This window comes from Mytilus edulis, chromosome 1 (assembly GCF_963676685.1).
Source record: "Mytilus edulis chromosome 1, xbMytEdul2.2, whole genome shotgun sequence".
Classification (NCBI taxonomy): Eukaryota; Metazoa; Mollusca; class Bivalvia; order Mytilida; family Mytilidae; genus Mytilus; species Mytilus edulis.
In genome coordinates, this window is record NC_092344.1 from 117,790,014 (window position 1) to 117,934,192 (window position 144,179).

General features: G+C 32.4%; 3 protein-coding genes and 1 long non-coding RNA gene across 4 annotated transcripts; 1 reads left to right on the plus strand and 3 right to left on the minus strand.

Annotated features, from left to right (window-relative positions):
* Positions 1-164: 164 nt before the first annotated feature.
* On the minus strand, positions 165-2,521 carry LOC139502461 (uncharacterized). Its single transcript, XR_011658852.1, has 2 exons — positions 2,429-2,521; positions 165-1,586 (listed from the first exon to the last, which is right to left on the minus strand). It is a non-coding gene; the product is annotated as an uncharacterized lncRNA (long non-coding RNA).
* Positions 2,522-41,029: 38,508 nt separating this feature from the next.
* On the plus strand, positions 41,030-66,187 carry LOC139502465 (uncharacterized). Its single transcript, XM_071291946.1, has 8 exons — positions 41,030-41,147; positions 51,709-51,763; positions 52,818-53,989; positions 55,906-55,963; positions 59,006-60,018; positions 60,257-60,347; positions 61,639-62,447; positions 64,429-66,187. Exons 1-7 carry the CDS (start codon positions 41,133-41,135, stop codon positions 61,938-61,940), a joined length of 2,706 nt encoding a protein of 901 aa, XP_071148047.1. The 5' UTR covers positions 41,030-41,132; the 3' UTR covers positions 61,941-62,447; positions 64,429-66,187.
* Positions 66,188-79,936: 13,749 nt separating this feature from the next.
* On the minus strand, positions 79,937-93,305 carry LOC139502474 (regulator of chromosome condensation-like). Its single transcript, XM_071291956.1, has 11 exons — positions 92,724-93,305; positions 92,240-92,354; positions 91,305-91,498; positions 89,534-89,713; positions 87,154-87,298; positions 85,396-85,467; positions 84,614-84,772; positions 84,115-84,234; positions 83,501-83,656; positions 82,574-82,679; positions 79,937-80,123 (listed from the first exon to the last, which is right to left on the minus strand). Exons 1-11 carry the CDS (start codon positions 93,288-93,290, stop codon positions 80,063-80,065), a joined length of 1,875 nt encoding a protein of 624 aa, XP_071148057.1. The 5' UTR covers positions 93,291-93,305; the 3' UTR covers positions 79,937-80,062.
* Positions 93,306-123,586: 30,281 nt separating this feature from the next.
* Positions 123,587-138,787, minus strand: LOC139502485 (TATA box-binding protein-like 1). Its single transcript, XM_071291967.1, has 5 exons — positions 138,248-138,787; positions 133,471-133,553; positions 132,623-132,790; positions 131,753-131,847; positions 123,587-126,470 (listed from the first exon to the last, which is right to left on the minus strand). The coding sequence occupies exons 1-5, from the start codon at positions 138,512-138,514 to the stop codon at positions 126,241-126,243; spliced, it is 843 nt and encodes a 280-aa protein (XP_071148068.1). The 5' UTR covers positions 138,515-138,787; the 3' UTR covers positions 123,587-126,240.
* Positions 138,788-144,179: the final 5,392 nt, after the last annotated feature.

Here is a 144,179-nt window from a genome sequence, read left to right on the forward strand (position 1 = left end):
AGGTCATAAATATCGTATTGCAAGATATTTTGTGGTGAAATCTATATTTCTCTTATCATTTTTTGACAATATACAGAAGATCTTAATTCTTCTTTTCGAATGATCTTCACAATACAAGGTGAATATTTAAAAAAGACAATTGTTAAAGAAATCAAACAAACATACTCCAAATAAAAACCAAAATGATTTATTAGACAAGAATGGTTATAACAACATAAAAGTAACTAATGGGTGTATATGAACTTAAAATAAAACTGATTATACCACTATACAATAATACATAAAAACTTGAATGAAATATACCATTCTTTTATTGTTCCCGCGTTCCACTTTTTAAAATTTTCTAAATCCACATTAATGAATTATCAAGATACATCTTTTATTAGTTCAGTATACATTTGTCATTGAAACGCTGTACTTATTCAAAACTTCTACTTTCAGTTTCATAATTTTCATGCCGCACATGTATCTGTAATTATCTTCTTATTCAAACCGGGACTATCAATCTTACGGTTCATATGTTTGTAGTTTATCATTAAGTTTTTGAAACAGCATAATACTGGTACTATCTTGATTTAATAGTAACTCTTGCCCTAAAAAATCTGTTGAACAGAAGACACTTATATTCTTCTATCTCAAGTGTCCTTGCCTTTTTTCAATCAATAACTTTTGCCCAATTTTCCTTTATTTGTGAGTGTTTGTCTCGGATCCACTTTTATACGTCATTCCGTATTGTCGCAATAATTTTAACCTCTCTAAATGTCATTGCTCATTATGCGAATTATTTTTTTTGGCATCAAATTAGATATTTATTTTCGAATTTTAACTCTACTTCGGTTAATTTCATAATTATTTTGTCTCTTTCAAAGAACCTTTGATTGTTGTTTATTTTGAAATGCAGCAATAAGTCACCTCTCCTTCTACTCATTTCATTATACTGTTTGGCATGTACCTTTATTCTTATTTTCCATTATTTCCTATCAATTGCATGTCCAGTTTCTGTAGAATTATACGATAACTGTAGCTGTAGGATTGCTTCTAGTTGTGTCATATCTCATGATACATGATGATTCCTTTTCGATCCCTTAATAGTTATTTGTCAGTTGGATGATCATCGTTTCTCAAATTCTTCGGAAAAATATTAAGTTTAGGTAAAACCATAGAGGAAAACGGAAATGGTGACCGTCATCTGGTTTCAAGTTGTGTCCGTGTTCTTCTTTGAAATATGATGTTTCCTATCCGTATCTTTCTTTGAAATATGATGTTTCCTATCCGTATCTTTCTTTGACATATGATGTTTCCTATCCGTATCTTTCTTTGAAATATGATGTTTCCTATCCGTATCTTTCTTTGAAATATGATGTTTCCTATCCGTATCTTTCTTTGATATATGATGATTTCTTTTTGATCCTTTTGATACTTTTTTGTCCCTCTGACGTTCGTTTCTTGAGATTTCGCTAAAATTGTCAGTTACACTTTGTGTAGTACTAAGAGTTATTTCTACTTTTGACATTATTTCTGTGCTGTTCTTGGTTATATTCTGTTGATTTCTTTGGTCATATTCAACCACATTATTCAGTGACGATCTGAAAAATAAAATTGAATGTGAATTTTCTTTCTCCGTTTATCTATTGGCAATAATTTCAAATCTCCATATCTTTACAGAGAACATGTTTCAAATCTTGACATTTAACAAGTGTAAATAAAATGTTAAAGAAAAAGACTGATAAAGCTATTTCAAGCCAATGTCCCACTAAAAATGCATAGAAATATGAGATGTTGGGCGTTCGAACAAATGTGTATACATTAATACAACCATATTGCAAACACCCCTCCCAACTGACTCCCATGTATTCTGTCAATATCATTATCTTAATTTCAGTATATAATTATTTATCTTACACTATTGAAACAGATAGTACGGTCTGTTACTTTCATAATTTGTGTAGGCCTCTTGGAAGGGGAGGGGGACACTTTAAATCACAGTCGTAAACCCATCAGATATTTGTCAAGTCACCATTGAATATCCCACTGATGATAGCTATGAGGGTTTCTTTTATATATGATTCGGTTTGTATTGTTATTATTCTAAATACACGAAAATGTTGAGGTTCTTGATATATCAGCTGCTCATCCTTAACTCGAAAGGATTAAAGTGCCTCGCCCCCGTTTTCCAGACCCAGTGAGGTATTTGAGGGTCTCAGCTGCTAAACCCCCAGAGGACTAAAGTATCCCGCCCTGAGTTACAGACCCAGTGAAATGTCTTCTCAAAGGTAGCTCTCATGGAAATATTAGAGAAATGATGGAAAAATGCATAATTGAATAAAGATTAATTGAAGATTGATTGACGAGCAAACGAAACGCTAGATTTAAACTGTTCAATACAATAAAATAATGTGTGATATCTATCTATAAAATATATACTTACTGAATAGGAGCTGCAAGTATTCCAGGTAATCCTATAATAACTATAAACAAAATTGTAAACATGACGATTGAAGTATTCATTTTCAGAATAAAACATAAATATGATCTAAGTTCCATGTGTTTAATATATATATATACTTACCAAAACAGTTGGGAATTTTCGGACTAAAATTAGATTCGTATAGGGTATTTCTATTTTAAGAATCAACGTATAACATACGAATTATAAAAGATAATTTCGTAAAACTGATAGTGCGAATATTAATCAATGAGTTTATATTTTTTTAATTTAATTTAGAACAAGCTAAATAAGCACATCGGAAATTTTATGTTCTTAAATAAGATTTTCACGTGTAATTCAGCAGGCCATGTGTCATAACAATATTTTAGATTATTCAATAATCATTATCAATACCAACAAAAGGTTTGATTTTCAGGAAACTGAAATGGATAATTTGTTTACAAATAACTTGCTGATTAAAGATTAAGAAAACTTTTGAGAACACAAGAAACAAAGACACCTATGTCTGGATATGGACTCAATATAGAAAAAAAGAAAAACACAATTTGTTTAACGTATTCTCAGTTATTAGTTTATGAGCTATCCGCCGTCTTTGTTAAATCTTTGATTGTACAAGCGTATGGTTTCTGGTGTGTACGTTTAATATCACACCGTTTCTGATTCAATGCTACCATGCATGATCAAGAAGACCTGTCGTAGATGTGAAAAAGGATCTGCTTTCCCTCCAAAAGCACCTGAGATCATCCAATGGGTGGGTTAGTGTTGCTCAGTCTTTTGTCATCTATACTGTATCTTGTGAACTTTTGTTTGTCTGTTGGTGGTTTTTTTTTTGCCATGATGTTTTCTGTTTATTTTCGTTTAATGAGTTTAAATGTCACTTTGGTATTTTTGCATAACTTTCTCGTCCAGTAGATAGTCTTCATGTAATAACAATGTTTGATAAATTTAACCTGTAAATTCACTGTCATGAGATAGTGTAATTAGTTTCTATATAATTTCAAAATTTATAAACGAACAATTTTATAAAAGGTTGTTCTAAATCATGTCAATACCGAAATACTGACTACTGAGCTGTTGATACCATCAGTGACCGATTATCCATCAACAGAGGATATCGACCCGGTGCTGTAAAAAAAGTAAACAACCCGTTATAAACTTTATGCGTCCAAAGCGCCTACAATACAAAGTCCGGAATCTACCACAGACTTGATCAAAGGATATAGAAGTAGTACTGAAAAACCATCTTATAAAACTAGCTAGTAGAAAATTATTTCAAATATATTAATATGCCAACCGGTAATTATCAATATATTTATCACTTAATGCAGTTATTCTAAGAACAAGTGGTTAGATAAATGTAGAAAACAGTAGTTTACCGTTGTTTAAATCTCTAAATCTGCTAATAAGATTATAAATCAAGGTTACAAACCAAACTGAGGGAATAGCTCCAAAGGAGCAAAACTGAATGCGTCGAAAGAACAAGCATTTCATATTATGCATGCATCATCGGCCATGATAATCAACACTTTCAAGGTCAAACCCGAGCATATGACATAACTGGTAAAATTGCAGAAAAGACGGTATCTGAAGATTAAGACTGTAAAAACATGTCACTGGTGGGTTGAGATAAACATGTTGCCAATTCGAGATGGCGACATGTGAAGTATCGATTTCAGTTCTTCTGATAGGATCCTTACGTCGTAACTACAGTATCGTTCCCTTTCACCTGAGATCACCTCAAGATTTTGGTTTGGTTCTTGTTGCTTAGTCTTTAGTTTTCTATGTTGTTTCTTGTGTACTATTATTTGTCTGTTTGTCTTTTACTTTTTTAGCCTTGTTGTCAGTTTCTTTTCGATCTATGAGTTTGAAATGTCCTCTGTTATCCTTCACTCCTTTTTTCCAACAACTAGAAGTGATAATATTGGTAATAGATTCTAGTTTGAAGTCCTCAATCGATATCTAGTTTGGTCCATTAAACGTATCTTTTAGTAATGTTAGTATCCATTATATCACGTTCACTCGGGTATACTTGCAAGACCATACTGAAATATGGTATATTGAATAACAGCACATCATCAGTATATCAGATAGTGAAATTAATGTTATTTTTTTTCTTTTTGTGTTTGAAAGAAAAACCTCTTAAAAGATACCAGGCTCAAATTTTGTACGACAGACGCCAGATTACCTTAGCCAAATTTGGCACAACGTTTTAAAATTTTGGGTCCTCAATGCTCTTCAACTTTACTTGTTTAGCTTTCTAACTATTTTGATCAGAGCGTCACTGATAAGTCTCATGTGGACGAAACGCGCGCCTGGCATATCAAATTATAAGCCTAGTACCTTTGATAAATATTAATAATATTTTTCTTGTGAGATCACAAACTGAAAAGAAGAGACAGTTTCAAGTCAATGTTGCTTAAAAAGAGTCCCAATATGTGTTTCAGTACATAATCAACAATAATAAACTTGTTTAGCTTTCTAACTATTTTGATCTGAGCGCCATTGATAAGTCTCATGTGGACGAAACGCGCGCCTGGCATATCAAATTATAAGCCTAGTACCTTTGATAAATATTAAAATATTTTTCTTGTGAGATCACAAACTGAAAAGAAGAGACAGTTTCAAGTCAATGTTGCTTAAAAAGAGTCCCGATATGTGTTTCAGTTCATAATCAACAATAATAAACTGAAATCTAACATAAACACTATTTCTTTTTATACCATACAGGTACAGAGTGTTTGGTTATGAGGCAACTGGAACTCCCCAAGTCTGACAGTTCACCATCAGCCGTACATACGAAGTGTTGACAAGACAATAACAATCAAAACCAAGGAGTAAACAAAGACTAAAAAATCAGTCAATTGTTCTATGGTCGGGTTGTTGTCTCTTTGACACATTTCCCATTTCCATTCTAAATTTTAATTAAAAACGCTACTAATACACAAAGACTATAACTAGTGAAAACATAGTAAAGTAAAAACGAAACTATCAAATATACACAGAGGAATAAAGAGTATATACCTTTTTTTTATTAAAATTATTAATCAGATGTTATATATCACCAGAATCTAATAGAAAAGCTAGTATAACAAACTGACCCTATATAAACAAGAAATTGCACAAAACGTCTCATAATATTCATTTCTTAAAATACATGATATGTTAAAAATTACGTGTTTCTTTCAATATTTGTTCCACAAATTTATCGATCCATTCATTCATTTCTGTAAATTTGGATTTCTATGGACGGCCCAAGTAGCACTTTCATCCTTTTCATTATTATATAACCTACACATGATTTTGGTTGTCGAATATATCACGATACCACACTTAGTGTGCATAACCGGACCCTTTAAGTCTATCTCATGATTTTGCGTTATCCCAAACGATCATTGATAGAATGTTTCTCATATACGAGTTTTACACTTCATAACCCTTTGTTCAAACAATCTCTTTTCTTTGTTCCTTTCAAATAAATTTTCACGGTCTTTCTCATCATTTTTAACAAGTCGATATATCTGGTGTTTAAAAGTTTTCGCATGAGTGATATATCTAGACTTTTTTTTGTTTTTACAGTGTTTGCCAGAGATCTTAAATCTCGATGGTTGTAATTTACTTGTAGTTTGCTTTTTAACTCTTATTTGAAAAGTCAAGTAGCATGTTATAATGACATTTCAATTACAAATAATTTTGATCCGCTCTTATTCTTTGTCAAGCTTTTTCTTTACTTTGTGTTCATTTTGGCTTTATCAGCTCTTCAATTATGAATAAGTTTAGATTTTCATATAATGGTAGTATCAAGTATCACTTAAGAGAAGTCATATTCTGGTGAAATGCGCATTACGTGCAGTAAAATATTCATAAGCACACACTTACACAAACTTATTGAATTGATAAAATTGCTTTTGAGAGTCTGAACAAGTTCTCAAGATTCCATTATCTTGTCCAGAATGCTATCAAAAACGCGCGACTGTTTCTGTGAAAGTGGTATATCTGAGGAACAAACACATCTTCTTTCTGGGATTCAATCATAGTATGAGATATTCCACCATTTTCCGTAGCTTTGGATTGTCTGCATGTAAAAAAAACCCTGTTTTAACACACTATTTAAATTAGCAATGAAGATAAAAAAAACAACGTCTTATGACAATAAATTTGGAAAAAAGTCAATGCAAATAACTTCCAGAATGTCAACTTATATTATTTCTCATTAACGTATACATCACGTTGTCTTCTTGTTTTCTAACTTCTATAAATATCCAACCAAATTAGTTTTCATTTTTGGGCAATCAAGCGATACTGTTTTATGATGAAACACTCTACTTCTGTTTTTTTTAGGGTTCTAGGGATTTAAGGGCATTGAAATGTGAAACAAACGACATTGAATTGTTACAGACATTTTTCCTTCTAGTAAATGTAATATTGTGAGGAGGTTTCAGTATTGGGGCCTTAAATATGGTTGTGTACTTACAGAATCGGAGCTCCAGATATTTTAGTTTGCAATCCTGCAATAGTTAAAATAAAAATGGTAAATCGGAACATTTTCACAGAACACTTTTCCATTTTCTCAAATACAATTATTTTCGTATCAACAGTTTGGCTTTGCTTAAAATACTAGTATACAAACAAACTTATATAAAAGTATGAAAATTTTCATATCAAAAATAGTTTTAAGATATAGGTATTCCTATTTATTATTATTACACGTTTCAGTAATCAAACTGAATGGGGATATATATTTAAAAATAACTAAGCGTTAATTGCTTTGCCTAATAATAAAAATTAGAAGAAAAAAAATGATTTATCTTAATTGATTACACCAACTTAAATAATTCAAACATACATCTTTTTAGATTTTTGTTTAAAATGCTAACACCATCTTCTTATATCTATTGTTTTCTTATATCTATTGTTTTCTTATATCTATTGTTTTCTTATATCTATTGTTTTCGATATAAATGTCTACAAAGATGTAAAAACAATTGTATTAAAATATAAGTGTTTTCTATTTGTTTAATTAAATTGAAAAAAAAAAGAATTTGAAAAATGTCATTACACATGTAACTTGTAAATACTTTATTTAATTTGCATTTCTACTGATAGTAGAAAAACAATAACGATTTAGATGATGAAAGCGTTTTTGAGGAAGATAAGTTCAGAATCGTTACAGAGGCATGGAATTTATGAAGTGTTTTTGAATAGATGCTTATTATTCCAAAGGGTCAGTTTCGTTGTTTTCATTTATCCCAAAATCCAGCTCTATTGTTTTACTTGTCAACATTGACTTTTTAGTATGGTAACAATTCTAAATTTAGATGGGACATTTTTTTATTATAAATAAATTATATTGTCTCAATTAAACGTATGATTATTTATTTTGTTTATGTTTAAAAAATACTTTAACAAAACTTTCAAATTACCAAGATTTTATCTGCAATATACCCTCTCCTATTTTTAGATTTTTGAAATATATTTTGAAATGAGTTTCAATTTTCTATGTCGTATAAAAGCCCATAGAATGTGCTGTATTGTTTAGAAAAATACAATGTGTGCTTGATTGAGTTCCATATGGTTAAAATCAAAGCGATCCGTGTAACACTTATCAATTCAAAATTTTTAAATTTCAGATTTTTGAAATTTTGATCAAAGTTTTCAAATATCAAAATTCAAAATTTGTTTAAGTTTTGAAATCTTCACCAAATAGTTTCAATTTATAAAATTCGAAATAACGTTTTTATGTTTGATAGTTTAGATATTTGATAAAACTTTAATTGTATCTTGTACGTTTTAATATCACACCGTTTCTGATTCATAGCTATCAATCATAATGAACAAGACCTGTCTTAGATGTGAAAAAGGATCTACTGTCCCTCCCAAAGCACCTGAGATCATCCAGTGGGTGGGTTTGTAATGCTCAGTCTTTTTTTTTCTATGCTGTATTTTGTGAACTTTTGTTTGTCTGTTGTTGTTTTTTGCCATGACGTTGTCAGTTTATTTTCGTTTTATGAGTTTAAATGTCACTCTGGTATTTTTGCCTAACCTTCTCGTCCAGTAGATAGTCTTCATGTAATAAAAAAGTTTGATAAATTTAACCTGTATATTCACTGTCATGAGATAGTGTAATTAGTTTCTATATAATTTCGAAATTTATAAACGAACAATTTTATAAAAGGTTGTTCTAAATCATGTCAGTACCGAAATACTGACTACTAAGCTGTTGATACCATCGGTGACCGATTATACATCAGCAGAGGATATCGACCTGGTGCTGTAAAAAATGAAAACAACCCGTTATAAACTTTATGCGTCCAAAGCGCCTACAATACAAAGTCCGGAATCTACCACAGACTTGATCAAATGATATAGAAGTAGTAATTAAAAACCATCTTATAAAAATAGCTAGTAGAAAATTATTTCAAATATATTTATATGCCCACCGGTAATTATTAATATATTTATCACTTAATGCAGTTATTCTAAGAACAAGTGGTTAGATAAATGTAGAAAACAGGAGTTTACCGTTGTCTAAATCTTTAAATCTGTTATTAAGACAAATCAAGTTTACAAACCAAGACTGAGGGAATAGCTCCAAAGGAGCAAAACTGAATGCGTAAAAAAAACAAGCATTTCATATTATGCATGCATCATCGGCCATGATAATCAACACTTTCAAGGTCAAACTCGAGCATATTTTGATTTTAAACATATTTTATTCATTAAGATATGAAAAGGATTGAGCAACAGACACAGCTAATAAAAGCTCTCTCCATATTACATGTTCAATTATAACAACTGTATTAAAATAATGCAATATAGTGGAACATGCATGCTACTTATGAGTGCACACGAGCAAATATATGTTTACAGTGTTACTTACTAAATGCAAAGTATATTTAAGTCTATAGGCAATTACTCATCACGTATTCAAGAACCTTGAAACATGCAAATATCCTTTATAAGTCATTAGAAATATATATATGGCTTGAAAGAGACACTAAGCTTGCTTAGTGGATAAAATGAATTTATGTTTAAGTGCAGGAGAAAAAAATAAAACTAAATGAAACAAAAAATAAGTTAGTTTCAAACAAAACGTTGAGTGTCACTGATAAATTTATGAACATATTTAAAAATAGCAATATTCATATCATATGAAAATAATCTGTTTCCAAAACGCAATAATTCAATATTTATATCAACATTATCAGCAGTTGTGTTAATGAATCAAGAAGAATCTGTCTTACATCATTGTACTTGGGGCAAATGAAAAAGAAATGCTTGTTATCCTCAACAGGGTGATTACAGTTTGCACAAAAAGTGTTCTCGAATAAGAACTGATTAAACAGATGAGATTTTAGGTTGCTAGCATTATTTCTGAGTTGACAATGACTTATATTAAGTTTCCTTATCCCATAGTTGAAAGGTTTAAATATATCATCAGTCCAATAAAACTTTTCCAGTCCACTTCTAAACATACCCAAACTTTGGAATTTTTGTAAACCCAAAGGAAGACTATTCCAAAGTCTTATAGTGGAAGGAATGAAACTATTGAAATAGCTAGTTCTAGCAAGAGGCGGATGAACAGTGTTATTTTCATTCCTCAAAGTATAAGGTGTTTGTCTGGGAAGATATGGCTGGACTAACTTATATAAGTATGCAGGTGTCATCCCATTTAATATTTTATATAATAGTATAAGCTTATGTTTATTACGTCTATTCTCCAGAGTTTCTAAACCTTATTCAGTATAAAGTTTTTGTCTGGAGGAATTACGTCGTAAACCTGTAATAATTCTAGCGGCTTCTATCTGAATATTTTCAAGAAGCTCAGACTCGTGCTGGGAGCAATTGCCCCATACAACATCACCATACTCTAATATAGGTCTAATAAAAGCATAATAGATACGTATAAGTGAACTCCTATCTAATAAATTTTTAACTTGACGAAGCACAGATAGACGAGAGCATGCTTTTTTATAAATAATATCAATATGTGAGTTCCATGAGGCTGATGACTGAAATGGTATCCCAAGATGACAGTGAATATTTATTTTCTCAACCTCTTCCCCATTTATCCCCAAAAATACAGGTGGGTGTTACCTTTCCCTTCTTGTAAATACAATATTTTAAGTTTTCTTAGAGTTAAATTGAACAGCCCATGATTTTGCCCAATTTGAGATATCACCCAAATCATCAGTCAAAGAAGCAGCTGCTACAGAAGGATCATCATCTACTATAACAAATAAAGAGGTGTCATCTGCAAAAAGTCTAATATCATTAGAAATGTCATTTACTATATCATTTATATAAATAGGAAACAGAAAGGGTCCTAAAACTGATCCCTGGGGGACACCTGCATGTATACTTCTTAGAGTTGACGAAAAACCTTCTGAAACAACCTTTTGTTGACGATCTGAAAGATAATTTTCTATCCAAGATAAGAGCTGATCATTTATGCCAGATTGTTTAAGTTTAAATAAAAGTCCTTTATGCCAAACTTTATCGAAAGCTCTAAATACATCACAAAATACAAACCTTGCATCCCTCCCACTATCCATATTACTAATAATTTTATGATATATTTCAATTAACTGATTAACAGTAGAGTCACCTGGCTGGAATCCAGATTGAAACTTCGACAAAAGGTTATTACTTCTCATATAATTATACAAATGTTTAAATAGAACTTTTTCCATAATCTTACAAACAATACTAGTAACAGATATTGGACGATACTTTAGAGCTGAATGTGGACTGCCTTTTCCTTTAAAATAGGATTAACATGTGCAATTTTCCATAACAGTGGAACCTGTTTAACTGATAGAGACATATTAAATAACTTAGTTAATGGTTTAGAAATAAAGCTAGCAACCTCTTTTTAAAATTCTAGGACTGATACCGTCAGGTCCAGCTGGTTTGTTTACATTCAAGATTTTTAACTGATCTAAAATTTCTTTCTCAGTGATGACAAATTAATTTAAATGACATGGAGGAGGCTCATTATTATCAGGAATTTCTGGTTCTGTATCAATATTAGCTATATTAGCAAAATGATTGTTCAGGATCTCTTATTTGTCCAAAGGATGAATAAAAATTTGGCCATCATGTTCCAAAAGGGGGGGGGGGGGGGAATCTCTATTTTTAGTAAAATTTGATACAGACTTTGCAATGCGCCACCATTTACCAGGAGGAATATTTTTGTCAATAAGTTGAGATGTCAGTTTGCACTTATAATCTTCTTTTGCCGTTCTAACTAAGCTGATAATTTCATTACGAATTTCTCTAAATTTTTTCCAATGATCTGGATTATTTGAAGTTTTCGCTTTGTGGTGAAATCTATTACGAGAGCATATGACATAACTGGTAAAATTACAGAAAAGACGGTATCTGAAGATCTAATTAAGACTGTGAAAACCTGGTGGGTTGAGATAAACATGTTGCCAATTCGAGATGGTGACATGTGAAGTATCGATTTCAGTCCTTCGGAAATGTTCCTTACGTCGTAACTACAGTCTCGTTCCCTTTTACGAATGTGACCTACCGAATTATACTATTTATCGGGTTTGTAATAACATGAGCAACACGACGGATGCAACATGTGGAGCAGGATCTGCTTTCCCGTCCAAAGCACCTGAGATCACCTCAAGATTTTGGTTTGGTTCGTGTTGCTTAGTCTTTAGTTTTCTATGTTGTGTCTTGTGTACTATTATCTAAAATTGAGAATGGAAATGGGGAATGTGTCAAAGAGACAACAACCCGACCAAATAAAAAACAAAAAACAACAGCAGAGGGTCACCAACAGGTCTTCAATGTAGCGAGAAATTCCAGCACCCGGAGGCGTCCTTCAGCTGGCCCCTAAACAAATATATACTAGTCCAGTGATAATGAACGCCATACTAATTTCCAAATTGTACACAAGAAACTAAAATTAAAATAATACAAGACTAACAAAGGCCAGAGGCTCCTGACTTGGGACAGGCGCAAAAATGCGGCGGGGTTAAACATGTTTGTGAGATCTCAACCCTCCCCCTATACCTCTAACCAATGTAGAAAAGTTAACGCATAACAATACGCACATTAAAATTCAGTTCAAGAGAAGTCCGAGTCTGATGTCAGAAGATGTAACCAAAGAAAATAAACAAAATAACAATAATACATAAATAACAACAGACTACTAGCAGTTAACTGACATGCCAGCTCCAGACTTCAATTAAACTGACTGAAAGATTATGATTTCATCATATGAACATCAGGCACAATCCTTCCCGTTAGGAGTTTAGTATCATACCATCATAACATATATGAGAAGAACATAACCCGTGTCATGCCAACAACTGTTTTTAGAATAAATGTGTTTAGTTCCGATGCAAAGACCTTATCAGTGACTCAATATTAACGCCAAAATATGCAATCTTTAATGACTTGACAAGAGTATCGTAATTATATCCCTTCTTAATAAGTCTATTCAAAGGTTTTGTAAGTTTCTGAGGTGAATACTGACACCTTTGTGCTTTATAAAGAATATTTCCATAAAAAATTGGATGTGAAATACCTGAACGTATTAGAAGTCTGCATGTTGAGCTATATTTACGAATGATGTCTTTATACCGATGATAAAATTTAGTGAATGTTTTGACTAGTTTGTGATATCGACAACCCTGGTGTAATAATTTTTCAGTAATACATAAATTTCTCTCGTTAAAATCTAAAACATTGTTACATACACGAGCGAATCGTACAAGTTGAGATATATAAACACCGTAAGATGGTGACAAGGGAACGTCACCATCTAAAAACGGATAATTAACGATAGGAAATGAAAAATCATCCCTTTTATCATAAATTTTAGTATTCAGCTTTCCATTAGTGATATAGATATCGAGATCGAGAAAAGGGCAGTGGTCATTGTTAGTATTAGCTTTATTTAAAGTAAGTTCAACAGGATAAATTTCATTAATATACATACTGAAGTCGTCATTATTGAGAGCCAAAATATCATCCAAATATCTAAAAGTATTATTAAATTTGTTTATCAGATGTTGTTTCGATGGGTCTTTGCTTATTTTTGTCATAAATTGTAACTCATAGCAATACAAAAACAGGTCCGCAATAAGTGGTGCACAGTTAGTCCCCATTGGAATTCCGATAATCTGAAGATATACGGAATCCCCAAAGCGAACAAAAATGTTATCTAGTAAAAATTCAAGGGCATATATAGTATCAAAGCATGTCCAATTAACATAGTTTTTTTGTTTATTGCTACTAAAAAATGACCTAAAAGAGTTTGAACATATAATAACATTCTGATTTTTTGAATGCCCATTTAATTAGGTGTGTGATTTTTTTCTTAATGAGAATGTGAGGCAATGTGGTAGAAAAATCAAAACTTTGAACAGATTCAAAATCACCAATATAAGCATGCAATTTATCAAGTACTTCCAACGAGTTCTTGACACTCCAAAAGTAATTTATTCCACTATTTTCGAAGGCCTTATTTGAACAATTTATTATCAGGTTTTTAATTGTGCCAAGTGTGCTGGTAAGAAGAATAGACAATTTAGTAGTTGAACAATGGCTTGAAGACGAAATAAATCTATATTTGTAAGGGGTTTTGTGTAGCTTCGGAAGCCAATACATAGTTGGGACTTTGTCTGTTTGTCTTTTTTTTTTTAGCCATGGCGTTGTCAGTTTCTTTTCGATCTATGAGTTTGAACGTTCCTCTGTTATCTTTCGCTCCTCTTTTCAAAAATTATAAATGATAATGTTGGCAATAGATACTAGTTTATAGTCCTCAGTCGATATCGAGTTTGGTACATTAAACGTATCTTTTAGTATTGTTTGTATCCTTTATCTCGTTCACTCGGGTATACCTGCAAGACCATACTGAAATGTGTTTTTTTGAATGACAACACATCATCAGTATATCAGATATTAGAATTAAAATTTTTTTTTTCCTTTTTGTGTACGACAGACGCCAGATTACATTAGCCGTATTTGGCACAACGTTTTAAAATTTTGGGTCCTCAATGCTCTTCAACTTAATGCTTGTTTAGCGTTCTAACTTTTTTGATCTGAGCGTCACTGATGAGTCTCATATGGACGAAACGCGCGTCTGGTGTATCAAATTATAAGCCCAGTACCTTTGATAAATATTAATAATATTTTTCTTTTGAGATCACAAACTGAAAAGAAGAGACAGTTTCAAGTCAATGTTGATTTAAGGGAGTCTCAATTTGTGTTTCAATTCATTATCAGCAACGATAAACTGTCTGAAAATTAATCTAAACAGATATTCTTTATATAATACGAAGTACCTAGCCATGAAGCAAATCGAATCTCCAAGTCTGACAGTTCGCCATCAGACGTACATACGAAGTGTTGACAAATCAGTCAATGTAAAGCGCTACCAATACACAAAGACTTTACTAGTGAATACATATTAAAGTACAAACGAAACTATTGTATATACACAGAGGACTAAAATATATATACTTTATTTTTATTAGAATTATTAATCTGATGTTACATATCACCAGATATTTAATGGAAAAGCAAGTAATGAAGTATAACAAGCTGTCCCTATATAAACAAGAAATAGCACAAAACGTCTCATAATATACATTTTTTAAAACATACGATATGTTAAAAAATTACGTGTTCATTTTAAATATTTGTTGCACAAATAGTTCGTTACATCTTAAGATTCGTTGTCCTTATCTTAGATCGGTGTTATTAATCTTATTTCACCATATTGTATAGTCATCTATTTGAGCAGTCTTAAGTCGTCTTCGAAGTTTATAATAAACGTTTGCTTTTCCATCTCACTGCAAATGTAATTCTGTTAAGATTTTGCATCGAAAACACTTCATCGAGTCATTTATTAATTTCCGTCATTTTGACTTTTATTGACGGCACAATTTCTGACTTGTCATCATATCCTATTTAAACCGGATTTGGATTGTCGAATAGATCATGATACCACACTTGTTGCGCATAATCGGACGATTTTAGTTTTAATCTGCTCTTCAATTATGAATAAGTTGGGATTTCCAAGTAATTGTATGAAATATATCCAGAGAGACCGTTATATTTGGTGGAATGCGCATTTCGCGCAGTAGCATAAGTACTCTTATTTTTTTTATTGGAGATAAATGATAATCAGAATACATTTCATTCGGAAGTTCTGAAGCTTATGAAGTCGATAAAGTATCTTTTGAGAATTTTAGCAAGTTCTGGAAATTTCATTTTCTTGTCCAGGATGCTATCTAAAACTCGTGACCTTTTCTGTGAAACTGGTATATCGTTTGTCTGTAATATCGTTTGCAGTTGTGTCATATCCCTCTTATTACGACGTGGTTTTCTCATGCTACTTTCTTTTTCAGATTCCTCAGTAAGATGGATTCAATCATATTTTGAGATATTCCTCCATATTTCACAAATTGTGGTTGCCTGAAAAAAAAACACCAGTTTGAATACAATGTTATATTTAGCAATAAAGAACAAATCTGCATCCCATGATAATGAATGTTGAAAAAATTTCAATGCAAAGAGGTTTCAAAATGACAACTTATTTCGTATCTCATCGATGTCTACTCGATTATTTTGTTTTCTAAATTCTATTAAAATCCCTCCAAATTAGTTTTCATTTTTGGGCAATCAAGTAATACTCTTTCCTCATGATACACTCTACTTCAGTCCCTAATCGTTAAGGGTTCCAGATGTTAAGGGGCATTAAAATGTAAAACATTCAACATTGAATTATTACAGACATTTATGTATTGTGGCCTTAACTGTGGCTGTTTACTTACAGAATCGGAGCTCCGGATATTTTAGTTTGCAATCCTGCAATAATCAAAATAAAAATGGTTAATCGGAACATTTTTACAGAACACTTTTCCATATTCTTAAATACAATACTTTTTGTATCAATAGTTTGGCGTTGGTTAAAATACTAGTATACAAACAAACTTATACAAAAAAATGAAAATTTTCATATAAAAAATAAAAAGTAAAATCACAAAAATACTGAACTCAGAGGAAAATCAATTCGGAAAGTCCATAATCACATGGCAAAATCAAATAACAAAACGCATCAAAAACGAATGGACAAGAACTGTCATATTCCTGACTTGGTACAGGCATTTTCAAATGTAGAAAATGGTGGATTGAACCTGGTTTTATAGCTAGCTAAACCTCTCACTTGTATGACAGTCGCATCAAATTCCATTATATTTTCACCGATGCGTGAACAAAACAAACAGACATAATAGGTAAAAATGTCAAAAATAGGGGTACAGCAGTCAACATTGTGTTATCATCTTAATCACTATAAAAACAACAAATGTAACGAAGAAGCACAAAAAGGCATACATCAAATTAACATCCTCATTTTGATTATATTATATGATTATATTTGTCTATGTAAAATGCACCCATCAAGGAAGGAGGGTATGGGTACTGGTGTAAAATTGCGCGTTTGAAATTCGCACAGGTAGACATGAAATAATTTTGTCGTTCAAAGTATGACGGGATGCATAAATACAGTCACGCAAAATAGATATAACAAACACTGACTTAGCAGTTAAAGTAATAATAATAAATAAAATAATAGTGTGGTTCAAAGTATGACGTGATACATAAGTACAGAGTCACGTAAAATGTATATCACAAAAAAAGTTGGTTAACAGTAAAAGTAATATTAATGAATAAAATAATTTTGTCATTCAAAGTATGACAAGATACATAGGTACAGAGTCACATCATAAAATAATTTTGTCATTCAAAGTATGACAAGATACATAGGTACAGAGTCACATCATAAAATAATTTTGTCGTTCAAAGTATGATGGGACAAAAGTTACGTCAAAAGGATATCTCTAAAAACAGACAACATAAAAATAGTGTTATGATATAGGTATTCCTAATATTTGTTATGATTACACGTTTCAGTAATCAATCTGAATAGTGATATATTTGAAAATGACTAATCGTTGATTGCCTTTTCTAATAATAGAATTTAAAAAAAAAATGTTCTTAAGATATGTGTTTAAAGTTGCTTACCAAATCTTCAAATATCTATTTTATCGAATTATAAGACTACAATGATCTAAATAAATTTATATTAAGACACAATTGAGTACTATATGTTTAATTAGACTAAAAAAAGAAGAATTTAAAAAGTCATTACCTTGTAAATACTATATTAGATTTGCATTTCTACTGATTGTAGAACAACAATAACGATGTAGATTATAAAAGCGTTTTTTATGCAGATAGTCAAGAAAACCGTTACGGAGGCATGGAATTTATGGAGTGTTTTTCATATATCCTTTTTATTTCAAAGGGTCAATTTATTTTTATGCATTTATCCCGAACTCGCGCGAGCCCCATTGTTTTACTTGTCAACATTGAATTATTAGTATTATTAATTTTAAATTTAGAGAGAAAAATTTCATTTTTTTATAACTAAATTGTATTGTCTCAATTAAACGTTTTTTTCTTTTTGTTTTTGTTTTAAAAAAACTATAACAAAACTTTCCAAATACCAAGATTTTATCGGCGATATACGCATTCCTTTTTTTAGAATTTTGAAATTAATTTTGAAATGTGTTTCAATTTTTTATGTCGTATAAATGCCCAAAGAATGTGCTTTACTATTTAGAAAATAATAATGCGTGCTTAAATGAGATCCAAGTGGTAAAAATCAAATCATCCCTGCGTAAATTTTACGGACGAATGAAATATCTGTTTCAATCATCGTTACTACAATATCGTGTCTATTTCAAATTTTTATCCAAATGTGACTTACAATCATTACCAGGTTAGCACAGGTGATCAACACGACGGTTTTCCCATGTAAATCCGAATATCAGAACTAAATAATTGCCAGATTCACGAGAGTTAGGCATACTGGAGTATACATTGAAACTCTGTAATAATCTACAAGTTCGTTATGACTACAATGCAACTAGTAGTTATGGTTTCGCTCATTCTACACCCATGATGTTTTATATGAACAACATAAATTTTTTATCAACACGAAACGAGTTCCAAAGTTTCACATCACAATTTTTTTTATTTTTTAAGTACGGATTGATAGTTGTTTACGGCTTAAACGACCGATACATATTTGTTTTACTGCAAAAATATAAGTTTAAAAAAATTCCTGAAGCAATAATTGTGTTAAAAATATTTTTGAACTAGGCAGACAATTAAATACAAAACACAAAATACGAAATACTTTATTTCAGAAAGTTCAATTATAAAAATAAGTCAGTAATAGCATAGATACAACAAAGATTAACAATTAAACAATCTACTAAACAAATATCAAAATATCGTGTATTCCAAGGGAAGTAACTCTATTATATATTGCGATTTGTTTTTATAAGACAACACGATGGTTTTCACATGTAAATCAGAATATCAGAACAAACTTATTACCAGATTCACGATTGTATACAATCAGCAATCTTTGATGATATACACTGGAAAATATTTTCATCTATGTAACAAAACTTGCAATATCATAACAGAATAGCATCTCAGCATTTAGCTATAACTAATTGCTGATTATAACTTCTTGTGCCCCTCTCACACCCCAAAAATCCCAATCACAAACTATTAATTGCACAAGTATAAACATTATTTGAATATATATCCCATAATTTGTGATAAAGATAATAAACGATGCCATATATATTATCTTATCACAGTGTTAATATATCTGTTCCTGAACTAGGAGGTCTGTTTCATTGCTAAAAATGGAGCAATGTACCCAAATAAACAGTTCTAATTTAAAGTAATAAGAGTATGAAAACACAAACAATTATAATGCAACAGATATTATTCAAAACTATTTGCACATTTTTCTATTTTACAAATTTCCTGTACCAAAAAACTCATCATAGATGCTAGTACCAGGATTGAAATTTTGTATTTATATTTATTTTCAAATATTCAGTTTTTGTGGATGTTGGCGTTTGTTTTTGTAGCAGATCAGTTTTTCTGTTGTTCCGTTGTTTTCCTTTTATATTTGATGTATTTACCTTACTTTTTGTTTGTGACCCGAAGTTGTTTTCGCTTAATTGATTTATGACTATTAAACAACGGTACACTACTGTTGCCATTTTTAGCAAGGTATTTCCTTACATAGAAAATGGTGGAGTAAGCCGGGTTTTATAGCTAGCTAACCCTCTCACTTGTATGACAGTCGCATAAAACTCCACAAACAGAACAGACATTTTACTAGTAAGTAAAACAAATCAGAAATTTGGGTACAACCGACAACATTGTAATATAATCCTAAGTTATTTAAAAACAAGCAACTATTACAACAAAGAAAAAAATACATAATAGTTGTTAATGTCTGTGTCATTTTGGTCTCTTGTGGACAGTTGTCTCATTGGCAATCATACAACATCTTCTTTTTTTATATTTATAGAAAAGGCACAGAAACAGAAATGAAAGACATGAATTCAAAAAATCACCTTGGCATAATAACACAATAAAGGGATGTATAAAACATAAAAGACAAACGAGTAAGGTTTAAAAATATACAAACACAAATGAAAACCCATTATAACACGCAATTAAGATAAGGAATAGCGTCAATAAACAGAATCTTTACCTCAAGACTATCATGTATTGTTTGTAAAGTTGAAAGTAAAATATCAAAACGAGTGAACTCCGATGGAAATTCAAAACGGAAAGTCCCAAATTAAATATAGTTGAATATTCATCAAAAAGAGTTTGTATCTTCACTTGAACTTTTTTTTAGAAAAAAGGATGATACGTTGTTTGAAATAACCCTGGTTCGTCAACTTTCTGCTCAGACACTGTCGATGTTTTATAAAGTCTAACTAACAGCAGGGACTTCTAAAAAAGTGAATAAGCAAGGAAAGTTATCCCATATGCAGGTGAAGTTGGTATAAAAAAATATAAATACCAGAATTAAATGTTGTGTTTAAGCCAGACGCGCGTCGTCTACAAAAGACACATCAGTGACGCTCGAATCAAAAATGTTATAAAAGGCCAAATAAAGTACTAAGTTGAAGAGCATTGAGGACCAAAAATTCCTAAAAGCTTTTCCAAATACAGCTAAGGTAATCTATTCCTTAGGTAGATAAAGGCAACAGTAGTATACCGCTGTTCAAAACTCATAAATCCATGGACAAAAAACAAAATCGGGGTAACAAACTAAAACCGAGCGAAACGCATTAAATATAAGAGGAGAACAACGGCATAACACCGAAACGTAACACACACAGAAACGGACCAAGCATCAGACAAAACACCACGAGAATAACAAATATAACATGAAAACCAAATACATGAATTTGGGATAGACAAGTACCGTGCCACGTCTTATCTCAATTTCTCAAAAATAAGAGAAAACACAAACGACTCAACGTTAAAATGCAACACACACAGAAACGAACAATAATATAACAATGGCCATCTTCCTGACTTGGTACAGGACACTTTTAAAGGGGAATAAAAGTGGTGGGTTGAACCTGGTTTTGTGGCATGCCAAACCTCGCACTTTAATGGTAAAGTTAAATATAACATTGAAATGACAACATAATATTACAGGACTACAATACAAATTAATAGGAGAACATATTAGACAAAGAAAAACATGATTAATAAATAACAAAAAGCATCAGGTTTAAAATTCAATACGCCAAAAACGCGCCTTGTCCACACAAGACTTATAAGTGACGCCCAGATATAAAAGATCGAAAGTGAAAAAAGTACAAAGTTGTACAACACTGAAGATCAAAAGTTGAAAAGGTTTCGCCAAATACGGCATTGTTTTTATGCCCGGGATAAGCCGTAGTTTTTCAAAAAATTCAAAGTTTTGTTAACAGTTAATTTATAATTATGAACATATCAATGATAACTCAAGTCAACACAGAAGTGCTGATTACCCAATCAACAAAGTTTGGATTGTTAATGGAAAGGACATCATCAGCATATCTGAGATTAAACGATCTGGCTTCTTTGATCTTTTTGTTTTTTAAAAGAGTTGAAAATTAAAGGGGTTAAATAGAATTGATTTTAGAGAAAGATAGAGATTAAAATTATCCAAAAATTCTTTAGAGTTTTTAAAATACTATAGCGCGAGTTAACAATTTCTAAATAATTTGTCTGAAGACCTTTCACTGCGGACATGATTTTTGTCAATCAAATGGATAATTTTCTTGTAGAACATACAGATAAGTTGGTTATTTACCGTTGGTTGTACAAAATCAAATTAAGAGTAGGTATTAAGGGCAAAAAATGGAAAGTTATCAGATTTACTGTTCAATGTCCATTGAAGCCTAAAAGGACTTATGATTCGCCAAAATCTCGTCACACGTTTTTTATATGTAGGACTATCTGAGTGCTTCTTTTTTCCTAATACTGCCACAGGACACTCGTAGAAGTACGATTTAATACAATTTACAAAAACAATATTGATTGAACGGAGAATTTAATAAAGCTATGCTATAAATCATGCAGGTACCGTTCAAAATTGATTTTAGCTTTTGTAACCGGATTCATGAAATGGAATACATTTTACACAAATGATTATCATTTAATAAAGATATATTGCATGACTTTAAAATGTATGAATTGCAGTCTGAAGACACAGATATACAGTTGTAGAAATATGAAGATATCATATCTTTATTTGTAATTATTCCTGTTCTCAAACATCGCAATATATATACACTCCCTCACGTATCATTTATGGAAATTTCAGGCCAATATTTCTTTAACGATAAATATATATAAATATCGAATTTTGCTTACAACAAAAAAATTCGCTACTTGAACAAAATATCCACGTAGCATAATGTTATACACCGTAAATCATACAGCTTTTAAAGATGTGGAGGAATTCAAAACTCAAAAAAAGAAAATATTTTTTATTCTTTGCCCATTTCAAAAATATTTCCCTTACTGGTACCACATTCGAATAATACAATTTAATGTTTTCGAGTATTCGGTTCTAATGATACTTGAGCAATACATTTCCAAAACAACAAGTGGTTATGTAGGCTCTATTGGATAAGTGAATTAAACAAAACAACAACAAAGTTAACATTAATAATCATTGATAATTCTTTATAAATACAGATAATTATGAAACATTCTTATTATAAATTAATATGAACTATATGTTCAACGAAATAATATGTTTTTCAATATTGCAAACATATACATATTATTTTCCCACCCCGGGAATGTTTGTAAAGTTTGTCTTCAGGACATTGATGATGTTCTCTGATGGATTGATAGCATACAAAGAGAACGCTTTACCACAGGTGACAAGTCCATGGAATAATTCCAAAGGTACGTAGTTGTCATTAAATGTCTGGTATACTAGTTGCACCCAGTTTGAATCGGTCTTTACTGTTTGGCTAATTGTCTTCGAATCTCGAAAGTAGGTGTCATGCACATAACTGAAATAGATAAATTGTGTTTCGAATCTTTAAAATCCATCACCGAAGTAAGAGTTAAGAGAAAATATCAATCGGATTATTAGAAGTATTTTGTAATTATCTCTAGTTGAAGAACAAGTAATAAGATATTATTTTCTTTCCTTTTACTCCTTAAAGTACAGCACCAGACTAGGTGATAGAGTAAATAACCAAAGCTAAAGATAGGTCAAAATACCAAAAATAGACTTATCTTGCAACTTTTTTTTTTATTCTTAATTTTACATTCTTGACCATGTAGTTCGTCTGAGAGTTAACTGTACTTATGCCTTTTAAAATAAGAAATAACCTAAAATTCGTTTCTTCAGCATGAAGTCGGTATAATATATCTATAATAAACTTAACATAGATACCAGGAATAAATTTTGTATTTACGCCAGACGCGCATTCATCATATAATGACTCATCAGTGTCGCTCGAATCTAAAAAAAGTTAAAAAGGCCAAATAAAGTACGAAGTTGAAGAGGATTGATGACCAAAAGTCCTAAATGTATAAAAGTACAGCTAATTATATAAGGTAATCTTTTACTGATGTTGAAAAGCTTAAGTATTTCAAAAATTGTAAAATGTCCAAACGAAGTTTAACTGGGTTGCTCTGTTTCGGGCCTATCTTTAAGGTTTGAGTATATTTGACGAAAGTTATTTCAGAACAACGGCGCGCATGAATTTGGTAGAACACATTATGATCATAAGAGGTCAGTGATACCAGCAATTATGTGATTCATCCCTCAATTCACGCTAAAACCACAATTGTTAATTGATGTATAATACAATTTTATCACAAAAAGGTGTTTACGTGATATTTAAGCATTGTTTTGCTTATATTATACCAAGTGTTGATGGCCAATTATTGATGACGTTGCTTCTGACACATTATGCTGCATTTTGTTAGTAAAACCAAACTACGTCATAGATATCCCTCAATTAGCGGATTATACTGCAATTAAGCTTTTAAAAATAATAGCACCGGAAGTCAGATGCAATAATTTGTTGCCATGAATGAGTACTCATCGGAGCTTAAAATGGTATATGCAATAACCTGCACAAATTTCAAAGTGTTGATCTATCTGCGTATACGTCAAATGTTTGGTTATACGTGAATTGACGCGGGACCACTAAGCTAATCTGCACGCTTTGCCCCAACCGTACGTACACCTTTGGAAAGCCAAGGATGGGAATCGAACCCACGTACGTCAACTCCGTTGTCCCCCCTTATGTATATAAATTAAGAAAAAATATTCTCCGGCCTGAGAGATTTTTCTGAAAAACTCTTGATGATTATTATTCAATATTCAATAAATCAACTGATATTCAGAAATTTTTATACTGTCCCTTGTGTCATTATTTTCTCTAAAACCTTAAGTTCAATTCATAACTACCAACATCAAGGGTGACTAGGGAATATAAATATGGCCACTCTGGTCTTCGTAGGACCGGTAGTAAAAAAAACGACGAAGTGGAGCGCACGTGGCGGGACGTCCGTGTTGCCTTGTGGGATGTTAAAAAGTACGCAGGAAATGAAAAAAAATATGTGTTTCATTTTATTATTATGACTGTTATGAAAATTAGATTTAAAAAAAAAGGTATCTAAATACATTTTGACAATTTTACACAACGCCTAGCTTGAAAAAAGCTCCGTGACCCATTTATATATATTTTTTTTCATTATTTTAGATATCATGATTTTATTATATTTGGTAAAGTATTCAACTATTTATCCCTCTTTTCAAAAACAAAAAAATCCAGATTCCCGTCTTCTTTAATTCTATTTCCTTTATTAAAATAGCTGTAATAAAAAGAACAATCTATTCCGCATTTAAACAGTATGACATACATTACGTACTGAGTTAGATAAGGACAGCCTCTGTTAACCACATATGACATCGGTCCTCTTTTCTCCAGAAATTGTCCAGATTGTTCTGCACTTACACAGTATATACTATGTATGGTTATACTCGTAAGTAAACTGATATACAAGGAAGTCAGGAGACATTGTAGACATTTCATGTTGAAACTATGAAACAAAGATAAGCAACTTGATAGACATGAACTTTGACTTTACAAAGGATCTGATGATAACTAGCTCTGTGATTACTTGCCAAAATATTTCATGTTTATAAAACGTTACGCTCGGTATACTGTTGGACAGCACTCATCTATGCAGAGGTGTGCAATATACAGATATGAACACATGTATAAAACATGACGGTACTATACTATTGGACGGTAGTACTTATAAAACATGACGGTACTATACTATTGGACGATAGTACTTATAAATACAGAAACTGCATGAATGGATAACAATCCTCCTTACAGAGGTTTACATCTGTAAAACATGACGGTACTATACTATTGAACTGTAGTACTTATAAATACAGAAACTGCATGAATGGAAATCAATCCTTCTCCTTACAGAGGTTTACATCTGTAAAACATTAGGGTAGTTAACTGCAACCGAGATGTTTCAATTCCTTGTACATGGGTTAATATCTTTAACTGTTTTTCCATAGGCGGTAATGGTAACGTTTTTCCTGTAGCTCAGTCCAGATCGAAAACTTGGATATGTATGATATATCTTTTCGAAGCTGTGACATTTGACATATGTGGTTGAATTTTCGGGGTACGAAGTGAGATAACTTTTCCCGTAAATTAGCATACCCCGAACATCCTTTCGTGCTGCGGCTTCTCGTGGTAAAACATCCCTTTTTAACACAATAAATTCTTAGAAAATTTAATACTTTGAACACATTTGAGAGCTTAATTTATAGTTTTAACACGTTTATTCCATGTTCCTCTACTTTCCTAATTAGCACAAATGATTAAGATCAGTCATTTCTAAGAAAAAAGAAATAGAAACATGTTCAATATCACAGAGATCGTTAGTTTACACACAACTTCTGAGTTCCTCATTTCGAGGCGCATAAGGGATATTGACCCATATCAAGAACTTGCATATGTGTAATCCTCGACATTTCAGTCCCCAATGATGTTTAACTTCGTACTTTATTGGGCTTTAAAATAGATTGGACGTCTTTTGTAGACGAAACGAATGTTTGTCGTACACAATTTAATCATGGTATCTTTGCTCAGTTTATTTACATTTGAGAAACATGAGGATATTCTATCAATTTTCCATGAATTCGCGATGGTAATGTTCTGATTGGACGACACACATTTTCCATACATAGATGTTCGCATATGTACAACATGACGGATGTATGATTATTAGATGACACACTATGGGCCTCGGTGGACAAGTGGTCTAAGTAGATCTACTACTGTAATCACTAGCCAGTCAACACTGATGTGAGTTCGAACCCCTCTCGTGGGGTGCACTCGACTAGAATTGTCAGTTTTCCTATCGAAGGTCAGTGTATTTCTAGAGGCACTGCGACTTCCTCCACCTATAAAAACTGGCCGCCACGAAAAAGCCCAAAAGTGGCACTCAAAAGTGGTGTTTAAACACATACAATCAATAGACGACAAACTTTCTATTTACAGAGAAGTCTAAGTGTGTAACGCATTAGAGTAGTATACTTATTAGACGTTAATCCTTCTTCATACATAAGGAATGCTCGGAGAGAATCACCAACATGGGGCAGGAAAACTGTCAATTGTAGTCAATTAAGATATGAGTCGAACACGACTGTCATGTGCCGAATCGAACACAGAAAACTAATATATATATATATACTATAAGATGTCTAATACAAAGAGGTATCTATAAGTACAACTAAGACTTGAAAAAATAAAAATAGCACTTTGTTTATTTTATCCGTCCGAAGCGCTTTTCTGCATTAACCATCATCAGAATTAGAGCATTTGATGTATAAGTACCGAAACAAGTGAAGAAGAGCTTTATCATCAAAAAGGAACAAAAATAATTGCCATATACATCTAAGGTCAACTTTGCCTTTTTTCTAAATTAATAGGGACAATTAAAAAAAATAATGTTTGTTATAAATCCTTTCAGTGTGCAACACTGACTATTGAGCTGCTGATACCCTCGGGGACTAATAGTTCACCATCAGGGGTATGGACCAAGTGCTATAAATAATGAAATAACTTTTTTTGATTTTCTAAATGTTATGCAGCCGGAGAATAAGTCGTTGTGTCGTAGTTCTCTAATATTTTATTCGTTTCCCTCAGATTTTGTTTGTAACTCGGATTTGTTTTTTTTTCTATAGATTTATGAATTTCGAAAAGCGGTATACTACTGTTGCCTTTGTTTATATGGCCTTCAAGTGATTTTTCTCAATTTCTCAAAGAACCTTGACTTGTTTAAAAATGTTTTTGTAAATTATTGTAATATTTTATTACGTGATAAAAAGCATGGCAACATTAAAGACATGCAAGTTTAAGTGTACACAATCGTATGTGTCTGGGTTCTATACATAATCTCTGTTTCAATAATTTTTGTACTAATGAAAAACTGGTTTAGATGATTAGAGTACTGTGCAAATATATGGACAATTGGAATTGTTTTGGATAGTAAATCAATTCCCTGCTTTCAAGTATACAAAAATCGTATTTTACTTCTACTACTTAACAGTTGATTGGTAACATATTATTATAGTTTTACTTCAAAATTAAAGAGTAATTATTCAATATGTATGAACTTTATAATCGTCACTAGGATTTCAAAAGATATCTTTTCTAATATTTTACTACTAATAAAGGTTTTATTTGATTACATATTTGTCAACCTTAGTGTAAACAACATTGTCATAATTTCATCAGGTATGGTGATCTAAACTACATTCTGTGATAAAACCAATGACTATCCTTTTAAGTTGTTTGAACCAGAAATTTCAATTAAGGGAAAAAAATAATCCTCATTTCTATATATGTTTGGATTTCCTTTATCCAAACAAAATTTCATTACAATGTCTGTTTTAACTTATCAGTGATGGACTAATGATCAAATAGCTCTTCTTCATTTAATTGGAAAATTATCTAATGTTTTGAAACCAAAAAAATGATGGAATGTTTATGCTGATTTATAGTTAATAAAACAGATTTAATTAAACTCAATGTTTTCATAATTCTCAAGATACTTACTTCCAGAGAACTACTGGCTTATATTCTATTTATATTATAGACTATTTTTTCACATTTTGCATTTCCGGAGTAAAAGTACTTCAGCTAAGAGGATACGTTCATTGCATATCAATGGTGGATTCGAAGTTTAATTACAACCAAAGTAAAACACAGCAGAAACATGCATATCAGGCAGTTTGACTTCTACTATCATGCCGCTCATTTAATATTAGAATCACCTTTGAATTAGAAATCAAATGAGTTTTAAATGAGATAAATTCACCTGAAACATTCAACATTGTGATTATAAGGTATTAAATTTCGTGGAATTATGCATTTAAATATATTTAATAGATTTTTAAGTTCCTCTAGTTCATTAGAAATAAAGGATCTGTTGTTAGCAATATAGTTCATTTTTAGAAATATCTATATCACATTCCTATGGTGGAAACACGGCTTTATACATAATACTCATATGTAAAATAGTCCATAAACAATATCAAAGACTATATAACTATTATACAATTATCTATTAAAATGCCATTGTTTTGAATAACATAAACGGTACCAATTGTTCTGCATTTCGACAATCAATACATATTCAGTATTGATCGAAGCCAAATTATTTGAAAATCCAAAGCATATTAAAAATATGAAGAGCTATGAACAAAAAAGGACCAAAAAGAATATTAAGGAATCAGAGCTTTGTATGAGGGAGATATATTCCTCAATTTTAAAGAATTTCAAAAAATTTGTAATAGCAAATTTGAAAAACATAAAATCCGTATGGGCTACTGGGCTGATGATACCTTCGGAGACGACCAGTCCATCAGCAGAGGAATTGACCATGTGGTAGTAATAACATAAACGGTAACAATGTTTCTGTACCAGATGCGCATTTTGACAATCAATGTCTATCAGTGATGGTCGAGACCGAAATATTTGAAAATTCGAAGCATATTAAAAATACGAAGAGCTATAAACAAAAAAGGACCAAAAAGTATAGCCAAAGCTGGTTAAGGAATCAGAGCTTTGTATGAGGGAGATATATTCCTAAATTTTAAAGACTTCAAAAAATTTGTAATAGCAAATTTGAATAACACAAAATCCGTATTGGCTACTGGGCTGGTGATACCTTCGAAGACGATCAGTTCACCAGCAGAGGAATTGACCATGTGGTAGTTATAACATAAACGGTAACAATGTTTCTGTACCAGATGCGCATTTCGACAATCAATGTCTATCAGTGATAATCGAGGCCAAAATATTTGAAAAGTCGAAGCTTATTAAAAATATGAAGAGCTTTCAACAAAAAAGGCCAAAAAATATAGCCAAAGCTGAGCAGGAAATAACAGAATTGCATGAGGGAGATACATTTCTTAATTTTATTTTTTCCAAAATTTTGTAACAGCAAATTTTAATAACATAAAATCCGTTTGTTCATGCCAGTATCAAAGTACTGGGAACTAGGCTTCTGATACCCTCGGGGACTAATAGTCCAGAAGTAGAGGCATCGATCTTGTGGTAGTAATAACAGTAACGATACCAAATTTTCTAGGACGGATAGTATACCAGCAGAAATATCGACTCAGTGCTGTAAAAAATGGATAAAAACATGATATAAGGTGCATGCTACCGAAGCTTCAGAGCTTTCGATAAGTAATTTTAACATATGAAACAAAATAATCCGAACTTAAGTAGTTCTGTCTTAGTTTGTTGTGTGATTAATTTGCAAGAGAAGTTAGTGTGCATTTTCAATTCTTATGTGTTATGTTTTATAATGTAATCATCATTTTACTGACAGAATTATCATTAGCAGTTAAAGGTGGTCTATCTCTATCGTATGTAGAAATATTTGATCGACTACTGTAGACACTGTATCAATGATAGAGGGAAAGTCTGATAAATAAGTATACACCTTCCTCATTAAGATAACCGCTCATTTATTTCAAGCAATAATTTTAAAAAATTAAACCAACCATGATACAGAGAGAACCAACAAAACTAATTGGTTATTGTCAAAGGTTACCAGAGGCTACAGTTAGATTTTTGTAATTCCGTGTACTAAGAAACAGGCATAACAAACGCATGACCTAAAATATAAGAAAATATAGTTTTTCGAATGGGTGTAATTTTCTATCTCGGTCTATTTCTGAAATTTATTCTTACATACTTTTGATTTTTTAACCCTATATGCTAACATTGCCTATGTGAATTTTAAAATTGTTATGCACATTGAACGACAAATCTATGTGACGTATAAAATTTTCTGACGTCAGACACACAAATCAATGAATGTGTTTGTAGATAGATGTTTTTGTGTTCTGTTAAATTGTTCCTTTTAAAATTGTTATACGATGATGACTGATGTACCCATATTATGACTATTTTATTTATTGTGTCTGTTTAGTTAACGCATCAATGTAAATATAACGGAATTTGATGATACTGTCATCAAAGTGAGAGGGTTAGCGCTATAAAAACCAGGTTTAATCCACCATTTTCTACATTTGAAAATGCCTGTTCCAAGTCAGGAATATGACAGTTCTTGTCCATTCGTTTTTGATGCGTTTTGTTATTTGATTTTGCCATGTGATTATGGACTTTCCGAATTGATTTTCCTCTAAGTTCAGTATTTTTTTTATTTTACTTTTTATAGTATTAACTTTTCGTTTCAACTTATTGCATTCTAGCTATAAAACTAGGTTGATATGGTTTGATTTTGTCAGTTTGTAAGCACTTTCTCTTTTTATACGCCCGTCAAAATTTTGACGGGACGTATTATGGTATACAAATGTCCGGTGTCCGTCCGTCTGTCTGTCCGTCCGTCTGTCTGTCTGTATGTCCGGCGTAAACATGTCGCACTATAACTCGAGAACGACTTATCCAAATTTCATGAAACTTAATATAGTTGTTTCTCATGATGGTCAAATGATCTGTATACTTTTTGGTGAAAATAAGATTTAAACTTTTTGACTTTTGACTAAAACAGGGGTGTGTGTTTTCACATGTCGCACCGTATCTCTAAAATGATTCTTGATTATGGCTTAAAACTTTAAACACTCCTTAGTTATATTAATCTTAATATCTGTATACTTTTTGGTGATGATTGAAAATTTCATTTTTGAGTTATTGAGTATTTTGTAAAAAAGGGGGAGGTTTTTTTTATATGTTGTGCCGTATCTCAAAAACAATTTATGATTATTGCTTAAAACTTTACACACTTCTTTGTTATATTAATCTAAAGATCTGTATACTTTTTGGTGATGATTCAAAATTTCATTTTTGAGTTATTGAGAAATTTTGTTAAACAGCAATGAACAGAGGATTTTTTTTTACATGTCGCACAGTATCTAAAAAATAATTTATGATTATTGCTTAAAACTTTACACACTCCTTTGTTATATTAATCTAAAGATCTGTATACCTTTTGGTTTTGATTCAAAATTTTATCTTAGTGATATTGAGTTTTTTGTAAAAAAAAAACAGGGTGGCGGGTTTCACATGTCCCGCCGTGTCTCAAAAAATATATATGGTTATTGCTTAAAATGTTTTCAGAAACTATTTATGATTATTGCATAATACTTCCATACAAGACGTCGGGTTTATCATGCGCTCATGTCGCAGCTGTTTATTAGAATTTTCCTCGTATTGCGGTATTTTTGTTAACCTTTTTTGAAAGGGAGTTCGTATATTACCGTAACTAATCAGACGCAGCAAATTCTGTCTGTCTCACGAAGATTACTATTAACTGGTAAATATCATATCTGATGGACTGTATTCCGTGGTATTTTGCAAATTTACAAATTTAAATCTCCTTAAAGCAAAGCTGTTTTATGAATGATTTTGACCCTCCTTTAAGGTATATTTTGCCTAGGTAGCTTTCGATTTGATTATACAGACTTCCCATCTATGGGTTTTGGTCAATCTTCATGAAGGTGAATATGCAATGCACTAAGATTAGAAACAATATTCCATAGGATTTAATTATATTCACAAGATGATAAACCTCGTTACGTGAATTGTAATTTTGTGCTCGTCTATTGTTATTTTATATTTAGGATTGAGTGGGAGTAGCAGTTTCCTTTATTTGGATTTTGCGTTGACTTTCATCATAAGTTTCTTATAAATCAATAACTAAAGTGTCAACATGTTGTTGACGAGAGTAACACATGAATACCGCATTGACATGATTTATCATCGATATGGTCATACTATAAATTAACTGTTTTTAAAAAATGTTTTAAATTTTTGAAATACTAAGGCTTTTCTACCTCATGAATTGTTTACCTTAGCTGTATTTGGCAAATTTTTTGAGAATTTTGGTCCGCAATGCTCTTCAACTTCGTTCTTTATGTGGCGTTTTTAACTTTTTTGGTTTCGAGCGTCACTGATGAATCTTTTATAGACGAAACAAGCTTATGGCGCAAATATGAAATTTCAATCCTTGTATTTATGTTGAGCTTATTGAAACGCATCATCACAGCGTCCTCAGATTGGAGTCAATACGCTACGAGGCGGATAACCTTTGCCAAGGAGAACGGTAATGTAGAATTTTGGAACTTCAGGTTTTATTTTTAAAACACAAATATTTGTATTAAATCTGCGCTACGGTGAAAAGCTATCGGATAAAGTGTTTTAAATAACGGCATGCTTTTTAATAAATTATTTAATACTAGTTATGTCTGATTAAGTTTTGTTTGATAGGTGCTTCATCGTGTAAAACAAAGTACTTTGGATATTATGAATGCAATTAAATCATTTCAATGGTTTTGACTTTGAACAATGTTATCACTAGCAAATCTTCATTAACACATTTATATAGTTCATAAATCATTCATAACGTAATTTTTACACTACATTAATTATTAATTAAACAATTAAATCAAAGAATAACGGGTTATCAATAATTCCATGGATATTTGTGTGCAATATATAATAGTTAACAATTGATATTCGGACAATGCAAGTCAGTGTTAATAGTTTAAAAATGAAAATTAAGGGGGAATATTTTATATTAGTTATAGTACGGTCTTTGAAGATAAGAGATGAGAACACATGATATAGTTTTTCGGAAATTCTGAAATATATCTATTCAACTAATTATTTTGAAATTTCTTTTGTATTTCATTTGCGTACATATGTAGTTTATACAATACCACATATATAAATGTATATGGAAATGGATTGCCAGCATAGTTCTATGCATTTTGCTTGTTTTTGAATATTTAGTTCCTTTAAACTTCTGTTCCTGAATAAAAAATAAATAATTACGTGAATTCGCGGCGCTTTTCTGGCTTTACTTTAATCAGGGACATTCAAAAGTTTGAACACAAACATCTGAAATGCCAAGGATGTGTCAGACCTTAACACGTGAAGGTGCTGTGATTTTGATAATGAGGAAACTTTCCACCAATGACAAATTACACACACTTATTAGAACAATGGCTTGGATGGTTAACTTAAACATCATACATGAATCCTGACAATAACATTAGATTTAGTATGATAATATTAAAGATTCCAACAGATAAAACGATATAGAAAATGAAAATAAAACTTAGTAAAATCTTCTAGTTCAGTGTTCAACATGAGAGACTAGTTAAATGCAATTACTAGAAAAACATTTCACATTCAATTTATGAACTTTTCAATCAATTATTAATGTACAGATTGTGCTTTAAAGATGAGACGCTTATGTACTTTGTCTTTAAATTTTCTGTATGTCATTTTGTTTTTCTTTGTTGAATAATGTATTTCGTTTTGTAGTGATTAAAACTATCGCATTATTTTCAGGTATTTCAAACACATCAAACGAATTAATAACAACTGTCATATTGGTACCGGCATTTTCTTATGTAGAAAACTGTGGATTAAACCTGGTTCTACAAGTAGATACACCTCTCTTTGTATGACAGTCGCATCGAATTCCATTATACTGACAACGATATGTGAACAAAACAAACAGATATACGAACATAATGTGGAATATATATCTCCTAAACGAAACAATGTTCCTGAGTTTGTGCCCTGGGTTCCTTCAAATGTTTAACTTTTGTCATCATAATATGATTGACTGTTATGGAACACAAGTGTCATCATTTGTTTTGCTCAGTTTTGAGTGTTATGTGTGTTGTTTTGTAGACTGCTATTGTTTAAAAAAAAATTAAAAAATACTGAACTCCGAGGAGAATTCAAAACGGAAAGTCCTTACTCAAATGGCAAAATCAAATGATAAAACACATCAAACGAACAGACAACAACTGTCATATTCATGACTTGGTACAATCATTTTCAAATGTAGAAAATGGTGGATTGAAACTGGTTTTATAGCGCTAAACCTGTCGCTTGTACGACAGTCGCATCAAATTCCATTATATTTACAACGATGACTCTCAAAGCATATTATCATGATTGAGTGAAATAATTTATTTCTTAGATCAAATGAGGTAAAATTTAAAGTGTAAAGGAGGATTGTGCCAAAGAGATAACAACCCGACCAAAGAAAAGGAAAATAGCCCAATGCCTCAAACCTATCCATATGCTCCCTTGATTGGTGAAACTTACTATTGGAGAAGAAAAAAATATTAAAATCTACCTTTTGACCATTATGACACTTTTGCTACATACCTTGTCTTTTGACATAATCGTGCTGTCTGAATGTCACAGCCATAAAACTTATTGATTGTATTGAATTCTAAAGATAAATTAAATGACAATAGAAAATTAGTTTGCAAGAACTTTGATAAAAGTAAGATCAAAAGAATTATCATCTCATTCTTAATGAATACATTTTGTGATTACGTCTTTATGGAATCTATTTCACTTTTCAACATGTTTGTTCAATAAATGGTCTTGTGATGTATTGATTCGGAAATAATTATCTCTTGTCATTGTTTTATGTTAACTTGTGCTCTTGATCTTTTATAACAATTATCTCTTTATGGAACAAATTAGCACTAGTTGTCAGGCTTATTGTCTGGGAAAAGACATGGCGGTTTTGCGCTCTACACATTTATATGATTTTTTTTCTGTTAATGAGGACAGCATAATGGTCTAACGGTTTTATTTAGGTTGCTTTATTGAGTTATGCAACTCATCTTATATTTTATCTTATAAACTTTGTCATCTTTGTTGCGAAGGCTATTTAGCCATGTTGTTGTCAGTTTGTTTTCTATCTATGAGTTTGAATGTACCTCTGGTATCTTTTGCCACTCTTTAAAAATTGAACTTGAAGCCACAAAGCACAATTTTTACGGTTGTGCTGCAGCTTATCCGTACATGCATCATGATACACAATTTTAATATTAAATATCTCATTCATATAAATTTGAAAGTCTCTGACAGCAGGAAGATAGATTTCTTCTGATTATTGCAGAAAAAATATGAAAATACCATTCAATTTTCTCTATAAAATATAAATAATAGTGAGAGTGATGTCAACGTCAATGTGATAATTACCAAATAGTCTAAAATAAACAAATCTCAAGTCAGGAACCTTTCGCCGTTGTTAGTTTTGTATGATTTTCCATTTTAATTCCGTGTGTATGTTTCGGAGTTTAGTATGACGTCCATTATCACTGAACTAGTATACATTTTTGTTTAGGGGTCAGCTGAAGCACGCCTACGGGTTTGGGAGTTTCTCGCTGCATTAAGACCCATGGTGGTCGTCGGCTGCTACTCTTTGGTCGGTTTGTTGTTTCCCCATTTCCTATTTCCTATTTTTTTTAACATTGCATGGATTATATGTATCAGCATTTCGTGTGAACTTTTGTTTAAAAGCCATCTAACTAACCATCGATATTGTCTCCAAAAGTTGCAGACGGTCTTATAACCTGATATAAATATAAAATCAATATCTATAAATAGCGAACACTTGAAGGTTTTTTTCTAGGTCTGTTTGATTTCATGTCATAGTTTTAAAAAAAATTTTTTTTTATTAAACACAGAAAAGCTAGTGTCTTCGACAACATAACTTATGAAATATAAATAAATAAACTACATCAAAGAAAAAGAAACTTAACTATATTATTCGCGTTTTAGTAAAACAATATGGTGGTTTTAATTGTTTAAGTTTTGGCTGTGCTTTGAAAATTTTGGTCATACGTTCATCCATTATTCAAGATTGTTATAATGAGAAATCTTTCACAAATGATATGCACCGTTAACAGTGTATATAAAGTGCGAATCCAGCTAGTTCATTTTCACTGTCATATGCGGGTATGTCTATTGTAGAATAAAGGATCATGGGAAAACTGTATTTGTTTACGTTTTGAAAATACCAAATTAATTGATTTGAAGGAAAGTTTTTACATATTTTCATTGTGATATGTCTTTATTGTGTACAAACATAGCATTAAAGTTCAAATAAGTGTTATAAAAGCAACATAATATGCATATCAATTTTTTGAAAGCGATCCATTTTAACTATAGATGAGATGAATTATCACTGTTAGTGCAGTCATTTCTGATGTGGAATTTTCGAAGATGCGAGGAATTTTTATTGTAGAATTATGTGATAAATGCACTTGAAACAAATACAAAAACTTAGTTGATGACTTTAGAATTTATGATAAATGTATTTTCAAATTGAAATACAAACTCCTGATTCATTCTTTACCAAATATATAGCTTTTCAAACTTGTAACAAAAACGCTTCTCAAAATGTCATATTGTATTCTTCAAATTACGTTTTTCCTTGATTTAAAAAAAAAAATTAAAAGATATTTCTGTATTTTTTTTAAGTCAAAGATTAATATTGCGGAGTTTAAGTACAGTCTGTGTAAAATAGAGACGAGTACATTTGAGGACGTTATCTTCCACGCAATAAATACACCTGCGAACAGAGAAATATGCATCTTGAAACGCAATGGTGACAGAAAAAAGATTAACTTTCCCCAGTTGTACCCTCAACTGCTTCAATTTCCATATTCTGAAAAAGACAGTTTTAGTAGAACAAATGTTCTTGACTCGATTGTTGCTTGCATGATTTTAACTGTATAAGGTGAAACGGTATGTGACATAAATTATCCACAGTCATTAAAACATGAAATGTAAGGTGTGGGCGAACTTTTTTGTTTGCATTGGTACGTGTAGTAGAGCATCCTTGATACAAACAAAATTATCCGTAATGAACAGCTCGATACCAGAGGAGGATTTAGGGGGACAGGGGGTTGCCCCCTTTTTGGGAAAACATTTGGTTACTTTTATATGGAATCACTGGAGCGGGCCCCCTCTTAGGTAGCCATTGGACCCCTACTTATAAAAATTTCTAGATCCGCGAGTGGATACTACCACAGAGGTCAAACAATGCACATTTGGGTAATTGTACACAACATGCATGCTACAATTCATGTTTGATGATCTTAGACTCTTTGTACCTCTATGTGGGCTATTTCGGTAACTTGATAAAAATCCCCAAACTGGATACAAGGTTAGATTCAGCATGTCAAAGAACCCCAAATATCCATAAGGTCTTTTGTCTATAAAAATGCATGCATGGGATACATTTGTTATTGAAGGCATTTCTGTAACAATAGGATGAAGATAAAAAAAATATCTTATTCTGGGGTCTCATTGGGGGGGGGGGGGGTCTGATCCCTGATCCCGCTTACTGCTTTATCAGATTCCCGTATTCCGCTTATACTATGCAGTTCTCATTTTTTTAAATTTTCCGTGTCCCGCTATACTTTATTTCTCGTTTTCACGACACAATCATTTGACTATCACGTGTCACACTTACAAAACAATCGGCAATTCCGCGTCACGCTTATACCCAAACGCGACCCACTATTCTACTCTTTTCTGACTCATATTAAGCCCATTATAAATATATTAAAAAAGTGTGTTTTTTATCCCTTTTTATCCCGTCTCGTTTCGGGTTGAGCCACAGATAGATAAGATGTCATATGTGACAATGAGACAACTCTCAAAACGAGTCACAATTTATAAAAGTATACCTGTATACGTCTAAATACGGTCTTCAACATGGAGTCTTGGCTCACACCGAACAGCAAGTTATAAAGGGCCCCAGTGTAAAACCTTTTAAACGGAAAAACCAACGATTCAATCGTAATCAAGATGTACGTAATTAGTGGTGAAGTGTCATGGAAATGGATAAAAAAACAAGGATATGGAAATGGATAAAAAAAACAAGGATAAAGATCCCTATACGATTCATAAGAAATTTTAAAAATGGAATACATTTGAAATAAAGGTTATTTCTATTGAATTTATTTAGAGTGTTTTAAAACCGAACTTTCCTCCGTAAGTTAAATTTTATCAAATCCGTCTCTTACTTTATCTATTGTTTGAGCAAGTCGGCTAAATTAAGGCTTTACAGCTAATGTCCTACTGCATGTAAAGCAAAACTTTGGTTGACTTGATTGCTTAGTTTGTATAATTGTTTATACAAACTTTGTAAATAAGATTGACATCTTTAAACAATATGTATCGGCATAGTTTAACCTGTATTTATATAATTATTATATTTGAATTAAATTGGGTGTTATCATAATGATTGTACAAAAAAAAAAACAAAAAAAAACCAAGCACGTCTTGCTTTACATGCTTAAAAAAATACCCTGTAATAGATAAAAAAAATAAATATATCATACAGTGAAAACGCGCCGCATATACAATACTAATGAATCGCTCTACAGTGAAAATGAAAGAATAGTATCATTATTCGACAGTAAACATGACTCGCATAAAGAAAGCATCATAGTGGAATTCAGTTCAATATGAAGAAACTGAATGACAAAACCTATTCTACGTTATACAACTTTAATAATTGTGTTGAAATGAATATTTTTTCTGCAACAACATCTTACCTGTTAGTTATAAAACACCTGCACGACCTGTTGGTGAAATGTCGTAAATATTCACCTATTTTGGTATATATTTCACAGCTATTTGGATTTAGGCGCGAAAAAAGCCCGTTCGCATCTCTTACTTTGTTTTATTAGTATTATGTGTTTCTTAACATATACTTTTTAACTAATTTTCTTCATTTTCTTCAAAAATAAAAAAAAAATTAACTTTGTTTTATTAGTATTATGTGTTTCTTAACATATACTTTTTAACTAATTTTCTTCATTTTCTTCAAAAATAAAAAAAAAAGTCGTCTGTTTATTTACCATTCTACATCAAAAATTTCTGGCATATACAGTGAAAATGATATTTTAGGATCCGCACTTTACATACACTGGTTAACGGATCAAATATTTTACAAAGTTCGATTCTTTACCTGGTACACAATATTGCCAATTTATTTTGACTGAACCTAATTTATATAAATAAAACGAACATTTTAATCAAATTAATGGCCACTGTACTAGACCATTATGTCTCAGGAAAAGTTAATATAAAAAGCTTGTAACAAGCTTCAATCTGAAATCCTTGAAATGCGAATCCTCGATGACTATCTTTTATTTTACAAAACACGACAGCCCTATGTAATAAAGGTATATATGTGTAAGGCTTCTCGTTTTAAGTTTCGGGCTATAACATCTAACGTCCATTGCATGCTGTGTTATAATGCATGAAATTGAAAGATAGTGATACATGTCAATAATAATGTATTGGAGGATCTGTTTTACATGCCATGCATATAATGATATTCGAGAATCTTTTTTCTTCTGATTTGCAAGATTTTCTTCTCAATGCTGAAACCGACATGTTCTTCTCATGGTTGCCTCGCTTTAAAACACACAACTCATCATCGGCATCATAGCCTTTTTGTTCGGTGATGATATCGGAATCAAATTCATGAAATGGGCAAATGATATATCTGTCCTCAGTCATCAAAGTCTAAATTTATTTATACGTATGAAAGTTTCCGCTATTTAGTAGATTTAACATTGTTGTGCTAATATTTAGACTAAAAAAAACTATGGAATGTGCTTTCAGCCGTGTATCACTTTCAAGTGATCCAATGGATGGATCTGTCACTTGTTTAGAGTACTTACCTTGCGAAAGCAAATTTACAGATCGAACATTGTTGGGCTGATGTTTAGACGAGTTATATCTACAAAGGTTCATGACGGGTATCTTTGATGAGGTTTTAAGATTTTCTGGAGAAGAACCAGAATAAAATTAGACACCATTTTACATGAGGCTGCTCGTGGCAAAGGATATTTAATATCTGAAATATTTTTTTTATTTTTTAATTTATCAATCAAAACTTCTTTCTTTTTGGTGTTGTATACATTCTACACGAGTAATTAAATTATGTTTTGTGAACAGCATCGTTTATTTACATGATGATCCTTTGTCCTCATAAGACTGACTGTTGACTATTATGCAAACAAGAGTTTTTAAATGAAATTATGCAAGATTCGTACTCAGCAATCAGTTTAAATTACCTAGGACGTCACAGTTCAATTTTATGTCTTCCTCATAGTCGGACGGTTGTTTAAGCTATGTCGATTTCTATGACTCTAAACACTTATCATTGAATTTTTAACTTGAAGGTAAAAACAACAAACGCACAATTTTAGTGGTTTGTACACACTACAAAGTTTCAGCAGTACAGCTCGACGAACTCCGCTTCCTGATTCTTCATCCGTCACAAAAAAAAAAATAAACCCACATTTAGAAAAATCAACAATAGTCTAATCTTCAAACTACAGAATGGAGTCTGACAAAGTACTATATTTGATATCAAAATTGTTTTTCAACTTAAATTCTGTAGTCAATCAAATAAAAATAAATCATGAATTATCTGCAAACAATATATAGTTGAAATCAATTGTTCTGTATTCCAATTTAAGATAACAATTTATAACAATGGATTTTATAAATGAAATACAGGTACTCATGTTAGTATGCAAAATTCCCTTTACGTTTTCAAACAAAACGTGCTTTCAGCAGTTGAAAGTTTGACGTAATTTTTAAAATTCTAAATGAACGGCAAACAATACATTAACAGCATTATAGATTGAAAATAAATCTCCACGATAGAAAATCATTGCCCAACATCAAACCGAAAATAGTAATTGACTATTAAGCAGGGTTTTAATCAAATTTGAGCGCGTAAGATAATTGAAAAATACAATGGTGCGTGTATATCTCTGCTCAGTAAAAATGTTTGCTTCCTTAATTGAAACACTTAAACGCCGATAACGTAGCTCTGTGCATAACCATTCAGCAATCGGATGTTGATGAAACAGGTACGACAATTTTATTTATATATTTAGATAAAGGTGATTTTGTTAAATATCTTTTCCAACTACATATCTAAATGAAATGAAATAATGAATACAATATGTTTCTAACTAGTTAGTATTTCTAAGAGAGAATTACGCATAAATATTAACATTATATATGGCGTATTTATAATTATAATATATGTTTAACAATTATTCCAAAAAAATAGATAATAAAGTACAAATTAAGATTGAAAATGAATAAAATTTGATAAAAAAAAAATACTGAAAGAGAAACGGTTTTAGTCTCATAATTGTATATGATGAAACCTGACCCTGAAAATAATCTAGATTGAAAATATTAAATTTGAAGAAAAGAAAATAATAAGAAGAAAAGATTTTACTCCCATAATTGTATATAAAAAAACATAAAGATATAAACCCAAAAATATTGAGTAATTGACCGACAAAACTTTTGAAAGCCTCGTCGAAATATACTTGTCTTGCCATGGCTTTGTTTGGACTTGTTTGTTTGCTTTAGACCGTGAATGTTTGTCCCTGATAACTTTATTTACTATGTATTTGCATTCAGGTATAGCAGATAAAATGTATTCGTTCATAGTGTGTTAATTTACGTGTTTGGTGGGTTAAGCCTTCCAAAAGTTGTCGTTTGTTTATGTAATTTACACGTGTTTCTCGTTTCTCGTTTTTATATAGATTAGACCGTTGGTTTTCCCGTTTGAATGGTTTAACATTAATTATTTTTGGGCCCTTCATAGATTGTTGTTCGGTGTGAGCCAAGTCTCAGTGTTGAAGGCCGTACATTGGCCTATAATGGTTAACTTTTATAGATTGTTATTTGGATGGAGAGTTGTCTCATTGACACTCATATCACATCTTCCTATAACTATTATGTCTGTTGACGCTGAAATGCATCATAAGTTTTTTGGCAGTAGTAATTTTAAAAACAATTGAAACTTCCGTCTCCAACAATTTCAGAATCAGTCCAGTATTTAAAATGAAAAGAGGAATTAAAGAATTGAGCTAGTCAACATAATTCAAATAAGAATTTTTAAATACAAAAGAATGGAAGAACAAGATGTTGTCCAGATTTATTTGACTTCTTCATAGGAAAGAAAAAAACTTTAGGTGCTTTTCAACATACTATGATATGTATGTACCATGTGATGTAGGGAATTTATATCCGCGTATAGGATATAAGTTCTGATAATTATCATATTTTCATTTCATTATTCTTAAAAAAAACTTACCTTTAAATTACTGTAAGCTGTTCCTTAGAATGAATGTTAAATATCTTGTTAACAGGAATGAACACAGGCTTAGTTTTGTTGATTCAAATAAGTAAGCAATACGATAAAAACATAACTAGATATTGAAACAGTTGATGACATTATTTTATCGTCATAGTACAGTACCTGCAAACATATATGAAAACAACAGCAAAACTATTGTTAACACTCATTTGTTTTTCCATTCTTGAAAGGTATGTAATATCTTGGAAGCAAGATTGCAATAGCCTCAGGCAAATTAAATTAAGACGGTTAGGCTAATCTGTTTATTCTGTTTATGTCTCCTTTTTCTTAAATATTTTACCTCTATTCATCATAATGTTCCAACGTTTTGAACAAAATTAATGAAGAGTGAAGGGTTTTATATTGAATAGTTACTTATTTCAAATGACTGATCTATATTTTCTTTACTTAAGTGTTTAAGAAAGATTTAGACTTCGTTTGATTTGTCAAATCTTACCAAATTGCATCACACATGTAAAATAATTATTGAGCCTGAGGTACGAGACTTGCTTGTTTCGTTTTAAGCGTTTTAAGCAACTTTATGCACATTTATTTTTTATTGCACATTTTTCATTTACAAGAAAAGCCGACATTGTTATAAAAAAATATATAAATATATACAGCATAAGTAACATAGTTCTTTTCATGGTGAGAAAATACATAACACCATAACGAAATAAATCCCAATTTTAAATTCTGTTTTTTGGTAATTAACCTTTGACGTCACTTTTTATGGCGTTGACTCACAGTTCATATTTCTATTGTGGTGTACTGTGTGTGGAAGGTGTCCGTCGTTATTATGTGGTTTACATGTTGTAATGTAAAATTTTATTATTTATTGAAGTATGTCTCTGTCCTGATTGTTTTTTCGTTTATTTGTACTGTATTCTTGTCAAGTAATGTTATATTATATTGCCATATAAGCAGAAGGTTTTGGTAGCCATGCAACACCCATTTCTTCGTTAAATTTTCTTAACAAAGTTAGGATACAGCCCTTGAATGGTGTAAACTTCGTGTAAAAAACGTGTATGGTGTTATGGTGTATGGCATATGGTGTAATGGTGTAAGGTGTATGGTGCTATGGTGTATGGTGTAAGGGGAATGGTGTAATGGTGTTTGAGGAATGGCGTGATTATGTAACGTGCGATCGGGAATGGTGTGAATGATGGTGTACGACATTTCATTGGTTGAAAACGAAGTTCTTTTTATTTTATTTTTTCGAATTGTAAACATAAACAATAATAATCATCTTAATATTTGAAATTTAAATGCATTGTGGGTAATTTCGGATCGTGAAGATAGAATAGGGAATGGTGCATGGTGTAAGGTGTATGGTACAAAGGTGTAACGTGCATGGTGTAATGGTACAAGGTGTATGGTGTATGGTGTAATGGTGTATGGTGTTAGTGGGAAGTTTACACCATCCAAGGACTTTAAGGAAATTTGTTATCAAATAGTTCGTTTCTATGTAGAATGAAATTCAAAACAGTGTGGCTGTGGCCATTGATTGACACATTAAATTCATCCATTGACTGGGACAATTTAGGTGAACGTTTGTATGTAACGACCACTGCTCACTATGTACTTTTTAAAGACACTTAAACTATGGGGTCACCAAAGGTTCTAAACACCTTAATAAAGTAATTCGAAAAGTTAATCAGAAATAACACGATGTTTTGATTTATATCAATTATATAAATCAAAACATAAAGGTTATTCCTGATTATTTTTTCGAATTATTTTATAATTAAAGGCGTTAAGAAACCTTTGGTAACCCCACAGTTTAAACGTCTATCATAGGTACGTCGTGAACAGTGGTCGTTACAGACAAACGTTCACGTAAATTGTCCCAGTCAATGGATGAATTTAATGTGTCAATCAATGGCCACAGCCACACTGTTTTGAATTTCATTCTATTTTGCCGTTTGTATTTATGACTGTTCGGTGTTTTTGTTATTCCGTTGATATACTCATAAAGTTGGTGCGTTTCCCCCGATTTTGCATTTGTTTTCCCTAAATTGATTGATAACTATTGAACAGGGGGAATTTAATCCTTGTATCTATGATGAGTTTATATACTACTGTTGCCTATATTTATTTGATATGGAAGAAGTAAAATAAGAAAAAAAAAACAATACTCCAATGAAAATTAAAACTGGAAAGTCCCTAATCAAATGGCAAAATCAAAATCTGAAAACATCAAACGAATATATCTTGCATACAAAATTCAAATATTGTCGTCTTTTAAAAAAAGGAGTTATTACTGAATATTATATATATTCTTGATTGTATTCATCTTATTTAAGAATTGCAGAATTGTGTCTTATTTAAGATAGCTATTCACGACCCTTTTATGGCGGGTAACATAGTTTAAGAGTAAAGGGATAAAAACAACCTATATATTTCTGAAAATTTGTCAAATTCATCATTGGAATCTTTTTTCTAGAGAAAAAGTCAGTTGTTCATATTGTTACATACACCATAAAGACTATAAAAGAATGTTTTAAAACCCCAAACATCGGGGTACTATTTCATTAACATCCTATTTTAATTTTGTATGTCATCACTTTCATAAATGTTTGGTCTAAACAGGATTGATTCAATTCGGGTTCTACTTCAAATTATAAATGTTTAATGTAGCTCATAGTAATATAGAATATAACTAAAAACATATGTGTCGTGCTTTTAAAGGGTTTTCTTGTAATACAAATGCATATCAGTTAAACGATTTTTTTTTTCGATTATCCGTTATAGTTGGAAGTGCCAAATTAGTTTTCAAACGATAACCAAAATCTGTGACATAGTCTTTTTAGTGTGCTTTAACCTTATACAGAATTTTTAAATTATATTCAATAGAAGAATGAATTGCAATGTGATTAGAAATTGTAATTCTTATCTCGTAAACCGTGTGCTCACTTCGTTTCAAGCGGTGTGATAGTTTCTGAAAAAACTGTAAAAGGTGGTTTTTTCACAATTAATTAAAAATCATTAACCCGACTCTAAACTGAGCTAACCATAATTACAACATACCCATAATTATTTTAAGCACCACGTGCTCATTTTGAGTATTGATTTTTCGTAAGTAGTGTAAAGGGAGAAAATTGCATTTGTTGGAGAGCAGTGGACTAAAATTACAACAAAAAGGAATTCAAAACAATCTTAAAACACATATACAGAGGATTAACATAGAAGAAATCATTTTACAGCGTTTAATCAACTGAATGGTTGACAACCATAAAAATTCTTTGGGTCGGTGCAATGATATACAAATTTGATTTAAGTCAGATATGTTAGTCAACTGAAAACTTTTCAAGTCACTAAACCAAAATTCAATAAGGATAACAGACTATAAACGTGAGATAGACTAGTGAAATGGAAGTGCACCAGTGGTGATTATTGATAACTGTTAAATGCAATTATCTCAACCCCACACGAAATAAAAAAGTATATGGATTCAAACTAATCAAGGACTTATAAATGCAGATAAATCAAGAGAGTGTTGGTTTTAATAGTTTAACTTGGGGTGACGGCATTCAACTGAAACAGATCATTTCAATACTTCGCATTTTTTAACGGCGTGAATTCCATGCATAAAAATGTTTTCATCATGAACAGTTATTTATTCTTATGAACTGGTATGAATTATCGGAATTTCTTCTTATGTTATTAGCATTTTTTGTTATGTTTGGTAATTACTGAAAATAGTTAAATGCTTAATTCAAAATCAAAGATCTAATTCGAAGAAAAAATGAAAACGTCAATTTACAGATTTCATGCGTCCAAAGCGCTTTCCCGAATTAACTTTTATTAGAAACGCACACAGCCGAATATTTGAAAACCAAGGATGTATAAGAACCAAACCAGTTCAAGCTATTATATTTCCAAAAAGGTCATGAAAGAAATAGCAAAATATATCTAAGGTTAACTTTGCCTAGAGTACTTTCTTTATAACTTAGAAATTCAAAAAACAGATATTTTTTTAAGGTTTGTTATTAATCATGTCAGATGCCCTCAGGGACTGATAGTAAGCGGTATCTTTGAAACAGTGAGAAAAAAAATCAAAAAAAAAAATCCGAGGACAATTTAAAACAGACTCCGTTATCTAATTGCAAAATCAAAAGCTCAAACACATCAAACGAGTTGAAAACAACTGTCGTATTAAAAATTTTGTGAAGGTATTTTCTTATGTAGAAAATGATAGATTTAACCTGGTTTTCTGGCTAGCTAAAACTCGTACTTGTACGACAGTCACAGAAAATTTCATTTTATTGACAACGATGTGTGAAAAAACAACAACAGACAAACATGTAAAAACAAGAGATGCAGCAGTCAGCATTGTGTTATAATTTTAATCACTATAAAAACCATAAATATGTCAACAAATAAAAGCACATTAGCAAAAACTAGTCAAAATAGGCATAGTAATGATTTACAAAGACTAATAAAAGAACACTTTAACTCGTTATTAAAATACGGTATATTTATGAAAATATCTTGGTATTTTCCGAAGACTTTTAGAAAAAGGACGAGACGTTCCTTGATATACCCCTGGTACATCAACTTTCTGCTCAAACACTGGTTACGTTGTTAATGGAAAGAGCACCAACAATTTATATGAATGTGGAATTAAGTTATCTGACTTCTTTGATAAGTACTTGAAAGAACTCCACTCATATGAAAGTAAAAAAAGATCGACAAGGAGAGGTGCACAGTTAGTTCCGTGTACCTCCAAATTAATGTGTATATAAAAAAAAAGAATATGTAGTATAATTGCAAATGAGACAGCTCCCCACAAGAGACCAAAATTACACAGAAATTACCAACTATAGGTCACCGTACGACCATCAACAATGATCAAAGCTCATACCGCATAGTCAGCTATAAAAGGCCCCGAAAAGAAAATGTAAAACAATTCAAACGAGAAAACTAACGGCCTAATTTATGTAACAAAAAATGAACGAAAAACAAACATGTTTTCATGACACGGGTTTTGTTCTTCATATAAATATTTTATGATAGTATGATACTAAACCCCTAACGGGACGGATTGTGCCTGATATTCATATGATCAAGACATAATTTTTCGATCAGTTTAATTGAGGTCTGGAGCTGGCATGTCAGTTAACTGATAGTAGTCTGTTGTTATTATGTATTATTGTCATTTTATTTATTTTCTTTTGATACATCTTCTGACATCGTACTCAGACTTCTCTTGAACTGAATTTTAATGTACGTATTGTTATGCGTTTACTTTTCTACATTGGCTAGAGGTATAGGGGGAGGGTTGAGATCTCATAAACATGTTTAACCCTGCCACAATTTTGCGCCTGTCCCAAGTCAGGAGCCTTTGGCCTTTGTTAGTCTTGTATGATTTTTAATTTTAGTTTCTTGTGTATAATTCGGAGTTAAGTATGACGTCTATAATCACTCTACTAGTATACATTTTTTAAGGGGCCAGCTGAAGGACGCCTACGGGTATCTTTCGTCCCTCTTTTAAGTTAATGTAGCAGGGTGACAGAACTACCAACCTTTCAAAAGTTTCACAGGAGATTTTCCAACTAAACATGACTGTAATAAATATCTGTTTGTTCCGACATCTGCTTCTGTTATTTAACACCAGTTATGCCTATTTCTAAATTAAACCAAATTGAGTTCAAATCAAAATTCAAATTACTAAAATACATATCACATTCAGTTTGGTCGCTTTTGTTTCTGATATTGAACCATTATTAACAAGCTTTTAACATTCTAAAAATATGGCTGCATCCGTTATTTAGTCATAATAGGCACTTGATATCCAGGTTAAACTATTATAATATATATTAAGTGAAACCATCAATTTTGTTTCAAGAAAACTATATCAGAATCAGTATTTGGCATCATTCAATTTTTTCTTTTAATAAAGTCGAAAGTTTTATGAAATAGAAAATGTCATTTTGAGAAGAGAATTTAGTGATGTTTTTCATGTTTTGTGTTTTTAAGTCATAATCTGAAACTTCAAAATAAAAAAAAATTGAACATGTTTTATATAATTGAATGGCTACGTTTTACTCTAAAAAAAAGTGAACGTGAACTTTTTTTTGAAAAAATCCTTTATGTTATCAAAATCTTCATAAATGTACCGATATTAAATTATTGGTTTCCCAGACCCTTATTCGTCGATATTTTCCACGAGTGCAGTCACTTTAAGGGTATACGATACAGTTACAGGGGAGGTAATGACGTTGCTAACGTAAAATGTTATTTTCACGACGTCAAACTGTAACATATCGGGAAAAGATGCATTTTTCGACTGATTTTTATCATTCAAACTAATTTAATTTGAAAACGAGTGCATGGACCGCTATTTTTTAAAACGACATTTTGTTTCATTTTGCAGGGAGATTATGTGAACCAAATTTTATAAAACTGTAAATAGTGCAATTTTTTTAATGTTGATAAATATACAGCAAAAAATTTCGTTTTTTTCTCAATTCATGACCATTAGATAAATATGCGTTATTTCTGAATGGAAATTGTTTAAGTTTTTAGGATACTTATAAAATACAGAAATTACAAATTATTTAACAAAAAATAATTTTTGTTTATCGTAAAACAAAAAAGTTATGGTTTTTTTTTTCGAAAGAGAAAATACTGCCAGAAATCCGAATTTTGAGCAAATATACAAAATTTCGACCTCATTTAACTCAAAAAGTAGCACATGAAGGTATATTTTTTATAACATATTTGTTTTAATCAGGCAAAAAATAGCCTTTATGGAAATTTTCATCAAACTGTAAATACAGGATCAAAACTTTACATCCCAGCTCCTTTTTTCTAACAGGGGTGATCTAAACCGGATCACCCCTACCAGATCACCCCAGTTTGAGTTTCTTTGTTATGCATGCTTTCCTTTGTTCTGTAACATTTAGGCGGGAATGTCAAATCCACTATAAAACTTATAATTAATTATACGGAAAAGACTATCTATCAAAATTCACGTAGAAAAAATCCAGTGTATATGCTGGGATTCGAGCTCAAGACCTTAAGCATATCAAGTCACGACACATACCACTACACCAGGACGACTGGATGCGAATTAAAAGTAATTTGACATACTTAAAGGAAGCAAGCTTTTTTTAATAAGTGGGGCGAGTTGTCAAACCTTTATTCAGTGGGGTTTAAACCGTTTTCGTTAATAACATGAATAAGTGAGTTTTCAGACTGATTGTTCAATTTGATTTTACACTTTTTCAAAAGTGGGGCGAGTCGGTAAACAAGAGTGGGGCGATTTTTTTTATAAAGTGGCGATATAGTGTGGGCCGATTGGCAAGTGGGGCGAGTTGAAATTATTTGATATCTACTAATATCCGGCCATCGGGGTGATCTAACACTGACACACCGCGTCCTTGTGGGATAACTATTAAGTATCGTATGCCCTTAACTACTAGACATTTCGTTATAGCTTCGTCCACAACACAGCGCAAGTGCGAGGGATAAAACCGTGATGAAAGAATAAAAAAAATGGATTCTAAAGAAACAAATTGTTTACAAAAATTCATTAAACAATTGTCAAGGAATAGCTTTATTACCAAATTGGAAGACATGGAAAATATGAAATCAAATGTCGTGGCTCTTTCAATTCACTTATACATATGTTGCGCTTTCCACGTGCTCTGTTTTAATTTTAAAAATATCACGATCCGGTAAACTTCGGCGATAAACTCGAAATCAAATTTGCTTGCGATCAACAACAATTGAATGAAATATTATTTGTTGATAATACGTTGTAGATGTGTAATAATTATAGAAAAAAAACGTATATGAAAGATTAAGTTTAGTGTATAGTATAATTAGTTCAATAATTTCGATAACATTAAAATTTCAAGAAACTCGTTTCATAATATTTAATGATACTTTTTTTTTTTTTTTTTAAATATTTTATTGTTGTTACATTAAAAGTCGAACCACGCATGTGCAGTTGACATGCATTAACACCAACAATTTAAAGAATTTTATCTTTAACCCAACTTTTTATTGAATTCAAATTACTTCTTAGGCTACTGATCTTACAAAGCCCTTTTGATGTAAAATATGCTAAAATTTACATTGAAAGCTTGTATGGACGGTCTAATATCAAAAATGATTATATGATATGAAATATTATGTGACGTCACCGAATTAGAATTATCACAGATATTGTACTTACACGACAGGGTCACATGTGGAGCAGGACATGCTTACCCTTCCAGAGTACCTGATATCACTCCCAGTATTTGATTTGGGTTGTGTTACTCAGTCAATATAAATTTGTCGTTTGGTCCCTGTACGGCTTTTAACAATGATCAAATCCCATATCGTATAATCAGCTATAAAAGGCCCCGAAATTACAAATGTAAAACACTTCAAACGAGAAAACTAACGCCCTAATCCATGTAATAATAAATAAAAGAAAAACAAATATGTAGCACAGCAACAAACGACAACAACTGAATAACAGGCTCCTTACTTGAGACAGACACAAACATAAAATAGTAAAACATGTTAGTGAGATACAAACCCTCAATCTAACCTAGGACAGCGGTTTTACAGTACAACATAAGAACGAACTATACATATCAGTTGAAAAAGGCTTAACTCATCAGATGGATACAAATAGTTTAGTTTGTCATAGACTTTTAAGATTACTGTAAATTCGGAAATTCTTGCCTGCGTTCGGTATTACGATTTTTTTCTGGATGGAGAAAAATGCTAAATTTATAGAAAAGTGCGTAAAAATTCTGTGCCAGATGGTATGCATGTAAGAGGGAACTTTCAAATTAAAAAAAAAACGTTTTCCAAGAAAAATGTGTTAGATTGATTTTTCTAGTTTAACAGAACTGTTTGAAGGCCTATAGATAAATTAGTGTAATAAAATGATTTTGCTTTCTTCGATGGCAGTATCTCCGGAAACGAATTGTTTGAAGATGTAAGATCATTTACTATTATATAAAAATGTATGAACAGTATGATCAGTGTTACACAGTGCAAGGTTATGTAATTAACATGTTAATAGGAATAGTGTAAACGATAGCTTAACATTGTTTCTATATTTGGTTTCAAAATAAACATTACTTAAGCCAGAAGGGTTAATTTCATGAAGTTAACGATCTATCGACACAATGAATGACATATTGAATCCACCATTCTCCGATTCATGATCTAAACAAGATGGAAATTGATGTTTTGAAAAACGTGTCAATAAACGTTAGTTTGATTTCCTGTTCATGATATCTGTCCATTTTACTTTTCAGATAATGGAAACCTCGTATATTGTATGGATATTGGCGTTAATTTTTCCTGCTAAAGGTTTGATACTTTATCGAATTGATGTTTTGATGAAAGGTTTAGAAAAAAACACGCTTTTTATACTTTTTTGCTGTAGATTAATGTAAATTTGAGCCACCTACTTGAGTGTGTACATTGTATTAATACAATCATAAAATTCAGAGAAAAGAAGTCAATACGAACTTGACACTAAATATTAGACAATTATTACCAACATTCATTCCATTAACTACATTTAGTAAATAAGAGACGAAAGATACCAAAGAGACATTTATATCCTGCTAAGTGTCCAGTCGTCAATGCCCTTCCTATTATATTTATCCTGCTGTGTTTAAGTGTTCAGTCGTCAATGTCCTTCCTGTTATATTTATCCTGCTGTGTCTAAGTGTCCAGTCGTCAATGCCCTTCCTATTATATTTATCCTGCTGTGTCTAAGTGTCCAGTCGTCAATGCTCTTCCTATTATATTTATCCTGCTGTGTCTAAGTGTTCAGTCGTCAATGCCCTTCCTATTATATTTATATCCTGCTGTGTCTAAGTGTCCAGTCGTCAATGCCCTTCCTATTATATTTGTTTTGTTTTGCTTTTTTTCAGAAAAGGCTAAATACTGATTAACATTGGTCATGCAGTTTAACAGTGTTTATAACACTTCTTGTAATATTGAAATAGTTTCCAATAATCATTTTCTTATTTACTTTGTGCATTCAAACTGAATCTTAAAAATGCTCAAAAATCAAATGAAATCTTTAAAATGATTTGTAAATCGTTGAAATCATTCTTTAAAGAAGCCCAATGCAAGACATTCTTGGCAAGATTTGCTAATTTACGAAACACTGTGGTCGTATTGAATTCACCAGGGAATGTAACGCCTGGAAAATAGGCAGATACAGGTGACTTAGTTAAAAAAGAAAAAAAAGATTCTACAAAAATATACAAGTTGAAGAATAACAGATAACAACATGACTTAATACAACAAAATACCAGCAGACAAATAACCGCCCATAAAACACATGACAGAACCGTGTTTTCACTTTTAGTGTGATCCACCTTATTAACAAAAAACAATTATATTACAGGTTACTATTCCACGTCATGTTACTACATATATCGACCTCTTTTAGACTCAACCTTAAATCAGGGAAGCTATGATTTAACAGTTAACTCAGAAATAACTAGTCTAAACATAAGCTTCAACAACTCACCAGTTGAAGAGATACAATTATGCATCCAAAATGAAACCTGCTGCCGCACTTCAGTTAACTTTCCCAGCAATGTTACCTCAGGGTATATAGAGGCATGCATGACCGTCAATATTCAGTTCTTTGTGTCCCCACCACAGAGTTCAAGATATCAAGCACGCCGAAAAGACCAGCTTGGAGTAACTTATTATGTAGTTTGCCCGTACGATGGTTTTCGATGCAGTTTTATTATTGGTCAAGTCCAAGATGAAGCTCATATAACTGTAACCTTTACAAATAATTCTTTTACTCACAATAGAACAATGGAGGGAGATGAAATATTATCCGCCAGTGTTTATTCGGTACTCAATACGTCATCACCAACTGTAGAGTTTTCATGCAATTGTGATCTTACAGGGGCCCATATAGAGAGCGACGTACCAGTAAGCGTATTTTCTGTCATTTATCATAATTATAATTATACTACTATATTACCGCTCGCGCCAATGGAATCATGGGACAAGGAATACAGTGTTTTATCGATGAACAATGCAGTTATAGACGAAGAAGTGATGATAATAACCTCAACTAAAAATACTTTTGTGAAAGTGTCAGGGCATGCTACTGTAAATGTGCCTTACGCTGGCAGTGTCATCTTTACTCGTTTTGACCAAGGCACCACGTTACATGTGAAAGGTTCTTATCCATTACTGGTTCTTCACTCTGGTAATGTTAACAATACAGATGATGAATTGATAATTAACATGTATCCTCCCATGAACAACACTTATACATGTCTTGACTCTACTAATGGTTCTGTTTACCTATATTACATGTTTCAAAATGGCACTGGTAGTGTTGAATTTAATTGCACGGAGTTGACAAACCAAACAAACGGTTTAACCAGAAATGACACACAATTATCTATTGATGGAATAACATACATAGTTTCTGAGCTATATGGAGATAATAAAAAATGCCAGATTCACACACTTGGAAAAACATATGGATATTCGCTGATTTTTGACGGCGACAGTTACTTACTACAGACCATGGGACAAAGAGTTCATGTGGGTATTTGCTTATTTGCTTCGTACATCTAGTGTTTTAGAAAATAAGGAGATTTGGTATGAATGACAATGGGACAACTATCCACTGGTGTTTAAATGAAGTAGATGTGATAAATGTAAGGCAATCGATCAGCCTTTAACAATGCGAAAAACCCATAACATAGAGTCGGCTAAAAAGACCACGATATAAAAACAATTCAATTGAGAAAAAAATATCGGCCTTAATCATAACGAAACAAATTACGAAAAAATAATATGAAAGACATCAAACAATTACAACCACTAAAATGCATGCTTCCGACTTTTGACAGACAAATCGTGGTTAAACATGCTTGAAGACACCAACCCTTCCTTAACCTGGAACCGAGGTGTAACAATACAACATAAAAACATACTAAAAATGTGTTGAACTCATCCGATCGATACAAGCAGAAAAACAACTAACAAAAACATGGACCAGACGTGATAGGTTATTCATACATTACTCAATATTTCAAGCCAGTAACAACTAATAAACAAAATTAATCAAGTACTGGAAACCAATTTAATTTTGTTAGCGATTTATTTTCCCGACTTCCGCGTGTAGAAAAATAACGCGAATATAAATCGTCGCGAATATTTCAAACTTGGATCTTTATTTTTCTAACTTCATCAAGTCGGGAAATGACTTCGCCGCAAAGTGGACTAGAAAGTGATAAACAAAAAAATAAATTATCCGCGAAAATAAGTTGGATTACAGTATCTATGACTCACTATAGATGACATTCTGTTTGATATATTAGGGGTTTTGATAAATAAAGGCAACATTAGTATACCGCTGTTCAAAAACACTAATGTGTGGGTAGAAAATTGTAAAAACCGACAACCTGTATGAAAGCGTTAGGATCCCTAAATCCAGGAACATGACGCAAATGATAAACCTGTTCCACAAGAGCCAGGATCATGAGAAAAACGATAATCATTGTTTATCAATAACTTTAATTACTTATTACTTTGTAGGAGAAAGAACACCATATCATTATACTACTACAATTAAATTTGCACAATAGATTAACAATATACCATTATATTTTGTTTACCGGTTTACAAAATCAAAATCATATTACAGCATTATAAGTTATTAATAGATTTTATTCTTATAAAATAAAGGAAAACACAATTATAATTCTTTGGCGCACATACAATTCACAAAAAGTTGTGCCTATAGCAAATCAGACTATCTGTACTTATCGTTGTTGTTTTTCTTTGTTTGTTTTTTCCGAGAAGTCAGTATGAGGTGGTAGATCTGTTGTTCAGTGTGGTATTTCTCGTGATTCCTACTATCCTTTCTTCTGTATTATAGTAATCTGTTCTATATTTATACATTATCTTTGATAGTCTCAACGAGATTTTTTTCTCTCGCTTGAGCCGGTACAGCGAAAGCGAGAAAAGCAATCGAGTTGAGATGACCAATGATAATCTGTGTATCGCTATTTTACCTATGACGACGTTGTCAATGTAATGTCAATTCCATTAGCAACGCCACGTGCCTCCTTAGTTTCTAGCGATAGTTTTCCATCTCTAGCGAGTAGCATGATATGAAAAATTATCGCACTTACAGACCAAAGGAAAAACGCATAAAATAGCGATAACATAACTTACATAAAAAGAAATTACGAGGATCAGTTGAGAAATTTACGACTTAAGACTAAAGAGATTAATCCATGCCGCGCACTTTCAATTTGTATGAAGCAAATATCCAGAAAAGCCTTTATATAGAATGTCTGTCTCAAAGATGATAGGATTTTACAGAGCTTCCGTTTCTAAACATTATTTCCTTCTTACAAAAGAGCTGCATACAAAAGAAGCTATTGAACCTTAATTATCCCTTTCTATAATATATAAAATCAATTAGACTTTTACTGTTATTTTAATAGGTTATCATAGAAGAAGATTATAGTATTCCAAGCAGTCTCTATAATACTGATCCAAATGGTAAGTATGGGGTAAACTGTAATATACCGAACTGATGGTATATAACTGATTCAAATTGTTAGTATATGTTGTATCCCTAGCCGTCTCTAAAATACTAATCCAATTCGTAATTATGAAATATTTTCCCCAGCATGCAGGCTACTACATGTATTGACCCAGAAGGTAAGTTTATAGTAGGCAAACCTATACAAGACTGGTTCAAATAGTAAAAAAGTAAAGTAAATTTTGTTCATTATAACAGCCTTTATAAACCTTATTCATGTGTTAAGTATGGATTATGCATCAGAAAAAATTCTCTAAAATACTGATTCAATTGGTAAGTTAGAGTGAGACTATATTATACCTTACATGGATATAATAACCCAATTTTTTTTATGACTAACAGCCTTTTAAAAACTTTTAAATGGCTATTGTGGAGCAGGTTTTAGAATCACAAGCAGTATCTATCATACTAATCTAAATTATACTAATAGAGTAGGTTATACAATCAATATCCTGAGGCTCTAAATACGGTCTAAACTATATCATCCCTAGCAATCTCTATATTATAGTCCAGATTCCTCGGATGTTTGGTGGTCTGTTTTTTGGAGACGTGATGGGGTCGTCAATACTGATCCAAATGTAAAGCACGATGTCCTCTGTCATATAACTAATAGTCTTCAATCATTTAAGGCATATCTAGTTAACCGATCTTTAAATCTCATAATCCATTAAGTAAAGATACAAATCGATGGTTAAAAACTAAAAATGAGGGAATCGCATGAACTCTAAAAGGAGAGAATTATAAAATACTACAAAAGGTTTTTGAAAGACACATTAGTTAAAAAGAGAAACGATTTTATTATTTTTTTCTTTTTTAGTTTTATTTTAATTATGCATAGGCACACGTCCGATAAACCGTTGGTGTATTGCTTCGAAAAAAAACCTAGTCTTCGTTTTAATTACGGTCTTTTTTACTCTTTTGAAGCGTTTATAGCCAATGTCTAATACTGTTTTTAAGGAAAAAATTTACAACTCATGATATCAACTAGGTGAATTTGGGAATTAGAAAAAAAGTAAAAAGTAAAAGCATTGAGAACAAGTCATTTAATATAAGCCCTATATCTTTTTTTTTATAAGCGACCATCTTTGTTAATGGTATTTGTCTAATACAAAACGTCCCAAGTCTTATGATAAAACATAGCAATAAATAATATTTGCGCTGTGAGACCAGGAATACTAAGAACTGACCAAGAAACAGTACCTCATACAATGAAGACTTTTTACAAACAACCAATTGAATAAACTACGTATACATAGATATATATTATCTTGGATATCAGGATTGAAATTGTATACATCGGTCGCGTTGTTCGTCTAAAAAAGACTCTACAAAATTGAAGAGAATTGAGAACCAAAACTTCCGAAGGATTTTGCCAAATAAAGCTAAGATAATCTATTCATTGAGTAAAAAATCCTCATTTTTCAATCAATTCATTACCAGTCCAGTAGTAGGCACTAAATTATCATTGATATGGTCGAAAATAATTATAAATTTACTGTTTTCAAAACTTCTTTTATTCGAGTGTCACTGATGGGCCTTTTGTAGACAACACACGCGTCTGGCGCAAATACAAAATTTCAATCCTGGTATCTATGATGAGTTTCATTATTATTCAAAGTTTTGAAAAAGTTAATCTATCAATATTACCATATCAATGATAGTGTATGCTAACGCTAAAGAGTTGAGTATTTTTCTTTGTAACTCTATATGAAGCGTTATTGACCAATATCTTCATTCTGTTATTGTGCTATGGTAAAATTGTTTTAACTATGTCTTATGTATTTTTGATAATGTTCTATATCCTTTTTTGTTTTTCTTTGTAGTCATATTTTGAAAAAAATGTTTTATAATGATAAAGATTATAACGCTTTTCAACAATAAGGTTAAGTCAATGATCATAAAGTTTTAATCTTTAGAAAAAGAACCGGACAAAACTGTACACTTTCCGTAATCATGAGACAATATAGTTTGCAAAATGTATACATGTAATAACAATGAATTGTAAAACTAACAAACTATCTATAAATATGAATTCACTGAATAAATTCCCTGGTTATCCAGTGATTAATTCACAGGGATACTCGGCTAACTGCTGTAGGTCGTGTAATTTGTCATAACAACAAAGATAAGCGCAATAAAGAAATAATTAAAAAAAAAAAAATATTACACAATGTTGACTGCTGTACCCCTATTATTATTATTGTTTTACATTTCTACCTATTTTGTCTGTTTGTTTTGTTCACACATTGGTGTCAATATAATGGAATTTTATGCGACTAAAATACAAGTGAGAGGTTTCGCTAGCTATAAAACCAGATTTAATCTACCATTTTCTACATAAGAAATTGCCTGTACCAAGTCAGAAATATGACTGTTGTTATTTATTAGTTTGACGTGTTTGACCTTTTATTGTGACATTTGATAATGGACTTTCCGATTTGAATTTTCCTCGGAGTTCGTTCTTTATGTTATATTACTATTTTTAAATTGAAATTAAGAATATGAATTAGGTAAATCTAGGAATCCGTTATGTATTTTAAAGAAAATTCGTTTTATATAAGACAGATATTTTTTTATATGCAATCCTTGTTTATTGGTATTTGACAAATTTAAAACATGCCATGTATTATGGTTGACTAGAACAATCAAAAAAGTAAAAAAACAAAGACCGGTGTGAGGCCAGGAAAAACTATGATTTATGATAGAAACCCACAGTACAAAACCTTAAAGACAAAGAGGACTTTTGTCAAACAATTGAATACACTAAGAAGTTTATATGTATCAGATAATATTAAGTTCGTGTTATGCAGTATGTAAGTTATTAATTGATAACCCTAAGAGAAAAGCCGTCATTTGCGTGAAATAAATTGCCATAGGTTTTTTTTATATGTTCGCTTGTACATGTATTTAGTTTATCACTTTCAAATGAGAATGTAAGTCATGCGTTTCATCGCAGTACCTTTGATGGTGTAAACAACAATTTTATTTATTTTGAACAGATAATACAACCGACAGTTACGGAGTAGAGTTTATTGTACTACAACCAGCAAATGCAACCCTAAGATTGTTCTTATCATGTATAGATTTGACAAATATTTCCATATATTATGATGAAATTACCAATCAGTCCATCCTTTGTAATAACACAGAGCCGTCGTACATTGTTGACGTTATAAGTAGTGTTTCTAGTAAGCTGTTAAGAATTGAGTCAAACTTTCTTATATCTGTTTATGTTATTGGATATTTTCAAGACGGGATGTTTGGATATTTAGCACTTCCCATAAATATTCTAGGATATGAATATATGGTGGTATCATATCTAAATTATACAGACATAAACAATAGTCAATGGAGTTCCTGTTATATTGTATCTGTCTACACAAATACTGAAATACATGTGTTTCCTAAGCCTGGATTCGGGGCAGTTTACTATGATGGAAATATTGTAGGATCTGAACAAAAAATATATCTGAACGAATATGAGACACTCACGTTAGAATCATCAACAATTGATGTAACTGGGATGTATATTAAAGGCAACAAACCTTTTCAGTTATATTGCGGAGGTTATTCCACAACTTCTGTATTTTACGAACAACTTATTCCTTTGAATGCCTGGGACTATAAGTATGTCTTGAGAGATGTTTCCGATATGAAGGATCTGGATTGTTTTTATAGAGTAGTAAGTTCAGAGACCGATAATCAGATCGAAATCGAGGATGCAAACGGAGATATATCTAACTACCATGTCACCCGCGCGGATTACTTGGACTTGGTTCCAGTAGAACAAGAAATCAGATCAAACTTAACTATTCTCGTGGTGCTCATTTGTAGATCATTTGGTGGAGATATTTCATTTTCTTTAGTGCCGTCTAATAAACAGCTCACTGAAACACCTCAAAAACCAATCGACGACAACTTTACAAGCATAACTCGAACACGGAATATTTTGTTTTACAGGGATGCCTTACTGGTCGCTTCACATATTGCAGCAATAAAGATTAACACTTTGGTAAATACTTAATGATAATCATGATAGCATTAAAGGAGTAGGGTATGCTTCATATTCATTTAATCTGTTGGAATAATAGTATTTGCTTTATGAGAATTAAACTGTTCTTTTGTATGTGTTTCTTAACACTGTTATTTTTTACTAAACGTTCTATATATAACATCATCTATCATTTATTCATCACGTGTAACTAATCAATGAATAGAACAAGACTAGATAACTGTATTTTTCTTAATAGGCATGCCCTTTGACGAAAATTGGAAATGGTCTCCTAGATACTATTGGATGTTTCTATGGAACAGGAAATAATAACAGCAATACAGCAATTAGTAATAACAATATAGCAATTGATAACAACAATACAGATACAAACTATAAAAATAAGGATATCTGGTATGATTGCAAATGTGACAATTATCCACCAGGGTTGAAATGAAGAAAATTTAAGCATTTATGTCTCACTCAGTACGGCCTTCAACATCAAGGAAAAGCCAATATTGTATGTTCATCTACAAAATACCTCAAGGAGAAAAATGTGATGCAACTCAAATGAAAAACTATCGGCCTAATTTTATAGCAATACAATTTACGAAAAACAAATACACAGACTTATGAAAGCCACATTGAGAATGTGGTGGTGTTTAATGTTAATCTAACATGAGACGCACAATATCACAATATAAGAAATCAAAGCATCATATAATTTTGTAGCTAGTCTGATATTTTTCTGACCATAATTTTAATAATTATATTGTTATCTTCTAACACTGTAAGATTTCTTTTTAGTAGCCAAATTATTTTGTATTTTAATTGAAGACACTGTCAGATCATTTTTACGAAACATCTAAAACTCAATGATTTTGACAAGAATGTTAATCTTCAAATGATTTAGAATATTTGTTTTATGCCATTTTGGATAATTGGCATTATAATTTCAAACAAGAAACAAAAATAAATAAATAACTTTTATTTAATTTTGATGCTCATTCTTCATTAAAGAAAATTTAATTTCTTCGAATATACATATACAACTACCATTGGTAGCTTTGTGCTTTTTTCTGCTCTTTGATCTAGTCACGGATTATTTGAAACATTCGTCGTTTCCATTCTCCATTCTTTCATCAAAGCAATACATATAGTTTAGAAACAACTGTGTAATAACTAAACAAAATAGGACTTTGTTAGAAAATTTTCAAAAATATAATCGATGTCAGGACCTATATAACAATATTTAATTATTGTACTACGGTATTAGATTGATAACCTTTAAGAAAAAGATAAAAAAAAAAAACTTAAAATAAAACAATAAGCACGAACAATCAGAACAGAATTACAACAAGTTACTCAAATCTCTAGCTAACTTTAAAACTGAATTTATGTAGTTTGAGTTTAAATCAAAGATTTTCTACAATTTGTAAGAAGGCAAAATTCAATAAAAAAAAAAAAGACAATAAGACAAATTAGCAGTTCATTACAGTGAAAAAAAGGAATATTGTGCTTTACGTTAATTCACATAGAACCGTAAGTTTGGTGTCTAATAAAATTAAAAGTATTTCAAATAACATAAAAATATTATGTTAAAAATACTACTAGTCATTAACATGTATTTTCTTTTGATAGACTGTGAATGTAACTGTGACAAGACTCCAAAACAATCCAATGAAACACTCCAGGAAAAGGTCGATCAACTAGTGAAAGAGTTATCCATAGATAAAACAACGCTTTCTAGTTATAAAAATACAAAGATTTCTGCCGCCGATCCCAGACCAAGCTCACGTGGCATAGGATCTGTGGCTGCCGTCATTTTGGCCACTTTAATTGTGATTCTTCTCATATCTGACATCCCTATGGTTATTTCACATTTGAAAATTCTAAAAGCAAATTGCATGGAAGGCTTTCAACGTTGCCAATCCAAAAAATAATTTATATTCTATCATTTCTTAATTTCAAAGTCGTTGTTGAATGAACAAATATTTGTATAATTGTATGTATGCGAGATTTGTGTTTACGAGTGTTAATTTGTAATCCTATTACACAGATTGTTTAGGGGGAAACCACAACGATATTTTGTAATTAATAAGACAAGACTTAGTATCTATATCTTGCCATATTTCCTTCCTGTCTTATTCAAATATTAAAAGGAAATACTACATACAAACCATAACATATATATGTTGTAAACATATAGTTTATTTGATACGATTCAGCGATTAGTAAAACATATAGTTTGTTTATTCCGATTCAGCGACCTTTTCTTGCTCCATTGACAAAGTGTAACTTATTACTGTGTGAATCCAAGAATACAACTTTAAAATATTAATGAAAATAAACGAATGGTACACAAACAACGATCTGAAACAAACAGCTACCGGACAGCGATGATCCAGTGAGGGAATCAAACTTGACTTTGAAGAGAAAACACGATTACGGTAAAATAATAATAAAACATATGTTTTGATTCAAATTTCACGTTCTTGAATGCTAGTATGTACTCATAATAAATAAATGCTTTTTAATTCTACTGTTCATCATTTTCGGTTAAATTGGCAGTGCAACGTCTTATACGATTTTGGATATTAGCATATAAATATTTTGGAATCTCTAAAGGAACATTATTTGTCTAAATCATCTAGTGCAGTAAAATTCGTACTGTTCACTGTTTGTTATTTTATCCAAAAATTTTAAGTGATTTGAAATGATTTTATCTATTTAGAAAAAAAGTTTAATGGAGATGTGGTGTATATGTCAGTAGGACACCAATTTAACGGTGTACTCTACTGAAAAGATCAGCATACCACTTCATGTCAATGAATTCACACTTTTTCGATCATTCATTTATGAACAAGTTCGACGAAAATTAACTGCCCCAACATTTTAGTAAGCCATAAATTTGAAGCCCTTTCATTAAAACCAAGGGAATAGATACAACAAAATCACTTATAAATTTCATATTTAGATATATATCGATAATGCTGTTTGAATAAATAAAAAAATTCGGTCGGTAATTTCTACGTATATATGTTACAGTGAATTTGTATAATCAGTGATTATGTAGAATCCCTGAAAATTTCAGGGATTATGTAGAATCACTGGCTTGTTTAGGGATTATATATAATCACTAAATTTTTCAGGGATTATGTATAATCACTAGAAAAAACGTTAGGGATTATACATAATAACTGAAATGAAGAAATTTTATTATTTATAAAGAAAATGAATTAAGTCAAATAATGTATTCTATAAAATCATATTAAAACATCATTATAAACATAAATTGTAAAATGTTAAGCACAATATATCAAAATGATAACCCCATTTTTTTTTTAAATGATAGACACAATATATCAAAATGATAACCCCATTTTTAAAAAAAATGTTAAGCACAATATATCAAAATGATAACCCCATTTAAAAAAAAAATGTTAAGCACAATATATCAAAATGATAACCCTATTTTTTTTTAAAATGTTAGGCACACTGTATGTAACATATATATTAAAATAATATGCTTCACATCTGTTTCTATCACAATATCAATATTTAAAAAAACCTTTTCCTTACATATCGAATCATATTTTTTTTTAAAGAAAAATAAAGTGTTCAGTAAAACCATCTTTTAGTTCTGCCTATTTTATCATCGTCATGACATTTAGATGCATAAGTTCTCTAAGTTTAAATTTTCTTGTTCATTTGACCAAACAAACCGACAAAAAACACAAAACAAATGTTCCATAATCTTCTTTACCACAAATAACAAGCTCTGGATTTACAAATAGAACATGAATATCAATTTGACGCTGGCTTTTAAGCAACAAACAGTACATGTAAAGTTATCGCTATAAAAGGAATGTTGATTGTTATTATTTTTGACGTCTTCAACTTTATCTTGAAACCCTGAGTTGGTTATATCTTTAAGATTATCCTCTGTGTTTAAAAGCAGAATTATTTCATCTGGCAAGGAATATGAAAGAAAAAAATGATAATTTGTCTATATTGTTTATTTTTTAACAAACAAAGGATCCTTAAATTATTGATAATCCCTGAAATAATATTAGGGAATATGTAGAATAGTTATTAAAATGTTCAGTGATTATGTAAAATCCCTGGTCATTTTCAGGGATTATATATAATTACTAACGATTTCAGTGATTCTACATATTCCCTGAAAAATCAGGGATTCTACATAATCCCTGATTATACAAAATCACTGTAACATATACACTTGGCAACTTTAACTTAAAGATACTCTATAAAAAAGGATGACTGCACAACTTTTTTTACTTTAAGATTTATCAAACGTTCTCTTTTCTTCCCTAGTTTGCAATTTTGAATTATTCTTGTAATTTCTGTAAGCAATTTAAGCGTTATTCGTGAAAAAAATGTATTAATGTATATATTTAATATTTACAGGAAAATCATGGCTTACTGTGAAATACTAAGGCTCTTTAAAGGAATGTTAGTTTTGATTCACATACCAACAGTGACTGTGGATAAAGTGTCGTTAACGTACGTCGAACCGGGAGTCCTATATGGATATCGGTTGGAATACCAGACGGTCATTTACTATCTCAAGAGCATATTTCAATTTCATAATGAAACCGTTAATATTTGGACTCATCTAGTGCCATTTTGTTTCGTATTTTTGAAAACGTATATCTGCATCAACAATTTAGAAGACGCAACATATGTTTCTGTGTTGTTATGCTTTGCATTTGGTTCTATCATGTACACATTGTTCAGCGTCCTTGCGCACACCTTACACTCCAAATCTCCTATATATCACTATACATGTTATACTCTTGACTACATGGGGATAGGATACTATGCGTTAGGTGCTTGCATACTCGTATACTACTGTAGTTGTCATGAGAAATACTACGCAATGTTGGAAAACTGTTTCCTTCCTGTGGTGGTAGTAATGAGCTGGTTTGGATTCCTCTGCTGTACCGTTTCCAAACTTCACTACAGACGACCGTATCCATTTCAGCGAAAGTTATGGAGCATATGCTCATTCGGATTTCAATTTGTGTTAGTTTCCTCTGTAGTATATGCTAGATATTATGACAGTTTAATTAATAATGCAATATCATTCCCGAATCATCACATCCGTATGTTTGTTTACTTGCTTGTATCTGTTTTCTTTTTTTCTAGTCACATACCCGAGAAATTCTATCCTGGAAAATTTGATTTCATTGGACAAGGACATCAGATATTCCACATTATGGTTTCGCTTGTTACTTTTGAACAATTTAATGCAGCTATGATAGACATCAGCTATCACACTCGGTTACTGACTAATCACAAACCTCGTGCCGATCAGATTTTACTGGCTATGCTAGCATTTACAGTGTTGGTTCTTACTACCATTTATTTTCTTAGACCTACAATACAAAACCGTGTTAAAGAAGATTCCGAATTGGAGCAAATGTGGAAAAAATAAAGATTTATTTATAAAATTAATTTACGCTTTTAAAAAAGGTAAAAAAAAATGAAAAATGATAAAAAAAAATAGGTAGCACAGTAATTGTGGACTGGTCAGATTTATTATATTAATGCATGTCCCTTCTTTCCGAAAGTGTTTCCCAACCCGTTTCCTCATAAAGCATCTGTATCGAAGTTAATTTATTCCCACCTGTTACAATTTTCATAGCTTCAATTTGAACATTTTCCACTTTATTAATCAAGTATTGTGTTTGATTATCCCAAATGACATCCCCGTACTCTAATATTGGTCGAATATATGAAAAATACATTTTTCTAAAGTGAACCTATTCAGTATAAAACGCATCTTCCTAAGGATATCGTACGCTTCTAGCTTCAAACGATACACAATTCATTTATGAAAAAAATTAGTTAGGTTAGATTCGATAAAAGCAGGGTATTGTTTAAGTAAACTATGAATTAGTAAATAAATTAAAGTAATAAATGCATTATTGAATTTTACGATTTTCAGTCAAGGATCAACATGCCAAAGTTGTATGATAGCTTTTACCAATTTCTGTGACATAGTCCATCATTGTACCTTGTCAAAAACGTCTGTTCTAGAAACACAACATCAAAGTGTGATATTTATGTTCGAATTAAGTTATATAATCTATTTAAAATTCAGTTGAAAGATTTAAATGGTACTAGTATCCATTAAATAGAAGGTAATAAAAATCATCAGCGATACTAGTCTTATGATTTTGTCTACATCATACTCATCAGTAACACTCGATTCTAGACAAATCAAAAGTGAAGTTAATGAGACAGTGTGTCAAATACGACTAAGGCAATTTGGGATAGTGTTTCGAAATCAGATCTATCCGTAGATTGTTTATAGGGACTTAAAGAAGACCGAGTGCTAACCCGGACCTCTTGATGCTTTAAAGATTTGCTGTGCTAACACATATTTATATATACAACAAAACTATTTATTTACCTCTGTACGTTTATTTATTTGACGGCATTTTGTCAAATGTTATACTATATTGGATCGTTGGTTTTTCTGTTTGAATAATTTTACACTAGTATTTCTTTGGGTCCTTTATATGTGAGCCAATGGTCCGTGTTGAAGACCGTACTTTGACCTATAAATAAAGGCAACAGTAGTATATCGGTGTTCAAAAGTCATAAATCGATTGAGAAAAAACAAATCCGGGTTACAAACCAAAACAGAGGGAAACATATCAACTAGAAGAGGGGAAAAAAGGCACAACATAATGGTTTACTTCTACCAATTGTAACTTGGATGAAGAGTTGTCTCATTGTCGCTCATATAACATCTTTTTATATCTATGATAGATGGAGACTATTTCTCCTGTTAGACTTCTCATTATTGATCAAACATGGCCATGTTACAATATCTTGGCTTTCTACATTAAGTATATGGGGAAGTGTTGAAGATTTTAGAAGTAATAATCATCATGTTATGATGTACTTAGTATCTTTTACAGGCAAGTATTGCACAAGTAACAAAACTAATTAACAGTAGCATCTAACTACAGTACTATCCCATCATAGATGTATTTGCACTACAAAAAAGAAGCTAAGGTAAGCCAAATAAAATCAAGGTACTTTAAGTATTAAAATCAAACGCTCTTCCTTATGTGCAGTCATACTTATTCATCTTGCTTATTGATTGCAAATGCCTTTTACACAGAAACCAACCGAGGTCCTAGGACCCTGAAAATGGCCATGTAGATCAAAATGATTGTCAATGTATAGCATCAGTAGTCCTACAGTCATGATATATAGAGGGAGGGTTGAGATCTCATAAACATGTTTAACCCCGCCGCATTTTTGCGCCTGTCGCAAGTTAGGAGCCTCTGGCCTTTGTTAGTCTTGTATTATTTTTAATTTTAGTTTCTTGTGTACAATTTGGAGTTTAATATGGCGTTCATTATCACTGAACTTGTATATATAGTTGTTTAGGGGCCAGCTGAAGGACGCCTCTGGATGCGGGAATTTCTCGCTGCATTAAAGACCTGTTGGTGACCTTCTGATGTTGTCTTCTCTATGGTCGGGTTGTTCTCTCTTTTACACGTTCCCCATTTCCATTCTCAATTTTATGATAAATTCTCTACAGTGGTCATCACTTCAAGAAAAAGCCTATGCGTAAGATTATAATGTTCTACAAATTAGTCTTATCAATTAGTAGTAATCCCAAGCTGCTATTCTCATACAATCAGACAGTAGAACCCGCAAAAATCATATGTTTACATTCTGACACAATTCAACCAAAAAACATCGTTTTTGCTGTTATATCATAACTCAATTGAATGTATTACCAATCCATAATGTCACTGTCACAACTGTCGATATTTTGTGTGAACAGCTTAAAACAGCTTTTCTCCACAAATTCATTTAAACTATTATAAGGTTGTTTACATAGTTTTAGTCACAATTTAAAAATTAGTCATGAATCGTCATTGAAGACTACCAATGATCTATCCAAGGAAAAAAATTTAACTTTGGTTTCAAAAAAAGATGATCCACAACTGGCATATGAAGAAAACTGTTACTTGTTCCACCAATCTCTACATTACACTGACCTTGTTCTTTACAAACCGTCGAATAAAGAGGGGGCAAGGGGTTTAATTGTTATGCTGTTATGGGGCAATTTAATTCTTTGTTATCTGTTATTCTGAAAATATATTTGCTGTTAGCTGTTATTGTCTTATTCATTGTTAGCTGTTATTGAGCTATTAGGTTTTTTGTTATCTGTTATTGTGGTAATATATTTGCTGTTAACTGTTATGAAATTTGGAATGTTAGAATTTTTTTTGACAGCCCATATTCGGTAGAAATTGAAGATTATTGGACATTGGGGTCTACCACTAGTAATATGGTGGTCCCGTATTCGGTGAAGGATTTCATTAATATTTACCCATCAGGCATCACAGATCAACACATAAACGTATTAATATCAGTGAAATCCAGGACAATTCCAGTATATCTTATGATTATCCTTTGTAATAAAATCCATTTTTTTTATGAATATGTAGCTTGCTGTTCACTGTGAGCCAAGGCTCCATGTTGAACGTTGAAGGCTGTTTTTGACCTACAATGGTTTACTTTTATAAATTGTTACTTGGATGGAGATTTGTCTCATTGGCACTCATACCACATCTTGCTTTATCTATGTATTTAGAATTTTTTTTGTATGGAGATAATGTTTCTTGTTTCCCGTACGTACATATTAAATTCAAGCATTTCTTAATATGACAAAAAGGAAAGTATATGGCCAGGGATATCTGATGAGGATCTCAATTAAGAACTACATGGGTGTCTTTACTACCAGTTAACATTTTATATAATAAAGTACACAGACTCAGATCTGTGATTCTTTTCAGCAGAACCAAATACATTGTACAATGAAAGTTCAAACCATGTACTGGGTTCCGAAGCTGCACATAACTCATTACAAACAAAGATGTATTTCGTCTTTAAACCATTGTTCCACTACTAAACTATTGTCATTCATTAAAGATTGCATATTTTGGCTTTAATATTGATTCACTTCTAGGGTCTTTGCATCGGAACTAAACACATTTATTTAAAAAAAAAAACAAAAAAAAAACAGTTATTGGCATGACACGGGTTATATTCTTCTCATATATCTTATGATAGTATGATACTAAACCCCTAACGGGAGGGATTGTGCCTGATATTCATATGATGGAGACATAATCTTTCAATCAGTTTAATTGAGGTCTGGAGCTGGCATGTCAGTTAACTGCTAGTTGTCTGTTGTTAATTATGTATTATTGTCATTTTGTTTATTTTCTTTTGTTACATCTTTTGACATCGGACTCGGACGGAATTTTAATATGCGTATTGTTATGCGTTTACTTTTCTACATTGGCTAGAGGTATAGGGGGAGGGTTGAGATCTCATAAACATGTTTAACCCCGCCGCAATTTTGCGCCTGTCCCAAGTGAGAAGCCTCTGGCCTTTGTTCGTCTTGTATGATTTTTAGTTTCTTGTGTATAATTCGGAGTTTAGTATGACGTCCATTATCACTGTACTAGTATACAGTACATATTTTTAGGGGCCAACTGAAGGACACCTTCGGGTGCGGGAATTCTCGCTACATTGAAGACCCATTGGTGGCCTTCGGCTGTTGTCTGCTCTATTGTCGGATTGTTGTCGCTTTGACACATTCCCCATTTCCTTTCTCAATTTTATATACTTACTAGTACACTTGGTACACTCAAAAACCTGATAATAAGATGTTCAAATAAGGCCTTTGAAAATAGTGGAATAATTGGAGTGTCAAAATTATTTTGAAGTACTTGATAAATTGCATGCTTATAATTTGTGCTTTTGATTTTTCTACCCTATATACCACTGTGCCTCGTAGTCTTATTATGGGAAAAAAATCCCACACCTCATGCATTGAACGTGCATTTAAAAAAGAATTCAGAATGCAAATATATATATTCAAACTCTTTCAGATCATTTTTTAGTAATAAGAAACAAAAGAACTATGTCAATTGGACCTGCTTTGATACCATAACTGCCCTTAAATTTTTACTAGATATCCTTTTTGTCTGCCATGGAGTTTAAGTATATTGTCAAGCTATCAGAATTCCAATGGGGAATAACTGTGCACCACTTATTGCTGACCTGTTTCTGTTTTGTTATGAGTTACAATTAATGAAAAATTCAGCAACGGAGGGGATTGTGCTTGATTTACATATGATGGAGACATAAAATTTCATCAGTCCAGGACCTGACTTATTTTAATATTTCATTTACTGTTATCTGTTTTTGTCCATTTTAATTCCTTGTTATCTGTTATAAGCCAAATCAATTTGCTGTTATGCTGTTATTGGGACCCCCTTGCCCCTCCCCCCCTCAATAAAGGCAACAGCAGTATATAAACTCATCATAGATACGATTTTTGAGATTTTGAATTTACGCCAGACGCGCATTTCGTCTACAATAGACTCATCAGTGACGCTAAATTAAAAATAATAAAAGTATATTGGTGTTCAAAAGTCATAAATTGTTAGAGAGAAAACAAATCTTGGTGTCAAACTTAAAGCGAGGAAAACACATCAACTATAACAGGAAAACAAAGGGCAACCAGAAACACTGAAGTCCCCAACATACATAGAAACGAACTAATATATACTAGTAGATAACAATTGCCATATTCCTAACTTGGTACAGGACATATTAAGAACAAAATGTTGGGTTGAACCTGGTTCTATGGCTAGCTTCGAATTCTGATCAATAGATGCTATCATCTACCTGGTTTATCAAATACTGATAAAGTATAAATTGAATCTTTAGCGGCTGTAAACCGAAGAAAACTAAAAATAATCTTATGGAAAAAAGCAGACAATTAAAAATTAGAAAAAAAAGTATTGATGATTTTAGCATCAATTCGTAGACAAATAGTTAAGATTTCTCACCACATATAGAAAAATGTGGTGAGAAATCATAACCCACCACATTTTTTTATAGACTCTGTCGTCTATAGAAAAATGTGGTGAGAAATCATAACCCACCACATTTTTTTATAGACTCTGTCGTCTATAGAAAATGTGGTGAGAAATCGTAACCCACCACATTTTTTTATAGACTCTGTCGTCTATAGAAAATGTGGTGAGAAATCGTAACCCACCACATTTTTTTATAGACTCTGTCGTCTATAGAAAAATGTGGTGAGAAATCATAACCCACCACATTTTTTTATAGACTCTGTCGTCTATAGAAAAATGTGGTGAGAAATCGTAACCCACCACATTTTTTTATAGACTCTGTCGTCTATAGAAAATGTGGTGAGAAATCATAACCCACCACATTTTTTTATAGACTCTGTCGTCTATAGAAAAATGTGGTGAGAAATCTTAACCCACCACATTTTTTTTATAGACTCTGTCGTCTATAGAAAATGTGGTGAGAAATCATAACCCACCACATTTTTTTATAGACTCTGTCGTCTATAGAAAATGTGGTGAGAAATCGTAACCCACCACATTTTTTTATAGACTCTGTCGTCTATAGAAAATGTGGTGAGAAATCATAACCCACCACATTTTTTTATAGACTCTGTCGTCTATAGAAAATGTGGTGAGAAATCTTAACCCACCACATTTTTTTATAGACTCTGTCGTCTATAGAAAATGTGGTGAGAAATCATAACCCACCACATTTTTTTATAGACTCTGTCGTCTATAGAAAAATGTGGTGAGAAATCTTAACCCACCACATTTTTTTTATAGACTCTGTCGTCTATAGAAAATGTGGTGAGAAATCGTAACCCACCACATTTTTTTATAGACTCTGTCGTCTATAGAAAATGTGGTGAGAAATCGTAACCCACCACATTTTTTTATAGACTCTGTCGTCTATAGAAAATGTGGTGAGAAATCGTAACCCACCACATTTTTTTATAGACTCTGTCGTCTATAGAAAATGTGGTGAGAAATCGTAACCCACCACATTTTTTTATAGACTCTGTCGTCTATAGAAAATGTGGTGAGAAATCGTAACCCACCACATTTTTTTATAGACTCTGTCGTCTATAGAAAATGTGGTGAGAAATCGTAACCCACCACATTTTTTTATAGACTCTGTCGTCTATAGAAAATGTGGTGAGAAATCGTAACCCACCACATTTTTTTATAGACTCTGTCGTCTATAGAAAATGTGGTGAGAAATCGTAACCCACCACATTTTTTTATAGACTCTGTCGTCTATAGAAAATGTGGTGAGAAATCGTAACCCACCACATTTTTTTATAGACTCTGTCGTCTATAGAAAATGTGGTGAGAAATCATAACCCACCACATTTTTTTATAGACTCTGTCGTCTATAGAAAATGTGGTGAGAAATCGTAACCCACCACATTTTTTTATAGACTCTGTCGTCTATAGAAAATGTGGTGAGAAATCGTAACCCACCACATTTTTTTATAGACTCTGTCGTCTATAGAAAATGTGGTGAGAAATCATAACCCACCACATTTTTTATAGACTCTGTCGTCTATAGAAAATGTGGTGAGAAATCATAACCCACCACATTTTTTTATAGACTCTGTCGTCTATAGAAAATGTGGTGAGAAATCATAACCCACCACATTTTTTTATAGACTCTGTCGTCTATAGAAAATGTGGTGAGAAATCATAACCCACCACATTTTTTTATAGACTCTGTCGTCTATAGAAAATGTGGTGAGAAATCGTAACCCACCACATTTTTTTATAGACTCTGTCGTCTATAGAAAATGTGGTGAGAAATCGTAACCCACCACATTTTTTTATAGACTCTGTCGTCTATAGAAAATGTGGTGAGAAATCGTAACCCACCACATTTTTTTTATAGACTCTGTCGTCTATAGAAAATGTGGTGAGAAATCATAACCCACCACATTTTTTTATAGACTCTGTCGTCTATAGAAAATGTGGTGAGAAATCGTAACCCACCACATTTTTTTATAGACTCTGTCGTCTATAGAAAAATGTGGTGAGAAATCATAACCCACCACATTTTTTTATAGACTCTGTCGTCTATAGAAAATGTGGTGAGAAATCGTAACCCACCACATTTTTTTATAGACTCTGTCGTCTATAGAAAAATGTGGTGAGAAATCATAACCCACCACATTTTTTTATAGACTCTGTCGTCTATAGAAAAATGTGGTGAGAAATCGTAACCCACCACATTTTTTTATAGACTCTGTCGTCTATAGAAAATGTGGTGAGAAATCGTAACCCACCACATTTTTTTTATAGACTCTGTCGTCTATAGAAAATGTGGTGAGAAATCATAACCCACCACATTTTTTTATAGACTCTGTCGTCTATAGAAAATGTGGTGAGAAATCGTAACCCACCACATTTTTTTATAGACTCTGTCGTCTATAGAAAATGTGGTGAGAAATCATAACCCACCACATTTTTTTATAGACTCTGTCGTCTATAGAAAAATGTGGTGAGAAATCGTAACCCACCACATTTTTTTATAGACTCTGTCGTCTATAGAAAATGTGGTGAGAAATCGTAACCCACCACATTTTTTTTATAGACTCTGTCGTCTATAGAAAAATGTGGTGAGAAATCATAACCCACCACATTTTTTTATAGACTCTGTCGTCTATAGAAAATGTGGTGAGAAATCGTAACCGCACTAACTACTAGTAACATCCTAGATTATTTAACCAGCCGTGGGTCAAAAAAAAGATAAAAGCACTAGCACGGCGTTCGGATAGAAAAGGACGTTTATCAGTGAAGTTCAGATTCTCAAATAAATCAAGGGGCAAGAAAAATATCGACAACTTGAATCTGCAACAAAACAGCTAGTAAATATGCAAATAATGATTATATCACAAACATAAACTCATTAGATTGCTCCAAAAATCTGACACGCTTCTGGTACTACATTTATAGTTATCACATGGAAAACAGTGGAGTGGCATCCCTTAAAACAAGAGATGGCCTAACATATCATGAACATACTGCAAGAGCCAACATCTTAAACAACCAACGCTCAACCCAAACTATGACTTCTCCAAATCATTCTAATGCATATATTACATCACTGTGGAATGCGGGCTAATCTTTCGTCCGAACGTAGTAGTTCCAACATTTCAACTGTTCAATCTGGAATTCCTCAGAACAGCGTCCTGTGTCCCGTAAAATTCCTACTATACATTAAGGACCTATCATATTACAGTCAACAAATCATCAGTATGATTCTTTGCCGACAATTGCGTCCTGTACAAGCAAATTAAAACACAGGAGCAAACCTATTTCTGGAAGAGTTGGAAACCCTTCAATCAAACGAGAATGACTGGCTTATGAAATTTCATCAAAACATATGCCAAGTCATACACATTTCCATATCATGAAAAAACAAGAATCCTAGAGATCAAGCATATGACATACATGGCCATGTCGTAGAGGAAGTTAAATCCGCAAAATATTTGTAAGCAATTATCCAAACACAAATATAACTTGAGAATCCACATACACCAAGTGTGAGGAAAGCCTACAACACCAAGGCATTCTTGCAGAGAAACATAAACCCACAAAAGACCCATGAACTCTGCTATAAGACCTTGTGAGATGGAATATGAGCTTGGGATCCACACACTGCCAATGACATTCATAACATGAAAAACCAGGTTTAATTCACCATTTTCTACATTTGAAAATGCCTGTACCAAGTCAGGAATATGACAGTTGTTGTCCATTGGTTTGAATTGTTTTATCATTTGATTTTGCCATTTGATTAGGGACTTTCCGTTTGGAATTTTCCTCTGCGTTCAGTATTTTTGTGATTTTACCTATTCCTAAAATGGCCCCCTTTTTAGAGTAAATTTCAAATTAGGATTTATTTACCAATATCACAATAAATAATAGCTAATACAGTGACTAGATAGGACACAAGCCATTTTGTTGAAAATTTAAGTTCCTGTGTTTTATTATGACATCACAAGTTGTACTCATTGATTTTCAACGAAAAAATCAATGAAAATGGATAAAATTTCCATAAATAATGGGACAGGAAACATCGAGAACAAAGATCTTTTAAAATAATGTTTGTGAAGACATTTCACAAGTCTTATTTGAATATTTAGTTTGTTGACGCCTGTGCTCTGTTTCCTGGTCCTAAATTTGGTTGAAAAACCAGCTGATTTTGTATAACCAATAAATGTTTCAATTCTTTTCTTTGAATATTTGTTAATGCTACAAGGTCCATAGTATCAATCCATTGAAGAACTACAGATTAGATGGTTTTCTGTTCATTTCATTCCCAATAAATAAGAAGAATGCAACAATTGTGTTTTATATTTTAATTCATTAAAATATTATGGTTAAAACGTTGTTGAACTGAAGACAATTTTTGAGGGGAAAAAATGAGCACCGGCAAAATTATGACAAAAAAAAACCTACATATCCACCAAGAGCAGCAGATTTCAAAAATAAAAAAACATACATCAATTGTAACATTTTTAAAATGAATCAAGTTATTACTGTATCTTCACTTTCAGCAAAGATTATTTCATATTTATATAGATAGCTGAATACTAAAAATTCATTATGAATTGATTGATGTAAAAAAACATGTTTTAAAACTAAGAGGTGGTTCATGTTCAATCAATGAATATGATTATCAAATTTCACAGTTCTATGAATAAGGTACATGTGGACTATAAAAATAATATCTGCTGTATTATTGCTAACAAACTAATTCTATCAGCTTCCTCACATATAATTATTTCACTGCTATAATTGTGCAGTGAATTTATATGGTTAATAATGACCCAATCATGCTGTCAGTGAAGACAAACATTGGTCATTCACCAGTGCAAGTTTTATCGAAATAAAAAATATCTGATCCCATGTCACAATGTAAGAGTCAACTAAAAAGATGAATGTCATTATCATCATATTAATTGTACAGCCTTGGGATAACACTTTTACTTAATATAATATAACATTATTTTTAAATTAAATGATAATAATTTTTCTATAAGGAATTTTCAAGGAAAAAATGAGGGAACTGGAAGGATCTTCTATCTACTCAAACATTATAATGGTTAAAGCTTGTAACATGTATATCATTAATGTTGTGGACCAACAATTTCACAAATGACTTTATTTGACAATTAAAAAATATTAGTAAGATCTTATGTACATGTTGTACAATGATATTTGATTGTCTTAATGACCCCGAGATAAGGGAAGTTGAAGATAACCTGAGGTACATACAATCTTGTCAAATTCATTCTTACTCAGATGTCTGAATATATCTGATGTTCTTAACCCTTTCCTCCATAGCGACGCCACCCCCTTTACTCCATAATGATGCCGTTTGACGCCTGTGTAGTACCTCAGTTGAAACTCTTTGACTTCAAAGTGTCTGCAGTAGACTTAATAAAATTTGTATCCAATATGAAAAGGAATATCGTAGGAATATCCGACTTTAATTTATTTAATGAAATATTTGTTTTTCGCTATACTTTAAAGCATATTTTTAGCATTTTATTGAAAAATCCTTATGCGAATCAAGTATGCAAAAAAAAAACTTCAATGGAGGAAAGGGTTAAGGCAGAACAAACAGTAAATGATAAACTAACAGAAAATATATGAATTAAAATAAATCGACATGTATGGCAATTAAAAGAACAGCTTGTTTTATATTCTAACCTAACTTAATTTATATTCCAAATCAGGAAATGCAGAACGTTATTGAGGGTTTGTTTTCAAGGACATTACTATAAACTAACAGTGATCAGTCTTGTCTATTTATTGGGTATCAAAATATCAGCCTCATTTTCTGAGCCACAAGTTGTATGGTTAAAGAAACAAAATTATCATAGGACAGGTTTAATCAAAACAAATCATATTACTTAATTTCATTTTGATAACACCCATTCTAAATGAAATACAAATAGATTCCTTGCAGGTGGTTTAAATTATTTTTTTTCTCAAACAAATAAAGACAAATTTATTGAATCTCTTTTCAATATGAACAAGGTTTGACAAAAATTACCATGCAAAGATGAGCAAAATTTTTTACATAGAGAAGTAGAGGTAAACACATGAATATTAAGAAATTATTTCCTTTTTTAACTTAGTTTAGGGCAGCAGCAGTAGTTCAACAATTTATGTTCAAGTTGGACATACATATGCCATCAGTAAAAGTTTTACATTTTAAGGAAACAAAAACAAAAATATATAAATTTACTTTTTAAAGTTAAAAAAAAAAAGAGCAAACAGTTCATATAGTATTGAATAGAGTAAATATTAAGTGAAAAACATGTCACTAGAATCCAGTATGACATGTATTTATTATTGTTTGTTAAATCTGATGATTTAGCACAAAACAATTTTTTTGGGAACAGAATAGCCCAAACAATATTTTTTCAAACAGAAGTCAATCGAAAATTTGGAGAAAACAATGACACTAAAAATATATAAAACTATTTGGTAAAGCTATAAAATTTGTCAAATTTGCTCATCAAGGCATTTCACATATACATAAATACATACAATACCATTTCATTCTATGTGATCATCAATATCACCATTGATTTATATTGTGTTTGCTGCCTTGTATGATTCTGATTCAACATCATAAAAATATAAAACTGTATAAAACCATGGTTAAAATCCTAGGATAAGATCACAGAATGTCTAATGGCAGCTTCCAAATAAGAAATACACTTATAAGCATGTTTAACAATAATTAACACTAATTAAATAAATTCTGTATTAGAATACATATTATCCTGACATAAATAAGAGATTTTTAACCAAAAGTAGAATGTATATATATGCATCATATTTTTTTAATAAACAACATGTTAATTATAATGTGGCTATCATAAGAATATGGACAGACATTTTGACAGAAAATTATTGTTTGCAAGATGAACAATCCTGATATCTTCAAAGTTTCAATGTATATCTTAAAAATGTATTGTTTAAAAAAAGAAAGGCAAATTGATTTAAAATATTTTGTAACACATGTCCCAATTTTAAATAAATAAAAAAAGATTATCTTTGCATTGCTTATGTAAGATTTGAGGACTATTATTTTGCTAACAAAAGATATGACAGACTAAAAAGTGTTTCTAACAGCATTGATGCAAACATTAGTAGTTACCATTGCATAAGTACTTAAAATGATTCAACAATTTTTTTATGAACATGTTGCAAACATTAGATTTAATGACAGACAAGGAGCTATGCAGCAAGATATATTTGTTATTGAAAAAATCGTTTTGAAACAAGGATGTTAAAATAATCAGACTACACTTATCAAAACCATATGCTCTGCAGGACGCAGCTTTATACGACCGCAGAGGTTGAACCCTGAACGGTTGGGCAAGTATGGACACAACATTCAAGCTTGATTCAGCTCTAAATTTGGATTGTGATTAAATAGTTGACACAGCATAGGTTTCTGACACAGAATGAATGTGGTCTAATGAACTTAAAATTTTTGTTTTGCCTTTGAGCAATTCACTATGCTGTTGAATATTAATCCTCTCAAAAATATGTTTGAAGAAATTATTTTTTTATTTATGAAATCTGAAATGAGAAAAATTGAAATCCTCCCCCCCCCCCCCCAATTTTTTTTTCACATCCCCCTTTCCCTTATTCCAAAACTGATTTCAATTCGAATTTCTAATGGAGTTTGCAACAATAACTACTCATTTAAATACATCATAAAATATTAAAATGTAAAAAAAAGTGCTTGTTATCACTGAATGGTAAAGATTGTTTTAATTTATCAGTTGGTAGTAAAAGTGAATATACATTGTATATTGTATAAAACAATGATTTAAGTAGATTCAACTACTATTCTGGACAAAGAAAGACAACTTCAAAAAAATTGAAAATTTCTTGTTATTGCGAAATATTGTGCAATTATATATTTCTTGCTATTGCCCAATACTGTGCAATTGAAAATACTTGCTATTGCACAATACTGTGCAATTGAAGATTTTTTACTATTGTGCAATACTGTGCAATGGAAAATTTCTTGCTATTGCACAATACTGTGCAATTGAAGATTTTTTGCTATTGCTGAATACTGTGCAATTGAAAATTTCTTGCTATTGCACAATACTTAATATAATAATTTTGGATCCTGATTTGGACCAACTTGAAAACTGGGCCCATAATCAAAAATCTAAGTACATGTTTAGATTCAGCATATCAAAGAAGCCCAAGAATTTAATTTTTGTTAAAATCAAACTTAGTTTAATTTTGGACCCTTTGGACTTTAATGTAGACCAATTTGAAAACGGGACCAAAAATGAAGAATCTACATACACAGTTAGATTTGGCATATCAAAGAACCCCAATTATTCAATTTTTGATGAAATCAAACAAAGTTTAATTTTTGACCCCGATTTGGACCAACTTGAAAACTTGGCCAATAATCAAAAATCTAAGTACATTTTTAGATTCAGCATATCAAAGAACCCCAAGGATTCAATTTTTGTTAAAATCAAACTAAGTTTAATTTTGGACTCTTTGGACCTTAATGTAGACCAATTTGAAAACGGGACCAAAAATTAAGAATCTACATACACAGTTAGATTCGGCATATCAAAGAACCCCAATTATTCAATTTTTGATGAAATCAAACAAAGTTTAATTTTGGACCCTTTCGGCCCCTTATTCCTAAACTGTTGGGACCAAAACTTCCAATATCAATCCCAACCTTCCTTTTGTGGTCATGAACCTTGTGTCAAAATTTCATAGATTTTTATTTACTTAAACTAAAGTTATAGTGCTAAAACCAAGAAAATGCTTATTTGGGTCCTTTTTGCCCCCTAATTCCTAAAATGTTTGGACCAAAACTCCCAAAATCAATCCCAACCTTCCTTTTGTGGTCATAAACCTTGTGTTAAAATTTCATAGATTTCTATTCACTTTTACTAAAGTTAAAGTGCGAAAACTAAAAGTATTCGGACGACGACATAGACCACGACGCCAGCGTGATACCAATATACGACCAAAAAATTGAAAGCGGTCGTATAAAAATGACAAGTCAACATAGTTATAAATTATTGTAACACATAATATTATTCGTCCATAGTTAAAAGTACTGTGTGCTGGCCCCCAGCTGATAATCCCACAACATTTCTGAAAAATAAATATCACTGCTTTAACAACAATAGCTTTTATTTATCCACTATCAATATTAATTAAAGGCATATAACTTTGAAGAAACTAGAGGCTGGATGGATCCTGCAGAAAAACATTCATTTACCATGACACTCATCATTATAATAACTTGCAACAATTAAAGACCACTATATGAAGAAAAATTGTTTCCAATTCATCCAATCTTGCTAACTGAAAATGTCCCTAATCCAATGCTTTAATAGTATTATTAACCTTTTTGTATCTGTTTATTTCAAGTTTCTTCTTTCCCAATGGAACCTGTGTTTCGTATATGGAAATATCATAATTGCTGTCTCTCTTTTTTTATATATTAAAATGTGTATTTTGTCAACTTAAATATTCTGGTTTTATCTGTTTTATCTATCTTACCTAACTTGTAAAAATTAAAGACAATCCTTTAAGATCTCAAAATAAATGGTCTGATGATTTATGTGTTAAGATTGATGAATGGGGCAAAATCTATTCGATGGCATTTCAAGCAACAAAAAACACTAAACTTCAAAATTTTCAATTCAAGTTATTACATAGAATTGAATACACAAACTCTTTTCTTTATAAATGTGGTTTAATAGAAACAGAAATGTGCACTTTTTGCACTGAAACCAAAGAAACCTTATTGCATATTTTTTGGGAATGTATATATAGCAAAAATATTTGGATAACACTTCAAGATTTATTATTAAAATGTGGATTTAGCCTTAAACATATAGAGGCAAAAGATGTTATTTTTGGTATTGGGGAAATTTTTGACCCATATAATGTAGTACAACATATCTATACTATTAAACGAGAAGACCTCATTTTGTGTGTCGCTTCTCTTCTTTCCACAATAAATTAATCATCATGCTTTTGTGTCCTATATGTACAGTGCATAGTCGCATTTGTCATCCATTCATATGATTATTCAGATTGAGGTATTTTGGGAGAAAAACGAGAAATAAGGCGTCCGGATATTGTTCCGTCATTGGACGAAATTTTAAGTCGAATCGGATGTCCGGTTTGCGTTTTCCTGTACACTTTGAACATACATATACTACGAATAAAGTGTATTTTCTATCTGCTATCATTTTCAAGTTTACTTTCCACGGCGGTCAAAGGGTTAATTAAATAGAGAGGGTCTGTATAATATAACATGACCGCCGTGGATCGATTAGTAAACTGAGAATCAATAGTGAAAGTAAAAAGCAAATACACTTTATTTATAGTAATGAATGTTCATAATATACAGATAACCGCATATTCATGTGTAATGAAATTGAACCGCATATTCATGTGTAATAAAATTAATAGAAAAAAGTGGGAATTTGAGAAAAAAAGAAGGAGCCGGGCTAGAAAACAATTATCCTGTCCCAAAGTACCTATGACTTTTGATACCTTTTTCTGATATTCTCCAGTCATTAAAACATTTACAAAAATTCATTGATTACAAAAAAGAATATGTTCATTGATTTCCAATGAGACAACTGTCCACAAGAGACCAAAATGACACATAAATTAACAACTATAGGTCACCGTACGGCCGTCAACAATGAGCACAGCCCAAACCGTATAGTCAGCTTTAAAAAGCCCCCAATGACAATGTAAAACAAGAAAACAAGAAAACTAACGGCCTTATTTATGTACAAAAAATGAACGAAAAACAAATATGTAACACATAAACAGACGGCAACCACTGAATTACAGGCTCCTGACTTGAATGTTCATAGTATACTGAATGTATGTTCATATTGAAGTTAATAGAAAACAAAAAAACGGGAATTTTGAAAATAAAGGAGGAGGGATAAAATAAAAACATTTTCCTGTCCATAAATACCTATGACTTTTGATACCTTTCCTGAAATTCTCCAGTCATTAAATCTTTTACAAAAATTCTAGCCACAACACTTTACATAATTTCATCCACGCTCTGAATGCCCGCGATTTCGCGGGTGTGTTCTAGTAATGTTGATTTTAAAATTTTATATTTATAGCTGTAAAAACTCAGGAGAAAAACCTTCTGTGAAAGGTAGTATTGAATATTTAAAATACTGTATAAGAATAGAACAACATACAGTAAATTTCTTATCGCCTACACAAAAAGAATATATAGATAAAAAATGGTTGCCATTACAATCTGTCCTAGGTGATTTAAATATTTTATAACTGGTACGAAAATTATAGTTATATTTTGTTGTATGTCTTTCTATTTAGAGTTATCATATAATAATAATATCTTAAAGACCATACTTGAAACTGTACATGTGTGTAATCCTGCTTGATTGTTTTCTGTCTTTATGTCAAAAATAAATAAATTACAAAAAAAAACTTGTAAAGCGCCAATAGAGTGGAAACATATTTTGACTGTGGACATGTACCAAATTTATAAAGACCAATGTATAGTTCTATCTGAAGCAACTACTTGTTCTTACCTTGTTTCTAACTGTTTCCCAGACATTTTGACAGGTTCCCATACATCTTCCTCATCTCCTGTACCCAGCTGTCTACTAGTTCCCATACCCCATCCATACACAGTACCTATATGAAATTGAATACACACAGTTAATTACATTACCTTAAATAATGGAGTCTAAATTTGTGAACCAGATGATTAAATTCATGTGGAACTGTAATTAAAAGGGAGTCAAAAGGAAAATCATTTTCTTAAAGAAAAACTAACATGCATTTAATTCCATTTATGGAAGATTTAGATATCAAGTCAGTATAAACAGGGTTTTGATTGAATTTCATGCAATCTTTACCCAAAAATCAATAGCAATTCACACATTTTCATTGATGAGTGTGAAATGCGTAATTGACTTTTGAGATATTATTCTTCAGTCAGCTGTGCCATGCATGCCTCTGTAGTTATTATTGTAAAAGCACAAATTTTGTTTATAATCTGTATTCTGATCTGTGGTTGGTTGCAAATTATTTCAATGGTGGAAGAAGAAAAATTTACAAAAATAAACAGTTTTTGACTAGTGATTTAAAAAAGAATCTGCCAATTTAATGCTATAAATTGATGAAACATTTACTACCAACGGTATTTTTTATCACATTCTACATTTGTTCTAATGAAGTCACAAATTTATTGTGTCTTAAATCAGTTTGTTTTTCAGAGTAAGGAGTATCAGAAATGAAAGAAAATTCTTCATAAAAAGTTGTTTCTATGAAATATGTACAACCAATCTGTAAAGTTAATGCTTTCTCTAAGTATCTAAAGAAATAAATTGAATATCTTAACTTTAACAGCAAAAAGACAGACAGAAAAGCAACTTCTCACCCTAGTTGCCTTGTATAACATCTTTTAATATGTAAAGAAGCTGTTACCTTACTTTAAGCATTATATAACTTACCATCTGCTGTTAGTGCCAGTGACACTGACTGTCCAGCAGCAATGTCTATGATTTTATCACTTAATTTTGTTACTAGTGTAGGCTCTTTCATTTCTCCACTTTTCTCACCCAGTCCTAACCTGCCATACTCTGCTCTTCCTATCGTATACACTTTTCCTACAACCATAAAATAGCACATTAATCAATTATTTATGATTTGACCCAATAAAAGACTAGAAAATTAAGAAACTGTCTATTCATTAATTTGCATATGTGATGATTGAATAATGTCAGCAGCAAATTTTACATACTGTAAATTCAAATTTCTAATGCACCAATGTTGAATGGATAGCATCTGTCATTTATTCCACAGTTGACTTGAGTCATTGGCAACAACATTGCTCAATTTAAGACAGTTTTAGGTTAGTTGCAATGTTTATTTTTTTTAAACGCTCATTTTTTACTTACAAGAGAATAAAAAAATTCAAGATAATTAAAAAACAAACTGTACATTTTTTCAGATAAATGTACACAAGATATTAAATATGTATGTGAACAAGAAGCAATTACATCTAATAATTGGTAGCGTGAGAGATTCCCTATGCTTATCTCCTCCTTATCTGTTATATACTTACCCTCCTCATCTAACAACATTGTATGGTGCTGGCCTGCTTGAATCTTAGTCCATTGTTTATTATGAGCTGCAAATGATGGAATCCACTCTGGAATAAATCTGTTCTGCATATCATCAAAGCCTAAAACAAAAACATTTATTAGCTTTTTTACATACAATACTTAAATCCAGTCACTTTATTATTTATTCATCCTCCATCAAAACTCTGCTTAATGTGCACACTTACATGGTCATACAATACATTTCATTTTATCTACAATAAATCTAAAATAAAACAAAATCATGATAAAGGTTTTCTTACTTGGCAATTTAAATGGACTGGATACACACAGCTTCTATATTAGTATTGCATTTATGAGTTTATATTTTCATGATGAAGAAATACTCTCTTCCATTTCTGTGGGTTTTTTTTTTTAAATTTTAGAACCCTTAATTATCTATAACTTGTATCATGTTTTCTTCTTTTATGTGTGTACAATGAAAGGATTGGTCATACTAACCTATCTGAAAGTAGTTATTAAGTCCCCAAGAATAAATATCACCGGACTCTTTTTCTTTGGCAAAAGTAACGTACTGTCCTGCCCAGATGTCTGAAAATGTGGCATGCTTTCTACTACTGTGTTTTCTGCACCGTACAGGCCCCATTTTTAATATAGAATCTGAAAAAAAAACTATGTTGATAAATAATGTTTTGAAAGCTACTATTCATTATATCAAACAAGGAAAATCTAGATAGCATAAACACAATAAAATAGTATAGGGCTGTCAATTAAATTTAAGTATTTTAATATTTCTTTTATTCTTTTAGATTTATTTTGAAATGTATATGTATGTCTGCCTTTATGTAATGACAACTGTAAATTATACCTTGTCCATCAAATTTCTTTTGATTAAGAAAAACAAGGTGTTGTAATATTTATAAGGTGCCTTGAATATCAATCTAACAATTTTCTGATTTTTGACTTCCTCCCTGACAGGGGCTGAAAACTGTACTTTTCACTTCATACTTCTACGACAACACTGCCAAGCATTGCACAGGTGCATCATTTCCTCCTCTAACTGTAGCTGATAAAAATCAGCTTACGTTTCGGGAGGGTTACCTTCTTGTTTGATATATAATATATATATATTGGACAGCAAACAGAATTACTGGTTCATTAATCTTAAATTTTAAAAACAAAAGAAAGAAGATTTGATAAATTTGAAGTAAATACTCAGTGCTCTCAAATCTTTATTATTTTTAAAAGATGAGCTAATAACATCCCTATTATGAGTGACATACCTACTCCTCTCCTACTGCCTCGACCAGCAAAGCACTCAGCTACTCTTCCTAACTGGCCTTGTTCTGCACAGCCTAAACAAATAAACAAAAATCAAATATTGTAAATTCATCATCATTCATACATATTAAAGTTAAAAAGGCAAATGAAATTAAATTATTTTATTGCACTTCTACTGTTAATGTGATAAACACATAAAACTAGAGGCTCTAAAGAGCCTGTGTCGCTCACCTTGGTCTTGTGCATATTAAACAATGGACACAGATAAATTCAAGACATAATTGTGTTTTGGTGATAGTGATGTGTTTGTAGATCTTACTTTACTGAACATTCTTGTTGCTACAATTATCTCTATCTATAATGAACTTGGCCCAGTAATTACAGTGGAAAATATTTTCTAAAAATTTACAAAAAATTATGAAAAATGTTAAAAATCAACTATAAAGGGCAATAACTCCTTAAGGGGTCAATTGACTATTTTGGTCATGTAAACTTATTTGTAGATCTTATTTTGCTGAACGTTATTGCTGTATACAGTTTATCTCTATCTATAATAATATTCAAGATAATAACAAAAAACGGCAAAATTTCTTTAAAATTATCAATTCAGGACAGTAACCTAACAATGGGTTGTCCGATCCATGTGAAAACATCAGGGCAGATAGATCTTGACCTGATAAACAATTAAACCCTGTCAGATTTTCTCTTAATGCTTCGGTTTTTGAGTTATAAGCCAAAAACTGCATTTTACCTCTATGTTCTATTATTAGCGGTGGCAGCCAATTTGGTTGATTGGCCAGGTCACGCCACACATTTTTTAAACAAGTTACCCCAATGATCATTGTGGCCAAGTTTAGTTTAATTTGGCCCAGTAGTTTCAGAGAAGAAGATTTTTGTAAAAGATTACTAAGATTTACGAAAAAATGGTTAAAAATTGACTATAAAGGGCAATAACTCCTAAAGGGGTCAACTGACCATTTTGGTCATGTTGACTTATTTGTAAATCTTACTTTGCTGAACATTATTGCTGTTTACAGTTTATCTCTATCAATAATAATATTCAAGATAATAGCCAAAAACAGCAAAAAATCCCTAAAATTACCAGTTCAGGGACAGCAACCCAATAACGGGTTGTCGGATTCATCTGAAAATTTGAGGGCAGATAGATCTTATCCTGATCAACAATTTTACCACATGTCAGATTTGCTCTAAATGGTTTGGTTTTTGAGTTATAAGCCAAAAACTGCATTTTACCCCTATGTTCTATTTTTAGCCATGGCGGCCATCTTGGTTGGTTGGCCGGGTCACGCCACACATTTTTTAAACTAGATACCCCAATGATGATTGTGGCCAAGTTTGGTTTAATTTGGCCCAGTAGTTTCAGAGGAGAAGATTTTTGTAAAAGTTAACGATGACGGATGACGACGGACGATGGACGAGAAGTGATTGGAAAAGCTCACTTGGCCCTTCGGGCCAGGTGAGCTAAAAATGGATTTCAATACAATGTCCCTATTAGCTGGAACATTGGAAGGAATACAACTTTTTTTAATTAAACACTTATGCAAAATCTGTATTTGAAAATATTCAAAATATTTCATTCTTCACTTGCAATTTTACATCACAAATACAGAAACATCAGCTACATTCAGTACATATAGTATCAATCAGCCTGCAATTAATTTCAAATAAGTCTTCAAACACAGTATTGTTATTTTTACTTAAAATATTCCATGTTAAAGGACAAGTTATAATATGCCAACCTCCTGTAAATATTTCGCCTTTGTTTGTTAAGCATACTAAATGATCTCCTCCAGACACTATTTTTACAACAGTCTCCCCTGGGCACATCTCAAGGGGGTCTTTACTTATGCCACCAGAGGTTAAGCCCATTGATCCGTTTGCATCCTGTAAAAAGATTTACATAATAATATGATAACTCTGTAGTTTATATACAATGACTGTTAGTTGTTAATCTAATGTTTTTGTTTGTCTCTAAGAATGTTCCAGTAATCTGGAAAGACCTGGAAAGATTGTTTCTCTATATTTATATAATTTATCCCCACACACCCTAATGAACTCTGCTTTTCCAATCAAAACAATTAAATTTCACTTGAAAAATTATAATTAAAGAAAAAAATATCTTCCTTATAGTACATATTCAAATAATTAAGTTGGTTCTATCCAAAATTAAGACCATGGTTTATCAAGGTTATCAATCAGAAATAAATTTGACAATATCAAATCTACCAGGTACCAAGTGAATATATTGTGCTGCTTGTCAGGCCTAAATTAAAATATTGTTTGTTTGCCCTTTTCCGACCCTATGTTTTGAAACAGGGTAGGTAGGTAGGTAAAATATTTTATTTTTTTCCCAAAAAAAATAACTTGGCTCGGTATATTTTTTTTCATGGGTAGGCAGGTAGGTATAATATTTTATTTTATAGATACAAAATCTGCATAATGTAATTTTTGTCTGTTTTGCTTTTGCTAATAGAATGAAATTCAAAACAGTGTGGCTGTGGCCATTGATTGACACATTAAATTCATCCATTGACTGGGACAATTTACGCGAACGTTTGTATGTAACGATCATTGCTCACTGTGTACTTTTTAAAGACACTTAAACTATGGGGTCACCAAAGGTCCTCAACACCTTAATAAAGTATTTCGAAAAATTAATCAGGAATAACACTATGTTTTGATTTATATCAATTGTATAAATCAAAACAAAGGTTATTCCTGATTATTTTTTCGAACTATTTTATAATTAAAGGCGTTAAGAAACCTTTGGTGACCCCACAGTTTAAATGTCTATCGTAGGTACGTCGTGAACAGTGGTCGTTACAGACACACGTTCACCTAAATTGTCCCAGTTAATGGATGAATTTAATGTGTCAATCAATGGCCACAGCCACACTGTTTTCAATTTCATTCTAAGTTTCTGGGACTACGCTTCGAAAACAAGTATCATGTAGAATGTGAAGTTAATTCATATGCACTACTATTTTGTTTTCAAATATCAAAATATAGAGCTGTGCCGCATATTTTCAACGTTTAAATATGCCTGGAACTTTGAAGAGTTTTAGCTTGCACTAATATTCTGTACTACGTACCGTGTACGCTTACCTCTACCTAAAGGTTTTCTGTAAGAGATAACTTTGTCCTGGTAAAATATGTCCGGGCAGACATACATTACTAGTAGAAAAAGTCCCTAGAGTGTTTAAATTTCCATGTGTGCCTATGTTTCTAATAAAAATGCTACAAGACTTGAACTCAATTGTCACATATTTTACATCGCATTTATAAATGATCTGTATATAAAACTTGGGCGATTTTACTGCCAAATATTCTCCACTTCACAGGCTTTTGTCACCTTTGGTTCATGTCAGATATAAATAATATAGCAATGCTGGTCGAAGGCATCGTTAACATAATCTTCCTGATCTACGGATCACAAAAGGCCATCCCTACATAGAATACAACGTCCGTTTACAAAAATACTACGGTTTGTACACACGTTGATAATTTTGTATTAAACAAACTATTTTGTATTAAACAAACTTTTTTGTAAATGAACCCTGCTCTTCAAGTATAAAAATACAGAGTTAACGTACGTCATATCATGATTTCAAAGCGTTCAACATCGATTACAAACAAATGCTTTGAAACTCTAAATGCAAGTGTTCATGTCAAACGCTCACGTGATACCAAACGGACTAGACCTTTCACGATAAAGATAAAACCCGAGGATTCCAGTAAAAAAGTTTTGAGCGGGAAATACAAATAAAAGATTTTTGGTAGGAACGAAAAAATAAAATAAAATAAAATCTTGCTGATAAATACAAATAAAAGATTTTCAGGCGGAACGAATTTAAAGGGTCGGTCGGTAAAGGGCAAACAAACAATATTTTAATTTAAGCCTCACTATGCGCTTTTTTTCAAAATGCACAATTGGTGCATGGCACTGGACTTTCCCAACCACTGTTTCATACCTTTAGAATGTTCATATAAAAGCTTATTGTGTATCTATCATGTAAATATTGTACATAGAAAAATGATTTTTTTACAAACAATTTATTTTTTACAGCTTATTAGAATTGATTAATTGAAGAGTATTGAAAACACTAAAACAACACTTACACGAAAGTTACCCCAAGCATACACATGGCCATCTTCAGTTAAAACAGCTGTATGACTATCTCCACCACTAACTTGTATAACTTTGTAAGGCAGGTTTAATTTAGCTGGGTACATCTCTGATCCTTCTTCTGAAGTATCTCTGCCAAGGGCTGATTCATCATTGCAACCAAATGTAATTATCTAGGAAAGAAAATGATTGCATTATGAAATATTATCATGCTATATTCTAAAGAAAACTTTACATTGAACAATTCTTCCAACTTCATAGTTGGAAAATATCACTGGAATTTTAGGCCACACACTACCTCTTAAAATGAATACTATTAAAAACTAACATTTGAAAAGTGTAAAATTTTCATGAATACTGAAAATTACTTTTTTGCATATATATGATACAGTAACAGGGGCGGTAATAAAGAAAAGTTACTTATGGGGATATGATACAGTAACAGGGGAGGTAATGAAGTTGTGTATGTTCAAGGGGCACTAGCTGTCAAATTCATGGTCACCGATTTGACTTAAATTCTAATATTTGATTTATAACAATGTAAAACATTTATCCAAACCATCGAAAGTCTAATATAAACAGTTTACAGAGCATGGGGTCGATATGTAGGTTCGTTTTGTGTGTATTTTAGTCCAGACGCCATCTATTTAACTATCGATTTGACCTCAGATGACCATATAAGTGATGTGAACATAAACAAAGATATGAATAGATTAAGTCAACATGTGCAATTGGATTTTTAAAGGTCTGTTTGATTCTATTTTATAGATTAAAAATATATGTTTCTCATTGTTTTTACCGTATAAGGTACCAGTCTTGTATTACAACTCCAATTTCCAGTGGATGTCAAAACATGGAGGGAAACAAAATAGTGCATTTTTTTCTGATTTTTTTTCTGAACTCAACTTTTTCTGTTTGATTATAGGTTTATGCTGAATTGAAACATACATATAGACTTTAAAAAAAATCTTGCATCTTTTTGGGATATCAATCCAGGAAAGTGGAAGGATATCATGTTTACTGGAAGTGGTGCGGCCTAGTAAAAATAGCAAACAGAAAGTAGAAAAAAAATGTTTTGACTTCAGGATTGGGTAACTTTTTATTCTTCGTGGCAAGACCCCCTTTTTTTTCGATTAAATCACAATTTCACATTAGTACATACATGATATGAACATGAAATTTTTTTTCTATGTAGCATTTTTTATTTTTTTATTTTCAAATATCAGCTGTTTTGCATGTAAGCCTATGGAGCAGTCAATTACAAGACTGCAACCATAAGAATGATTTTATGTGGATAAAATCAGTTATCAAATGATATACCTTTGTTTCACTTTCATTGTTGACATTCTTTTCCTTTAAATAAACAGTTCACGTATTATGCATGCATTGTCAATCTCTAGCTAGGGGTTAAATTGAAGTTCACATGAATACGGATTTAACGAGGTCGAAATTATTTACTTGCAAGTGAATAACTAATTATCAATGTTTCTTAGCTTAATTTGACAACATTGAAACATTTTGGCTGATAAAAGCGAATAATTATTCCACTATTTCACTTTCATTGTTGATTGAACCAAAAAAATCTTACTTTAGATTTTTTATATATCTTGTAGCTAGTGCCCCTTTAAATAATATGTTTTGTAAGTGGGACAAAACTAGTGTATGCCCTTAAATGAAGAGCCTCCGGACCCTATCATTCAAGAGAATCAGATGATAATTTCCACATTTTCAAATTGAACAAACAGTCCAGTTTATTTTCTTTACCTCTCCCTTATTGGTTAAGCACACTGTGTGCATACCCCCTGCACACACTTGTACAATCTTGTCATCAAGTTTTACAACTGCTGGACGCATCCTCTCCATGACATCTTCTCCCAGTCCAAGCTGGCCAACATCTCCTTCCCCCAATGTAAGAGGAATACCTGGCACTGTAAAATCTGGATGTGTGTGATGTGTTACTGAAATGATCAAACGTCAAGAAAAATTATTGACAATATTCTTTTCACATCTTTGTAAAGATATAAATGATAGTGACTTGAAATTCATCTCATTTTCCAACTGATAAAGTTCCATAACTCTGCAATGTCATATCAGAAATTTAAAAAAAAAAGAAGAAAAAAAAAAGGAACTTATTTCAGTAAATATAAATGAGTCATCAAAGTTTCATAATAACTAAATATTTGTAAATCCCTCCTTATTTATGACAATTTCCACTACTCCAAAATGTCAAATCAGAAATTTTCAAAAAAATACCATAACACGTCCAGTAAATGGCATATCAAAATTCAAACATTTTTCCAATCTCATGACAATATTTATTTTGATTGTGACTGGCATTATTTGATTGATTGATGTCTGCCTAACACCTCTTCTTTAAAGTGATCCTTACTTATTGACGATTATTCACAGAACCTCTCTAGCATATATAATATCTAATCATTTGGTGGTAATCATTTATATCATACTTACCTTTTTGAAGCCAAATGTAAAAGTTTTGAGGTAACCCAGCAAGGGTAATCCCCTTGAACTCAAAGTAGTATTTTGAGTTTTCAAGTCTATACAATCATGTTGATAAACAAAGCAAACTCTTGTCTTCACTTTTTTAGGTAATATAAGCAAAAGTATATTAGAAATGATTTATGCAGCAGTGATGTTCTGCTCTAAGCTACACAGACACATTTAACTGATAATAAACTAACCTTTAGAATTTTTTGAATCCTCCTCCTTGAGAATGACTCTTTTTTTAGGTTCTGGTGTGACCTCTGAAGAACCTGAACCTGAACTACGACCTCTCTTTTTACCTCTTCCTGGCATCTGAAAATATAATTTTATATGTAATGTGTTTATTCTCACCTAAAGTTGAAGTACTTTGAATTTACACCTCTTTCAAAAACTATCATTGGCTGAATGATCTGTAACATTAAACTAATGGATTATGGTAAATCATCACATCTTAGGTACAAATCTATCTGCTGAAAGAGAAACTAGTTTATAAACACTTCAATCGTCTGAAATACAAAACAAATATCAAGACTTTTTCAAGTTATCATGAATGCATACAAGGTTATTTGTGTTTAACCCTTTAACATGTACATATAAATGTAATGATCCACATCACTTAAATTACTTTTGCTAAACCAAGTAAAGGGTTTGATTTCTTTAAAAATCCTAAAGGTAGCTTACACTAGGGGTTACTAGACCACAATTATCTACAACCATATCTTCATTCTCAAAATGTTCTGAAACTTTGTTCTCAGACATACGACACTGTGCTTCTTCTTTTATCTTGTTATTTTGTTTCTTGGGTTGATGTCCTGTTTCTTCTGAGTTACTGGATCCAGGTCCTTCACTGTCACATGTCTCCTTACAAAAGTTTTTCTCCATATCGTTAAATTCAATGTTATCGCTCTCAACATTATTTAGCATTGCTTCAGATTTTTTACTTTCTTCCTGTTTTGTTTGATCTTCAACTCCATTAAATTTTGTTTCATCAGTTTCTGTAAATTCATGATCACTTGGCCTGTTTGTAAGAGCTAGTCCATCACTTTTGCAGTCTGAAGTGTCTTTTTCTGATTGTACTGATATTTTCTCTTCACACTGTTCACTATTATTTTCAAGTTCTATTTTTTCTGTTAAATTCTCATCTTGATTCTTCAATATTTCTTTTGGAGAATGCATCATACTACTGGCTGATTCCAAGGAAGATATATTTTCCTTTGTAGGAGAATTGAAAGAACTTGTAAGAGGCATGGCTGTTGTATATCCAGTTAAAGTTACAACTTGAGTTGAGTGAGCATAATTCTAATCATTATATTGGTACACTGTATAATGAGAATCACTCAAGTGTTTTAGATGTCATCTGCCAGGAAATGAGGGCTATAATTAAAACCCTCTGGGTGAGCACTGATCATTTAGAAGCTAATTAAATTATCAGTAGAAAAGACAAATGAACAACTGGTAATTACCCAATGTGGTGGTGCTTACAGGTATTTTAAATTACAGGTGATCTCAAACAAAGGCCCATAGGCCATGTAGGCTGTTAACAAATATTAATTTCATGCATCATTGGACCAAATTTTTCATTAAAATGATAAAAATAAAATAAACAAATGTTTACTACAAAAATATTATTTTTATTCTTTATGGCTACATATTTTTTTAATTACTTTTAATATTTCAACAGATCATTTAAAACATAAATTCCTCGTCTACAGAATTCAAGAATTATAAATTGCTGTAAATGCAGGATTTATATATATCTCGCAAATTATAAATAATTCTTTTCCCCAAACATGACATGTCCTCAGTCTTAAATTTTATTGTTATATTGATTCTTTGAAGAAAGGATATAGCTTTCAATATTAAAAGAATCTCCCTTCACTTTAAAATTTGGTCTTCTCATTTAACAATTGGATTTTCATCATAGAAAGTATTTATCATAAATTGCATTGTTATTAATGTTAATGTATAATAAATATAAAGATCAACAATCATTCCTAAAAAAAAAAGTTATCAGTAGTTTTATTGTCTGTTTAATTATCATTTGTTTCCAAATACATGTATATGTGTTATCCCTGTAAGAGTATTAGTTATAAACAAGAGCGCACATACTGTATTGGATTGCCTCCTTTAGGGACCACACCAAAAGTTCAATGTAGGATAAAAAACTTAATTTATAAAGTTTTTTCATTGACCCCCCTACCCCCCTCTTAACTTAATTTGGGAAAAATTTATTGACCAATAAGGATTGTATAAAATCGATTTCAATTAAACAAAACTTGCAGCAATGTTGACCCCTCCCCACCCCACCCCCACCCCACGCCCAAACTATTTGAATTAAGTTTTTTATCCTTCATTGATTTTTTGATAAATTTTATACTAAAAGTTTCACATGAACATCACATTTTTTAAGATCTATAACAAAGAGGTCAATGGGTGATTTGATCATTTGTCCTGCTTCCAGGTAAAATCAGGTTGTTTGGAACTGTGTCAGGACAAATTACCCCACTGTCTGTGGCAAATCGCCCTACACCTAATACCCCACTTTTTCACCAACTCACCCAACTTGTGAAAAGGGTTTAATCACTTTAATATTATTCCTGCCAACTGGCCTCAATCAATGACAATTCGTAATATCTAAAAGAATATATATGTGCTCGTGTCAACGGTCCAGATGTGGAAGCAGACAGCTACTGAACTTTCTAATGACAATGTATTTATGTTCTTGTTTCTAGTTCTGACATCTTCTCTAGCACTTCTTTTTATATGTTTGTCATAATTGATTAACATTTTATGTATGTTTGTTTTAAATATTGTTGAAAATATTATGCATACTTAAGTAGATGTGCAAACCTATCATCGGAGGATAGAATTATATGTAAACACACATGATTCTCTACATACATTGTATCTTATAAAACATTGAATATATTTACCAGAAACAGAACGTCACATAGTTGCTGATGCTACGGTCTTTCGGTTTTATTTCAACCAAAAGAAAAGAACAAAGAAAAAAGATGCATTTCTAACGTTTTCAGAAGCGGAGCGAATTGGAGGGCCTTCACTCATTAATACTTTACCACGCATATACGGTTTTTACGCTTACCCCCTTACACCGCGTATATGCTTTTTACGCTTATCACCTTCCCCGAAACTACGCTTTCCTACGCTTTTCATGTATCTTGTCTTCAAAACGTTAATGTAAAAATAAATGATGTGTCATTTAAAAATCAATAAATGAGACAAGTGCCAGTGCTTATCGTAGGAAATGGGCGGTCATTATACACTTAATCGATGAATATTCATGAGATTCTCACATGTACACAAATGTATTAATAACAGACGACAATAACAAATATGGCGGCCTCAGGCAGGCCGAGTGTATGGGATGTTTAGGAACAAATTGTGTCTGGACCAGCCCTTCAAAATATATCAGACGACGAAAGTATTGAAGGTGAGGATAACGGGAATGTATCTGATATAGATGAACCGTTGGTTAATGAGGAGGAAGATGATATTGATGATGAAATCGTGTAGGATCAGGAGGATGGAAATGATGATACTGACATGCCGACATGAATGAGATAATATGGAGCGAGGCCAATCAAGATATAAATGTTCAACAGTTTAACGAACGTACCGGACCTCAAGTATTAATGAATGCTGATGTTAGTGAACTGGCACAGACATGATTAGTAAACATGCCCAAGAGACCAACCTAAATGCAACGCAAACAGTAGCTAGCTGGACGAAATGACACAAACTGGATTGAGACAGATTTTGCTGAAATGTCTGCATATTTAGGTAAGTGAAAACAATATCTGTACAAACTAACAATGGTTATACGTTTACGATTTATTGTAAGCTTGGTTGATAGTAAGAAAATTAAATTGAAATGCATGGTAAATTACCTTTATTAAACTGATATACATTTGTATATATACATGTACATGTACATGTGATGTATGCATTTTTATGCACTGTGTATGTACAGGCCTGTTATTCAGTGGTTGTCGTTTGTTGATGCGGTTCATAGGTGTTTCTCCTTTCTCATGTTGTAGATAAGACTTTTGTTTTTTACATTTTTGGTTCCTTTAAATGGATTGCTGTTTGGTGTACAAATGTAAGCCTTGGCTCTATGTTGAAGGCTGTATGTTGACCTATGATTGTTTATTTTTTTTTATTCATTGCGACTTGGATTGAGAGTTGTTTCATTGGCAATCAAACCACATGCTTTTATTTAAAATATTTATTGGTTTGTACATGCCTTTATACATGTCTGATTTTTTAAAATTGTGTTTTCTCATTACATGTATTTTTATAATTCTCAAAAGTAGAAGTAGGTTTATCACAGAAATTTTACATGTCAAGATATGTATGCACAGCCTATATCCACATGATGTATATTTAAAAGTGATATTAAAAGTAACATTTTTATGACAAAAAGTAAAAAGTGTATATTTTATCTTTTCTAGGAATCCTAATTCTAATAGGGATTATACAAGTTCCGGTTTACAAGTTGTTATGGTCGACAAATAAATTCCTTGCAAATGGAGGTGTAAAAGAGAAAAAACTTTAACTGACATAAACAGTAACCATGATTTAACTGCTTGGTTAAATTTGCAATTGATTTAGGTTTTTTCAATGTGCTGGTAATATTTCATTGCATGTGTGGGATCGAAATAGACCGACCTTTTTTTAGGAAATTCTTTTGATTATTCCCCTTTGTTCACTATGACAACGGCATTTTCAAGACGTTATAAAAAATCTGATTTCTCTTTAAATTAGCCGTAGAACACGTATAGTTATTTGATCAATTGACATAAAGTACAATTTTATATCAGAAGTTTTCAATTAAGATAGCCATGTTGTCTAATAAATTCGGTAACATACATTTCCAAACAAAACACGGACGCAATCGACATTCGTCAAAATTGACCAAAAAAATGATGCAGAAAACAACTTTACACCACGATTATCCGCCGTATTTAAGCCCACAAGGTATGAAAATATAGTTTAAAATAAATGTTATTCGTATCTCTATGCATGGAACTTATTTTTTCTGTCCATAATGAGGTTTTTCTAGTCAGGGCAGATGCCGAGACATGGGGATCAATTAGTTGAAAGTGCCCGACGTCAAAACGTGCCAATTAAATATAGCGTGCGGAAATGCGACGTTTTCAACCAAAATGCTCGAGGAGACGTGTAAGACATAATAGTGTCCTGTGAAAAAAGGTCCATGAGGACAGTTTTTCATAGAATTTTGGTATTTAATAATGTCCATTGCCATGGAATAGTGTCCCTCAAATGGACAGATTTTTACTGCAAAAGATATGAAATAGTGTCCGCACACAGGACAAATTCTCATAGTAGTTGCTATTAAATTGTGTCCTCCAAGGGAAGTAATACAAAGGTCATTAAAAAGTTTTATTATACTTGAATTTTAATTAAAATATGAAGGATTGATGCAACATTGATTGATATACAAATGTAAACTAACAAATAATGGATGGAAGTAAATATAGAGAAATTTAAGTTCTAAGAAATTTCCAGCAAATGGTAATGACAATGAAAGAATAACAGTAAGAAGTGTAAAATAAAATCGGAAGGACTTCACTATATTTATTATGTCAGAGAAGAAGGCACTGAACTGAAAATAACTAATATCCATTGCCATGAAATATTGTCTCCTAAGTAGACAGCATTTTACATCAGTCATGAAATATGGTCCATCTACAGAACAAATTTTGTAGTGAATGTTATTAAATTGTGTCCTCCAAGAAAAAATAATACTGAACAGCATCTGTTACTTATTTGAGTTTGAATTATACATGTATATAATTATATTAAAAGATATAAATATGAAGATAAGGATGGTATGAGTGCCAATGACACAACTCTATGTCAAAGTAACAGTTAATTAAAGTTCGCAATTAAAAGTTAAAATGCGGCCAGTTATAACAAGGCAATGATATCATTCAATACTTTAATCATATCAAAAAATACCCTGGCGGACACAATGTCCTGTGAAAAAATGTCCCCCTGGACAATATTATTGTAGTGAATAATGTCCATGTTCATGGACACTTTTTCATACCTGAGGACATATTTTCATAGAAAATTGTGTCCAGGACACATTTAAATAAGTAAATATTGTCCATGGACAGTTTTTTCTATGAAAATGTGTCCAGTGGACATTTTTTCATGGGGGACATTATTAAATCCTACAGACGGTGAAATTAAACAAAATGGAAGAAAGGGGGAAAGTGTTAAATACAGGGCTACAGTTTAATTATTTTATTCATAAGTAAAGTGGGGCTAGTTGGTAGCCATTCATTCTATTCATACTTTAATTCAACAGTATTACTTCCTTTTTCATAAGTGTAGAGAGTTGGCAGGACTCAATATGAGCATTTTCTTATTTTTCACTAGTGGGGCAATACACCTTATCGCTATTTGTCGGCCATTACTGGATATTACACAGGTTCCCGTAAAAATTTGACGTCACAAAACAAAATATCTGATGACACCATTGAAATGTGATTGTTGTATGCGTCAATAGTTCAAGCGGGCGGGTCAGCAGGGATAAGCGATAAGGTGTATTTGACATTCATGTTACTGAAATACTGATACTCACTTCTTACTGCTTTATTTGAACAAAAAGAAATGAATTACAAAAGATGTTTATCTAAGGTTTTCTTCAATCCTTGTCATGTAGTCCGAGATTACTCTGACGTGGTCACATAATAATCTTTGAAAATGAAAGTCAAAATGCAGAAATCGATGGGTCTCTGTGAAAACTGTTAAAATATGTAAAATAAAGGTTGGCAGGTAGGTGAAACTTACATAAATGAAGAGGTAAATGAAAAATGAACAGATTGATGCCCGATTTATATAATTCAAAGGCCCTCAATCGGCACCAGAAGAGACGAAGCAACGCATCTATTTTGGGTGGGCTAATATCCACTTTTTGATCTATGGGACGAGCTCTGATGTCCCACGGTCCCAGCTTGTCTAGCAAAACAGTCGTTGGATGTCAGAGTAATCTCGGACTACTTGTCATGATGACAGGGTAATTTCTCTTTAACATTAATATTAGGTTTTCATAGGTATTGATTTTATTTATAAGAGGCAGGAACATATACAAAGGGATAGCATCTTTTTCCATAATTTGTGCGTGTTTGCAAATTACTAAATACATTGTGGTTTATCCATTTGTCATGGGCAGGGCAAGTTGGCAGACTTTACTTCAGAGGGTTTTTAGTCCTTTTGATAAGTAAGGCATGTTATCCAAACTACGACAAAGGGATATTACGGTACCCTCTTCATAAGTGGAGCGAGTTGGTAAACATGAGTGGGGCGATTTTTTAGGAAGTGGTGCGAGTAGGTAAAAAAGAGGGGCGATTAGGTGTAGGGAATATTCTAGTGGGGCGATTTGTCAAGGATTCCTGATAGCAAACCAATATCATGGAACAACGTGCCGATAATAAAATCCAACCAGCTGATTAGTTGTCAGCTGATGTTTGTGTCCAAATTAGATCTTCTGTTCTTTTAAAGGAGATAGTTTAACCAGAAAACGTCCATGGATGACTACTTAATTACAAAATTCAAACTGAATAATTCCAAAGTACCTTTTCAACAAATCTATATATATTCTAACGGTTTCTACAGTTGTTAAACTTTGCCGCGCTGCACATGCGCTGATTCAAAAGTAGAGTGCATTCCCTTGATAGAGAAACACATTCGGCACACCTCGGAAGATCTAACAAATTGAATGTAGAATACCGAGATTTACCGATTGAAAGCAAATATTTTACCGACAGCCGATCCAGTCAAAATTTACCCTATTCATTGAGGTCAAACTAAAGACCTCAATTTTACAAGTCGGACCGTACATGAGTGCATAGACATATAATACAATTTAAATGTCTCTGATGAATGTTATTGACTCGGACGCATCTCTAAAACGGGAGAAAAAATTGACCGAATTATCTACCGTGCACTCAGTTAATAATGGTTTTATATGGTATCTATAAAAATATTTACATCTACATCTACATTCTACGTTGATCTGTCGAATTTGACCAATACCTGAATACTCAACGCTTCCGGTGGGCGCAAGAAAAAGAGTAATTTTGTAAGATAACCTAAGAATATACAAGTGAGTATAAAGTATAAAAAACAAGAATGTGTCCATAGTACACGGATGCACTCGCACTATCATTTTCTATGTTCAGTGGACCGTGAAATTGGGGTAAAAACTTTAATTTGGAATCAAAATTAGAAAAATCATATCATAGGGAACATGTGTACTAAGTTTCAAGTTGATGTAACTTTAACTTCATCAAAAACTACCTTGACCAAAAACTTTAACCTGAACGTCGCACTATCATTTTCTATGTTCAGTGGACCATGAAATTGGGGTCAAAACTATAATTTGGCATTAAAATTAGAAAGATCATATCATGGGGAACATGTGTACTAAGTTTCAAGTTGATTGGACTTCGACTTTTTCAAAAACTACCTTGACCAAAAACTAACCTGAAGCGAACGGACGGACGCACAGATGGACGGAGGCACAGACCAGAAAACATAATGCCCCTCTACTATCGTAGGTGGGGCATAAAAATAATAATAAAGCAATGTATAAAAAGGGGGGGATCCCATTTGCTTTTCGTTCATCTGGCCTGAACCAATCCGGCTTCCGTGGCGGTACCAGGGAAAATAATCCCCGCCGGCACAGCTCCAGACCATCATTTGACTTACTTGGCAAATGGGGGACTGCACAGATTAGATAGAAATTGTTGAAAGCCCCATCTTGAAAGATACCAAGGAGGGAGCCTCAGCTATAGTTGCTGTGATCGAGTTCCAAACTGTCACTGTTCTTGGGAAAAACTGTATTTGTTTAAGTACGTGTCGCATGGTATGTCCACAAGATCATTAACAACTTTGTAGAGTAATGTAAGCTGTAACTTAACTCTTCTGTTTTCCAATGAATCCCAGTTTAGTTCTTTTAACATGCTGTCCACACTACTGGTGTTCCTATAGCAGTTGGTGGCATAACGGGCTGCTCGACGCTGGACAATTTCAACCTTCAGTTTAACTTGCTCTTTTTGGTGTGGATTCCATACAGTTGCGCAGTAGTCTAAGTTGGATCTGACCATTGCAACATATGCATTTGTCTTGGTTTCGCTGTTTGATGTTCTTAGGTTGCGTTTTAGGAATCCTAGCATGCTGTTCGCTTTTTTTTTGTTACTTTAATGAAGTGTTGCTTCCAGGAGAGGTCTGATTCAAAGTCTACTCCAAGATATTTGGTACTTTTTTTTTTTATCTTTCTAGCACTTGTCCCTTAAGCGTGTATGAGTGTATTATTGGTGAACGTGATCTAGTGGTAGATTGTACACTACACTTCTGTGGGTGAAAGTCCATGCCCCAGGTTTTTTCCCATTCTGCAAGTTTGTAAAGATCTTCTTGTAGTACATTAGTATCAGCAGTAGATGTTATCGTTCTGTATACTATACAATCGTCTGCAAATAGCCGTGTGTTGGATGTTATATTGTCAGTCAAGTCGTTGATGAATAGGAGGAATAGTAACGGTCCAAGTACAGTCCCTTGGGGAACTCCGCTGACCACAGGAACTTTCTCTGAGGATTCTCCCTCAACGATGACTTGTTGGGTACGTTTGGCTAAGAACGATTGAATCCACTTATGTGTTTGTCCTGTAACTCCATAATGCTGTAGTTTGTTTATCAGCCGTTTATGTGGGACACGATCAAAAGGCCTTAGAGAAATCAAGGATAACCATATTAATCTGCTCTCCTCTGTCTAGAGCTGATGCAAGCTCATGACAAAGCGTGATGAGTTAAGTTTCACAGCTTCGTCTTGCTCTAAAACCATGTTGACAGTTGGTTAGTATTTTGTGATTGTCTAGATGTTTCAAGGTGTTACTGACAATGATGTGTTCCAGGAATTTACAACATAGACAGGTGAGTGAGACGGGTCTATAGTTACTAGCATCATATCTGCTTCCTTTCTTGAATATTGCTGTTACGTTTGCTTGTTTCCAATCTTCTGGCACTGTACCGGATCGAATACTGGCATTAAATACATAGAATAAAAGGGTTGCTAGGTCGTCAGCACGTTCCCTTAAGATTCTAGCTGGTATTTTATCAGGGCCGCATGCTTTACTTGGGTTACATCTGTTCAATAGCTTTCTAACGCCTTCTGTTGTGACTGTAATCTCTGGCATTTGTGGATATTCTTTACCTGATGGCTTTGGTATGTCGTCGCTATTTTCCTAAGTAAAGACTGATTGGTATTGTCTGTTCAAGATGTTAGCTTTGTCTATTGCGGTATTAAATACTGTAAATTCAGAAATTATTGCGTGCATTTATTATTGCGATTTTGTCATTTTAGACTTAAATGCGATTTTAATTATAATGATTTTGAGAAAAATCCTGTTTAATTCATATCAATGATTTTAAAATGCGAGTTAAAATTATTGCGTTTACAAGTCTGTCGCATTTTTCGCAATAATCAAAACCTCGCAATAATTTCTGAATTTACAGTAATCGTCCATTGTCTTTTAGAGGGGCGATCCCTGTGTTGTTCTTTTTCAGTGATTTGATATAACACCAAAAGCGTTTCTGTTTGCTGGGTTGGTCCTGGTGTTTATCTCCCACTTCTATGATGTTATTTATGTAGTTCAAGTAAGAGTTACGCTGTTTCTTTTGTACATTTCTTTTGCTCTCTTTGTACTTCCTTATATCAGATGCTTGTTTCGTTTTCTTCATTCGTTTAAATAGTTTGTTTCTCCTTCTTGATCCGGCTTTAACCTTATTATCAATCCATGGTTTTTTGGTCTTGTTACCTCTGATTGTCTTTTTTGGTATATGCTTCTCCATTAGGTTTTTGTTTTAAATTTTGTCCAGATTATTTCCACTGGTTGGTTACTAGCTTCCAGTTCTAAGAATTCCTTCTCCATATTTTTAAGTGCAGTTTTTATTGCATCAAAGTCTCCCTTTTTATATGTGTATACTTCTCTAGGTGGGATAATGATTCAGTCTCAAACATTTATGATGTAAATCAATAATATTAGACAGTGGCTATTTTGCCTGCTCTGATAACAATATCTTAAGTAAAGCCGACTAAATAGCATATTTTTATGGAAACGGTTAACTTTTTTTTGTCTACACATTCACCTCAACAACTAGCAAAATCTTTAAACAGACTTATTAACGGAACGGGGATATAGTTACGATACTGTTGTCAGGTCATTAAAGACGGCATGTTTTGGCTTTGATATCGATTCACTTATAGGGTCATTTGCATCGGAAATTACACACATGTACATGTATTCTAAAACCAGTTGTTGGCATGATTCGGGTTCTTCTCATATATTTTATGATGGTGCAGGGACGTTCCGATATACTAGTATAGAATACTAAACCACTAACGGGAGGGATTGTGCTTGATAAGAATAATAATAAGAATTATTAGTCTAAAATCCAAACAATAGGATTGTTACTAAAATACAAAACAAAAACAAAACAAAAACAAAAACTGGGGACAATACTAGAAATTTCATTTTAAACATTTGATCCTAGTTTTATGAATTTCTGAACATGTTATGATAAAATGAAATTCATCTTCCACCTCTTTATGGCATAAAGGACATATTCTATTTTCTAAAGCTGTTTTGTTGTATCTACCGTGTTCAACAGCCAACATACTATTACTTAGTCTTATTTTAGCATAATTTTTTGTAACATTTTTATCTAAATTCAAAAAAAGGTACTTTTCTAGTTCATACTTTACTTTAAATTTTCTGTAGGTTCTTAGTTTATTTCCATTTATTGAATTATCATCATAGTATATGCCTTAATATTTATATTCTGTGCAACATTCAATTACTTTATTATTCAATACAAACTTATCTTTAGTAAGTTTGTATTGAATATTCAGTGTGCTTGATATTCATATGATGAAAACATAATCTTTCAATCAGTTTAATTGAGCGGGTCTTGAGCTGGCATGTCATAGTTCTTTGTTAACTTGATTTATGTATCATTGTCATTTTCAGTGCTTAGTTTCTTTTGTTACCTATTCGGAAATCGGACTTCTATTAAACTAAGTTTTTTCGTATTACTGTGCGGTTTTTTTTCTTTCTATATTTGGCTCGACTGTGTAGATCTCACAATACATGTTTAACCCCACCGCATTGTTGTGCCTGTCCCAAGCCATGAGCCTCTGGCCTTTGTTATAGTTTTGTATGATTTTTAATTTTAGTTTATTTATATATTTTTGTGTTAAGTATGACTTTCATTATCACTGAACTGGAAAACATTTGTACAAGTTGTGCAGATTGAAACACCCATAATATTGTAAGTACCGTTAGTATAAGATACATTATCATCAACCGAAATGTTTTATTATACTGTATTTATGCTTACACTTACTCTTTGGACAAGACAAGCTTTTACTGTACACCAAGTATTACTTACCCCACAACATAAATACAAACCAACACATCAGTTGGACTGCATTTACAAAAACAATGCTCTAGAAGGGGTGAATATATACTTATCTGAACACCATCTTAGCCCAGTAACATCATCTGTACAAACTTACTACTGGATAAAAAGCTGTAAAAAACATATTCAATTGACTGAACAAAAATTTAAAACTGTCCTAGAGAGGAGTACACAAAGGCTCGTCTTACTCTTACTGAGTGGCATTGGACAAACCCAGGACAAAGACGACCAAGATTTCCTTGGACGATATGCCAAAACGCATTGTAAAATAGAATCCATAGCTTGTGGCGACTGCGACAAGTGGACACATAGAAACTGCATTGGTATGTCAACATCAGAATACAGCAACCTAGGCAAAAGTGAAGACACATGGACTTGCCCATCTTGCTGCAAACCAAACAATTCTTCAACAAAAATATGTTTTATACCAAATGGAGATGACAGCAAAAGAGAAGAAAAGAGACAAGGATAGTTATAGAAAACTACAGCAAGATGTACTCTGGGAGTTCCGGCAAGCCAACAAGAAATATATGGAAGAGGTCAGTTCAGACTATGGAGATAATGCAAAGAAATTCTGATCTTATATCAAGAGCAAAGGTCAAGAATTGACAGGAGTGGCACCGTTGAAAAACAAAAAATGGGATTACTGCAAAGTCACAACAAGAGCAAAGCTGACATTTTAAACGACCAATTCCAGTCAGTATTTACCAAAGAAAACCTAAATAACTTCCCAGATAAAGGAAAAAGTCCATACTCCACCATGATGGACATAAAAATTAGCACCAACGGAGTCCACAAATTGTTAAAAAACCTGAAACCGCATAAAGCTACTGGTCCCGACTTAAAACAAGCCTTTATACTGAAAGCAGCAGCAGAACAACTTGCTCCTATACTCACAGATTTATATCAAACGTCATTGAACACTGGTGAAGTCCCGCAAGATTGGAGGTATGCCAATGTAGTTCCACTTTTTTAAAAAGACGAAAGGCACCTAGCATCTAACTACAGACCAGTATCTCCAACTTCCATCACATGTAAGGTCTTAGAACATATTGTACATAGCAACATCATGGACCACTTTGACAAAAATAAAATACTAACTGATGCACAACACGGATTCCGCAAAAGACGATCATGCGAATCTCAACTAATCGTTACCATCAACGACATTGCATCAAAACTGAAAAGCAGCGGCCAAGTAGATATCATACTGCTGGACTTTGCAAAAGCATTTGACAAGGTACCACATTACCGTCTCCTACACAAGCTGGAATACTATGGCGTCAACCCCATAACCAATAAAGGGATTCGCTCCTTCCTACAGAAAGCAGAGCGTGATATTAGAGGGTGCCGTCTCCAAACAAGTACCAGTACTCTCCGGTGTACCCCAAGGCACAGTCCTTGGTCCATTACTGTTCCTGGCCTACATTAACGACATGCCAGAAACAGAATCTACATCAGAGACCGAATTGTTCGCGGATGACAGCCTACTCTTTCATACCATCACCAACCAAGCTGACAGTACGTGAACTTATTCAAAAGGACTTAACAGCATTGTAAGACTGGGAAAACAAATGGCAGATGAGTTTTAATGCCAAAAAATGCCTTGTCATTACAATATCACCAAAAAAATCGACCAGTGATACAAACATCGTACCATCTACACGGTCATACTCTAGACACAGAAGAAGCAAGTAAATTTATTGGAGTAACCATCAGCAACAACCTAACATGGGATAAACACATAGATAATATTCTGAATTCATATTTTCCCCATATCTTAACAGTAATTTAAAAGGAGTAGGGTAAGGGCCGGTTTTGGCCTCAAATTTCAAGTTCATCTGATGAAAGATTATGGACACTTTTTAAACACTTAAATGTCTATTTCTATTGATTCAATTAAATTTTGTGAAAGATGTCAACCGATTCACTCATTAAAAACGCTCCGATTCAAGCTTAAATATGAAAAATCTATCAAATATGTCAAGAACTGTCACTTTTCATATGGTTTTTGTCAAAAATGAAAGTGGCCGCATCAGGAATGACCACGAATGCGGCCACTTTCATTTAAGACGGCAACCGTCTAAAATAAAATGCTGAAATTGTGAAGATTTCAGTAATTTAGCATGACTTAATGATGCAAGTACCCGATATGTGTGCATTGTAATGCCAAAATAAGCCCATATTTATGTAGCAGAGGCATTATACTTTCCAAAAAACAACTAATAGTTTACATTTAAACAATTTTGTAAAACTGCTATATTTTGGAGCCAAAAAGGGGTCTTACTGAACGTACTCCTTAGGGGGAAAAAAAAGTTATAAAAAAAATTTGATAGCGCCAAAAAAATAAACAAAAAATAACTTGATTCGCAAAAGCGCGAGAGAAAAAAATATGTCTCAGACTAAGAACTTTTCCTCCTCAGTGAAGCTAATTTGTTGCTCCCTTACCATGCACAAACTGTAATTTTGAAAAGTTTATTGCTTTAAAAACGAACTGCAAGATTGACCTATGTTTTCGTACCACCATCATACTTTTTCATTTGATAACTTTATGTGTCAACTTTTTTCCATTGATTATAAATTTTTCAACACTTCAAATTTATCAGGCTGGAAGCGTAGCATCCATACAATACTCCAATCGATCATTTTCTTTCAAATCATGCTGTAGTAGGCTAATGTCAATCTTGGATTTTATCTCTAAACAGCCTAGTATCATCGGCAAATATGAACACCTCTGATATCACACTTTCTGGTAATTCGTTGATAAAAAATGACTATAGTAAATAAAGGTAACAGTAGTATACCGCTGTTCAAAACTCATAAATCCATGGACAAAAAACAATATCGGGGTAACAAACTAAAACCGAGGGAAACGCATTAAATATAAGAGGAGAACAACGACACAACACTAAAATGTAACACACACAGAAACGGACCAAGCATCAGACAAAATCCCACGAGAATAACAAATATAACATCAAAACCATATACATGAATTTGGGATAGACAAGTACCGTGACACGTCTTATGGCAATGTGAAATCACACTAAAAAATAAGAGAAAAGAAACGACGCAACGTTAAAATGTAACACACACAGAAACGAACAATACTATAACAATGACCATATTTCTGACTTGGTACAGGACATTTTTAAAGGAAAAAAAGTGGGTTGAACCTGGTTTTGTGGCATGCCAAACCTCGCACTTTAATGGCAATGTTAAATATAACATTTAAATGACAACATAATATTACAGGACTGCAATACAAATAAATTGGAGAACGTATTAGACAAAGAAACACATGATTAATGGATAACAAAAAGCATCAGGTTTAAAATTCAATACGCCAAAAACGCGCCTCGTCCACACAAGACTCACCAGTGACGCCCAGATATAAAAGATCGAAAGTGAAAAAAAAGTACAAAGTTGTACAGCACTGAAGATCAAAAGTTGAAAAAGGTTGTGTCAAATACTTGATTCACAAAAGCGCGAGAGAAAAAAATATGTCTCAGACTAAGAACTATTCCTCCTCAGTGAAGCTAATTTGTTGCTCCCTTACCATGCACAAACTGTAATTTTGAAAAGTTTATTGCTTTAAAAACGAACTGCAAGATTGACCTATGTTTTCGTACCACCATCATACTCTTTCATTTGATAACTTTATGTGTCAACTTTTTTCCATTGATTATAAATTTTTCAACACTTCAAATTTATCAGGCTGAAAGCGTAGCATCCATACAATACTCCAATCGATCATTTTCTTTCAAATCATGCTGTAGTGGGCTAATGTCAATCTTGGATTTTATCTCTAAACAGCCTAGTATCATCGGCAAATATGAACACCTCTGATATCATACTTTCTGGTAATTCGTTGATAAAAAATGACTATAGTAAATAAAGGCAACAGTAGTATACCGCTGTTCAAAACTCATAAATCCATGGACAAAAAACAATATCGGGGTAACAAACTAAAACCGAGGGAAACGCATTAAATATAAGAGGAGAACAACGACACAACACTATAATGTAGCACACACAGAAACGGACCAAGCATCAGACAAAATCCCACGAGAATAACAAATATAACATCAAAACCATATACATGAATTTGGGATAGACAAGTACCGTGACACGTCTTATGGTAATGTGAAATCACACTAAAAAATAAGAGAAAAACAAACGACGCAACGTTAAAATGTAACGCACACAGAAACGAACAATACTATAACAATGACCATATTTCTGACTTGGTACAGGACATTTTTAAAGGAAAAAATGGTGGGTTGAACCTGGTTTTGTGGCATGCCAAACCTCGCACTTTAATGGCAATGTTAAATATAACATTGAAATGACAACATAATATTACAGGACTACAATACAAATAAATAGGAGAACGTATTAGACAAAGAAACACATGATTAATGGATAACAAAAAGCATCACGTTTAAAATTCAATACGCCAAAAACGCGCCTCGTCCACACAAGACTCACCAGTGACGCCCAGATATAAAAGATCGAAAGTGAAAAAAAAAGTACAAAGTTGTACAGCACGGAAGATCAAAAGTTGAAAAAGGTTGTGTCAAATACGGCTATGTTTTTATGCTTGGGATAAGAACATCCTTATTATTTAGAACAATAAATGCTATTGCAAACAGTAAATTTTATCAAATGAATATAAAAGAAATACATAATGAAACTGAAGTATAAACTAATTACAGAAAACAAACACGAATACATAATGGAAAGACCAACACAGAATAGACACACCCGACTCGGTCCAGGCCTCAACGCAATAAAACATAAAAATGACGTCACATACGATGGTGAAAAGGCACAAAAATTACGTCACATTTGAATTTATGAAATTTCTGAAACAGCTCAAAAATGACGTAACATTTGAAAAACTATATCTCAAAAGTAAGATAGAATTAGGATTGATTTAAGTTGAACAAAATTAAATCTAATAAATGAAGGCGGTGATTAATTTTTCTTTCCATTACACATAAATATAATAGAAAAGACGTCAACCCATTTGACAAAATTTGATGAGAATTACAAATATAACATTAAACATTTAAACTAAATACATGAATTTGGTATAGACAAGTACCGTAACACGTCTTATAGTATTGCCAATTCACCCTCAGCAAAACAGTCACAATCGGGAATAAGTCACGTTTGGTAATTAAAAGATTAGACGACATAATGACAAACCACAATCTACCATGTGGTAAAAATGTCCTTAGCTAGTTTGGTCAAAGACACATCATCGTATGGATCCACCAATTCGTGATGGTGTCCATAAAATTTACGGAGTGTCAATTTTAATCTGTCCTCATAACTTTGTTGGAGCAGTTTCTGCGTAAGGAGCACACTCCTGTATATGATGTCCGTATAGTGTGAACAAGCACGTGAATAACGTATCAATTGTGATATGTAAACACCATACGAAGGGGCAGAGGGCATGTTACTGCTGAGAAATGGGAAATTGATAATTGGGAAGTTGGAATCATCCCGTTTGTCATAGATTTTCGTGTGAAGTCGTCCATCTACGTCAATATTGAGGAAAATATCAAGGTATGAAGCAGTCCTTCTAGTATCAGTAGTATCCTTAATTTCAAGTTCACTGGGATATATGAGATGTAAGTATTGGCTGAAGTATGGGTTATTCGGAAAGTAAAATTAAAGAATTTCGCAAGGTGCTTTCCTTTTTGTCTTTTAGAAGGTTCTGAATGAATTCTGCTTCATACGAGTACAAATCAGCCAGTAGGGGTGCACAATTAGTACCCATTGGAATACCGGCTGTCTGTTGAAATATAAATCCTCAAAACTCAACAAATATATTGTCGATCAAAAAGTCCAGCATTTTGATAATATCATCTTCAGTATATTTTCTGGAAGATTCATTGTGATTCTTCACAAAATATGAATTATTGTAACCCAAAACAAGAAATTTGTATCTACGATTCCCATTTTTATAGAAAAAGCTCTGTTTTATGAGATGGTGAAGTCGATCTTTCAACTGAGCATGGGGAATAGTAGAATATAACGTAGAAAATCAAAAGTTTTTATGTTGCTGCAAAATTGCAAAGATTGTGATCGAAGGTTAAGCAGTAGATCTTTGGAATTTTTGAGAATCCACATCTGGTTAACACCACTGGTAGAATATATCATCCGGCTCCTCACAATATTTTTGAAGCCCATCTTTAACTGTAGAAAGTATAGTAGTCAGTACTTTAGAAAGATGTTTAGTCGAACATTTTGAAGACCCAGCTATGTATCGTTCTTTATATGGAGTTTTGTGTAATTTAGGTATCCAGTATAATGAGGGCAAGTTTTCTTCGTTTTCTTTGATGTTGATACCAAAAGAAAGAAGGACAGATTGTATCAGTATCAGACCCAGGACTTATCCTTGATGAAACCCTCTGGTTACGTTGTGCCAGCTAAAATTATTCCCACAAATGTTTACACGTTGTTTTCTATCATTTAGGAAGTTCTGGATGCAATTACAGGTTCTGTGGCTTATTTGGGAAGTTCTGGATGCAATTACAGGTTCTGTGGCTTATTTGGGAAGTTCTGGATGCAATTACAGGTTCTGTGGCTTATACCATACTGTTTTAGTTTTAGTAAAAAGTGCTTGTGTCGTTGTGATGTACCTTATAATATCAGAGGCCTTCATAATGTCAATATAGATCATCCTTGAGTGTATTATTCCTCCATTAATTTATGCACAATTTCAGTCCATCTTATTATTCTATCAAGAACCTTTATAAGTTATAATGAATCTCCAATTTATAAAACGAAATTGTGTGTTACAAAATAAATATACCATATAGAGTTCACATATTTCCAAACAAATCAGTTAGTTTTGGCGCTTTCTGCTATCTGTTTCTCATCACGTTTTCTTTCGTTCTTAGTTACTGTTTTAACTTTATTTCTAGCTTTACAATATATTCTCTATATATATCGTGTACTATTTTTAGTCTCTAAGTAGCTTATACCATACTATTTAAGTTTTAGTAAAAAGTTATTGTGTCGTTGTGAGGTACCTTATGATATCAGAGGTCATTTCTAGTCTCTGAGGTACCTTATGATATCAGAGGCTATTTCTAGCGAGTCCAAAGCCTCTGTTTCCTCTTAAGGGCATACGATACAGTTACAGGGGAAGTAATGACGTTGCAAACGTAAAATGTTATTTTCGCGACGTCAAACTGTGACATATTGGGAAAAGAGATAACTCATATTTATCAAATGTTCATGAATGTAGAAAAACACACCATTTTTTGCTGTATATTTATCGAATTTAAAAGAATTGCACTAAATTTACGTTTTCATGAAAATTGGCACAAATGATCTTCTCGCGTAATCAAACCAAATGGCATTTTAAAAAAGAGGGGTCCATGAATTCGTTTTCAAGTTAAAATTTCCCGGTAAGTCATAGTTTTACGTCGCGAAAATAACAATTTACGTTAGCAACGTCATTACCTCCCCTGTAACTGTATCGTATGCCCTTAACGTAAATTGTTATTTTCGCGACGTCAAATAATTTAATTATGACTTATCGGGAAAGATTTTTATCATTCAAACATTATTTAACTAGCTCTCTCTCATTATATCTCTGTCATAAGTGATAAAATTAGTGTCTACGTGATTGCCAATCATCAATACTCGTAAAACCATGGAAGTTAAAAAATACTTCCATGGACTTTTGGTATAAACAATCATCTTGTAATTTTATTTCACAGTATCGTTTCTGTATCTGTATTGGTACGTCCTAAATAGGTGAAGAGTGTCGTTGTTATGGGCCGTGTTCCTGTAGATCAGTCTTGGATATCTCTACAGAATCGCAATGCACTACTTTATCAGGCAAGTTGGTTCATATTGATGATTGTTTCCACAAAAAATGAGTGTTTATATTGTTTGAAACAATTAAGACCGTCACAGCTTTGTTTGAAAAAAATATATAACTGAAGTAAACATAAAAATATCTCTTTTAATTTAAAATAAAAGTAAGACCGAAACGACTTTTATTAAATTGCCGAAGTGTTACAGTGATCTAGCCGACTAAAGCCAAACTGCCCCCAATGCCGAAATGTCTTGTTTCCGATAAAAGAAATATCAAGACAGGAAATATAACTTAAACAGAGGTAAACACTGCAATAAAAATAAAGAATGGGAAAGCAGGAGGGATCGACAACATACCCCCTGAAGCTATAAAGGCAATGGATAACATCTGTATTGATAAACTTCACCAACTACTTAACAAAATATGGAATGACGAACATATACCTGTTGACTGGCGTAAAGGAATCCTCATTAAAGTACCAAAGAAAGGCGACAAATCAATCTGTAGCAACTGGAGAGGAATTATTTTGCTTTCCATTCCTTGCAAAGTCCTATGTCACATCATCCTACAGAGGTTAAAGAAAGAAGTTGGTAAGTTACTATTAAGAGACGAACAGGCCGGTTTCAGACAAGAGAGATCATGCATTGACCAAATTGCCACATTAAGAATCATCATCGAGCAAATCATTGAATTGTAGACATCCCTATACTTAACATTTGTAGATTTCGAGAGCGCCTTTGATAGTATAGCCTGACCATCAAGTACTATGGAACATCCTTAGACATTATGGAATACCCGAAAAAATCATAACCGTCATCCAACAGCTCTATGACGGTTTTACATGTCAATTGAACCATGCAGAGACTCTGACAGATCCATTTCCTGTATCAACCGGTGTCAGACAAGGATGTTTACTTTCCCCTCTCCTTTTTCTAATAGTGATAGATTGGGTGAGTCGGAAATCGTACAATACTCCTTTAGGTATTAAATGGACATTACAGTCATGCCTTGAAGACCTGGACTTTGCAGACGATATCTGCCAGCTTTCCCATCGCCATGAAGACTCACAAAAGCAAGCAACCAACCTTGAAACAACTGCAAAACAAGTAGGACTATACATAAATACAAAAAAAGACAAAATCAATGAGGGTAAACACAAACCAATTTAACAAAAAACAAAGTGAGAGATGCTGAAGTTAAAGATGTCAATGAGTTTACATATCTTGGAAGTGTCATAAGTACATCAGGAGGGACAGATGAAGACATCCAATCAAAAAAAAGAAAAGCTCAACAAGCCTTTGCTATCCTAATTTAAAACCAATCTGGAGGAGAAAAGCGCTCAGAACAAACACCAAAATCAGGATCTTCAATTCAAATGTAAAATCTATTCTTCTTTATGGGTCAGAAACTTGGAGAATGACAGCTGCATCTACAAAACATTACAAGTTTTCATGAACATGCAGGTGCCTAAGAAACATCATTGGAATCAAGTGGCCAAACACAATCAGCAACAAAGAGTTATGGAAAAGGACAAGACAAGAGCCAATAGAAAGAACGATAACAAGAAGAAGATGGAAATGGATTGGACACACTCTTCGTAATGAAAGCAACACAAATGTAACAAGACAGGCACTAGAATGGAATCCTCAGGGCCATCGTAAAAGAGGGCGACCAAAATTCACCTGGCGCAGAGATTTAACATCTGATCTTCAGAAAATTGGGAAAACATGAGGTGAAGCAAAGAAACTAGCAAAGGACAGGAAAAGATAGAAAGCTACTGTGGTCTCCCTATGTCCCCCATGGGACGAAGTGGATTAAGTCAAGTAAGTCAACGTCATTACCTCCTCTGTAACTGTATCGTATGCCCTTAAGGGACGACATCAAAAGTTCAATGAAGGATAAAAAACTTAATTCACATAGTTTTTTCACTGACCCCCCCCCCCCCCCCCCCCCCTCTTAACTTAATTTGGGAAAAATTGATTGACCCATATGGATATATGTAAAAATCAATGTTGGATAACCAAATCTTGCAGCCGTTCAACCCCACCCCCAAACTATGTGAATTAAGTTTTTTATCTTACATTGATCTTTTGATGTCGTCCCTAACGTAAATTGTTATTTTCGCGACGTCAAACTATGACATGTTTATCATTCAAACATAATTTAACTTAGCTCTCATTATATCTCTGTCATAAGTGATAAAATTAGTGTCTACGTGATTGCCAATCATCAATACTCGTAAAACCAAGGAAATTAAAAAATACTTCCATGGACTTTTGGTATAAACAATCATCTAGTAATTTTATTTCACAGTATCGTTTCTGTATCTGTATTGGTACGCCCTAAAAAGGTGAAGAGTGCCGTTGTTATGGGCCGTGTTCCTGTAGATCAGTCTTGGATATCTCTACAGAATCGCAATGCACTACCTTATCAGGTAAGTTGGTTCATATTGATGATTGTTTCCACAAAAAATGAGTGTTCATAGGCGGATCCATGGGGGGCCCGCCCCCCCCCCTTTCGTGGGAAAAATTTGGTTGATTATATAGGGAATCATTGAAGCATGACTGGAGCGCCCCCCCCCCTTTTTAGGTCAGTCAGCGGGACCCACCCTTAGGAAAAGTTCTGGATCCGCCACTGGTGTTTATATTGTTTGAAAACAATTAAGACCGTCACATTTTTGTTTGGCTATGCCAATAGATAGAATACAAATAATTTTATAAGCAGCAAGATATGATAAACTGTTGGTTTTAAAAAATATATAACTGAAGCAAACATAAAAATATCTCTTTTAATTTAAAATAAAAGTAAGACCGAAACGACTTTTATTAAATTGCCGAAGTGTTACAGTGGTCTAGCCGACTAAAGCCAAACTGCCCCCAATGCCGAAATGTCTTGTTTCCGATAAAAGAAATAATAGATTTTATATTTTCAATCAAACGATATATTCCATTCAGTTTTTTAATCATACCAAGCTTACATGTAAATACATGCAGTATTTACATCAAAGCAATTTAAACAACAATCATGATTTTCTAATTATTCAACTAGAATTTGCTTTAAAATTGGCTGCGAACGTGTAGGGTGCGAACGGACTTTGGGTGCGAATGTGCGCGCTGCGAAAGTGTATTGGGCGCGAACGGACCTGATACCGTGTTTGTGTCAGTAAAATATTTGTATTTGTTTGAAAATAAAAGCAATATGGTAATTGCATATTTTTTTCCGATCTGCGACTCTTTTTTCCCATTATCTTGCGAATAAAATTGGTTGTACTGAAATGTGTACGAGTATTTTTACTCGCGTATCTTTCGCCCCTCTTTTACTCTTATTCAGAATTTTTGGGTTTTCAATCAGATTTGCACTTCAAGAACAAGGTAAAATGAATTGACTTCCGTTTCCGGCATTGGCTTTGCACATAACTCGAAATTTTTCAAGATAAAAAAATTGTTAATACACAATGGGAGATCGATATAACATACATAGCCAGTTAGAACATTTGCAGTCTAAATACATTGGAACTGGCCATGCAGATACGAACAAATGGGAATGGATGACAAACCAACATCGAGACAGCAATGCATCTTACATGGGACACAATGATATGTTGAACTATTTTTCTCTTGCCGAAAATGAAGCGAAGGCGCGTGTGCGATTTAATTTGATGGAAAGAATGTTGCAGCCATGCGGACCACCCCCCGAGAGACCAGAGGATTAACTAACCATCTCATATGATAGAGCTTCAAAATGTATGACAGACCTGACTTTTTGGATTTTTCATTTAAAATGAACTTTGTCTTTGGTATATCCATCAGTTACAGAAGTATTCGACTATTTGTAGTGCAAGGATATATTCCTATGCAATTAAAACTTGAGATATTTTTTTTAACATTTCCAAACACTTGTTTTTTTTTTTTGGAAAACTACTTTATCCTGTTATCATGCTTATATAACCAATTGTCTTGAATTTGCATTCAATTTTATACTTTCTTGTTCTATATTATCATGACTCATGTTTCATTCAGTAAATTCATCATCATGTCATTATTATAATAGATTATTATTTAAAAAGTCAGTTCCATAGGTTGGGTATTCTTTATGTGCCTGTCCCAAGTCAGGAGCCTGTAGTTCAGTGGTGGTCTTTGGTTCATGTTTGTCATACATATGTATATGTTTTTGATATAAGGAAGATATAATACTAGTACATGTAAGTCAAAGATGTTGTAGTAAAGAGGTAAAAAATGAAACGTTACAACTGTTATATAAAAATGAACAAGATTTTGTATGATTGCCAATGAGACAACTCTCCATCAAAGACCAAATGACATACAAGTCTTCAAAAATAAGCACAACCCATACATACCCTATAGTCGGCTATAAAAGGCCAAGAAATGACAAATGAAGAGCAATTCAAACACATCAAAAACACTTGCAGCTAAATTAATTTATATACACAACAATGAATGAAAAACAAATTTTATATATAGCAACTTACAACCACTAGTTCGTTGGTGCCAAATTCTTCTATAACCTTGGACAGTGGTGTAAAAATAAGCATGTAATATAAGAACAAAATATAAAAAATAAATGAAAAATGTGTCCATGAGACACAGATGATGCCTCTGCACAGTATTGCGCAATAGATATGTTAGAACTTGACCACATTCATTTTGTGTCAGAAACCTATATGTCAAAAATTTGATCACAAACTAAATCCAGACAGTATCAAGCTTGAATGTTGTGTCAAAATTTGCCCCAACTGTTCAGGGTTCGACCTCTGCGGTCGTATCAGGCTGCAAACAGCGAAGAATTTAATTCTATTTGTGAAGTGGCATAACTCTAGAACAGTTAAAGTGACACCACCTATAATTCTAAATTATCTGTATTTTATGGTAACAAGCATTGTGCATAAATTTCATAGCATTTTGTAGAGGCAAAATAAAGTTAAGAGAACTCTAAGCAATAAAAGTGTCACCCCAAAAAATTCAAACTTGTTTTGTATTTTGTGGTAATAAGTAATGTGTAAGTTTCAAAAACTTAACTATAAACACTGAACCATTAAAATGAGGTCAAGGTCAGATGACACCTGCCAGTTGGACATGTACACCTTTAATACAATCATTCCATACACCAAAAACCTTACAATCATTCCATACTTTTTAGCTCACCTGGCCCGAAGGGCCAAGTGAGCTTTTCTCATCACTTGGCGTCCGGCGTCCGTCGTCCGTCGTCCGTCGTCGTCGTCCGTCGTCGTTAACTTTTACAAAAATCTTCTCCTCTGAAACTACTGGGCCAAATCAAACCAAACTTGGCCACAATTATCATTGGGGTATCTAGTTTAAAAAATGTGTGGCGTGACCCGGTCAACCAACCAAGATGGCCGCCACGGCTAAAAATAGAACATAGGGGTAAAATGCAGTTTTTGGCTTATAACTCAAAAACCAAAGCATTTAGAGCAAATCTGACATGGGGTAAAAATGTTTATCAGGTCAAGATCTATCTGCCCTGAAATTTTCAGATGAATCGGTCAATCAGTTGTTGGGTTGCTGCCCCTGAATTGGTAATTTTGAGGAAATTTTGCTGTTTTTGGTTATTATCTTGAATATTATTATAGATAGAGATAAACTGTAAACAGCAATAATGTTCAGCAAAGTAAGATCTACAAATAAATCAACATGACCATAATGGTCAGTTGACCTGTTTAGGAGTTATTGCCCTTTATAGTCAATTTTTAACCATTTTTCGTTAATTAAAGTAATCTTTTACAAAAATCTTCTCCTCTGAAACTAATGGGCCAAATTAATCCAAACTTGGCCACAATCATCTTTGGGGTATTTAGTTTAAAAAATGTGTGGCGTGACCTGGTCAACCAACCAAAATGGCCGCCACCGCTAAAAATAGAACATAGGGGTAAAATGCAGTTTTTGGCTTATAACTCAAAAACCAAAGCATTTTGAGGAAATCTGACATGGGATAAAAATGTTTATCAGGTCAAGATCTATCTGCCCTGAAATTTTTAGATGAATCGGTCAATCGGTTGTTGGGTTGCTGCCCCTGAATTGGTAATTTTGAGGAAATTTTGCTGTTTTTGGTTATTATCTTGAATATTATTATAGATAGAGATAAATTGTAAACAGCAATAATGTTCAGCAAAGTAAGATCTACAAATAAGTCAACATGACCAAAATGGTCAGTTGACCCCTTTAGGAGTTATTGCCCTTTATAGTCAATCTTTAACCATTTTTCATAAATCTAAGTAATCTTTTACAAAATCTCCACTGAAACTACTAGGCCACAATCATCTTTGGGGTATCTAGTTTGAAAAATGTGTCCGATGACCTGGCCATTCAACCAAGATGGCCGCCACGGCTATAAATAGAACATAGGGGTAAAATGCAGTTTTTGGCTTATAACTATGAAACCAAAGCATCTAGAGCAAATCTGACAAGAAGTTAAATTGTTAATCAAGTCAATATCTATCTGCCCTGAATTTTTCAGATGAATTGGACAACTGGTTGTTGGGTTGCTGCCCTCCAATTGGTAATTTTTAAAGAAATTTTGCCGTTTTTGGTTATCTTGAATACTATTATAGATAGCGATAAACTGTAAACAGCAATAATGTTCAGCAAAGTAAGATCTACAAATAAGTCAACATGACCTAAATGGTCAATTGACCCCTTAAGGAGTTATTGCCCTTTATAGTCAATTTTTAACAATTTTCATTAATTTGGTAAATTTATGTAAATTTTTACCAAATATAGTTCTCTGTTACTAATGGGCAAAGTTCATTATAGATATAATTGTAAGAAGCAAAATCGTTCAGTAAAGTAAGAACTTCAAACACATCACCATCACCAAAATACAATTTTGTCATGAATCCATTTGTGTCCTTTGTTTAATATGCACATAGACCAAGGTGAGCGACACAGGCTCTTTAGAGCCTCTAGTTTAAGAAGTCACTGAACCGTGAAATGATGTCAAGGTCGATGGACATATGACAGATGAAAACTCTATAACATAAGGCATCTTTATACAAAGTATGAAGGATCCAGGTGTTCTACCTTCTGAAATATTAAGCTGGATCACTATCCCTATGTCGAGCTTTCTGTTACAAAAGTTGCTGGCTCAACAAAAACTATGGCCATTTATCAGAAAATACTGAAAACAGTGATGGATCCAGACATTTTCATTACTGGGGGTGGCACTGACTACCCTAAGAGGGGCAAGCTCCAGTCATGCCTCAGTGATTCCCTATGTAATCAATCAAATTTTCAAGTCGAGTGAGGGTTTCAGCACAGACTATCAATTTGACTTGTAACAACAAGAGTGCATACACTGAAATGTCTTGCCTTCCTTACTAATCATTGATAATATGTTGATAGTCCTAACTGTCACATAAACTTAATATTAACCAAGAAAACTAAACATTGACCAATGAACCATGAAAATGAGGTCATTGTTAGATGAACCATGCCAGGCAGACATGTACAGCTAACAATTCTTTCTTCCATACAACAAATATAGTTGACCTACATTGTATTGCAATTGCTTATAGTTTAAATAAAACAGACGAACACACAAAAACTGAACACTGAGCAATGAACCGTGAAAATGAGGTCAAGGTCAAATAAAACCTGCACGACTGACATATAGATCATAAAATATTTACATAGTCATAACCAAATAAAGTTGACCTATTGCATAGTGTTAGAAAAAAAGACCATAACTCAAAAACTAAACTTTGACCACTGAACCACGAAAATGAGGTCAAGGTCAGATGACACATGCCATCTAGACATGTACACCTTACAATCATTCCATATAGCAAATATAGTAGACCTATTGCATACAGTATAAGAAAAACAGACCAAAACACAAAAACTTTTCTATAACCACTGAACCATGAAAAAGGGGGCAAGGTCAGACGACACCTGCCAGTTGGACATGTACACCTTACAGTCCATCCATACACCAAATATGCTTATAGTATCTGAGTTATGGACGACCACAAAAACTTAACATTGTTCACTGATCCATGAAATGAGGTCAAGGTCAAGTGAAAACTGTCTGACAGGCATGAGGACCTTGCAAGGTACGCACATAACAAATATAGTTATCCTATTACTTATAATAAGAGGGAATTTTAACATTACATTACGCTGCTCCAGTGATTCCCTATATAATCATCCAAATTATTCCTACCAAAGGGAGGCATTGTGCACCCTGTGTTCCCCCTAAATCTGCCTTTGAAACAAGAGTAAATATGCTAAAATGTTTCACCTGCATTTACTGATCATTGATTTTAAGTTGATAGTCTTAAATCTAAAGCTTTACTAAAAGTATCACGTAAAATTAACATTGTCTATGAAAATGAGGCTAAAGCAGGTAAACCAAACTGGAAATGCACATAGGCGGATCCAGGGGGGAATCACTGAAGCATGACTGGAGCAGCCCCCCCCCCCCCCCCAATCTTAAGCACAACTTCAATATATAAATTAGTCAACAAAGAATTGTTATTGGACCCCTTAAGCTTACTCCTCTGAATGATGGTTTTTGATCCATTTTTTTCCATTTATGTCATAACTGTAGTGGAGAAACTCTCAAAAGCAACATGTGGTCTAATTGTTTGTCAACATGGTCAAATTGTTGATTCAACAAACATATTTTTCCAGCCAGCAGAAACTTGTATGTATTTGTAACATTGAACTAATGACCTCAAAATCAATTGAGCTTTTCTTTCCCCATGGCGCATTATCAAACCAAATATGTTAAAGAACTGATAAAAGCTGGTCTCCAAGCCAAAACGATTCATGGTAATATAAATAAGTTCTTCTTCAGTACAACTTTTTTAAAGATATACCTTCACATATAACAAATATTATCATGGAAATAGTGTTTTATTCCATACAAAAATGAATACTCCAAAATGGTCATACATAAAACATTCCTCCTTAGACAACAACTACATAAACAGACATAAAACATTCATACATTTGACAGATACTCTTTTAAACAGCCTATCGATAGTTAATTAACAATTGAAATATATAAATAGTCCTCCATGTAAGAATCAGGATATGAAAAAGATATCTTAAATTTAAAGATGTGCTATTCAACTTTAATGTGTATGCAGTTAACTAATATTATCCTTTTCTTTAAGGTTTATACGGGAAAATAGAACATAACAAAGAAGTAGGTCCACTAAGAAGACCCCTTTTTGGCCCCAAAATATTGCAAATTTATAAAATTGTCAAAATGTAAACTATTAGTTATTTATTGGACAGTACAACGGTTCTGCTATATAAATATGGGCTGTTTTTGACAATACAATGCACATATATCTAGTACTAGCACCATTAAGTCATGCTAAATTACTGAAATCTTCACAATTCTAGCATTTTAGTTAAATTTTAAACGGTTTCCGTGTCGAACGAAAGTGGCCGCATTCATGTTCATCCTAAATATATAAATGTAAGTTGTATTTGATGATAATACATAACATATATAAAGGTTGAGGATGAACACGGGTGCGGTCACTTTAATTTTTGACAAAAACCATCTGAAGAGTGACATTTTCAGCATATTTGGTAGATTTTTCGTATTTGAGATTGAATTGAATCGTTTTTAATGACTAAATTAGTAAAAATCTTTCACATTAATTAATTGAATCAAATGAAATAGACACTTAAGTGGTAAAAATCTTTTGTCAGATGAACCTGAAATTTGAGGCCAAAATCGGTCCTTACCAGACCTACTCCTTTTATATATAAACAAGGAATTATTTCAATCTGCCTTATTACAAAAGTCTACATATATTCATTAATCAGAAAAGGAATACACAGCCTGATTCTTAAATGAAGTGATACTTAACATTTGTGTCAAATTTATACATGGCAGATCTTTGAAACAATAAGATAATACTTCTTAAGGGCATACGATACAGTTACAGGGGAGGTAATGACGTTGCTAACGTAAAATGTTATTTTCGCGACGTCAAACTATGATATATCGAAAAGATGCATTTTTCGACTATTTTTTATCATTCAAACTGATTTAATTTGAAAACGAGTGCATGGACCCCTATTTTTTAAAACGACATTTTGTTTCATTTTGCAGGGAGATTATGTGGACCAAATTTTATAAAACTGTAAATAGAGGAATTTTTTTAATTTTAAAATATACAGCAAAAAAATATGATTTTTTCTTAATTCATGACCATTAGATAAATATGAGTTATTTCTGAATAAAAAATGCATATTTTTTTAGGATACTTATAAAATACAAAAAATAAAAATTATCTAACAAAAAGCAATTTGTGTTTATCTTTTAAAACAAAAAAGTTATGGCTTTCTTTCGAAATGGAACATACGGCCACAAATCCGAATTTTGAGCAAATATACAAAATTTCGACCTCATTTAACTCAAAAAATAGCACATGAAGGTATATTTTTTATTACGTATTTGATTTAAGCAGGCTAAAACTAGCCTATATGGAAATTTCATCAAACTGTAAATATGGGATCAAAACTGTATCGTATGCCCTTAATCATTTTAATTCCAAGGTATAAATAAATTTTACTATTTTTTGCATAGTTAAGTTTTCAAACTGTACAACCTGATTTTTACTTGTATCTGTACAATTGAAATAATTGGTATAATTTATATCATTTAAATCTGAGGTTACTCTCTACCTTATATAAATTATAGCAAGATAATTTTAAGGGAACATATAAACAAATTTAAATAACCAGGAATTTTTCTAAACTTACTTTCGTTATGAAACCACTCTAACATATGTAACAATTTTGGAAAGATAGATGCCTTGTAACAGCTAACTGGTAAATTCTTAGATAAAGACGTAAACATCACGCTATCCAATAACCCTGACATTGCGGGGTATCCAATACAGCATTTACCAGTTCTACCCATATATTATTAACCAAAACAAACATGTATTATGGAAAAGGATTGTGTATACTTTGAAAATTACAACAAAACCCAGATCAATGGCTGTCTTAACCAACATTCATAAAAAATAAAAGGCAATTCAGGAAAATAGAAAAGTTTTGAAACCCTGGCATAAATATAGATGATGTCACAACAGCACAAGTGAATGTTTCTTACTGAAATCATTAAAGGTTATTAATCTTTTGGTTCCAAGAATTAACAAAAAGGTTAAGTGAGACACAGTAATCCACATCACCACAGAACTTGTGATAAATCCACAATGATGTTAGATGTAGCAGTGAATAACATTTGTGGAGTTAAATGAGACACACAGTAATCCACATCACCACAGAACTTGTGATTAATCGACAATGATGTTAGATGTAGCAGTGAATTACATTTGTGGAGTTGAATGAGACACACAGTAATCCACATCACCACAGAACTTGTGATTAATCCACAATGATGTTAGATGTAGCAGTGAATTACATTTGTGGAGTTAAGTGAGACACAGTAATCCACATAACTACAGAACTTGTGGTAAATCCACAATGATGTTAGATGTAGCAGTGAATTACATTTGTGGAGTTAAGTGAGACACAGTAATCCACATAACTACAGAACTTGTGGTAAATCCACAATGATGTTAGATGTAGCAGTGAATTACATTTGTGGAGTTAAGTGAGACACAGTAATCCACATAACTACAGAACTTGTGGTAAATCCACAATGATGTTAGATGTAGCAGTGAATTACATTTGTGGAGTTAAGTGAGACACAGTAATCCACATAACTACAGAACTTGCGTTTAATCCACAATGATGTGTTAGATGTAGCATTGGTTACAGCTCTCTTCATGAAGGCATCTTTACAATATAAGATCAAAAGACAAGAAGGAAAGCAAAAAAGTAATGCAATAACTTCAGTTAAATTTGACTAATTTGCCCAAGTAGAAAAACAGTATCTAATAAACTTGTTTTTGTATAATATCAACTCAGACAACGGAAAAGCAAAAGAATGATTGCACCCCGTCAATATCAGAAAACGCCTACTTCCCCAAGAACATCTTAATCATGGAATAGACAAACATAATAATGCCACATGAATTAAAGAGGCCCTTGGTGGAGTTTATCATTACCTGAAAACAGTAAACAAATCATATTATTCTAATATTATCAGATTCAAACTTCTTTGATTTATACAAGGCATTGAATTTGGCACTTTTATTAGGGCTGTTCAAGAATAAAACACATTGAGAGACATGAAAGGCACTTATTTGGACTCCTACCACCCATAGAATAATCTTTTTTTTTTGTTACTTATAATACTTTAAAAATTCTAAAGAAAATGAAACATCCCTCCATTAATTTGTGCCTCCCATACTCCCACCAGGATTACGTTCGGAACAGTCCATATATCTATCTATTATTGATATCAATATTTTGAGAAGAAAAATATTTTGATTACAGTAATTATCTGTTTTTGATATAATAAATATCTAAAAAAAAAAAGTGTTTTTTTTATTACCAGTTCCTGATACCAAGCTTATTAGAAAGGATGTTTTTATAATTTGATTACTATGACAAAAATCTAAGGATTGTAATTAACAATTATCCCCCTTTATTGAGCCTCATAAATGCAATGATAATGTGATGTGTGATAATAACAATGTAATGTAATGCATGATATATATCAACAATGTAGTTTAATGAATGACATCAACAATGTATTGTAATGCATGACACCAACAATGTAATGTAATGCATGATATATAACAACAATGTAATGCATGACAACAAGAAAATAATGTAATGAATGATACTACATGTAACAATGTAATGTAATGGATGACACCAACAATGTAATGTAATCATGATACTAACAATGTAATTTGATGTGTGATATTAATACCCATCATATTTATATAAAAAAAGCCGATAATCTACAAAACATATTACAATTCCTAGACAAAAATCTCATACAAAAAATATACTATTATAAATACTAATTTGTATTGTTAAAAGGGTAGAACTTCTCTAATTTAATAATTCACTGTAGTATTCAATCCTATTTATGGACAATCTATGTCAATAAAGTATCAAATAATATCTATAGATACATAGCCTTTCATAAAATGGTAACAAGTCTAGGACATTTAAGACTGAAATTTAAAAAAAAAAAAAATTAATGAGTTCTGAGTTTTACTTTTTGGAAAATAATGGCGGACTATAGAACAACAATTTACACAACAAAAGCCATTAGATGTAAAGGAGTTTTACTTTTTAATCTTAATTGACCAGGACTGCCCATCTTCATGCCAAAGGCCAGTTATTCTCCCCAGCTTCCCCCACCAATAAAAAGGGGCGGCCACAAAATAGCTAATAGTGCTAAAAGGGGATTTCAGACACCAAAATTCAATCAAGAGGTATAAATGTGGCCTTTACATACTTTTATCAGGTACATGCAAGAACAAAGATTAGACAGCCAAAATTATTAATCTTGAAATATGTGAAACTCATTATATCTTTATGATGACTTTTATGATGTTTAATATATTCAGAAGCTTTAAAAGATTTTAAAAATATAAACCATGAAAACATTTCCCTTAACATAATTGTCCATGAGGTAGATGTCCCTCGTAACAGTTTATAGATTTGCAGGTTTATATATATATTATTGCAGCGATAAATGACACAAAAATATCCAACATTAACAAACACCCACAATTCAACAATATCAATATACACATCTATAATCTATCAACCTCGTTAAGTTAGTGAACAGCTTATTTTTAAATCAGTAATGCTAGTTTCTCTGTTTATTGTTTAAGAAAGCACCAAATCTGATTGACTTCTACTTTCATATATGCATTTTAACTCTTTTAATCCTGGTCTTCCTCACTATCAAAATCTTCTTCACTAGAATCTTCATACTCTAAGTCTTCTTCAAATTTAGTGATTGGACGTTTTGGTTTGATCACTCGGTGTTTCTGAATAAATTTGGCTTCTTTCATTAGAAGTTCAGCATTAACTTCACTTTTAACTGCTTTAAACTCAGCAACCAAAGGAAAAATATGTTCAATAGCAGACTGTACATTGTCAACACATGGAGCTGAAATTAATAGAAAATATTCATTAGAAAGACTGCTTTTCTCTATACATACCAAAGCATTTACTTTGTATACTTCAAACTTTAAATATAGCTATAAAAGTCTACTTTCTCTTGAACAACTTAATAGGGAAGCCATAGAATCAGAAAGGGGTTTAAATTTATGGAGTAAAAGTCTGTAAATATTCAATTGAACTATAAAGACTAGAGACATAAATATTCAATTGAGGAAGTTTCAGCAATGAAGAGACATGCTTCAAATATTCCAATTTGATCAAAACGCCTTTAACTCTTAGTATCTTTTGCTTTATACGAAACTGACCTTTATTTGTGACAGCACATGTTTTATAGGGCAGTTGTTAATTGGGCTTTAATGCAGTCAAAAACATGTTTAATATTTCATTTATGTTCAATAAACTTAACAATAATGATTAAAACTAAACAAACTGTTATGTAAATAAAGATGCATATCACATTTAAAATTATTGTTTACCTCTAAAAAGGCTACTACTGTTAATATTTAATATATATAGGTATTATTTGCCTGAAAATCGAGCTGCTAGCATTTTTGATCGGAGACAAGTTCCTATAGAATACATCTAAATAGTGAGAGTTAAGTTTCCTGTTCTTAGCCATGTCAGCTGAGGGTCTGGATGTGGTTTACAGAATAAAAATAATGGGTCTAAAACCAAAGGATCCAAAAATATGGACTAAAAAAATAAACAATAGGGAATTACAGGATGATGATTATATATGGAAAATAGTCAATCATTTAAACATGTCAAAATGAATACAGATGAAGAAAAATAGCATAAAAAATACAAAATACAGAACCCCCCCCCCCCCTTCCCCCCCAAAAAACCATATAATATATTCAGTTAAAAATCAGTATTGAGGAAATGATAAATTTGAGAATCCAAAAGTATTTGGTCTTTACAATAAAACAAACCAGATGCTCCGCAGGGCGCAGCTTTATATGACCGCAGAGGTTGAACCCTGAACGGTTAAGGCAAGTATGGACACAACATTCAAGCTGGATTCAGCTCTAAATTTGGATTGTGATTAAATAGTTGACACAGAATGAATGTGGTCTAATGAGACTTAAAATATTTTTTTTGCCTTTCAGCAATTCACTATGCTGTTGAATATTAATCCTCTCAAAAAAATGTTTGAAGAAATTTTCTTTTTATTTATGAAATCTGAAATGAGAAAAATTTTCTAATGGAGTTTGCAACAATAACTACTCATTTATATACATCATAAAATATTAAAATGTAAAATAAAGTGCTTGTTATCACTGAATCGTAAAGATTGTTTTAATTTATCAGTTGATAGTAAAAGTGAATATACATTGTATATTGTATAAAACAATGATTTAAGTTGATACAACTACTATTCTGGACAAAGAAAGATAACTCCAATTGAAAAATTTCTTGCTATTGCACAATATTGTGCAATTAGATATTTCTTGCTATTGTCCAATACTGTGCAATTGAAAATATTTGCTATTGCACAATACTGTGCAATTGAATATTTCTTGCAATTGTGCAATACTGTGCAATTGAAAATTTCTTGCTATTGCACAATACTGTGCAATTGAAGATTTCTTGCTATTGCTGAATACTGTGCAATTGAAAATTTCTTGCTATTGCACAATACTTAATATAATAATTTTGGATCCTGATTTGAACCAACTTGAAAACTTGGCCCATAATCAAAAATCTAAGTACATGTTTGGATTCAGCATATCAAAAAAGCCAAAGAATTCAATTTTTGTTAAAATCAAACTTAGTTTAATTTTGGACCCTTTGGACTTTAATGTAGACAAATTTGAAAACAGGACCAAAAATTAAGAATCTACATACACAGTTAGATTTGGCATATCAAAGAACCCCAATTATTCAATTTTTGATGAAATCAAACAAAGTTTAATTTTGGACCCCGATTTAGACCAACTTGAAAACTGGACCAATAATCAAAAATCTAAGTACATTTTTAGATTCACCATATCAAAGAACCCCAAGGATTCAATTTTTATTACAAGAGGCTGTCACAACAACAGCAAACCGGATTTATTGACATTTATTTGTGTCCTGGCAATATCACAAGAACCATTACTGATGAATGGTGAAAGTGAAAATCGTCAATATCAAATTTGACCTCCATTTTGTCATCAGTGTCAACATATTAAAATTTTAAAAGCTTAGATTGAATGGTTCATGAGTAAATGCAACAACGTGAATGGAAACGCCATTTTACGATCTTTCAAGAACCATAACTCTTGAAAGGTAAAAGTCAAAATCGTCATTATTGAACTTGACCTCTATTTTGTCATCAGTAACAACATATTAAAATTTCAAAAGCTTTGGTTGAATGGTTCATGAGAAAATGCACGGACACAACAGGAAACACCATTTTTCAATCTTTCAAGAACCATAACTCCTGAACGGTAAAAGTCAAAATCGTCATTATTGAACTTGACCTCCATTTTGTCATCAGTAACAGCATATTAAAATTTTGGAAGCTTTGATAGAACAGTTCATTCATAAATGCACGGACACGACTGGAAACTCCATTTTTCAATCTTTCAAGAACCATAACTCCTGAACGGTAAAAGTCAAAATTGCCATTATTAAACTTGACCTTCGTATAGTTGTCAGTAATAACATATTAAAATTTCAAAAGCTTTGGTTGAACGGTTCATGAGTTAATGCACGGACAACATTTGATTGCCGCCCGCCTGCCCGCCGTACATTCCCAAATCAATAACCAACATTTTTGTCACAAAAATCCGGTTAAAAATCAAACTAAGTTTAATTTTGGACCCTTTGGACCTTAATGTAGACAAATTTGAAAACAGGACCAAAAATTAAGAATCTACATACACAGTTAGATTTGGCATATCAAAGAACCCCAATTATTCAGTTTTTGATGAAATCAAACAAAGTTCAATTTTGGACCCTTTGGGCCCCTTATTCCTGAACTGTTGGGACCAAAACTCCCAAAATCAAACCCAACCTTCCTTTTATGGTCATAAACCTTGTGTTTAAATTTCATAGATTTCTATTTACTTATACTAAAGTTATGGTGCGAAAACCAAGAATAATGCTTATTTGGGCCCCTTTTTGGCCCCTAATTCCTAAACTGTTTGGACCTTAACTCCCAAAATCAATCCCAACCTTCCTTTTGTGGTCATAAACCTTGTGTTTAAATTTCATTGATTTCTATTTACTTAAACTAAAGTTATAGTGCGAAAACCAAGAATAATGCTTATTTGGGCTTCTTTTTGTCAAGTATTTGCCGCTGTACAATTGCTTAGTAACTAACGTCACTAACGTTACCTATTGTTTTACGTTGCCTATTGTTTACGTAACGTTGCCTTGTACATAACTTGAATACAATTTGATATGAACACAACGCCTTTCATTACTAACCCTAAAGCGAAGTACTAACCACAAGAAACACGATACACGATACTTTTTGGCCCCTAATACCCAATATGTTGGGACCAAAACTCCCAAAATCAATACCAACCTTCCTTTTGTGGTCATAAACCTTGTGTTAAAATTTCATAGATTTCTATTCACTTTTACTAAAGTTAGAGTGCGAAAACTAAAAAGTATTCGGACGACAACGATGACGACGCAGACGACGACGCCAACATCATACCAATATACGACCAAAATTTTTTAATTTTTGCGGTCGTATAAAAATTGTATTACAAATTCTTGAGGTTGTGTTACAGAAAACTTGAACACTTCAAAAACATACTTTAAATTGGCAAGTTTTAGATGCTGCACAACAAATGGTACATACCTGTCATGACCTGCATTGGAGAAAAATCTCAGGTCATAACGCGGATGAACTATTCTACAGCTGAATTTAATATTGGGGGAAATTTCTTTATATTTTAAATCCAAGTTTCCAAAATATGTTCACATGGTGAATTACTCATTGAAAATTGGCTTTAATTTAATTTTTCATTGCATTTTAAAGTCATTGACATATTAATGTGTTTAATATACTCTATCATCGTATACCCTCTCCATGCTCTCCTTGTTTCATTCAAAGTATTTAACAAGAATGTGTCCATAGTACACGGATGCCCCACCTGCATTATCATTTTCTATGTTCAGTAGACCATGAAGTTGGGGTCAAAACTCTAATTTGGCAATTAAATTAGAAAGATCATATCATAGGGAACATGTGTACTAAGTTTGAAGTTGATTGGACTTTTCAACTTCATCAAAAACTACCTTGACCAAAAACTTTAACCTGAAACTTGCACTATTATTTTCTATGTTCAGTGGACCGTGAAGTTGGGGTCAAAACTTTAATTTGGAATTAAAATTAGAAAGATCATATCATAGGGAACATGTGTACTAAGTTTCAAGTTGATTAGACTTCAACTTCTTCAAAAACTACCTTGACCAAAAACTTTAACCTGAAGCGAACGGACGAACGGAGGTACAGACGGACGGAGGCACAGACCAGAAAACATAATGCCCCTCTACTATCGAAGGTGGGGCATAAAAATAAATTCTCTTGCTACAGTTCTGATTTTCTCATCATTAATCACTGTAGAACTTGTTTTTTATTTCTCAGAAAAAATCGTTCTGCTGACTGGAATTATTATGATGATGGGAATTTTAACGACCTTGACTGGCTATATAGCCTTCGCATGGTCAATTGGAAATATTACAAACAAATGGAAGTTTTTTACGACCTTGACTGGCTATACAGCCCTTGCATGGTCGATGGAAATATTACTTGAGAGCGATTATTATAATGTAACATAATAATTAGGCATTCAAAGGAAGTGAAGATAAAAAAACACTTTCAAAACATTATTTGAATAGTTCTAAATTTAAAGTAGAAAAATAAAAGAATGTAATATTCTGATATGTATTTGAATTCAATTCCTTTTAATAAGTGAAGCCATGCTTAATTTTGAACTTCTTATCTAGAAAGAATAACGAATTTGCCAGTATTTCAAAGGAATATCACTTAGAAATCAGTCTAAATGATCAAGAATCCAGGTGTAAGCAGATTATTTTCCTAATTTACGGGTTACTTGACGACCTGGCAGGCATTTAAAAAATCCCAAGGAATGGGGTGAAATTCTTCGGTGTGACCTGAAGGATACGTATGGGTCAGTTGACTAGTATGATGGTATAATTTAGGAAGGTAATTTAATTTTATAAAAGGTAATATTGTGTAAAACTTCTTAAAGATCTGTAATATCTCAAGACAGACTGCAAATAAGGAGTACCCGGTACACATACCTGTAACAGTTATACTTCCAGTAGTAAAGATTTTCAGAGTGGCCTTTGGTTCTTTTATTCTGTATGTTGCCCCAGGATGCAGTTCTGGTTCATAACTGAAAATCAACAATTACATAAAAGTTGAAGTACAAAACTCAAGTAATTGAAGTATAATGTCACATAATAGATAGTAAGTTGTATCAACAAGTGTATGTTAAACATACACTGTAGAAACATTAATTTTCGTGGGGTTAAAATTTGTGGTTTTGTCTCTACACAAGATTTCATGGGGATTTAGTTTGGTGGTTTCCTTAAATGTAAATGGTATTATATGGAGGTTAAATTTTCGTGGGGGTTTTAATTTCGTGGATAAATTCTTTCCACGAAAAAAACGAAATTAATCCTTCACAAATATTTCTGCTTTTACAGTAAATAAAACAAAAATAAGTTGTAAAAGAATTAAAAAAATAATTTAGTGAGTATTTTTATGTTTGTTAACATGTCATCAGTGTATATGTTTATATTAATATTTCTGTCAATTTGTGCTTTACTGTACTGTTTCCAAACATGTGTTTGACCAATGCATAGATAGGAAAGATTGAACTAAAAATCTACTGGTAGTTAGGAAGGATTTATGTATTTGTATCAAACTAATTCTATGTTAATTTTGACAAAGTCAATTGACTATGACTGAGGGGGCAGGGCCAAATAATCTCTATGGAAATGAGATGTACAAATGCTTATACACCTTCATACCAAATATCTTTTACCTACCACCAGTGTCTAATACATTGTTGAAGTCACAGCATTTTTGACTCTATTTTAAGGATAGACAATAAACCTCTGTTACATCTGCATTTCAATTTTGCATTACCTAATGGAAATAAATACCTGACTTCTCTTGGATATTTTCTCGCCATATCTGCCACTTTGATTTTAAATGGCATAGAACATGTTCCTAGTACATTTACAACTTTAAAATTAGTAAACTTGACATCAAAACCTATCCTTTGTAATTGTCTGGCAAATTTTCTGGCAGCTATTTTTGCATATGGTTCACTGAAATTAAAACAGGATATAAATTAAAATTTATTTCACAAATTCCTTTTTTTCTTGAATGTTAACAAATATCAGTCTAAACATAATATTTAAACAGAAGATACTGATTTTTTTTATAAAGTCGTATCCCTTTTTTGTTGACTTCATTGACAAAAGCACTTACATTTAGTAGTTCAATTAAGTTCCAATGCTGACAAAGAATCATTAATATCATTGGCTACTGCATTGACTTTGACTTTTTGGGGCTACTTGAGTAATCATGAATCAATTTGTTTATTGTTGATGATCTTACCATAGTTTAATGAAATAAAGTCTAAACATGAAAATTAAAAAGATACAAACTGTCCCTAAAAAAAAAACCAATGAAAATGTGTCTGTATTCAGTAAAGATGCACACCTTTTTCAAAATAGGAAGGTGTCTGACCTAGACCGAAAACATATTGCTCCTCTCTACTTGGTTACTTAGTCAAAGTTAATAAACAAATGCCCATAGTTTGTATGCACTATAATCCACAAAATGTTTATTTACATTGTACATGTTACCTGTATGTCTGTTTCAATTGGTCCAAAGGTTACCTAATACATGTACATATGAACACATCTAATCCCTTTTACCATAAGTTAGGGGAATTGATGGTTGGGTACATATTGTATATATACATGTCTAAGTTTTACATTACCTGGTAGCACCTGTACAAGTTATCTTTCCTGAAGACCAAATACTGGCAGTTGTGTATGGTCTCCTTATCCTCATATTGCACATCTGAAATAATCCATTAACATTTTATATAATTATCAAAATCAGTACATCTGAAAATCTATAACTCTATTTACATATTATGAATAAATAAACAAACAAAACAAATTAATTTGAGCTCTATCAGCTGGTTAATAAAAAAAGCACATTTTTTTTTAAAACATTTACATATTAAAAGACAGTGATACAGTCACGGCAAAAAGATAATACATATTGTAGCTGTTTCTTAGATAACTGTTAAAGGTCAAAGGAAGGATAAAACAGTTTGCAACACTTTTTAACGTATGATGAAGCACAGACATGCAAAACTGTTAATCTACTGATAAAAAGTTTGCCAGTTCATGAAATTATCTTGATAAATCTTATATAACATGGTAGGTGAGGGTAGTAATGCCCCTTACCGTCAGGCATCAAATGGTCATTTTCAGCTACTGCTAGCGTTAAATTGTTTAAAATTTTACCGTGAATCGTCAAAATATCCTTACCGTAATTTTTGGTCAAAATTAGTTGATTTTTTCCATCTTAAATTACTTAATTCCACATAACATGATAAATAAAGATGGGTTCAACTACATAACAAATTTGTTATACTTGGTGATACATGTATGTGCATATTTGCAGCTATAGAACCTATTCAGTTCTTCAACTAACTTTCAATTGTTTTGGTCTGAAAGGACTTTTGTGATACATGTAATGATAGATCTTTGTGTCTTTCTTAACTAAGCCATCCCTATTGAGTATATATATTGTCCCAATGGGATATGATCAGTGTCCACTGTCCCGATTGACTTCTTCATAATTTATTAATTCTAAAACTGAAGGCATATGGGTTATCTGAAACAGCTTTAAACTTGATAGACAGCTATTTAAATAAAAGAAAACCAGGTGTTAAAGTTGGTATAGATATAAGTACCTGGAAAGATATATATAAAGGTGTGCCGCAAGGCTCTATATTAGGACCTGTACTTTTTAATATTTTCTTGAATGACATTTTTCATTTTGTTTCAAGCAGTTCATTTTATAATTATGCAGATGACAATACTTTGTCATATTCACACTCTGATATAGACACTGTGGTAAATATTTTAGAAAAAGAAAGCTTAAGAGCTAATAAATTGGTTCAGTCCAAATCATATAAAGGTCAACCCTGACAAGTTTCAGGCAATAGCCAAAGGCAAGAAAACTGAAAATAAAAACATTTCATTTAATTTAGATAGTAATATTATACATTGTGAAAAAAAAGTGAAATTACTTGGTGTAACAATTAACTATCAACTTAACCCTTTCAACGATATACACAGCATATGCCGCGATGACGTTCGCCATCCGCCACTGTTAATCACAGCATATGTCGCGATGACAATGGATTTTTCATCCAGATTCTCAAACCATTCCGTTCTCATTCGGGTCCTCTCTAATTTTTCCTCCTATGAATTGAGGATATAATACAAGTTCCCGTTTGCACTTGAAATCCCGGTTATTTTTATTGTAAAATCATGCAGTAGAAGGAATATAAAAACAAATATTTTGACAAATGCAAATGGTGGAAATCAGAAAAGACGCTGTAAATATGAAAATATTTCAGCATTTCTATTGCAAAACCGACAACAAGGATTAGTTAAAAGATTTCATGTTATCTCAACTTGTTTATTACATTCAATTCGTGTGGGAAATATAATTTGATCGATCTTATCGAGACGTAGAAAAAGGGGGAAAACTGAGGTTGACTGAAAATTTTTAGGACGGAGCCACTAATTTACGCCATGATTACATTATACGTTGTGTATGGTGCACTACGCTACGGAATTGAGCAACTGGTGTCTTCTTTATTATATGGAAGATAAAACAACAACTTAAATTAAGAGTAAAAGTCGTTTTTATTCAAAATTTAACACAAATACAATAATTTACATCTTTTACCTGATAATTACCTGAAAATGCAGGTAGCCTGATGAAAATTTTAATAAAATAATTGCATAACATTACAGTTCATGCTCTTCTGAGCATTTTTCATGCAGTAACTTTGTCTGTATCTTTTATAATTAAAAAGATACAGCAGTTTTAAAAGGAATATAACACAAAAAGAATGCAGCAGCAGCAGCCATTTTTCATTTTTTTGGTGCAGCATTGAAAGGGTTAAGTTTGATGCCCATATTTCTAATATTTGTAAAAAGGCATCAAGACAATTACATGTACTTAAATGTATTGGTAAACATTTAACAAAATTAGGTAGACTTACTATATATTATTCATTTATCATGTCAAATTTGAATTATTGTCCTGTAATATGGCACTTCTGTGGTGATTGTAATACATGTACCAGAAAAATAGAGAAAACACAGGAGCGTGCCCTAAGATTTATATATGAAGACTATTGTAGTACTTATCAACAACTGTTAATTAAATCAAAATTACCAAATTTCAAAATCAGAAGAATTAGAATGATAGCAATAGAGGTATATAAAATTATTAATAAACAATGTCCATTTTATCTACATGAACTTATTAAAATTAAAAAATGTAATTACTCTTTTAGAAATAACAACATAGCAGATATACCCAGGGCAAGGACAACTACCCATGGGCTACACTCATTTAGATACATACTTGCCAACCTCTGACAATGGGAAATCATGTCATGACACGACATGACATGTCAAAAAGCGTGTGAAAACGTGTGACGCAGATGAATGTGGTAATGTTCATAATTTCACATACAAATTTGTTAATATAAAAAACAATATATATTCTACTGTTAACTTTTATTGTAAAGCACCACCACTAGGTACATATTCCAAACAACTGCCAGTTATATTTATTTGATAGCAGCACACAATATAAATGTAACATACAATGTAGTCAAGTTCTGATCAGAATTATGTGTCAATTTCTTTAAATAAATTGAAAATGCTCTCCAACAGTAGGAATTGATATTTGACTGAATTACATGTAGCGTCATCAAGATTTGAAAGAATGTCATAATGTCTTTTTTTATTTGGCAATGTAAAATGTCATCCATTATCTCTGCCATTGCTTTCATTGCTATTGCCTGGTCAAAACTGGGTAGTTCATCAGAAGATAGCTGGTACTATGAGAGCTGATCCAATAGTTCTATGATATTTTCTTTCCCATGGCCTGTAGAAATCTGTTGGCTAGATTTGAAACTGAAATTGAAAAAGGAAAATTTTTATAAATTTGATTTCCGTTAGATAAACATTTTTAATGCTTATTCAAATAGCTACATTGTATTTCTCCTCTCACATATATTGTTTTTTATCATTGCATCATAGAATGCACAAATTATGCATTACTTGTCACTCGATCATTTTAACTCAAACTAAAAAAATATAATTTATAAATTTTGAATCTTGCTGTACACATCGTTTTGGCTTAACAATCTGCGCTTTAGACGACGGTACAGGTCCTGAAAGTGACCTCTTTCTGTGTAGATTTCCTCTATAAAGTGATCTTGAAAGAAAGTCACAAAATTGTTAAAAACTAATCACAAACTACTTACCTTTTACTGTTTCAAGTGTTTGTCCATATAGAAAAATAAACAATATGGCAGGTAAACAATTACTTCAAATTTTTCTGTCTTTATCGACAAATAAGGAAAAAAACAAAGAATAGCGATATCACTAACGACCAATAAATGAAAAGAACGAAAAAGCGTTTAAAGTGGTAAAAAGCGTGTACACGCCATGTGACAAAATCCTTGCATGTAAACGGTTGAAAAAGCGTGTATTACACGCGAATATCATGTCATTTGGCATGTATGTTTAGATATATGCAGGAGCCAAACTCTGGAACAAACTGCCAAATAAGATGAGGGAAGAAATGCCATTGGGTCAGTTTAAAAGTTTGGTTGGTAATTAGGAAGGCAGTTTGTGTCAGTGTTACTCCTGCAGATCTCAATGAGCTGTAGATCAGTTTATTTATTTATCTTGTATACTCTGGCTTTTAAATTATTAGGCATAATTTATATTTGTGTTCTTAATGCTTGAATTACTTTTAGAGCTTTATAAAAGCTATTGCATGAATGTTAGTTTATCTGCATTTTATGTTTGCTTATTTGCTTTAATTGTGCTTATTAATTGCTGTGCTTGATAACATTATTTATTTTGCATGATGTGATTTATGTTTTATGTGTTTTATGTATTGTGCTTGTCATATATGTATGTTTTATGACAGAACTATCTCAATTGAAACGAGACCATTTGGAGAATATGTTTGAACAGATATATTTGAACTTGTTCGACAAACTCTCAATTGTTTTGGTTCTGAAGGACTTTGGTGATACATTGTAATGACAGATCTTTATGTCTTTTAGTCAGTGCCCACTTTCCGTTTTATGCATAAACTGTCTCAATTGAAACGAGACCATTTGGAGAGAGGGACATAGGACATTGTGAATTTACTTTGTGATGATCATTCATTCCAGCAAAATGCATTAATAGGGCTCTTCACGGTTAGTTCGGCCATATTGGATAGGGGGCAGATTTTCATAATAGAGGTAAAAATGGTGTGAAAAATACGGGAAAACATCATTAAAACAGAGCTGTTGCTTGGAAACACACATAGGATTTCCCACACTTTCATACCATTTCCACCTCCTTCCAAAAAATCTGCCCCCTATCCAATATGGCCGAACTAACCGTGAAGAGCCCTATTGTATAACATTGAATCATGTAAATACATACACCCTGTTCTCTTTTGTACTCAACATTAACACCTTCCATCGCAACAGTTCTCAAGTTCAAATGGCACCTCGTACTAAAAGTACACACTACATTGTTTATAATGATGTCAATACATGGAGTGTCATCCTCAGCTTCTTCAACTTCGGTCTCTACACCATTTTGATTGTTATTTGTGCTATTCTCTACCTTCAGTGAACTAGGATCCAATAACGGGACCGCCCCTTCTATTTGGACGTCTGTCATTTTTAACAGATCATTAAAACACATATAACTGCACAATCATCATAAAGTTATTAATAATCTATTGTCCATTTGTGTTTTGTTGACAAAAGTGGTTGTAGAAGGTTATGGGATTTCGTTTTTCCGTAACTTTTTCATGTCAAGCAGGCCTTATATATGTTTTGAGCAGGACATAACTCCAGTTGTATGACTGAATCCTTATAATTGCATTAACAGGCAACTCTTATATTTTTTTCTATCAGACGAATTTTCAGCATTTGCAACAGCAGCCATGCTTTCCGGTTTTTTAACTACCCAATCAAATTCCGTTGCTACTGAAAGGGAGACAATCATAGAATAAAAGAAAATTTTGCGGGAATTTTCAAAGTTTTTTTTTAATTTAATTTAAATCTTTAAAGGGGCTGCATGTTCACCGATTTGACTAAAATTCTCATATTTCATTTATAATCATGTAATACATTCATCCTAATTATAAAAAGTCTAAAATAAACAATGTACAGGGGATGGGCTAGACTAAAAAAACTATGTAGCTTAATTTCGGCGGTCTGTATCTAAGTTTTGACCTCACAGTTACTTGTCTCAGAAACAAAAAATATTCTGAGACAAGTCTTACTATACAAATCCTTGATCTAATTAACTGTCGAGAGTTGACCGTTTGAATAACGTCTTTGTCAGTGCAAAAAACCGTTCATGAAGTTTCGCGGAGTTTTATTTTATTTCATAAATGTACATTTTTATGCCCCCGCCGTAGCAAAGGGGGCATTGAGTTATATCCTTGTCTGTTTGTACGTCGATCCAATTGTACGTATCATGATCTATCATAGTGTTCGTCCGTTTTTACAAAATTGGTTTCCATTCTCTAATTTTAGTTTTCCTTAACCAACTGATTATAAAGCACAATGCTTTTTGCCACAAAACACAGAATAGATTTGAATTTTGATGTCGTCACTTTTACAGTTCTAGATTTATGAGGGGTCTGACAGGGAATACCTTTCTCCTTTCTCTCGTCCCCTTTCTCTTGTCTCCCGCCGTAAAACCTAAACTGACAAAACTGTAAAACTAATGTATGGCAAGGCCGTAACTAGGCATCTTAATTTAGTGAGGCAAAATAATTGAGCCGAGCGAAGCGAGCCGAGAATTTTTTTTGGAGGGTATGAAATGAATGGTGCAAAATCCTGCATTCTAGGCATTTTTAGAGAGTTTGATAATGTTTTGAATTTGGACACTTTTGACATAAATTTTTCATATTTTAAGACTTTTACAAACACCAAATTTTTAACAACTTTATTTAAATTTATATGTAAGATAATCATCCAAATATCATTGATTTGAGTCTGCTGCCAGAACATAGAACAAACATCGATTCAGTAGAGTTTTCCAAATTTTTCTATGGCCGGTTCAGTCAAATTATTTCAGAATCATAATTTGGCCTGCTGATATCCTTATCGGGATGAACATGGAGCATGGCAAGACCTCACAATCTCTCGCCACTCATGCATGCTCTTTCCAAGTTTTCAGTTGTTTCAGGGCAGTCTGTGTTTCTAAAGGTAGCACATCATCATCAACACAATGATCAATGTCTTCTTCCAATTCCTTCTCCATCAGCAATTCGGTAGCAGCATCGATAGTAACAGTTTTGTTTGCAAAAGGGAATTAAGCCATCCTGTAAGCACCATCATACAGTCGCAGTTACAAAATATTAAACTCGCTTTTATGCTGACAAATAGTAGACAAACTAGGGATAGATTGAGATAAGATACATGTATATGATTCTATCTATAGAGTAAGTATATATGGGTACAGGGGAATTGGAATGGAGTTTTTGAAGTTTGTACATGCACATGTAGTTCCGTAATTTCAAATTATTTCTGGAAAAAGTTGGTGGTATTTTAATTCCAGAATCTACAAATTTAGGGGTTAGGGTTTGGGGGTGTCCGATTCCGAAACCCCGAATATAAAGAAACGAAATTCCGTAGTCCCGAATAAGTAAAGACAAAATCCTGTGTTAAAGGTTCTACCATTCCTCAATAATATCAAATTGGAATATGGGATATTCTTTCAATTTTTAAGGTTAAAGAAACATGTATAAAAACTAATCCATGCATTCATGTTTCATATTATTTATATTTCGTTTATCTGTAAAGAGAAAGTTTAAAGTTCGTGAAATGAATACGCAGACAGGACTGCCCCCTTCCGAAGACCAGTATTTTATTTGTCAGTCTACTTATCGTTTTGATTGTTCTAATGAAGTTATATGCAATACTCAGACTCAAAAAAACTAGTTTACTAGAATTATTCCTTCTTTACCTTAAGCTTCAGAGTCGCTTTTCCTTTTTCTGCAAGAGCCTGTTTTTAACTAAAGATCAATGATGATTATCGTTACTAGGTTAATGTAATCGAGAAACATCACCCGTTGAGATGCTGAGTTATATCCAGGAAGAATAGTTTAAAAGAAATAGTGTCATTTTGGTCTTTTGTGGATAGTTGTCTCATTGGCAATCATACCACATCTTCTCTTTTATAAGTTATAGAAATTAAGGTTGAGACAGAACAACAAATGACTATTATATTTATATATATGTATAAAAAAATAATCAGTGTCGAATCTTTAGTGAGGCAATTGCCTCACTTGCCTCAAGGGTAGTTACGGCCTTGTATGGGAAGCTCATTTCAATAGAAATCGATCTAATATCTTGTGTTTTTATGGCTTGTCCTCGTCTTGTCCTTTCACAAGATAGAATTCTTGTTTATTCTGCTTCAAGAACCTCGGTAACTTTTTCACTGACTGTTAAGCTATCTCTTTCATTAAATTTGTAAGTCTGATGCACGCCGTTTCCGATTTTTTATACAGTATAAATACAAATTATGGAAACGCAGGATTGAATGAAAAACGGCACATTTTTGTGACACTTTTAGTCAATTTAATTTAAAATGTACATAATGCGCCATGTGTTTTACTTATAGAGGATGCATATATATATTCTCAGATATTTTTATTGCATAATTTTTTACGAATGACAGAATGTTGAACTTGGTCTTTTCAAATGTATAGTTTGCAAGATTAGTCCGCAAATACGCACACAACCCACACGTTTACATCTTTCGAAATATATGTTATTTTATCAATCACTTTTACAACTGACGGAGTGTTCTAATTAAGAAATAATTCCTTCATGTCATGCTCTATGCTCATTTTAACATGGGTAGGCATTATATTTGTCGATATTTTACACTGAGCGTTGCATAGAGCATGACATGAAGGAATTATTTCGATTCTAATAGGACAAATGCAGCATTTTTATAGGTCAAAGCGTACGGAAATACCGTAAAAATGTTTAGCTGTTCCCGTTTACTCCCCGAGGAGTCTGTACATTACATTTCATATTTGATAAGTTTAAAAAATACGAGCAGGGTAAACATATGTTGTTCGATATAACATATATTATAAAAGTTTATGTAAGCTACTTGAATGTAAATATTTTATAGGATAAAGATGGAAATAACTTTAAAATAAAAAGTAAATGTGTGCGCATGTGTCAAACATATTTTGTGCTCATTAGAACACGGCTTTGTTTACAAAGCGTAATAAGGACGTCATATTAGAATAGTATTTTTTTATGGATGCATTAAAGTAAGGACACAACTATTGTATGTGTCGTCCTGAACATGCCTGAAGTATTTGCCACTGGACATTTTACAACCTCAAATCAAATAAACTTAAGAAATAATTCCTTCATGTCATGCTCTATGCTCATTTTAACATGGGTAGGCATTATATTTGTCGATATTTTACACTGAGCGTTAGCGAGGTGTAAAATGTGGTCAAATATAATGCCTATCCATGTTAAAATGAGCATAGAGCATGACATGAATGAATTATTTCGATTCTAATAGGACAAATACAGTACTTTTATAGGTCGAAGCGTACGAAATTACCGTAAAAATGTTTGGCTGTTCCCGTTTCCTCCTGGAGGAGTCTGTGCATTGTATTTCATATTTGATAAGTTTAAAAGCTACGAGCAGGGTAAATATATGTTGTTTCATAAAAAAATATAATAAAAGTTTATGTTAGCTGCTTAAATGTATATATTTTAAAGGATAACGATGGAAATAACGTTAATATAAACAGTAAGTTCGTGCGCATGTGTCAAACATATTTTGTGCTCATTAGAACACGGCTTTGTTTACAAAGCATAATAAGGACGTCATATTAGAATTCTATGCATATCAGTCAACTTTGAAACAATTTATCTAAAACAAGGATGGTAATATGTGTCTCCTACACATGCACGGACTCACTATAAATCCGGGAAATTGTTAGTTTTCAGTCTTTCTCCGTATATCAGAGATCATAATAAAGAAGCGACGACGCTCGGGGTATTTTAACACGGATACAGATTTCAGGCTATACTTTTTCACAGACCAAGATTTGAGACCATACTCATAACACGGACAATAATTTGAGGGTACACTATTTACACAGACATAGATTTGAGACCACAATTTTTAAACGGACCAAGACTTGAGACCACACTTTTTACACGGACTAAGATTTGAGACTACAAAGATTTGAGACCACACTTTTTACACGGATAAAGATTTCAGGCTACACTTTTTAAAGACAAAGATTTGAGACCACTTTTACACGGACAAAAATTTATGGTTACACTTTTTACACAGACATCGATTTGAGACAACATTTTACAGACAAAGATTTGAGACCACTCTTTTTACACGGACAAAGATTTCATGCTACTCTTTTAACACAGACATAGATTTGCGAATGATGTTAACGACTAAAGACACATATTTTCGAAAAGGATAAAAGATTTGAGGCCATATTAGATATTAAACTGGTCGCCTGAGATTTGCGAATAAAGTGACGATTGTTCAAATTTGGGACAACTGAGACTACTAGCTGAGACAGAGTAGTCTCTGGCAAAAAGGACATATAGTCGAGGCCATACGAGTATTGTACACATTTGGGACAACAGAAACAAGTAGTCTCAGGCGAAAAGGACATATATTCGAGACCATACAGGGATTGTACACATTTGGGACAACTGAGACAAGTAGTCTTAGGCGAAATTGACATATATTCGAGGCCATACAGGGATTGTACACATTTGGGACAACTGAGATTAGTAGTCTCAGACGAAAAGGACACATACTCTAGACCATACAGGGATTGTACACATTTGGGACAACAGAAACAAGTAGTCTTAGGCAAAATTGACATATATTCGAGGCCATACAGGGATTGTACACATTTGGGACAACTGAAATTAGTAGTCTCAGGCGAAAAGGACACATACTCGAGACCATACAGGGATTGTACACATTTGGGACAACAGAAACAAGTAATCTTAGGCGAAATTGACATATATTCGAGGCCATACAAGGATGGTACAAATTTGGGACAACAGAGACAAGTAGTCTCAGGCGAAAAGAACATAGATTCGAGGCCATACAGGGATTTGAGACTTCCGTGCATATATCACGCCAAACACAGACAGTTAAAAGATTACAAAGCGCAGCTGTAAACTTAATATTATTATAGATTTTCGGCGCCGTTTTTACTCAAAATCGATTTTACAAAAGAAATTAATATTGATTCTGATTGATAAATAAGGGGTTGCTACGTTATAACAAATCAAATATGAATTTTAATGATAAGCCCTAAATTATACGA

What these genes read in the sequence shown, in the direction of transcription:
- LOC139502465 (XM_071291946.1), top strand. An exon ending in CTATAATACTGATCCAAATG is followed by an intron (nt 55,964 to 59,005) that starts GTAAGTATGGGG and finishes TATTTTGAACAG; the next exon opens with ATAATACAACCGACAGTTAC. An exon ending in CAATAAAGATTAACACTTTG is followed by an intron (nt 60,019 to 60,256) that starts GTAAATACTTAA and finishes TTTTCTTAATAG; the next exon opens with GCATGCCCTTTGACGAAAAT.
- LOC139502474 (XM_071291956.1), bottom strand. Translation starts at nt 93,290, where the DNA reads ATGCCTCTTACAAGTTCTTTCAATTCTCCTACAAAGGAAAATATATCT. An exon ending in GCTTAACCAATAAGGGAGAG is followed by an intron (nt 89,714 to 91,304) that starts GTAAAGAAAATA and finishes TTTCTTTCCTAG; the next exon opens with ATAATTACATTTGGTTGCAA. An exon ending in AATGTTGTTAGATGAGGAGG is followed by an intron (nt 83,657 to 84,114) that starts GTAAGTATATAA and finishes TTATGGTTGTAG; the next exon opens with GAAAAGTGTATACGATAGGA.
- LOC139502485 (XM_071291967.1), bottom strand. Translation starts at nt 138,514, where the DNA reads ATGTGTTTTAATGATCTGTTAAAAATGACAGACGTCCAAATAGAAGGG. An exon ending in AGTACAAAAGAGAACAGGGT is followed by an intron (nt 133,554 to 138,247) that starts GTATGTATTTAC and finishes GGATTATTTCAG; the next exon opens with ATGTGCAATATGAGGATAAG. An exon ending in AAATATCCAAGAGAAGTCAG is followed by an intron (nt 131,848 to 132,622) that starts GTATTTATTTCC and finishes GTTGATTTTCAG; the next exon opens with TTATGAACCAGAACTGCATC.